General features: G+C 48.3%; 3 protein-coding genes across 3 annotated transcripts; 1 reads left to right on the top strand and 2 right to left on the bottom strand.

The window, feature by feature from the left end:
- Positions 1-5,567: 5,567 nt before the first annotated feature.
- LOC131208947 (retinal homeobox protein Rx) lies at positions 5,568-13,861 on the bottom strand. Its single transcript, XM_058201894.1, has 4 exons — positions 12,912-13,861; positions 9,199-9,334; positions 8,612-9,108; positions 5,568-5,877 (listed from the first exon to the last, which is right to left on the bottom strand). Exons 1-4 carry the CDS (start codon positions 13,859-13,861, stop codon positions 5,568-5,570), a joined length of 1,893 nt encoding a protein of 630 aa, XP_058057877.1.
- A 39,105-nt stretch (positions 13,862-52,966) lies between these two features.
- LOC131210873 (mite allergen Der f 7-like) lies at positions 52,967-60,656 on the top strand. The gene is made up of 5 exons (XM_058204182.1): positions 52,967-53,129; positions 54,306-54,435; positions 54,503-54,655; positions 56,610-56,761; positions 60,216-60,656. Exons 1-5 carry the CDS (start codon positions 53,044-53,046, stop codon positions 60,454-60,456), a joined length of 762 nt encoding a protein of 253 aa, XP_058060165.1. The 5' UTR covers positions 52,967-53,043; the 3' UTR covers positions 60,457-60,656.
- Positions 60,657-63,748: 3,092 nt separating this feature from the next.
- Positions 63,749-128,958, bottom strand: LOC131210705 (protein eva-1). The gene is made up of 10 exons (XM_058203986.1): positions 128,826-128,958; positions 109,788-109,910; positions 105,888-105,997; positions 74,860-74,998; positions 73,767-73,916; positions 73,084-73,227; positions 72,629-72,910; positions 66,655-66,902; positions 66,232-66,418; positions 63,749-63,960 (listed from the first exon to the last, which is right to left on the bottom strand). Exons 1-10 carry the CDS (start codon positions 128,956-128,958, stop codon positions 63,749-63,751), a joined length of 1,728 nt encoding a protein of 575 aa, XP_058059969.1.
- Positions 128,959-144,179: the final 15,221 nt, after the last annotated feature.

Here is a 144,179-nt window from a genome sequence, read left to right as displayed (position 1 = left end):
CGATGGTTTTATTTTAGATTTTTCACACATTACATGTGATGTTCCGTAGCTTTATTGGCTTATCCTAGACCTTCTGCACGTTTCGTAACCAACTATCGTAATGCTTGCAACTTAAGCCGAAAACTAAACTAAAAACTATCCAAATAACTGTTCGCTTCACATTAACTTCATTGCATCATTAACTATCCTGTACATTAGCAAGCGGTTGGATTCGGTTTCTCGAATCGTATATCATTATCATACAGCAACTTAATTAGATGCCGATTTTACATGAAGAATCGTCCTGCTACTAGCGGGACAGGTCTTGGGTAGCTTTTGATTATTCCGCTCGTATCGCCACGGTGTAATAAAAATCTAAATCCTAGTTCCAGGGCCCTGCAACGAGCATCTTCACACGGACCACGTGCCCTGGCCAGAGTGCTCTCGCAACGCGGAACGAATAAGAGGCGGAGGTTCACGGTAGGTTTATGAAATCTGTTCAACACTTATCCAGATCTCGTTTCCGGGCGACGAACAGACCCAGGCCTGGGGTGCCCGGGGGTCTGGGGGCCTCCTACACGTGTTGTGGCATTTATTTACATATAAACAAGATTTAAACAATTTTACTACTTTCGAGCATCTGCGGGAGGAAGAGAGAGAGAGAGAGAGATCCAGCCACCAGACCGGTCGGTGAACAGACCGGAGGGTGTACTTGTTTGTGGGGGGGAAGGCGAAACATTGCATAAAAATATCGCAAGGCGCAATGGCGGAGGCTGTGTAGTGGAGGCCAAATGCAAATGATTAGCTCACATGGAGAAACTACACATCGATGAGCTTTTCTTCGCAGATAGCCGCTGCTGGTGGAACGCTTCTTCTGGTGGCTGTAGTCCTCGGTGCGGTTTGTTTGGCTCGTTTGCTCTATCGGAATCAATTTACATATCCTGCTACCAAGGCACGGCACGGAGGCCTGCAGATTTGTCCGCTGTTAACCGCCCCGCAATGGAGCACGGTTCTTGTGGCACTTTTGTAGGGTGTCAGCGCAATGGGTTCGCAATGGGCTTGGGCCGAAGGTCAGACAATTAGGGCACTGTTGGTGGTGGCACACAATTTATGTACAGCTTATCTGGCTAGATGAACAAAGTTTGGGAACAACTTTTTTCGTGTTGCTTTTCCGGGAGAGTTTGAAATGCTGGCTGCTACCTTAAAAGCATTATCGCACAGGTTTTGATCCGGTTCCCTGGGCACTTGGGCAAACCGTTGAGCCTTTGAAGCCACGTCCCTGCCTTACACTGCTATCGATTATTAATGGCAAAGTCCTCAACAAGGTCCTTTGTTGTCCTTTGCGGACCGGGTGGAAGCGCTGAGTGATCTGTGTGTTGTTTGGGGCCGTAATACCTCACGCTAATCAATAATGCAGCCTATCGTACGTAATGTAAATATAATCTAACTATGCAAATGGCATGTTTGTAGGAACTAATTGCATTAAGGAGTCTTGGCTTGGCTTCACCGGGGCTCCCATTTGTTGGTCGTTTGGTTTTAATTGCAAATTGCTTCTCCGGATTCTGTACACTTACCGTTGACTTACATCAGAGAATTATGGCACTGGAACTCGTGGGTTTTGCTTTTGTACATCAGTTTTCGCTGCAATACGCTCTAACTATTTATCGTTAACATTCTGTCCGGCCCCGCAGCGTACTTGTCAGTCTGACCGACTCAAGTAAGTTCTTTCCGAAAGTCCCCTAGCGTCCTCGATCGTTGTTTGATGTTTTTTGAACTCTCTGGCCTCTGTGGGGTTGGTCTCTGGTTTGCTGGCCGGGTTCTAAACCACACGAACTAGCGTTTCATGGCGCTATCGAATCAATAAATAACGTGCGCTGGGAGGAGTGGACTCCGGATGAAATAAATATGGGTATATATTACACGCCACGGCAGACCTATTCTGACGCTTTGTTGTTCGGTATGCGTTTTATGCGTACTTTATGTTTGTTCGGTGATGATGCTGAGAGCAAACAGGGGTTCACAACGTTCAGGATGAGCCAGCAGCAATTGTCCTGGGGAGCGTGGGGAGGGTGGATGGGACCGATGATGAGCGGCACGGAACGGTTTTGGGGCGGCCCGATGCGAGCAAACAATCATCCATTTCGGGCCCAGCGCCAGTTTTTTGGCAACGAAATCGGATTCGTGAAAGTTCACCTCATTTTGCACAACAGTTCCAAGCGGGTTCCATTTATCGGGGAATCAGGCTCGTGAAGCATTAAAGTTGTTTTTTTGCAATTTTTTTGTACCACTCCCTAGGTCCCTGGGTCACACGTTCGATACCGCCTGAACCCGCTCGAAAGTTTGAAGTCACCTGCCCGCCAGGGGAACTGTTGCGTATTCAACCGAAGCCGCAAGTTGTTGAAGCCACGCTTTGCCGGGTCCTTTGGCGGCCCAAACACGCGCCCCAACAGCAACTCGGGCGGACGCTGTTTGCTAAAGATTGCAAAGGCCAACGGAGGGAGGTTTTTCACCTCAACAAACATCAGAGTTGCTCCAGTCCGGTCGTGACCGGGCCAAGACGGGGCCGAGACACCCTGCCATGCGTGCGCGATGGAAAACTTCAAAGTCATCAAATCAAGGGTAGGCGGTGCGTCTCGGTCGTCCCTTCCGGCGTGGACCTTTTCTTCGTCGGCCGGCCTGCCGGGCTTCCGGTATCGGGCGGTTGAAGTGGTCGGACGGGGCCACACGCCAAGTTAATTAATGAAACAGGAGGTATCCATTTCGGTGGCTTTGGCAGGCAGGTGTGCGGACAGGGCTTTCTTCCTGGAAAAAGTCATGCATTTTTTGCTACTTCAAGAATCAGTTTTAACGCTTCGCAGGCACGGGCCACGGGGCCGCCCGGCGTACTCCCCGGCGTGAATATTTCGAAATGGAGCTTCCGGAAGGATCGCGACCCCAAACGCTTCAATGGCCCCATAATGGGCTCTCCCATTATTCTACCTCCGCGCGAGCGTATCTTTCGGTTTGCGGAGCTTTAAAGTAAGCAAATAATCGACCCAACTGTCCGTTTTTGGGCAGGGCGCACCTAACGAGGTGCAGCAACAAAGCCACCGATTGAGGATTGAAGCGGTTCCGATCGAGCAAAGCGGTGGTGGTTCCAGGCCATCGGCAAACGTCAGCTTCGGAAGCTTGCGAGAAGATTATGCTGGGGCACTGAGCCCGGTACGCAGCGGATTGAAGTGGGTCCCCGGTCCCGGATGAACTCAAATCCCGGACCGCAGGGTACACAGGTACGCTAGAGTGCTCCTCAATAGGAACTGAGCGAGGTGAGAAAATCTCAGAGAACGGTGCGGTGGCCGCGAGCCGAAATGACCGACCGGTAAATGGTTGATTGATTTGGAAAATGAATGAAAAGCGGGGCCGAAAACTGAAGGCATCCCCCTTTCACCGTCGATCCACGCCAGAGTTTCCGGGACCGAGAGTTTTCTGCCGGTGCGCCTCGTACGCTCGAGTTGCCCCGATCGCCGCGCAGGTACGGTCCGGGAACGCTCAAATCCTTTCAACCGGAACCGGGGCCCAAGGAACCGTCGGGGTCAAGCCAAATCCCAAACCAAACAAACCGACGTCTACTTTCGGGCTGTTCCGGGGCCCGAAAATTTATCCGACCTTCGGCAACACAAAAAAGCCCTACAACTCCCCAGAAAAGAGCCTGGCGCGAATCCCGCTTTTCGTGGCAAATTTTCGAACCAGAACTTCCGAAAGTTCCACCCATCCGAGGACGAGGCGGGGTGGGGATTCGATTTCGATTCCGAAGCCCTTTGCCTGGGGCCAGAGTTTTTCACCTTCCGGCTTTTGTGGCTGGGACCCTTTTTCCGGACCGCGCCCTCTAGCCGCGTCTAGTGTTTAATCGAATTTAATTTATTTCTATTTTGATTTCACGTTATCAGTGCCCGGGCACCGCACTTCTGAAGGGGCTCCGACGCGTCAAGGGCTACCGCGAAGCGCGGTGCACCACAATTTAATGTGGCACCGGAGCAGAGGATACGCATTTTTTTCCGGTACCCCATCGATGGGTTTCATTTTGCTATCCTGTCCTCGTATCCTGGGTTCCCGTCTGCCCCACCGTCTGACCGAAATAATCGATACCGGCACGCCGGTGCCCCGAGTGTGGTCGATCACATCAAATGCGGACAGCCGCCGCCGCCGCCCGTGTGTGTTTTTTGGGTGGCAATCTGGCGCGGAAAAAAGTTTGACCGGAAAAGTCGGAACCGCGCGCCGCACCGGGTGGTGTGGTGATAAATCACGGCTCCCGGGTCCGGACCCGGGCCCCACCACAAGTTCGGCCAATGGTTTATTTATTAGCCCAGTGTTCGATGGAAAATTTTTGCTTTACAGCACCAACGCCAACGGTTTGTTTTATGGTCCGCGGGCAAAAACCCTGGGAATGAGCCCTCGCTGGCTTTGAAGAGCCGATCAAACACTTGTTGTGTTCGGCGGTGGTCGGGTTTGAGATGTTTGCCGGCAAAAGGTTAAAGTGTGGCTCACCGTGCGGACCTTTTAAGTCGTTTGATTTGATTAGACCGGAAAAAAGGTTCGCGGTTCGTGGCTGGAGTGTGAAGTTTTCTGGCCATTCTTTAGCTTCGGGCTGATGAAGATGGTCCATGGCACCATTCGGCCCTAATTCTAATGGGTTTCTCCTAAACTTCTCACAGCTCCAAGGGTGGCTCCTAAGGACGCGCAACACTGTTATTGGTCTCTTGACCATCTTGAGTGGGAGCCTTTTTCGGGGGCATTTACGGGCACTTGGGCCATCAATATGAGGTTAATTATTCAACGCGACCACATTTCGCGCTTAAAAGGATGGGTTTTGCTTCGTGGCATTCAGGCGTCTCAGGCCCACGGCTGATGAGTCGATCCTGTTCGGAACCGGAATACTGATACTGTTGATTGTCGATCATCAAACTGGACCGCCGGATGACCTGGACTGGACTCACTCATAACTGTGTACGAGAATCCCGGTCCCGGTCTTTGTTGCTTCGAAAGAAACGGCTTCCCGTTGCTAGCGCCCGAGGTGACAATCGGATATGGGCGACCGTCGAACAAACGCGAACAAATGCTGAATAATGAATTTTGTCTCAAGAAGAGAGCTTGCTGCCCACGGCTGCCCAGTGCCCTCCGGAGAAGGGCGCGGATACGTGAGCCACGGTCCGTGAAAGGGTTCCGTCCTTATGTTGGCGAAAAGAAAAAGGCAACCGGGCCGGGCGCCGGGTCCCAAGCAAACATTCCGCTTCCGCTGATAAAGCGGTTAGCGGCTGATAAGGGATACGGCCTCCTGACGGGCCCAACCTGGTGCTTTGGTGGTGTCTGATTATTTCGCAGAAGGATGGATGGCCCCGTGGGTTCGATCCGGTTCGGATTCGGCAACCTGAACCGGGGATTAGGGACCACGGATCGGATCCGGTCGGTGGTTCGAGTGGGTTAGAAATGCCTAAACGACTCGAACCGTGAACGGCCCGGCGGCGGGGGGGGAGGAGCGTGCGTGCGGGAGTAGTGCGGGGGTAGTGCGGGGGTTGTTGCTGCTGGTTGTGAACCCTTCCTGATGCTCTCGATCAGGGCAAAAAAGATGGAAGTACGTAGCTGTGGGTGACGGTTTCCTCGGACTTTACCATACCTAGCGAGTCGGCGTCATCCACGCCGACCCCGGACGAACACTGGCCCTGCTGTGGTGGCTGGGGTCCTCCTTGCTGCTGCTGCTGCGTTGGTGGTGCTTGAGATTGTTGCGCAGGCTGCGGGGGACCGTAATGTCCCTTCATCGACGGGTCGTCCAGCTGGTGACAGTTACCGTACTTCGGATCGGCATCCGGATTGTAGTGCACGTCGATGTACTTCGCGTCGTCCACGTACTTCCCGTTCGTTAGGCTGTCGGTCGGACGAAAGCAATGGAGTAAACGTTAGTGGCGTTAGTAGCAGCGGGAGAGAGTTGGCCTTTCACTCAGCCAGTGTCAAACAGGTCCCCCACCGCAAGTCACAGAAAACCGAAACGAAGATCTGGTTCGCTGAACCAAAGAGTAAACCACCCGCCGGCTTATTAGCAAAGACTTCTGGGTCGCAACGTCATGTCGCCGGCACCGACCCCTCGTTAGTGCAGCGGGGCTGGAAGTTGAAACAATTAAACTTATCAAGTTGCATTTACTTCTGCATGAAATTGAACAACCGGCCCGGTCATGGAGAGATAGTTTAGCCGGCAAGGATAAAGTTCAGCCGGAGTTACAGAAGTCGCACTCAAAGAAAAACACGGAAAAGAAAATCCAAGTAAAAAGTTTCCACTTCTCAAGAGCTTCCCCACGCGAGTCGGCCGCTGCCCCGACTTGTCAACAGTCTTCCGCGCTCACGCCGCTTGAGTGGCAAGAGTCTGGAAAATTTTAATTATCCTTACTACGCGCCCGGCAGTTCCCTGGCCACCCAGCTGCCGGCGCACCTTGTGCTGACGGCGTGACGATAAACCCCCGGAGGTTAACTGGGAATCATTTACTCAAGTGTCATTATCTGAAGATGCCTGCGGAAAGTCAACCCCGACTCCCACCATTATCACCGGGGCCGATCCCGATGCTCCCGATCGCCGTCGGACGAGCCGTCGCGAGTTTGCAGCTCTCGAAAACTTTCTTCGAATTGCAACGTCAAAACATCGTCCAGTTGCAACGTTCCAGGTGCGGCCCTTTTTTTTGCGACCCAGTTCGGGGAGTGCAACTGTTACTTTCTCCGTTTGTTGCGCCCGACCGAGCTGATTGTAGTTTACAGTTGGCACGAGCACGGCGCTGTAATGAAGCATCAGAAGGTCCTGATCACCGGCGGCCTTCCACTTCAGCGGTTCCACGTTTCGGTTTCAGCCTGGTAGGTGTTTGAAATGCAAACAAAGTTTCCCAAGACTTTCCGGAAGAAGTTCCGACGGTGCGCCCCGCACACCATGCGGGGCCCCCTTGTCCGATGTATGTGCCACCGCCCGTAGAAGAATCCGGGCCGGGGTCGTCAACCCGGGGCCCAGGGCTTTCCAAGAGTTTCCTGGAAGTTGTGCTGCACTTTGCAACTTTGTTTTCCCGCCCCATTATTTACGGGAACAGTCTTTGGCGGATTTTTCCCCTTCTTGTTCCTCCGAAGATGCCCTTCACGTGGGCCGCAGCGCACCGAGAAACGAATATGATGGATGCTCCCGATGCTGCGAAGAAGCGAATTTCCGAATATCAACCCCGACTCGGAGTCCGAAGCGTTCGGAGCGGTCTTCGGCAATTTATCGATATCCAATCGGGGGCGAAACTTGGGCGCGTATCGATTATTGTGCCGGGCCGGGGTTCCCCCCGTGTGTAGGATGCTTCGCATAAAGTAAGGGCATAACATGCTACAACATTTGCCGGTTGTAAGCGAAACGAAAGTTTTGCACAACCCATCCGACCTGCCCGGTGCAAGATAAATGGATGCGCCCTTGCAACGCCTGGCTCGGGTTCTTCAGGTTCTACTTCGTACAAACCGTCGAAGGGCTCGTTCTGCACCGGGACCTTCGCCACACTTTACACGGTGAGTGGTGTTGCTCAAGTTTCGATTAAATTTTTCCTATTAACTATTTCCCTGCCCTTTATGGTAGATGTGTGATAGGGAGCGCCATTGCCGACGATGGGCCCAAGAACATAGCCGACCTGAAGTACCGGTTAACACCGGTGCTGGATGCATTAGGTGGGCACGATTGCAACGATAGTGAGGTTTACGTGTCGTTTTTTTCGAGATTAGCATTTTCTAGACGCCGAAGGTATCAATGATCCCTTTCCCAGAGGTTCCAATTTCATTGGAATTCCAATTAGTACACGGACATTGTTCGATATGCAAGCAAAAGGGACTATTTGTTCTTTCTTGAGATTAATCCTACGAGGAACATCGAGACTTGGTGGTTGCATCGTAATGCTACATGAAGCCTCGGTGGGGGCTTTCAAGAAGTGGGCCGCCCGAAGTAGGCAATTACATCCATCCAGTCTCGGGTGCTCACAAATCAAATAGAGTTTTCCGGAAACCGAGCACAGTGTAAAGTGCGTAGTGGCTCAGTTCCAATCGCTCTATGCCGGACCGGACCGAAATGCCGTCTCGTGGACGTAGCAGATTCAGGTCAGTCAATAATGCACCTTGCGTCAAGTTTGCCCAGTTACGAGCCATTCGTTTTGTTCGCCGCTTCGACTTCGATCGGTTGGTTGGCCGATGATTTAGTATCCCGGCTGGCCAGTAACCACTGCGTAGCGATTAGCTGTGCCAGTGACACGCAGTGACCCCCCCCCCCCCCAGCCAAACGCAAATTGTCTATCGTGCACTGTAACAAATGTACTTCCGATTGCGGTACTGGTCCAAGCCCCAGAAACGGAAGTCCCGATGAGGATTCTTCACCATTTCGACGAACGCCTTTGCTGCACGGACAACACGGAGTGTCCTGGAGCTCCCTCTAATGGGAGGCCGTTGGTGACGACAACCCGAAGTGGCCCCGGACGGGCTCCGGATAAATACGTCTCCTGTCACAGCGGATTGTCTCTAAATCTCCGTAAATAATCGGCGGAATTGTTTCATTTCCGATTGAAACCAACCACACCCGGGAGGGGGGTTACGGGGGAATGTTACTTACCCATCCGGTAGACCGGCCACACAGTGCGTATCGAACTTGTCGTCCAGCGACGCGTAGTGGTCAGTCTTGTGCCCGTGATGCACATGGTGCACGTGATGGTGGTTGGCGGCGTGATGCGGGTGCGGATGGTGCTGGTGCTGCGGCTCGTCGGCCCCACCGGAGTCCCCGACGCCCGGCCGGGACGGGCTGCCGTAGTCGAGGTGCTGGGTCCGCACGGGGAACATGTGGCTCTCGGGCATCGGGTAAGTACCGTATTGGGCGCTGTACCCGTACGGGCTGACGGCCGGTGACAGCAGATTGATGTGCGGCCCAAGGTCGTACGGAGCCTGGTACGTGGACCAGCTGTCGACACTTCCCGGCGGCGTCACCGTTGCGGTCTGCGGGAACTGGGCGAACGACGTGCCGATCGGGCCGTTCATCGGGGCCGACGGGCTGTTGTTGCCGAGGTACGCCGACTTCCGGGGCGGTTCCCGTTTGCGCCACTTCGCCCGCCGGTTCTGCCGATGACAGCACACGAATGGGTAAGTAAACAGCGGGTGGAAATGGGGAGACCAGTGTGGGGCTTATCGGGGGGCCCCGGTTATTACCTGGAACCAAACCTGCACTCGGGACTCGCTCAAGTTGAGCTTCAGGGCCAGTTCTTCACGCGCAAACACGTCCGGATAGGGCGCCCGTTCGAATGCATGCTCCAGCTCCTCCAGCTGGAACGAGGTGAACGTCGTCCTGCAACGGAACACACCGAGAGTGAGAGAGAGAGAGAGGAGTTAAGGAATGCTTTGAATGTCTACTTCCGCCAGAACCATTTACAATAGCGTAATCCAGTGCAACATGCAGAGTCACCGTGCTCCGTACCCTGCCTGGGGCGGACGTAACAGTCTGAACTGAAAAACGGGCCCGTTCCCGTTCTCGGACCAAGCACATCAATAGGTTGGAGGGATTCATCCCGTTCGGTCTGCGTCCAGACCACGGTGAAAGCCACAAACCCCAGAAACCGACAAAACAATAGACAAAACGACGCATTATGCTTCGGCATCCACCGTGTTCCGTCTGCAGCACGTGCCGCGCCGGAGCTGGAGCCTGGGCCCGGTTGGGGCTGTCGAAAAATATGGCCAATACCATTCCTAATCGCATTTGGTAGCGCACCGACTCGGGCGATGCGAGACGGGGTAAGATTTGTGCCGAGACATTGGCCACTTTGGTTATTTACAATCGCAAACCAGTTCAACCTTCGGATTGTGGCTTCGGAGTGCTGGATGCGGGGCGGCAGGAGACCACGTCTTTCCAGGAGCCCCGCACACGGAAACTTGATAATAACAACAATATTCAGGTCAGTAGATCTTCCTCGTAGGTCGTCCGTAGCACGCGCCCCAGCCGGGGACGTCTAATGAATACAAATGCTTCGGGTCGGCGCTTCGCCGAGTGCGGGTTAGTGAATTAGTTCGATTCTTAATGTCGACCCGAAGCAGGTCCGTAGCAGGAAAGGATTTTGTGGACAACGGGGCTTCCGACGGCATGGGCGGCCACGTCTGCCGAGGTACGTGGTCCCGTGCATGAAATTTTTATCGCTCCTCATCGGGATGCTCGGGTGTTCCCGTTTGGGCCCCGGGAACCGGTACACCACTAATTAGATTGGGCCTCGTGACGTACTTTCCGTCTTTTCTCGCACCCGGCCACTGGCTAGGCCCAGCTTAAGGTGAGGCTTGGCCAGCGGCAGGAGCAGGCAGGCTCGATTGCTTTAGAACGGGATCAGTTCTTAGATTTGGGGCTCGATTGGTCTAATTCGACTTTATTGTTGGCCGGTGCAGAAGGTTCGACCCAGCTCGGCCCATTTCTTGGCCGTTGTGCCCTTTGTACCTTTTTCAACCTAAAGGTGCGAGCATCTACTGCACTCCGAGATGCCCTGCAGAAGCTTAAGGCTGCAGTTCCAGCTGGAGGCGATTACCATAAACTGTGGCCGTGCCGTACCGTCGGTAATGCCCCAGGGAGTAGAATGTTTAGTGTTAATGATGCGCCAGCACCGGGTATTTATTATGCCCCAAAAAAAGGGCCCAGTTGCGATTAGTAGTTGGGTTCGACCTGCTGGTGATTTGTTCCCAAGGTGAACGTGCCCCCTTGGACACCGCATTACCGGACTCGATTGATTCTATTCACGGTTCAGGACCGGACCGGAAAAAAAGATTGATCACAATAGATCAATCCAATCGGCGCCGGAGTGAACCCGGTTTGTGATCGGGTTAGGGGCGGACAGCCGCCGTGCCACTTGACCTGCCTTTTTATACCTTTTGCGCCCCGCAAAAAAGGGACGAAGGTGTAAGCGACCGAAACACGTTTACATATTCTGGCCGGCCAAGCCGACCTCAACGGATAAATAACTTACACTTAATCAAGGTTTACGGACCCGGCCCAATCCACCGAACCGGACCTGAAAGGGTGCCACGGGGCAGGGCCGTCAAGAAAGGGCCGTCAAGGGCGTCCTATTTTGGGGACGAATTGCTCCATTGTGGCACTGTGCTGATGATGATTACAGTGTGGCTCCGGCTTTAATCGGATAAATCCGGGGACGCGAATCAAGCGCCCACTGAATGGGTGATTAGGATTAAACAAGTGCGCGAGTCCATCGAGCATTGCACCGGGCAAATCGGGTGCACTTCCGAGGTCCGCTAGACGGACAGGACCTTTTTTTTTGATAAAAGACCCCAACACGGGGGGTCCGGGTCGATGACTCGAGTGCAAATGGATGACACGGGAGATCCGCACAAAGCAAATGGCACATCGAACACGTCACTTGACGAGCCTCGTCAGTCGGTCGGGGGCTTCCGTCTGTCTGTCTTGTTTGGTGTGGCCAGTTTTGACATTTGCCAGTTGTTTTTCGCAACCATCCGTCAATCGGCCATTTTTCATGTCTGCCCACCCACCGGGGTGGGGTGGCGAATATTTCCCAGCCCGTCCGGAATATGCTCACTCATCGGAAAGCGCTTTAAAGCCCGGCCGGCAGGCCACCGGCGACCGGCGACCGACGATGATGATGATGAATGCCGATAGAATGTGGCCTGCCTTTTATTTTCGCATCTTGTTTTCCGCTGCTGTCGTTGTTTTGCTTTCGATCATTTCGCCATTCGCCATTTGCCATTTCGCGGCTCCACGTGGCCCATTAATTTGGGGCGCGAGAAGCCATTGTGGTTGTGGCGCCCCGTTGTTAAGTGCGTGAAAGTGCGGAACTTTTGCTGTGTGCGTGTCGAACTTCGAACACAATGCGCACACCCATTACGGGGTCCATTCTGGGGGCGCCCGGAATTGGGGATCATAAAGCCTGCCCCACTTAGAAACGGGATAAGTCTTATGGCAGCGCTTCTGGTGGTCGAATTTCAAATGGTTTTGATAGTTATGGCTTTAGTAAACATTCGACTTTCAGTGCTAAAAGATTCATCTTGGTACGCGGAGTTTATAGAAAGTTATACTTGATGGAACTCGAAAGAAGAAAAATAATTCTGCATACTCACGTCGAGAACGCCACGTGGTCTGCTTTCAAAAACGCAAAAACATAAAAATTCGCAAAATCAACTTTATATACTCCATCGTTTCCGAGAACCGAAGACCGAAAGATTCAGAGTAGACATCGTAGTGGAAAATACGACCGGCAGCTGAACTGGAAGGTTTTGAGATCAATCAAGGCAAATCCTTGACATTCGGTTCGGGATATTGCAAAAAATATGGTGTCAGCTGAAGTCAGCTGTCCAGAGGATCTGTCTACGAAGAGGCTACTGTTCTTTCCTTGCATGTACGCATCCAAACAGGACACTTACGCAAAACCTAGTCGCTAAAACACGCACTAGAAAGTTGTACGAGAAGGTTCTGACGAGGTAAGAAGGAGGAAGGACGACGAAACATACGTAAAAACGGATGCCACGGGACGAGGAGATGTCCCCTTCAAGTTCAAATTTTTATTCGCCAATAAATTTGCACGGAAACTAATGATCAGCAAGTTCAAGTAGGAAGTTGAAGAAGACTGAAAAGGTGATTCGGAATGCTGCAGAGATGGAAAGACATTGGAACAAATTAGCCGCTGAGGTGGACCAGAAGACAGAATAAATTTACCACATTTTTCTCTGAAGGTACTATAAAATACCTTCATTTTGACACCTTGTCATGTTTCCTAAGTCAAACCAATCCCGAGATAGAGCTAATGCAATTGTTCCCGATTTCTTAAACAATCCGCACACGGCCGAGAACACATTTCAACGTTCGATTATCACTTCGTCCTTTGAGGATCCTTTCTGATCTGTTCGACTACTATCCTCACCTGGTTTTCTTCTTCTTGATCCCGTTCGGGTCGTTCTTCTTCTTGTCACCCTTCTTGCCATTTCCGCCCGGCCCATCGATCGCTCCGGTCGTGGTCGTCGGGGTCGACGAACCGGACGCCCCGTTCATGTCGTCGCTCTTGCGGGGCTTCGGCGCCCCGTTCATGAGGCCCCGTTCGTCGACCACCACCATGCCCGTCCCCGTCGGGCCGGAAGTGGCCACACCGAGCTGGGAGCCGGGTGGCTGCGGCGGTGGCGGTGCCGGCTGCTGGAACATGGCGATCGTCGTCTCGTAGTCCAGCTTTCCACCGTTGCCTGCGCCGCTGCCGCTGCTGCCGCCGGTCACATACTCGATCTTGGGGCCACCGGGCGACGACGAGGACGAGGTGCAGTAGTCCAGCCGGCCGGCGTTCCCGTTGTAATCTAGGGTTTTAACATACTCGAGTTTATTGCCGTGCTCGTGGCCGGCGACGGGCAGCGCGGTGTAGTATTCGAGCTTACAGCTGACGTATTCCATCGGCTTGTTGGCCGGACCCGATTGCTGCTGCTGGTGTTGCTGGTGTTGCTGGTGTTGCTGGTGCTGCTGATGCGGTCCGCAGCTGTCCGGCGGGGAGTACGAGCCGTCCAGCTTTGTGCCGTTCGGCAGATGATGGTACTCCACCTTGCTCAGGTTCGTGTAGTCGATGCTCTTGTAGCTCGGCGACCCGGACGCCCCCAGGATGCTGGTCACTTCCGGTAGCCGTTGCTGTTGACCACCACCGGCACCAGCAGGGCCACCAACGCCACCGTCGTGGGTCGGCGAGTGGCCCAGGCCCATCATCACCTGCAGGTTACCGTGGCCACCGGCCGACGGGCCCACGTGGATCGGTTTGGCGGCGGCGGCGGCCAGCGAGCTGAGCGTGTCGCTCGTGAAGTCACCGAAAATCTGGTCGTCGAAAGTGGACGCCTCCATCGCGGTGCCAGCCGGGGCAGGTTTCGACCACCGCAAAAGTACGTAAATAACACTCCGGCAGCCCGCGCGCAGTCACTAAGGTAACCCGGAACGGGAATGGATTTAACTAATTAAACACTCGCACAAACACATTCTGCTTCTCTCACTCGCCTTGGCCGCCGTTACACAGGCACACATTTTCCGCACCACACACATACACACGTACACTCCTGAATGCACTTCAATTCGATTCCGAACTTCTTAAACTGGCGACGATGAATTTCCGATTGGTGTCTTCGCGTCCTTTCGGATGGTGGTGGAGCAGGCTGTCCCTGCCCACTGCGGATCGTTTCCCTCACCGACACCCCCGGTCCCACCGGTCCCCCTGTAACTGCACAAACACTCCGGGATTAATAACTGGCGTCCGCCGCGCGCCCAACCACAGCTACTGCAGACCCAGGTCCCAGGACGACGACGAGGACGACAACCGGCGCGACGATACCCGTCGGGTCGGATGCAAAATTATCAATGAATTAAATATTGCGCCTGATCAGCTTTTTATACCCAATTAAGCCCAATCAAGCAGACTCCGCCCTGGCGCGCAAAGGGGTCCCCGCGGCGCGCGCGTCCCGTGTATTCGGCGGCCATCTTTGTTCCCCGGCCGTGCGTGCCCGTGAGATCGGCCAAGGGGCGGAGCTACGCTGTGCGCAGATGATGCTGGCGGTTGAGTCACTTACGCAGCACGCAGCAGCACGGTCCTTGGAAGGGCCTGCGCACACAGCATACGCTCCCATAGGGGTCACGTGTGCGCGTTGGGAAATCTTCGGCCGCCGGGCTGTGGGCTCGCGGTTCGCGCAAAGCATCTCGGGTCATATGGTCGGCTGTGTGCGCGAGTCTGTTAACCTCTTGCGTTTCGAAGGGGTCCTGGGCTGCGGCATACGGGCGAGCGGTGACTTATGGGCATCGACTTTTCCCACAGACACGGAGTGCGATCGGCCACGGGATTTCCACGGTGCCGTGTGGTGCGTGCTGGTGGTGCTGGTGGACCGTCGCCGTGCTTCCTTCCTCGAGCCGGAGGGTTTGCACTTTTGCATTCGGTGCGGGCGTGATGTCGGGCACGAGGAAGGAATCTTTTTTCCGCGCCGCTGACCACGATGCTGGCCGTTCGAAATCGTGCGGGAGCCCGGTCGAATCCGGAAGCCGGGGAATCGCGGGAATTCCGGATCACCAGCCGGGCACTTTGGGTGCGACCTAATGACGGTGCTGGTGGTGCCATTAGATAATGGTACGGTTCGGAAGTAAACCAAGGGTATGATCCGGGGGTCGTCCCTGTGAGTACGAGCCTTTTCCGTCGTTTAGTCACGATGACGGCAGAACTGGGCCTCGTTGGTAGGATAGCCGAATTCTTTTCGATCTATAAGCCGTTAGTAAAAAAGAGATTGCGTTTTTCTTCATTCAAACTTCTCCTCTAACCCGAACACGAGAGGTTCGAGTTTCACAGTGCGTCTTTTAAATAAAGAGATATTCTTACGAGTAACATAGAATAATACATTTTTTATCTTTCAAACGCATCCCACTTTAGGCAAATCGGTAGACAGATTAAAAAATTTTCCTTGTTAATGTGTCGGTTAGTTTATGACGTGTGTTAAAAAGTAAATAAAGAAACAAAGAGTCCATATCAAATTTTGTTTTAAGCTTAGTAAAACCCTACTGATGCTGAAACCTTTAATTTGTTATAAGTTTATGGTGATGGTAGTTCAAGTGGAGCAAGCATTTTTGTTTCATATACACTCAGCAACAACCTTGAGGATAAAATGACTCAATGCCACGTGGCATAACATACAATTTAAATAGATTTAAATCGAAACATTTTCATTTCAATCATTTTGATACCTTAGACTTATCAAGTAGCTGCAATCCCAATGTGGAATATCTCTGTACTCTTCTGTAATCCAGTATTTATGTCAAATAAAGTTCCAATAAAAAAATAACTGTGAGGACTTCAAGACAATCAAGAGGACTTGGAGGGCTTCCATCGTTCAGCCTGGAAAGTTGGAATGTTACTAAAGACATTATTTGGAAAATTTAACCTAATGATTTGAAGAAAAGAAAAAGTTTTTGCTCGTTTTGTTACGCATGAATTAACAGACGACCAACAGGACCTGACCTGATCTGTCTCCATCTGCCTATTTTCTATTTTCCAAGCATAAATTGGCCGTGAAGGAATTCTTAAAGGATTACATTCCTGCGATTCAAGTGCGTATAAACCTACTGATACATAAACACGCATAACTTTTAAACCTGTTATCCAGTCCGATTAACTTTTTAATTTGTTATCGTACCTCTCAAACGATGTTGTTACTCATAGCTATACCTGAATTTTATATTTAAAAAAATATGAAAAATCTCGTTACTTAAAAGGTATTACTTGGTAGACACGCTGCTGTAAAGGAGGAACACATGCAAAAAGATCGATTAAAATAAGCATCAATCAGCCGGTAGCTGATGACGTCTCAATAAAACACCAAACGTCGAAACTGTATTTTCGGAGGTTTCCCTTTTTCCGGAAGCGACGTTTCCTAGAGCCCCCACTCTGCCCACGGATGCTCACCTTACCATGGCAGCAATTAGCTCGCTCGCTTCGGTCGGCGTGCCACAGGTCGGCGAATGTCGGGTCCTTCGCTCCGTCAACAATCACGATGCCGGGCCGGGATTGAGGATTTCTATTAATTCATCGATCGATCCTTCGAGTGATTTTTCATCACCTTGCTACGCCTCAGCGCCTTGTTCATTGGCCGGTCCAAGAAAGGCCTCTCCCTCGGGTGGCATGTGCAGCATCGAGCGATTCGGATGCCGAGACTTAATTACGCCCGGAAGGGTACATTCTTGGAAGGCCTCGCCTCAGCACTGATCGATGATTTGCCGGCCTTAACGCCTTCGTGAGTGGCGGGGTCGGTAGAAAAAAAACGAAAACTAACATAAATGCCTCGTTGAACAGGATTCGTGGGAAGGTGATGTGAAAAACCGGGAACCATGCAAACAACGGTGAGAAGGCGCAAACCGCGTGATAAACATTGAGTGTGCAAATTTGTGTAGCATTCGGTTTCGGGAACACCGACGAACAAATCGATCAAACCGGGTTGGGCCCCGGGTCCAGGCCAGGCGACGTCTGGCGGAGCAACGGGCGGGCGAACTAAAGTACACACAATTATGTGGCTTACCAGCGTCTTAAGAGCTTTCTCCGGGTGGCCAGATCGATGGCTGACGGAAGCAGAGCGAGTGCGGCCTGCATTTGGCACACCCACTCGGCGTTGGACGTTGGATTTTGTGTTCCTTCGCCCTCGCGAGGGCATAAATTAGGGTTTGCCTCGCCGTGGCTCCACTCTGTTCACGCGCGCGTTCGATGGTAATCGGCCAGACACCGCGCGATTGGCCCTGCAGGGTGGCAGGATTTTTCACCGGACCCACCGGAGGAGCGACCGGAGGATCGTCGACGAACAAAAGCAATAAGTAAAAATCAATAAATGCTTCTGTAAAATCCACCCGATATTTATTTCAAGTCAAAGTGGCATTATTTATACTTGGCCCCACCGACGATTCGACGGGATGGGCGTTCCACCACCTACTGCCAGCATTGCCGCCGCTGGTTCTGGTGCCCTCTGAAACCAATTTGTGAGCTCGTACATATCGATTTGGCGCTTGATTACGGAATGTTTTATGCCACGCCGTGGAGCATGCTCGCCTGTGCCGCAAGGAACGTGCGCAAGGAAGCTGGAAGGATCGTATTCAATTTTTGCTCATGTTCGTTCCCCTTCAGGGCCGGGTATCCGTGCGCTCGAGTGGCCATTTCTGGATATTGGCTGCACGAGCAGAGATCATCACTGTGAATGACGATTATCCGAGCGAACAAAATGAAGTGCAGGATTTACTAAATAACCATTTGCCTCGGGGGTCTGGCAGTGGCCCCCGCGGGTGGGCAGGGATTGCGTCCCGGCGATACAATGCTGTTGGTTATTCAATCTGAATGAAGTGTTTGTTGGATGGTTTCCATTGTAGCACCCGTCTTCTCGGAAGAGCCGCGTTCAATCGCAGGGAGACCTTTTTTTCTGTGGCACAGAGAAGGTTCGCTTTCAGTTGAATAGTTCAGCGGGGATTCGTGAAATTTTGGCAATCAATACAATCGTGAATGGGATTCGAAACAAATATCTGAAATAGTGAAACTGTGTTATTTAGTTTTACTCCATCGCCATCATCATTGCCATCATGACTCGTCCGCAGAGCATTCTGTCAAGGGGGTAGGGATTACGGTAGCGAAATCTTCTCGCATCGCAATCCTCTAGCAAATCCATCGAAAGAATTATAATTCAAAATCAGTCATAATCGAAGATCAAGACGTTTTAAAAATTATGCCAGCCACGACTACAACTCTGCCTCAGGACATGGAAAATAGGTAATGGGGTCTTAGGAAAACGTGCCCTGTGATGAGCACTCTCAAGTAACGGGGGAAACCAACTCTTGCGGAACGAAATAAGGCTTACCTTGCAGAATTCGTTAGGTGTAGCTTACGCCCGTGAGCCGTGACCGTGACCCGTGACAACAAACGGGAGACAGTTTTCTTTAATTATCGTGGTGAGGTTTTGTGGAGAGCGGAGATAATTCTTGGTTCAACATCCTCGTGATGTTTTTGCAACACAGTCCAAAGAAGGATTTTCTGGCTCGCTTCGAAAATTGGAACAAATGTACACATAAGTGTACTGCGTAGAAGAGGGATTATTATTATTTATGGAAAAATTATTTTCTTGGTAATAACATAGGTTACGAAGAATAAAAAAGATTGTTCAAGTTATAAGGGAATTCCCGAAATGTTTGGGCCACTTTGTTGGAAACTGTTCAAAATTGAACCGCTGGCCCGGAACATGAGTTTGGGGCTCCATTTGAGACTGACAGCGCCTGACTGCGGAATGTTTAAAGAGAACTTCAATTCACCCGGCCTTAAATTTCATCGCACGTCGTCGCAGAGGGCTGGAAATGAAAGAAACTGACTTGGTCGGACTCCATGTTTGTTCTGCCATCACACGGGTGTTCACCTTTGCCCAAGTGCTAAACGAAGCTACCGGTCATTTACTCAACTTTATTGTAAGAAGAGCAATGAAAAAAAGAAGAAACGAACAAAAAGCTGCCCTTCCGGTGTCAAGGATACACAACTGTTGAAAGAGCAATTCAGCCGCAAAGTACCGCGGGCCCTTTTTGTGTGTTGTTCCTGATTGTTCCTGAAATGATGGAAAACCTCCGGCACGGGCCACGGTGGTGTGGTCGGTTGGAGCTACGTTCGTCAACCTGTCGGAACCAGCCAACAGGTCTCCGTCGCTCGGCCTACCTCTCGCGGGTCTACCTTGGCAGGGAACCAGCGAAACATTGAAAAATAGAAAAAATACCACCGCACACTCTCCAAAGTCCACCGCGAATTGTTTCCGTTTTCCTGAGGCTTGGCGGGCGAAAAAGCGAGCGAACCAATAGAAAAAAGAGAAGAACACAATCGTGTTTATTCCGCAATGGGAAGGATGGCTTTGATGGACAATAATTTGGCGCTGATTGGCCCGCGGCTGGAGCAAGAAAGTTTTGTTTGAAAAATGGCCAGCCCATCTCCGTGGCGCAGGTGATGTAATGGTGGGAGCAAAAAATGAAACGCCACCAACAGCATCATGATGCTTATTTATGCTCCCGGGCCACCGGGCGACCGATACGCGGATTATGGCCGGACAGTTGTGTATCGATGGCACCGCGGATCGGGGACGACTATTTTTCTCCGACGCTTGCGTTGACAACGTAATGGTCAGCGTTGATCACCTTCGCGAATCGCTTTCGCTATTAGCTCGGCGATTATCCGATTCGACGTGCCGTGGGCCGATTGCACCGATTGTTTGGCTAAATTATGAACACACTCAATCACGCGTAGAATTATTCGGTAAGCCGAACGCCGAAGCAAAAACTGGGCAAGAGAATGCGATTGCTCACACGGCGGCCTACGCAAGGACCTACGCAAACGGCGCGATACGCATATACGGAGGACCAATGACAGGCCGTATGATTGTTTCCACACATTCCCCACCGCCACCATCCCGCCACGCAAAGGGCTTCTGGTGGCTCGATCTATTGCTGTCCACGGGCCCGCGTTTATCTCGTGTTTCATCTCGTGTTTGTATTGGATTTCTTTATTTGATTAATATGTGATATGTCTGCTCCGTGGCGCAATCGTGGTGCGCTCCCTAAACGCGAATGGCCCAACGGTCGGCGCTCGGGGCTGTTATTAATTGTTTTTTCCCATGAACTCCGGGCGATTATGGTGTTCCATTTTGCGCTACTGCCCTGCTCCCCCATACTAATGGTGCTGGGCCGGCGACCGGACGGTTTTTGCTTATTTTCACCGGAAACGACGGATACAGAAACAAAGGGCCGTACCAAATATCGGGTGGCGGAAGCCGCCCAGGAACAGCACCGAAGCCCCGATGATGATGATGATGGTGATGATGGGGATGGTGATGATGATGTGAATTTAGATTCAGCCGCCCAGCGGCCGCCCGCCGTTCGGCTTTAAGTAGGATCCCTTGTTTACTTTTATCAGCAAACCGAAACCACCGCCAGCGGCTTGAGGTGATAGGTTTTCAACTTCCATTCCGTTTCCGTTTAGTTTTCCGATTGGTTTATGCCCCGTGGAAGGGCCTCGTTTTTGTGGCGCTTCTTGTTACGGGAAATTGCATTCGGTTTTTTTCTGGCCTCTCGGTCGGTCCGGAGTCCGCAATGGTAGGTGCGCAACGTTGTACTCATAAAGTACCGCTGTTTGCTCGGCTCGGCAGCACGAAGCCGAATCCCGGTGGGGCTGTTGAGAGTGTGAAATATGGAAAACAGTGGCCAACATTAGTTACCGGCACTACCGAGGTCGGATCCGGGCAGCTACGGGCAACCGGGACATGGTTTTTTTTCGGATTTCCGGTCCGGCGATTTATTGGGTTAGTAATGAGACAAAAAAAGTCGTGTTAACACAACTTCTTCAACCAAGAGTGTGTAGTGAGTTGGGACATATGCATTCAGATGGCGCTGGTAAGGTTTTGATTGTGATACACCTGAGGTTATTAAAATAAAATATTACGCAATTAGAACCAAAGAGGATTTCTGTACAGGATAATAACACATGGGTTGAAAAGTCCTGAGCCTAAAACTGGATCAAAATTCAACAACGGAATCCCGGAATCGGAACGCAATCATTCCAGCGCAATTCAATACCACTTTTATAGAACGATCTTTATCTTTTGCTCCAAAATAGGCCTCAGTTTCAGTGATGACCTCCCCAGTCCTTACCAGTCAGATTTTTCCGAGGTCTGAGAGTAGCCAGTGCTGGGAGCCTTATCTGACGAATACGGTGGATGTGGAACCAATTAAAAGTTCAATTCATGTAGTTTTGCCATCATCTTGATTGACTTGTGACACGGCGCGTTGTCTTGATTTTTACACAATATTGAACAACAATTTTACGGTCGTTTTTTTGCAATTTTACCCTTCAAACACTCCAATAACGCTGTATAATATTCACTGTTGATGGTATTTTCTTACTCAAGATAGTCAATGAATGTTACACTACGTACACTCCAAAATACCGAGCTCATAACCTTTCCAGTCGATTGTTGTGATTTAAGGCGCTGTGGAGACTTCGAGACTGCGAAGTGATGAGCTGCTAAGAATCATCCGGAGTCCTTACAGCACTCTATAAGCCATTGCTTCCCTTGAACTGCATGTTTTCGAACGGAAACGGCAACGTGAATTAAGAATAGTTTTCATCTGAAGTTTAGTACTAACTTAAAAAGCGGTGCAATAAAACTAGCACCAGCTATGTGTTAGGCCCGAGACTTTTCAGCCCATGTGTGCGATGTTTTAAAATGTGAAGAGAAATGGATGCACTTTAGAAAATCCAGATGGAAACGTTCGTAGGGCCTTGCTGGCTGAGTGCTCCTGGGAGCAACCCTCAACCACTCATTTCTCATTTGGTGGGATCAGCTGAGGCCTATCCATTACGAACTGGTTAACTCTTACCTTCTGTTCTGCACATTAGTAATCCAATTTTTTTGGGGATTTCCTAAAATGTATCCAAGAACCGCCAATCTTTTCTGAAACTTAGCGTAATTCCCAATTTGGCATACCGATTTGCGTTCTCTGTATCGAAGATATTAAATTCCTCACCAATGAAACATATTTTTGTGTTCTACTGCAACGCAAATTGGCTTGTTTCTTAACGCGTTGCATCGTGTTCGCATCGCCACATCCGGCTGTGATTACATTTTATGCTTCGCTGACGCTACGAAAGCCACAAACTCGCTGAGATGAAATGATTCGCATTTCAGCATCAAACCCGCCCGGCACAGGTACCACCCGGAGGGGAGGCCTTGATCTTGGTGCCGACGAATCTCGCATAACATGAGGCGCTATTCGCGCACCACTCGAAGCCGGCAGCATTCATCAAATGTGCGCCGTCCTGCTAACGGATGCGTGAATCTTACATACGCTGTCAGGGCGGTTCTGTGTGGAGTTTCGATTGCAATGCCTGCCCGAACCGCAGAAGCGCAGAACGCAGAAAATAATTGAAGTCCTGCCGGCGAAGCGGCTCACAAACGCCGGCTAATCCTGGGCGAGCCGTGTCTGGTCTGGTGAAATGTGATGTACGGAGCGTTCGGAGAAGTATTTCCTTTCCCCAGCCCGTCGACCGATAATTCGACCACCGACCCGGGCCACCTTGCCGCTCTGGCATCCCCGGTATCTATATTATTACCTCATAATCATTTCCCCACCAGCACCGCCTGACGGTAACTACGATCGCAACACGGTCCGTGATTCGCCCGCGTGTGGTGTCAGCCCGTCGCCCCAATCGTTGTTGGTGTCTTCATTTGCAGACGTCGTTATGTTGGCATTAAAGAGCTACTAAGCCAAGCCGTAAACCGTCTACATAGCTGGCCGCTGTCAGAGAGGCGGACGGAACGCGGAAGCGAGCGGGTTACCGAGTAAAGATAGAAATTTAATAGTGCTAAGAGGTTAGTTTAAGAGGTACGCAAGCCGTGCCGCGCACCTTGCCTACCTTTCAGGCGCACGCGACCATCGACGAGCGGAAAGCAATCACCGGAACGCGGGCGCAGGTATCGCATTCAAGTGCCCTGCCGGAAGTGCCCGTAGATGTGGAAGTCAAACAAAATGAAGAGTGGCGTAAACAATCTTTTTTCACTCTCTCTATCTCTCTCTCTGTGACACCCACGACCTGTGTGCTGTATCCTGCCATCCAGGCATTGGCAGGTCAGGCTGTCGGCCACCACCGGAACACACCGGGACGGGGAAGAAAAAGTGATTCTCGGCGAGCGCAAAAAGTTGTTTGTTGAGTAAATTCTCACAACTCCTGCCCGGCGCTGCATGGTGGCACAGAGAGAGAGAGAGAGAGAGAGAGCGAGAGTGAGAGGCGGAGAGACAGAGAGAGAGAGTGGGTTGGCCATCTGGCAGCGCCTAGAACCGTTCAACCATCCAGCCACGCAACCAACCGTGGAATGTTTGTGAACGCATTTCATCGACCGAGCCACGGTCAGGTGAGAAGCGTGTTGGTCCTGGGATCCTGGCCCACCCGCCACCCGGCCCCTGCTCATCTTCGAGGACGTGGCAAAGCCACCGCCGTCGACGCCTCCAACCTGGGCGGGTTGGTATAAAAACGGCACCAAATGGCAGTGAAATGCTGCTCCGTGTGCAGTTTGTAGAGCGTGACAGGTTCTGGCTCCGGCACATGATACAGGATCCGTCCGCAAGCCGTTCGCTCTGCCCCACTCCGTTTTCGGGTGGGACAGGTGGACGGCGTTTTTATGCTGCTCCCCACCGACCCGACTGCCAGGCGCGTCTGATGAATTTGTCATGTTTATTGTGGTCGATTTTGTGCGCTGCGCCTGGCCGAGGCATTAGAATGGAGATGCAGTCACTTTTTACGACCTGACGGTGTAAAGTGCGGGAGCCCCCCCCCACGTGCCAGCGGACCGGGAACGTTTTACGCCATATTGTAATTACAAAACACCCAGCGTTTCAGCGTTGGAACGTTTTCAACGAGCTGTCTAACGGAAGGATGGACAATGTAACAACGGTTTCAGGCAGGTATCGGGTTTTTGATTGGCCCAAAATGTTTGTTCTCGAACACTTTTTCGCTAATGAATGCGATATCCGGTTTTTACAGTGCGGCAACTTCCACACCATGGCTGTATGTTCTCGATCGGTTCGAGTTCCATTGGCCTGCCGGATTTCGGTTCCTTCGATGATCGCATAATTGATTGGGCTGATGCGTGAATTATTTACCAGCCGTGTTAGCTTCCAAATTATTCATTCCTTTGCATTCTAGTTTTTGTTCCTCCCAGGACGGTGAAAGGCCGGCTTTCCGAAGCGTAAAAAGTGTTCTTTGTTCGTATTAATTATTTACTTTGCATGTTTGAAAGTTTGCATATTGTGGAGCAATTTTTTTGACGGCCCTCGTAATGTGAAAAGTGCAACCGGATTTGCCTTATTTTTTCCCTGTCTGTCCGATCCTGTATGCGATTGACTCCGATAATGTTGGGAATCCCGTTTTTTCGGAGCATACATTTCCTGCTGATGCACATCATTACTTGCCTGTCAATCAACAGCTATCTGCACCCGGGTGACGGCTCTGTTTCCGCGTGTTTCCGAACTCGCTCATCAATTGGCTGGAATTGGTGTGGGTTATTCTTTTAAAAAGCCAGATTTCAGCTACTGGATTCGTGGGCCACAATTCACCACATTCAGCAGGATATGCCTGGGGGTTGCGAATATGATGACGGAGACCGTTGGGCAAAAGAGCCAGCAAATCGATATTCATCGAACAGCGCACCATCTCCGTTAAGTACACTTCGGAGCTGTCGATGTAAGCGTCGCCCGACACCTGGCCGGGTGGTACCTTGTCGGACCCGGAGCATCGGATTACGAGCAAGAATTATGCTTGATGGGACTTTTGATTGACTAGCTGTATCGGTTGGCCCCTTAAAATAATGGACCCCAGAGAGGTCCGAGGCGATGCGTGCGAGCTGAGCGCAAAGTTGGGCCTGGCGATTTCTGGCCCTGGGCCATCGTTTATTTATCTTGGAAAAGTTGCGGTCGGAAGCGAAAATCAAAGCAAAGTGGTCGGAGTTTTGAAGTTGGTACATCCGGCTTCTAGCACCATTTCCCGGCTGTTCAGGACACAGGTTCTCCAGTGAAATATGTCTTCCGCGCCCGGCATTCGGGTCGCCTACGTTCTTGACCGGGGCATCCGGGTCCGGGACACAAACGGGCTGCCCAGCCATCGTTGCCATGGCCGCTTTCTTGGAACGCGCTGTGCTTCACGAGGACAGCTCACCACGCAGCGCTACTATGTCTGCCGGACGTTCGACGAGTGCCGTCGATGGGTGCAGCACTTCCGTGACGCGAACGGCAAACCGTTGATTGGTGCTCGGCGGAATGTGAGATTGATGGCCCCGTGAAGCGGTTGCTTTTCGGCATCGCATGCCGTCGTGGGGAGGGAGGAGGTAATGACTGTGGCAGGCAAATGGAATGGCCTCCCGGAAGCCGCCGGGTCGCTCCGGTTCACGCTCCGGATGTGCGCTTCTACGGATTTCGACTTGGGCTGACGCGCAATAGGCACACTAACTCAGAGAGAGAGAGAGAGAGTGAGGGAGAGAGAGAGAGAGAGAGAGATCGGGGGAAAGATATGCGAGTGATGAAATTATGTTCACCATGATTCATTCATGTGCCATCAATTAAATTACCAGCCAACGGGCCGCTCGTCTGGGTGGCTACGTAAACCGAGCACATGGGACAGCCAAAGCCGTGGTCCCTTTTCGGGAGTTCGTCAGCAGCATAGCAACCCACACACACAAGGACACGGACACCCTTACTGTGGGCCCCGGGTTCGGACGGGGTGCGCGGGTTTGCGTTAATCGCTAGGATTTAAAATTTAATCTAAAACATGCGCATCGAGCAAGTTGTGGTCAGCCCGGTCCCGGGCGGTCGTCGCATAATTTGGCGGACGGGCTGGAGACGGGACGGGTCGGTTAACGACTTTCGGTTATCCCTTTATCGGCACCGGAACGGGCCGACACCCGGAAAGTATGGTATCATTAAAATATAATTAATAGTTGCGGAAGATTTACCGTGGCAGGCGCAACGGTCCTATCGGCGCACGGTCCCGTGAGCGATCGTCACCGCCCGTGAATGCGGCCGGCGTGACAGATGGAGCTCCGAAACGTGACGTGAGGCCGAGTGGCGTGCGATGAAATGGCGGCTCCATATCCTGCTCCTGTTTACATCGCACGGTTCACACCTCAAACCGGATCGGCTGACTAACACTCGGACTAGCCCTTTTACGAGCACGATCCCTGATTACTGGCTGTAGTCGCTCGAAAAGTTACTTTCCACGGAGCCGGAGCCATTTATTGACGCCTAATTACGTTTCAGATTAGATCGCTATCGAAAGGCGGCGAAATGATGTGGCAAAAGCGAAAAGCCACCCTGTCGAGGGGCTGCTGCTGACCGAATCAAAGCTACCGGTCGGAAGTTTACACCTAGTACCGGAGTACCTGTTCACACGCCTGTTTGCCCAAAGCCCCCTCCCGACCGCTTCCGGTGGTTCTGGTAGAGGGCAAGGGCAACGGGCATAAGCGATTAGGAGGGGCTGGTGCGCCCGGCTCGCTCGGTCCCTGCCAGCTCACAGGGTCACTAGTGTCACGCAAGGCATTTTTCACGAACCAACTCCGGAAGGCGAGGTTGCCATCAACGCTTCACCTTCGACCTGCGACCCCGGTCTAAGCCGCCCGGTGCCGCTAGACGCTCCCATCTCCGGTGCCATTTATTGATGCCTGGTGTGTGCCCGGGTCTAGTGGCAATCAGTTAATTTGCTAATCATTTATTGAAGCTTCACGCCATTTATAATGCTATCTTCCGTTCGGTTCTCGGCCGCCACCGGTAAAGACCACTACCTGCAGGACCGTTGATGCTCCGGTCTGTCTGATTATATCTGTGATCGTCGCACAGGGGATTGTCGCACAAGGAGACGACCACGGCGACGACGACGACGACGACGACGACGATGATGATGGTAAGAAGGTCTTTTATCTCATGGAAACCATCTCGTTTTTCGCCCAGCAAAGTATGGGCCTGCATCGGGCATCGGGACGACAGAAATCAACCCGAAGGAAAGGCAAAAAAGGCGCGTTGATTTAGTGCGGAGGTTCCCCGAGGAGCCTGGTTCGCCGGACTGGGCCATCAAACGATAGCCCTCTGTTGCCCAATTTCGTATTGGACCGTGTAGGTTATCCATCTCCCGGGGCGGTACGACGCGACGCTTCGAAGTCACTGCGCGGGATTCATTTCTCAATCCGCAGCTCGCCCGACCATATTAGGTGCCACCGAGGGATGCATCCCCGTGCCATGCCGGCATTCCCATGGCCGCATTGCAGCGGGTCGTTGGTCGTAGGGGCGCTTTAGATGGGCAATTTTCGCCGTGCCCGGCGTACCAGCATGAGAAAAATCGCTGTCTCAAGCGATTCGCTGGCTGATGCTGGCGCAGGGCGCTGTGGAGGGAAAGTGGCCCCCTTTTCGCACTCGCACACACGCTCTGTAGGGTTGAGTCGGCAGGGGCCACTACCTGCTGAAACTTTTCATAACTCCGCACACTTATCGATCGATCAGTACTATCAGCGACGGTGGCGGTTCGTTCGAGGGTTTTCCGGCGGCCCAGAAACAGATCCTTACGCCCGTCGGTTGGTCTCGGTCGTCGTCTCGGCTGATTGAAACCCGTACGTGCTGATGGCGATGATGGCGTAGCCGACTTTTAGTTGAAGACCCGCCGTTAGACTTTATTGTTTTCGCGCGCTGATACCGAATGGGAGCGTGTCGGAATCGATAGTTTCGTCGTATGTCTGTGTGCGATCGGGATTCAGTTTGACATTGCCGCATGCTAACTGAAGGGTAACTCTGACTCATTATTTAATTTAATTTCTTTTCACTGGCTTTAGTTTACATTTGCATCCAGCGTCCTTTATTGAGCGATTAATTCTTATTGCACTCGATCAAATGCAATGGGTAGAGCTCAGTGACAGAGTATAACAATAATCAATTTGTTTCGTGTGGGTTGGTCCGATTTAAGAACGATTGTATCCCTCGGGACAGGTCGATAAATAAAAAGTACAGGTCCCAGGTATCGGTTTAATGTATCCGGCAGCAAACAAGGGGGATGCGGATTTTAAGTACGTCATGTAGGAGATTTAAAAAGGAACAAAACAAATCTGGTACTGTGGCCAAAACATGACGGGAATTTGTTTATAACTCAAAATTAAATGCATTTCAGCCCTCTCAAGGTAACCTCAGCCGGATGTTCCCGGTATAGCCTTCCATGAGTTTTTCGTTCCAGAGTTTATCTCCTTTGTAGATTCAAAACGGTGTCCACGAAGCCTTTCGAATTTTGCGAATGACCAAAATGGTTGATTGCGGAACGATATGGTTCGAATTTGTGGAGAAATGATCACGAAACGATCACGAAAATGTGATTCAAAAACATCACGTTTTTTGACACAAATCGACGTTTCACTTTTCCGAGGTCCAAACGGTCTTCCAAAGTGTTTTCCGTTGATCCTCCCTCAGCAAGACCTCGACGAGTTTGGAGCACCAATTTTTCGATTTTTTCGAAGTTACAGTTCCAAACCAAAATTCCCGTTAGTTTTTGGCCACGGTGATTTGCCAACAAATCCAAAACCGCAAAACAACGCTGGTGCTGTAACCATACCACGAAGCGAAACTATAGCTTTCGCCAGCGCCACAATCAACGCCACGGAAACAATCGCATATTTATTACCGAGCGATTGATGATCCTTTTTTTGTCCTTTTCGCCAAACATAAAGCCAACGTTCGCGCAAATCGCGTTCAAATTATCCTTTTTTCTATCTCATGTTTTACTTTAACTACCTGGTCCACTGGGTGCTCCAGCATGGAGTAATTAGAGCTTTCGACAGATAATTTCACGCCACCAGCCGGAGGGCAGCCGGTCGTCGCTGGAATGTGGGTCATCGTGCGGTGTGTGCTCGCGGCGGGATCGCTGTCGGACTATAAATAGTGGACCCCACACCAGGACGTTCTCTTTCATCCTTCAAAGGCAATTAATATGGGATGGGTGGTGTAGTGGTGGGCAGTGACTGTTACTGAGCATCCCGTATCAGGTATGCCGTATCTTTCCGTTGCGTTAGGCTCCATTAGGGATAACGGGGGCCCTGGCACCGGCTGATAGTGGCTAGCGCTGGCGAAGTGGAAAACTATGGAAAACATCGTTTGTTTCCGGTTCCGGGGTTCGGGGATCTCATCAACCCGAGCGATCGGGAGCGCACGATAGGCGTTGCGGTCGGGCTTGGGCGGTCAAAAATGTGCTTACACCAGTGTTTTCAATTAATTCGGTATGATTAATTCCATTAGCCGGGCGCGCCCCGTCGCCCCGGTCTTTTAATCTGTGTCGATTAAGTCGATTGGGCGGCGGCGGATTCGGTGTTAGGAACGCACTTCAATTAACCGCCCGGACGTGATTGCACACACTTCCTCCACGGAGCGGAGATTGAAGGTCTTCACATTGATCTTGAAGTTGCCCATTTCGCGCGCTCACAGCCGCCCGCGTTGGAGCAATCAATTAGTCGGGCCGGTCGGCCGGTCTGTCCTGCCGGCTGGCCAGACCCCGAACGCCATTTATTGATTCGTGCAGACGCTTCGGGGGACCCTCGCCGTCGCCGCCGCCGCTGCCGGTTGATTGGATTACGCAATGTTGATGTTTATTCCGTTTTTAGCGATCGCTGCCCGGGTTGACGGGTCGGGTTTTATAATTGTGACACGATTGCATTCAAATCGGTCCCACTATTGAGCGTTACTTTATTTGTTTATTGAGCGTTGCTGTTGACCCCGACCCACTGTGCCCATTGTTTCGCACAGTCGAATGCACCTCGAGCCCCGTCCTGTTCGCGCAACATTTATCGCGCGAGTGGTTTGTGTATTTATCCTACCGTCGCCAGGACTATGTTGCCCACCAGACAAATGAAATCCGGATCTCCACTGGAGAGAGTGCTGTGTACTTGTAACGATGGCGTGTCCTGAAGTTGTCGAGCACGAGGGGCATCGAGTGTCGGGGAAAACACCCACACTCACGCACCCCTATCACTTGAAACGGTGAGAAACTGTTCACCTCAAGGGCTATACCGGGGAGTGTTCTACAGCCCTTCACGATGCATTTTATCGGCCAACGGTCCCTGATCCCCTGGCAACGACGATTCGGAGGGGAGCATTAGTCAAGGAGCCGCTAGTTCAAAGGGTCCGTGGAAATTTGCATTTCGTTAGCATAGTTTTTCCCCCACGTTTCCACGGCCACGGCCGTTGGACTAAAGGGGGTCTCGCGTAGCTCAAGGAGTCACTGGGGTCATGCTCGGCACGCTACCAGCTTTCGCTAGGGCCACGAGATGAGCAAATTGTCCCCGGTTCGCATTTAAACGGCAACGGCGGGCAAGGCGTTTCAGGTCCGTTCCATCAAATACCGATAACCCCCGGCCGGGTGTCCTTTTTGCGGAGCGTTGATCGTTGTCGCTCCAAGTACCGTTTGAAAGACGCCGGACGGCGTTACTACTCTTCGATGACGGCAAAGCCCAGGACGAACGCACCCGCTCCTGGTTGGATTCAGTTTTCGGGTATTCGCTATTTTTCCGGTCTTCAAATATCTCTTGCAGCGACAGCCTGATGTGACCGTTTGATGTTCTGGTCATGCTGGCCTGTCCCTGCTGTGCCTGGGGTCCTTCCTGGTAGCCTGATAGGAAAAAAGGTTTAACAAAATGTAAGGACTTTAGTCTCCGGAAAACGATTCGCCTACGAGGACGAGTGCCGGTGTAAGAATCCTAGCGAGCGGCCCTTTTCGTCGCTCCGGCGGCAGGAACTCAACTTTCGTGCGGTTAACCTACCGCGCGGCCTACAGAGGGGTGGACAACTGCTGAGAAAAGGGTTACGCTGTTTGCTCAATATGTTTTGCGGGCCACCGGTGTCCGGGCCCGGTGATGGTTATCTTCGGTGGGGTCAACGGAACTGAACGGTACTGAATATTTTACGCACACACACTGACCGTTCGGAGGGTATGTTTGCCTTTGCCACCCGAACCGGACTGAAACGGGATCGTCCGAATTTGCATTCTCCTTAGCCCGCCCCGACACGCCCCCCCCCCCGCCGGGGGACCAGATGTCTCGGATTTCCCTCGGCGGAAACCAACCGCTGTGGCTGATGAGCGGAAAACCCGGGACCGGGACGCTGTCCGGGCGCATTAGATTTTTACGGGATTGCGGTCCGATGACACTTTGGCGGGTTGGCGACCGTTCCGCAAACAACTTCCGGTCGGCGTGGGTTGAGGACGGCATTCCCGACGGTCATTCGAAACGGGAGCGATTTTCAGTTCTTCCTGTGGCTCCCGGAGCTGGCAGCTCGGGCCCGAGGGAGGGCGAATTAAAATTGAACTGAGACCGCAAAAAAATAATGGTGGCCAAAACGGTCCCAGCACAGGGTGGCCGTTGACTTTGCGAACGGAACGGAAAGCCAGCGCACCCCGTGACAGGATCACTTTTAATTGCATTTGAGTTCAATGCGACCGGCCCCCCGGGCGAATGGCAAACCTGGCGGGGGGGAGGCGTTCGTAGCCGACGTCAGCACTAATCGGGAAGGGTGCGCGCCGATCGGGCGGGCCTCCATTATCATGATAAGAGCGTATTTGCAGTACTTCGGCGCGCATCCTGTTTGCATAGGATCTGGGACCTCGGGACTCGGGTGATAACGCGACGAGATGTTGGCGCTCACATTGGACTATGCTAAAAAGGAGTTTTAATATCATCATTTCAAGTCTTTTTACAGGGCGACCTTTTACGCAATCGTAAAGTCCAGGGCCCGTAAACGCTTCAGGGCGTAAGTGGTGTGTTATCTCGTATTGGGTTTGCTCCTATCAAGTATTCTATTGTGGGGAAGTGAAAATTGTTTCGAAATTGCCTATCTTGTCCGAACGGATAATGAGCCAAAGTCAGCAAAATTCATTGAGCGTGAAAAATGAATCCTGATACTAACTTGGACCCTGCCCAAGTATTCCAGGGTTTAGCAGATTATCATCACAATGGGTAGGAGCTGTAAAAGCGACTAAGAATGCAAGAGCCCTATTCATTGGCTTGAAAGGTTTACTGTAAAAGTTGTGCTAGTGCTGGTTTTTGAACATGATCGAACGTGACTTGAAAACATGAAATTATCATTATTATTGATGGAATTGACTTAATTGTTTAATTGACTAGACCTAAAATTAACTTATTACATACAAAAAGTCATACAAACGAATGCAGAGACGGAACACAGACAACATTTGATTAGAGTCAAAGAATTTGTTCCCCTGATAAAATCTATTGCTCATAAAATTTTCAGTATTCCTAATCGAGTGAAATACATGATTGGAGTTGAGAATGAGATATTCCTAAGTTGGCGTGCTGGCTCGGTTAAACGAAATATGGACAGTAAGGCTGGAAAGTCAATTCAGTTAAAGCAACATATTAAAGCTGGAGAGCTTTAAAGCAGCACCGAGCGCATCTGGAGTCAATAGATTCAAGTCCAAGCAGGAGGCATCGGATGATGTCATAAACTTATGGTAAATATGTACAAGGAAAAAGAAAAGGAAAGTATAGTGCATTGACCAACCTGGTGCAGTGAAATGGTTTGAAGTCGACGATTTGCAGGAGTTGTTGGATGCAGACTCAATCCAAACACAGAAACAACAAATGCCAGAAATGAGTCCTGAAAACCGATTTCCTATCATTTATTTGACATGTGATAGATTCAGAAGGCGTACCACACCCCCGTACCAAATCGTTACCGACAATAAATTATTGATTTAATCTGTGTAGCATCAATCGGAGATTATTTTGAAGAAAAATATTTTTAGATTCTCCTGAAAGTTATGTCTTTGCTACGTCGAAAAAACCGGACATCTTCAACATGTACACCTGGTACAAGTGAACTTAGAACGTTGACTTACCTCCAAATACTGCATTCGCAATAATTCCGTAATATTTTGGAAGATTGCAGAAAATATGCTTAGCTTTGCAGGAAATATGTTTGTAGTAAATAAGACTTCAACAGATTTTTCAGTGCTATTTTCATTAACCGCTATTAGGAGAAACAAGTGAATGTTCCTTGCCAATCATAAAATGTATCTATTGTTATTATCAATGGCAGAAATGAAATCATTTGGTGGCGAAGTGCAATCTGTTTTAAACAAATAAAATACTGCTATTACTGTCACTATTATGAAACATACGAAGTGTTTCCCAGCATCGTTATCTTGTTATGACCGACTGATGCTGCCTGTACTTGCCCTGCACTCGACACAGAATCCTCTCATGTGGCCCGAATGGCAAGCACCAACGTACCTAATTAATGCTCATGTACGTGTTTGATTCGCGCCATAAATTAAATCGAATAAACCGCCCAGCGCCAAGCAATACAGATGTTCCCGGCACCCGGAGGCGGTGGGTTAAGGCATCACCTTCCTTCCGCGTTTTCATTGCCGGCACCTTTGCCCGTAAAAAAACACACCGATGGCACAAAAGCCTGCAAAAAGCTCCCACAAGCGATCCTTTCTGGAGTAGCAACAGTAGCAGCAACAGTGGGAGGGCTGAATTGGGGAATGACATTAAATAAAAAACAAACACCCCAAAGTACGGCCTCCCTCGTTCTGCACCTCGTTAATGCGCTCCGGAGGCCACGGCGAGGCGCATCCGAGGAACCGGCGGCCGTTTTATTTCTTCATTTAATGCCTAAACAAAGCGGATAAACCCGTAAAACGATTTTCGTTTACGGTACATAAAACCACCGTTTGACGTCCGGGCGGCCGGCCGGGAACGTCGAGGGCAAAGTGGTCATGGTCACCGGCCGGGGGGGTGACGCACACAAGCCGTTCCCACCGAGAAAAGCCATCCTTGACGTACTGTTTCGTTTCGAGGTGTGTCCGAGCGCAACTCTGTGTTCTTCGGTGCGTCGCTGCTGGTCCTCTGTCCTCTGGTCTCTTACGGTCGACGAAACCCGCTCTTCACTTCTGGAAGGGTGCAGCATAAACTCTTCAAACGGTGGCCGGAGATGAACGCGGTCAAACGCGGACGACTGGCGCGGCCCGGCGTGACAAACTGTAACACAATGACATGATATTATAATATTTCATCATTTATATATCATTATATATGTGCCCATCATCATAAAAAGCGGGTTACGGCGCGGGGTCCCGAGAGGTCCCGGCATAATGATATGGCTTCGGCTCGCGGCGCAATGTGTGTGAGACAGCGGAATTTGACATGCTCCCATCGCCATCGCGTGGTGCTCCATGTTGCCGCCATGTTGTTTAGGATTTTTGTACGGCTTTCCGTTCCCCGCTCGGCTGGGATGGTGGGATGGCGAGCGGGTGGGGGGGCCCGCTAAAGGCCAACCTGTCACTCAGTACATCCCCCGTCCCGCCGCGCCAGTTCGCGGCCTATGCTCGGCTCGGCGTGTATTATGTTCCTCGGTCTGTTTTGTGTTGTTGCCCGGCCGCGGCCGCGGCCATTTTATTTTCGCTCGCCCCTCGGCCGCTACCTCGAGGTGATTTATACTGCTTGTTGTCACTGCTCGCTGCCGCCTTTTCCTGCCCCTGACCCCTTGGGTCTGTGGTTCGTCGTCACCAGCGATCGCCACCAGCGATCGTCAGCAGCGGCGGGTCCAGGCCGGCTTCTTCGCTTGGGCCGCGGGATGCGGGAGCCGGATTTTTGTTGTTGTTGCCTTTTTTGTTGCTGGACTTGTCGGCCCCGACCAAACTGCCCGGCCGCTGCTGCTGGTGCTGCTGCTGCTGCTGCGAACCGTTCCGATGGCGCGCAGCGACAACAGTGCGCCGCGGCCACTCTGTCAACCGTAATGCCGCCTGACATACCCGCAGAGGGGCCTATTAAATAATTAAGCTCAATTGAAATCAATTAGAGAACGGCTCTCCTGCGCTCTCTTTCTTTCTCTCTCTCTCTCTGTGTCTCTTTCTGTCGCCGTCGCGAGCAAGTTGTACAAGTCACCCGTGACAAACAACGATTTGCTGCGCTTGGTCCACTGGACGTTTCGGTCCGGTCCGGTTTTATGGCAGCCCCGGTTCCGTTGTGCGCGCCTCGCAGGACTAACATCCGATGGCCGTTGGGCGGGCAACGTGCCGGTCTCGGACTTCCTCGAAGACGTCCAAGACCGAGCTGATGGATGCTACACACATCGGCACCAATTTGAGCGCCCTTCGGAGGCCTGTCGAAATCCCGCACTCAGCAGGACGTTCGGTGCGACACGCGGAGAGCGTGCTCAGCGGGGCGCGGGGTCATTAGTGCGATGGCGGGGGGCCGACCCCGCGTACACGGGACTGGGCCTTGGTTGCACAAGGAAATCAGTGGAGGTGGAATGCGTGGTCCGCGCCACTCAGATTACGATTACTTCGCGATCCTAGATAGGGAGTTTAAAGAATGACTCATTTCTCCATACCGCGAAGACCCGATGAGGTCCTTTTTGGATCACCAACTTCCTTTTGTTGTGTTATTGTAGTATATCAACTTTTAGTGGCATTGAAACGTTTAGGGGTTACAAGGTTCGTTCTCATAATTATAACACAAGGGTTGAAAAGTTCGAGCCTAAAAGGAAAAATGCGTTCAAAGCTGGATTTATCCAACTCAAACATTTCAATACCACTTTTGTAGAACGATCTATCTTTTGCCCTAAAATAGGCTTCAGTTTCAGCGATGACCTCGCCATTGGAGCGAAATTTCTTACCGGTCAGCATGTTTTGAGGTCGGCGAACACCGAGTAGTTTCTGGGAGCTAAATCTGACGAATACGGTGCAAGTGGGACCAATTCGAAGTTCAAGTAATGTGTTCATGTTTTGCTGAAATAACATTTTTACTGTATCATATGTGTTTGTTTCTTTGCATTTTCGCCATTCAAACGCTTCAATAACGCTGTACAATATTCACTGTCGAAGGTATTTTCCTACTCAAGACTGTCGATCAATATTACACCATGCGGCATCCCCTTCGAACAGAGCTTTCTCATAGTCTCAAATACTCATGCAATTTAAAGCCACACGTCCTTTTGATATCTTTACAATGTCAGCTAACTCACGCTACTTCACTTTTCGATCATTCAAAACGATTTATCCCTCGGTTTCTTTACGAACACGTTTGAAGTTGCAAACGTGCATTTCAAGCCATTTCTTCGTTTGAACGATATATTTTCCCGTCAAGAAGAAATTGGTTTTGATCCATTATTTTGGAAATAACAAAAGTAGTGTCACTCTTAGTATGAAGATTAGTACCTTCTTCCAAAGCGGGGAGGCTAGCTTCATCTATATGTTAGGCCCGAGACTTGTCAACCCTTGTGCTATTCGGTGAATTAAGTAAAATTAGATCTACGCTTTGCGGACAACATCGTCCCTGAGCGATTGTGCCGGGACGGGCCCGCGGTATCTGTTCTGTTGCATGAAGAATTTGGTTTTACGCCACGGACCGGTAGGTGCGTATTACAGCGGAATTTGAGCAAACCAGCAGAGTGTACTGAAACAATTTATGCCGTAGCTCACGCACAATCGAGCCAAGTCCGTCTCCAGAGAAACACTGATTCCCACGAAATTGTTTCGTGTTTTGTGGTGCGGCTTCGGCGCTGAACGCTTTGGACCTTCAATTGGACTTTATATTGCTTTCTAGCTGAACCATGCAGTCGCAGCTGGGCGGGGGCCCTGATTTTCTCGCAAGGAAATGTTGTGGAAGGACAAAAGAGCCGCACGAACCGTTCGAAGAAGCTGTGCCGGTCACGGTGGAAGCCACGCTTTGGTGGGTCCATTGTGCCATTGCACAATTTTGGGACACTGCGGTTCCGCCGTCTATCGCCGTGGCGTCCGGGATTCAATCTCTACAATCCACGTCCAGTGGTCGAGCTCGGCCCAGATCGGAGCCAGCCGCTGCGCTATGCACTGACGCCGTGTGATTGGTGCCGCCTGCCCATAGAGGGCCATTAAAATCTTCCATCATTCACAGTTGGTGACCGGTGATTGCACTCTGCTCGTCTTACGCCTCAAGTGCGGGCGGTGGTCCCCGTGGTCCCCGTTGCTTTGCTGAGCACCCGACCCCAACAGCGCCGCCGAGGAACGGTGGCCGGTGTAATAGATCTTTCCAAATAAATTAGGAACATTTCACGGAAGCTGGCGTACAGGGCACCGTCCTGCTGGGCTTAAGGGAGTGCCGCCGCTCCGCCGGTTCCCGGCTCGGTCGCCCATTTTCGGGAGTTCGGGCCGGAGACGGACCGGAAAAAATCTGACCCATCTCACAACGAGGCTTCGGAGAAAGAAACCCCTCCACGACTGTCGTTTGATGTTGGCAGTGGCAGCGGTGGGCACCGCTGGGGAAGCCATTGGGGATCCTGCGCTGCCTGGCCATACAGAGTTTTTATTTCACGGTATCCTGCGCACGCCACACGGCTCTCCGGCTCTGCGGTTCTTCGCCCCACCGGTGGGCCTGCCAGTGCACGGTCAACAATTAGTAGTGCCTAGTTGGGCCCCACCAGTACTGTCCATAAATATCACATATTTCACTCTCTTCCGGGGACGGGGCCCAAAATGGCCATCCAGGGTCATACACACGGCCGCAACAAGACACAACGTTGACAGTAATGGCAGTAATTCATCACATTACACACTAGAAGGCAGCACCGTTCCAGTGGCCCCGGGTCTGGCACTTTGAGGGTGCTGCTTTCGATTCTTCGGACGATGACGAGGCGCTCTGTCGCGTGGGAGCGTAACATCATACACCTTACTTTAGTTCTTCAAAATTTTATGATTCTCTCAAAAGCTCTTTACAACCCCAGACGATGTATGTGGACCGTAGAAAGATCTTCGCTCGGCCGACCAATTTGCTGCTCATAATGTCTACTTATAGTGCCCTATGTCGCCATTACATTTTTGTTTAATTGAAGAAACCCTAACGGCAATGAATATTGTTGCATTTGCAGTGTGGTGGAACACAATCTCGTGCTCTGGCGGCAAGCGTCACAAGGTGGAAAAGGTGGTTTGGGCATTGGGCGATATCAAAACACAAGGATTTCAGTTATATGTCCTTATAAAAGATAAAGTTATTATAATCATTCCGAATGTTTAGCGTTCTGGGTGGCTTAGGTTTCGAAAATTGATCTGTTATTGAAGCAAAAAGAGTGATAAAAATTGCTCTTTTAAGCCAATTTTAAAGCGATACTTGCGCGATAAAGCGCAACACTGCGACAAAAATACAGTGTATCAACTTTGATAGCGCAGCAAAATATACTTCGCCTACACTAGGTGTTAAAATATAAAATTAGTATTTTTGGAAACTTTCCGGTATCGTTTCACTTGCTAGTTTTTGCTAGCTTGTCCGCTACGGCTATTTTAAGAAAACATGTTTATGCACCAGGAACGCCTGGTCTGTTATAAAACATGTGACCGTAAACCAAAAAAATGACCCTTTCATTGATGTCAAAAAGGTAAAATATTTAAGTATTATTCGAACAATCGAATGTACAACGGGAAACGGGATACATATATTTTTACTTAGCATTGTTCTTTTGTTCAATTTAGGGCATGTAAACGGAACTGTGCGTTCTGTTTGGATGAGGGAATCAACTAATTAATATTACTTTCTATTTTTACACGAATTAGTGATAATGTTTTTGTCAGAACTTTGATATTTGCAGACGAGCACCCATCATTGTCATAACCGTGATTGATATCCGAGAAGTGGTCATGCCGATTGCATAACTTCAGGCGTTTTATTTATCTGAACATATCGAGAAATGGTCGTTTTAATAATTCCTGATTGATTAGATCAAACCACATGCCAATCAAACAAACAGGTTTAAAATAATCCGTACATTCTTCCTGCACCACCATTGCCCGCCTGCCGCATACAAATTCCCCAGAGTGCAGTTACTTGGCGAAAACGCTGGAATCGCATCGTGAATGGGTTGTTAAGTTTTGCAAATGGCGTAACAATGAATAAAATTGCAAATTGAAATGCGAAAAGCACGAAATGACGCGGTTTTGTTAATTACCATTCCGATAGTCGGTGAACTGTAAGACATAAACTAGACCACCAAACAACGTGATTGTGGTTTTAGAGTTAATTATTTTTGAATTTAAATTCATTGGGAAGTTTTTCGTGCTCTTTGGTGCTTCTCATTCTAGTGATAACTTCTGCTTGATATTCATTTATTAAATATCGTTAAACGAATGGTTCATATGAGGCGTAGCTGGCGCCGAGCGGTGCTGGATAATGTACGGATGTGGCAGCTCTTTTTTTTTTAAGTACATCATCAAGAATAACAAAAAAGTGGCGGTGTTTCAATTCGAGGTATTTGCTGTTACGGTCGGCTCACTCGCTTACATGGAAGTGGCAGTAATTTTCGCTGTTCAAATTAATGCTTTCTAATTAGCCGTTAAAAGCAAACAAATCCTGTTGCCACAGCACAGCACCTGCCACAGCGCGGCAGGTGCGGTCTTTGGCGAAGCAAGGCCGTGGGCGTACCCGGTGATTATCGGTTTATCGGTACCGGTCCGTCGACGTGAGGTTAATCAGCTCAAAAAAGCACAACAACGTGGGCCGAAAATCGGTGCATTCATCGTGGTGCACTGGCGTTTATTGAAATCTGCATCGAAAACTAATAACAACGGCACCGGAATGCGCTTATTCACTCGCGCCGGAAGCGCGCACCGAGCACGTGCCGGCCGCATAAACAGCACGCTGCGCCGCGGAACAGACACACCCGGCCGTGCATAGCTGACTCGGTCGGTTGGCAGTGGGATTCATAAATATTGTTTCGCCGATTGGCGCTCATAAACACCGCGCCGCGGTTAGGTACAATTGGGCGTGAGTCAGCCACGGGTTTTCGGAAGGTTGGCGTAATTAAATCGCACCCCGATTGCAGTGCCGTGGTGCCGTGCCCAGCCTGCAACAGGACCGCGCGTGTAAAGTGCACACTTTTGCTGCATAAAATATGTTTCTCCCAGCACGGCTTGTTTGTGTGCGCTTTTATTCAGGTGGGCATTTGGGAGGCCGGCAAAAAACAAACTCCGTCGCTGCATCCGGTTCGATTGTACCGTTAAAGGATATTTCGCTCGGCGGAAGAGTGTTTGCTCGATTAGAAGGGAATTGTTGAAATTCACAAAATCGCATCGAAAACCGCAACCAACCGCACCGGTGACGACGGCGGGTGGCCATCGGCCTGGCGTGCGGTATTAGAAGTCGGGGACGGGGTGGGACCGCTATTGAAAGTTTTCGTCCGATGCATTGATAATGGGCAATGATGATAACGTGCGGCGAAAAACCGATGATGCACCGCCACCGGAAGCAGGAAGGCGCGCACCGAGTGTGTGGCCACCACCTACCGTGTCAGATCGTTTATTGACCACTGTTGCATTTACATTCACGGGATCGAAATTGAATTAGTGCGATGCGAAACATTGAGCGGAAACGGTGTGGCTTGCATGTTTGGGATTTGCAGGTTGTTTTTGCTGGCGCTTTGCGACTCTTTGGCCGGTAGCGGGCATCGGTTTCGGGGGAAATGGTAGTTCAACGAGGCCACTTTCCAGGCCAGGTGTCCGGAGAGTGCCTGACGATGAGTTTTGATTGGCCGGTGGTGGTGCCCTGTGACTTGCATTCTCTCGTAAGTGGCTCCGTTTTGTGGTATGTGCTATGGGCAAATTTAATGACACAAATGTTACATTTCATCTCAACGTGACGAGCACTAGTAAATGAGGGCTACTGAATTATCAATCTTTTGACAGACAATCACCAACATTCAGCTATTTTAAATGCGCTTTTTTTGTTCCATTCATTTGAGTGAGTTGATGCCAGTGTTTTCGTCTAAATGGAACGATTTAAGTATCGACCAGTCTGTGAAGGTTAGGTTGTGAAATGCAATCGCAGATCGCAAATCGAACATGAGTTGGATTCTGAGTATGGGGACTCTTTACCAGCACTGTGAAATATTGCGTAGCTAAATTTAAAAGTGGCCCTATGAGCTTGGGAGACGATGAATGTTCGGGACGTCCTAGAACTGCAACTACCGGCGAAAAGTTTACCAAATGGTGCACCACCAAATTGAACTGAAGAGACAGCAGAGGTTATGAACATGTTAAAAAATTGTAATACTTTAAATCAATATTTAGACATGAGAAAACTGAAGAATCAATCAGTTTCGTCGGAAACAAATTATTTTGAAGAGAATAATAATCACTTCTCCGAGTACTACAGAGCGAGCAAACTAGCGTGCATTTTTTCATTTGGTTGTCAAACTAAAACGGCTGAAAAATTTCCGATGCTTGAACTTTCATTTGAAAGTTTGATTTTTATCATTTTTTACGTAAAATAATTTTGGTCAAATGTTCACCACGATTGGCTTGGCAGTAGCCCGTGAGGTCGACCTGTTTTTGAGTACATTTTCGATTGTATCTGGTCCTATTTCGGCAATAGCAACGTGAATTTGGGTCTTGAGGTTGTCAACAGTTGCTGGTTTGTTCGCGTAAAATAAATATCGATTGTGGCTGACGCTGTATGGCACGTAGCGCCGTCCTGTTGAAACAAGAAGCTCTCTGGTTCAATTTCCCCGATGAATCAATCAGCCAAAATCTGCACCAAACAGTCACTCGTTGTGAGTGCAATGGCTTCTCTTGCACGATGTGTAGGTAGTACTGCTTATTAACATAAATGTGCTTTTGACGAATGAGTTGACGACCTACCCCTTTGTAAATAAATTTTCCATATTTTCCATTTCTCTGCAACCGAAATTGTATTTTATGCATAAATGTTAAGAATCAACCTTTCAAATAGAAGTTCAAGCATCGAAAAATATTAGGCCGTTTATTTTTTATTACCAAATGAAAAAATGCACGCTAATTTGCACGCTCGCCCTTTATTTGGGTGGGTTGCAGAGATGGGAGCATCGCTGGGAAATGTCTGTCGAGTTACAAGGAAAACTAAAAAATAAATTTCAGAACAAGTGTATTGCATCTTTGTTAGGTCGGAAATTGTTCAAATCACCCTCGTATTAGCGATTCAACAACTGGCGTTGGGTCTGGAAGCTGAAATAAAGCGCCAGCGATCGATCTAAAGACAGCTCGGTATTGTTCGTTTATTTCCTCGGTTCGGAATGCTTTCTTTTGCATTTGACAGCGTTTTCCCTTAATCAACAATTTCCTTAGCTTTTCCGATTAGAGCTTCGCCATCATGGCAGCTTATCCGGGGCCGGCCGAAGATCCAGTGCAGTCCAAGGTCACGAGACCATCGTCTCTCAGACAGATCCGACGGGCGGCTTCTGGCAGACAGGCAACCCAAAGGCCACGCCACAGTCGAGGTGCTCTAGAGGGAAAATAAATCTTTGAAGAAACGTATCAAAACGTGATACAAATAAACGATTTCCTTCGAAGACGCTCCGGTGCTCACCTGCTCGAGAACGGTTGAAGTTTGTGCAGCTTCCCCAGCTTTGGACGTCCGACATCCGCTGCCCTATTTGTAGAGCTCCTACAATCGATTTCGACATATTTCGACGACCAAATGAACATACCAAGACAAAGCCAGAGCAGGGATGGCTCAGCCAGCGAGAGAGAGAGAGTGGGACAGGCGATCTGTTTGCTGGCACGATACTTTCCTGACCATCTTCTTTCCGGCCGAAGACAGGACCATCCCATCTGCTACTACCGGGCACCTACCGGGCGTCTTGTCTATCGAGCGGAGACTTCCGATCGCATCATCATTCGGCTCAGGGTGTTTACCGGCTTTCGAAGAACGAAGTCGGTGGCGAACACTGAAGCAAGTGAGCCTTTCCGTGAACCGCCCGCTCGCCCCGCGCTACCGTCTTTGCAAATTCGTTGCAAATTTTCCTTGAATGTACAATTTCTCTGCCACCGGAACACAGGTCGCAGGGCTCTCGGGTTCGTGTTGCTTTGCCGGCCCCTTTCCAGCGTCTCCAAACGGTGGACAAATAGCAGACGGAAATGCAAAACTGCATCGGAAATTGCAATTGAAGTTCAATGGTGCGTAGCCCGGGTGCTCCGTAGGGAGCGACCCGAGAAGTTTATCATTTCTTATGATAAAGGACCGTGTTTCCGGTTCGGCGAACGGCTTTCTTCGGCTGCGGCCGTCGGCGCCGTCGCGAAGCAGCCGCACCAGCGCCGGCCAGGGCTTTATTGTGAGCACGGGAGCCAAACCCAAGCTGTCAGCGAAATAAAAATCGTTTTCAATTCCGTCCGTGCTACGGCCACGCTATGCACACAGCCCCGGATCCGGCGCACCGGCGGCGAGTGATCATTTTTCGCTGACGTTAACGAGGGTCCTGAAAGCACGCGGTGCCGCCCGTCGTTGCTGCCTGGGGCTGCCTTGCGTGAAGATGCTCCGTGGCAGCCGGCATCGCATCGAAGATGATCGACTGAGACAATATGCTGCCCTAAATCACATTTTGTTCATTGCACCGTGTGCACGGGAAATTTTCCCGGCGAGCGTCTCGAAAGGAAATGAATAGGGGATGCATCCATTTTTAATTTCCCCACCGGTGCAACAGACCTCGTAGAAGCTGTCGAGTATTCACGGTGCCATCGATTCGGTGCCTCATGATTAATTCCAAGCGCCCAAACTAATATAGCTCTGCTTTATTTATGGCCAATACTAGGAGCATTTCGATAACTCACTAAAGAGACTGACTTTTCCCGGCTCCATTAGACGGACTCCAGTTTTTTGTTCATTTCCACATTAATCAACCGTTCAAACGGCCATTATGTAAAGAATTGAGTTGTCAAACTTGGCACAACTGCTTCGTGGCCTGGTGGTCATCTACGGGTCTCCCAGACCCGCTGCAAACTTTACGTCTTTTGAGGAAGTTAACGAACACCCGGCAACTGGTTGGCGCAACTTCTTGGCAGGATGGCCACCACCAGCACCATAATCAACCAGTCTCGAGGCAATCACTCGGATCGAATTATCAGTGTTTCGAGATCGAAAAGTTTCGCTCGCCAATCCGAAGGCAAATCAGGGGCCGAGCGAAGAATCCACAAGAAAACCACACCGGGCGGACGCCTTGGGGGGTCGGTGCCGGGGAGCCGTGAGGGCGGGTGCAATGCTTGCACAACTAATGATTTTCGGTGGTCTTCATTCTTTCGCTGGCTCTGCCGAGCATTCGGCAGCTCTTTCCCCAAAAGACCGTCGATCATCGTCAGTTAAGACGAGCGCTCCGGTTCGCTGCTGCTGAGGGCTTTCATGTTGAAATCGGAAACTTTGGCCCGCCAGCCTTCGCCTTTTGCTGCCTTCGTGCCGTCCCGACGTGGACGCCGTGTGTTCCGTTGAAGCATCAAACGTTGATCCGGGCTAGACCGAGCTCGTCGCTGGGGTCCAAAAAGGAAAATATGAGAAAAGATTTTTCGACGGAATAAAGCACCGATCAGCTCAACAACGGGATGTGGCATTTTTACCACATCCTCTTCATCGTCATCGGCAGAGCGGAGCTCCGGGGATTCGATGGGTGGGCTGTCATGAGCTACGGGCACTGGCTGGTCGACTCTGCCGTGTCTGACTCTTCCGCTCACAACGGCGCGTCGATGGAGTGAAGAATGTAGAAATTGGCTCCGGCAACTCCGGTAGCCGACTACCCGACGCTGATTTCTTACTTTTGTGCAGCTTTCTCGGACGGGCCCAGGAGCGAAAGGAAGAAGTAACATTACTTGAGCAATTACAATAAAAAAGCAGTTCACAAAAAGTGGGTGGTCGGTACGCTGTGGTTCAGTTGTCATCACCCCGACGCTACGGCAAGTTGCCGTCGTGCCGGTAGGGAAAGCTGCTACTGGCCCACAGTAAGACGGAGCGGCAACCGAGTACGGCCTTATGCACATCCATCATAAAGTATTCATGTTTATCGAGCACACCCGGGTGCATTCGCCATTTTTCATTGACTGCACGAAACGCTGGCTGGCAGACTCATAAATCAAGCACGAGAGACGCCCGGTGCATCATTACGGCATGGGAAACTCTGCTGCTCTGCGCCATCGTAACTGCTGACGACTGTGAACCTCAGTGGACAGAGGAGGGTTGTTTTTCTTTGCTGAAGTAACACACCACGCCATATCTGCCCATTCCGACCACGAGTGTGGGAAGGTAAGTCTACTGCTCCACTTCCCCCCATTGGGGTACGTTCCGACGTATCCTTGCACCCAGCTCGAACGTCATCATTAAGCCGATACATCAATGGGGGTCTAGGTACACCATCGAGGCACGATATTGTACTGAGGCAATATTTGGTCGGTTTCGACTCTGATAAGGTAATTGGCAAACTCATGGCTACCGTCACTGTGGTACTTTGCGATGTCCATAAATAAACGAGCACCGAGGAAAGGGGGAACACTTTTGCAGCTGACGAGATGATGAATCGATGTTGCATGCGGAGACACTCGTCCGTTTACGGATCCCCTTGCTGTGTGCAGCGCCATTATTTGCCTAACCTAACGACTAGTGAGCAGCGTCGTACGAATGGTCTTCTCGTGTCTGGCCAGGCAAGAAACGGGCTACTTTACAGGATTGGCTCCAGAGGATGAACTTTTAAAAGCATTGCTCCCAGTGAAACTTCCTAAAAGTTGAATTCGATGTAGTTCAATGAGCAGATACACACCCGTTCCTTGTCTGCCGGAGCCACCTCGGTTCACTTGGTGGCCGGTCTGGGATCGGCTCGGTCCGTGCTGTGTAGTCGATGTTGTGTTTTAAGTTGTGGTTTTGGTAGCAGTTGCGACACTCTTTGCCACCAATCATCGCCACCAAGCGATCAAGTTCACCCCCTTTCGATGGTCACCCTGTGAGCGGTGAGTGCAAACTTTGTAATTACAATTTACAATCGCTCGAGCTGAATGTTTGAGATTTTTCATCGAAGCGCTCCTCAAGCTGATGGTTTGTAGTTTCATCGTATTTTAAAATTTTCAGTGCATGCAGTTCAGTTCAGGCTGTTCGAAGCAATGTTTTATGTTCGGATGCTTAAAATTGTACAACGTTTGTCGTTTGCTCGAACGAACTAACATTATGCCATGCGTGAGGTATCCTCGTGTTTTACTAGGACTTATGGTGCTAGTTAAAAACAAACCATATTAAGTTTCTTGGCATTCCGCATATGCTACACCTTTTCGATATTTTATGGGTAAATTTATCGTTCCTCTGTAGTAAAACATCTGTGGTTTATCGATTTAGATCATTTTGAAAGCTGTTTCTGTTGTCGTAACTGTTTGCTAAAGTTTAGATTACAACACTTGTGATAGGATTAGTGATTTTTTTTTCATATTTTTCAACAGTCATTACCTGAAAGTGTTGGCTGTCTTCACTTGGTAGAATCGAATCCGCTTTCCCTTTCAAACCGCGAAGCAACGATAGTAAAGAAATAATACATTTTTAGTTAAATTTAATTTATATTTATTTTATTTATTAATCATATTTTATCTTGTATAAGTTGCATCCGGAGTTTTGGATTTGGAAAAATCTTGGAAAAGTAAATTTACATAAATTATACCCTTTTAAAACTTACTTCAAACCCCCGATGATAGAGCAGGCGGTAACACTCGACACTGTCACGCAGCTGGCCTTGGTAAGACCGCTCAGCGGTTGTTCCCGAAAAAGAAGAGAAACTTACTTCAAGGTTACCAACGTCAACCGAACAAGGTTACCGAAGGTCTCAGTTACATCATCAACATGTGGATGTCTGGTTCTTTTTAAATTGCCTCATCGGCAGTCTCATCCAGATTAATTGAAATTCCTGGCTTTTCGAAACACTTAACAACAACTTCCATACTATCTACGAACTACAATACTAGTTCTATTTACTATTTACCGATATCTTAAGACTGCTATATCAGCTGTGTAAGACATGCGTTTAAACTTCGAAATCATTTTGCGTTACAGATAATCGCAACATAAAATTAAGCGTAAAAGTAGCATTAACCACCACTAAGAAGGTTGTCAATAAATACATTCGTTAACGGTTATTGAGGTTGAGAAAATCCAACTTGCCTACCAGTCGACAAGTTTGCTTCGAGTACAAGAAAGAACTCAAAAAAAAGGCGGACAAAAAGTGCCACTTATACAGGATAAAATACGGCACGTTACTCTTTCGCACGGTGTCCAGATTAATTGGGGTTTAATCGAGGGTCAAAATGGTAATGCGCTTCGGCTTCTTACGTTCTGCACGACGTTATGATGGGGGTTAGTTTTGGTGGCTCCAAGGCAACATTTTCCCAACTCACAACTATTCCGAACACTCCCGACAAACAGTAAAGTGCACAGAAACGGGTCTGCAAGTCTACTGCCGACGACGACGGAACGGGAGGGTAATTTATTTCGTTGTTTTTGTTTTGGACCGAAATGGCGAAAGCGCAACGCGGAACTGGCGAACGATATCTAAATATAATTAGTACAGTTTGGGGCGATATTTTGCCAGCCAGCCAACGCACACCGGAAACGGAAACAGACTTGTGGGTCCCGGGCCACGACTAACTTCAAACTTTTTCGGCGCCCCTCCCGCAACCACCGGCGGCAACCGAAAGTTTCCGAAATTCGGTTGTCACGACGGTCGTTATGGCTGCTTCATTTGCATCGCCGACGCCAAGGACGCCGGCCAAGGACTACATTGGCCCGATGGCGGTTTCGGTTGGTACCTGTCGCACCTTTAGCGCGTCCCGACCAGCCGGAAATTTGTCACAAAACTTCCACTGAAACCGTGGTTTGTTTCGATAAAAGCAAATCAACGAGGAAGTCGGCGCGGCACGGTCGCAGCGCGCTTGTGGGCACTTCGGCAGATTGGAAAGTCAGACTCGGTGAAGCTCCGAAATCTAGCAGCAGCAGCAACAGCAGCTGTCAGCAGCGCTTCCCGTTGACGGACACGTGAGGTAACCTGCGCTGCCATGGTGCTCGGCCTGCAGCCAGAGTGTCGGCTTCCCGTCGTGCTCGCGGCGGTGTGATGATACGCCCCGTGTCGGCACCGGGACCGGCTGCACCCGGAAGTGTGAAGCTCCGCGGCGAGACGCCATGGTTCGTGTGTGCATTTTCATAAATTTAAAGCCCCTGAATAAACCAGTGGCGATGCAGAAGTGGAGCGCATCAGGTTGTCAACGGGCTGGAAGTGGGTCGTGTTATCCACACGGCGAACGGCGGCATCACACACCGGAGCCCGGTCGCCACGAGCATGAAATAGGATGACGCCGGGAATAACTCCCCGAAGGCTGCCCGAAGGTTGAGCGTGGGAATAGAAGTTCGCGCGCTCCGGAGCATAGTGATTGCGCTAGTGCAATCCAATGCGCGGTCGGTTCTGCCACCGCCAAAGCGGCTGACGATGTTGATGATGACGATGATGATAGATGATGTACGAGTTGATTTGTTTATTCGGTTCCGTGCTTTTTTGCGGATGTTTCCCCATTCGGTGTCGGCTAGCGGGAAGCGAGCGTTGACGAGAACGGCGGACGAGCAACTCTTCACGAAAATCTCGTTCCAATCTCGGTTTTCTAGAGGAATAGTTCTCGTCAGTGCACATGTGTGCCATTCCGGTGATTCAGGCAACGCGGCTGGTACCGTGGCCGAAGCACTAATGTGCCAACGCGGTGTGGTCTTCAAGTTGCCGATTTCGGGCGGTCGTCAGGCGACACTCGGAGCGGTATGTCAATTTTTGGCCGATGTTGCTGTGGCAATGGGTGTTTGCCTTCATCCGATGCAGTGGAGATAGAATTACAAAGTAAAACATTGTGAAATCCAAAAATGTTCGTAATAATATGTTTTCTAGCCGGGGAATCTACAACAGAGCTACGTGGAAGCCATGTGAAAATGGCAGTGTAGAAATTATGGCGGCGTAACGTTAAACTTGCTTGCGGGAAATAAATACTATATCCTGTGAAATGTCCTTTCTCGGTCAATTCATCAACATTTTCGTCATTTCATTGGATAATTCTATCGGAGTAGAATCTCGGGTATTTCTCGACCCGTTATTTGTTTCTAGTTTTCCGTTCGACGTTGTTTACTTTTGGAGAGATTTTGAAACATTCTTAAAAGCATTTTGAAACAACATTTTAATACTAGATGGGCGGGTTTCGTGAATGGTTTCAATGGAGTTCGAATGCCACATAAATAGTGATTGAAGTATTGGCTATCCACCGGTTTGTAAGCAGCTCTATTTCGAACGCTTGGAACATTAGCCGACCTTTTGCCGAACCTTTAGAGGTTTAGACATGTAAAGGGTGTTCCATCACGACCCATACTATTTAAATGTTAAATAACTTCGCTATTTGTCAGTCGATTTTTGCAAATGAACAAGATTTATTTATGGTATAGAATGCCGTTTTTGAATAATTTTCTAATGTAGTATCAATTAAGTGAACGCCTCGATAAAAACGAAAAAAACGGCCCACACAAAATGTGTCACAGCGGTTATTATAGTAAAAATACATTTTAAAGTGTAATTCTTGTGGAAGGTCTACATATGGTCTAATATATAAGAAGCCGGCTTGTGTAATGACTCCACTGGGCTACAGCCTTGTAAAAACTATCTACTAAAGATGACAACATATAAGACTTTCGGAGATCTTTGGAACCTTTAGCAGGTCGCTGTCTTAAGGGCGTTTTACATGGTCTCTAGCACAAATATTAATTTGTTGTCAAACCACAACTGCGCATCATTTCGGTACTAATTCGTTTCTCAAAATAATTTTTGACCATCGCCCGAGAAAACCACCCGACCATCGTCGGGAGAGAAAACAACAAACCGGAGTCAACAAAGTAGTTGAGCACCGCTTCACGGGGAGTGTTGGACAGAAAAACAAATCGGAAAAGGGCTAAGAAGCGACCGACCTCAGCGTCTCTGCCATGTCGCAATGGCGGCGGATGATGCAAGGGATTGCAGGCTGGGATCGGCTCTGCCGGGGGTGGAGGCCCCGAAAAGAAGAGGTACAACCTGTGAAAAGTAAGATTCCGTAACGGACATAAATGCGCGATCATGTGCCTGTGTTTGTGATCTCTCCGTTGCCGTTGCAGAGGGTTTATGTTGGCCGCGCGTGGCCGTAGCCGGTGTTCGGCAGCGCATTCGCATGAGTGCACAGCACGGGAGTATGCGGGACCTCAATTAATCTTAATCAATTTTAATTGATGGTAGCTGTAGTGGTGAGGTCCGTTCGGCCAGAGCGGTTGCCGTCGCCGTTGCCGCGGCTTCGAATGCCCGCCAGTTTCATGGATTTTTTATGATCGCTGGAACCCGCCCGGTCAGTCGTTCGTGGTTGCTGCCGATAGACGAAGGAACGCTTCTTCACAATAGATTTGAAGACCATCGTTTGCATTTATGGTATTTGCCACGGGCAAAGGAATCATCCGGCATTACCAGCATCGTGCGGGCCGCCAGATATAGGACCATAAAGTGTCCTTACTCTTCAACAACAATACTACCATCTGGGCGTGAGCAAGCGACTTTAGGGCGGTTGGTACATGCGACGGTAATTGTTGCTTTGTCCCCTTGCTCCTCTTTTGCTGCGTAAGATCAACCGAATGGGATTTGGTTTACGCGTTGTGGTGACAAATGTTGCAAGCCCCGTTGATCCATTGCCAAAACAGTTTACTGGCCGCAATTTTTCGAATTTCAGTAACACAATACGGCTCTGTTTGTGTCTGTTTTTCGTTGCTGAAGAATGAACTACAATTCGCGAAAAGAAAAGCGATCCTTTCAGTGTTTTGTTTAAGGGTTAAACATATCGGCCTATCTTGATACACCGGCGCATGGAAATAATATTGAAACACCGAGAGCAAGCACGATAATAACCAAAAAATGACTCGCCGCCGGAGCTTGAGGGTTCCGGGAAATGATTCGACGGTGGCTGTGAATGTTTTTCCGCGCCACCCGATAGCAGCTACCCGGAGAGAGTAGGAGTGAAAAACGTATTATATCGGATCTGTTACAGCCGCCCTGGGCACAATCCGACTCGGGGCCATCGGGGTTCACCGGTTCATTGGGTCTCGAGGAAATTCGACAACGGTTCACCGATAATTCTTTTTATTAATGCATTTTGTTCGGGGCCAGAAGTTTCGCTTCTACGTCCGTCGGAACTTCTCCGAAAGTTGGGAGTCTGGCTTCTGCCGGTGGTGGTGGTGGTGAAGTGATGAATAAAAAAACAGCCAACTGACCCGATATTGGGGTGCACAATTTTGCCACGGGCAGCCACCTAGTAATCGAAAAAAATCGATTTTTTGCGAAATTATGCTCGCGTACGGAACACGTGGAATTGTTCGCCCAGTGCCCGTGTCTGCCCCTCGGATGCACTTTTCCAGCGAAAGCGTTAAATAAATACTGAAACGAACTCGAATCGAACGGGGCCGCGGTTGGCCGCGTTTGGGGATGCCTTGGATCCCTACGCTATCCCTGACCGGTCCGTCGGTCGGTCCGTGGTCAGATTTCGCACAACGGTCGGTCCGGGCGCACGATCGGTTCCCAGGGCTGCCCCACGGAAGCTGCACGCCACAGCGAAACTCCGAACATTAATAAAGATTAGAAAGTAAATTTATTATCATTTTTATCAGTTTACCTATATTAAATTCCGTGGCCGGTGTCAACGGCACGGTGCGGGGTGCGACCAGGGAAATCACTTGACCACCGAGCCGAATGCCTCTAGCGCGCTCCTAGCCCCTGGCCGGAGCGGACCAAAGTACCTGTTAGAATCACCCGGACCACAGGGCGGTGTGGGCCAAGAGTCGGTCCCATTTTTACACGCGGTCGTCCAAGAAGTTCATCCCGTCCTCGAATGTCCTCGAATGCAGATTAAAATAAAGACAGGACAAAAAGAAAAACTAATACCACTAACAGCTTTTACTCGACCGCGCTCTGGACGGGAGCCACCGGGACCGAGGCACTCTAGCGTCCGGCCAATTCGTTGGGATCGGTTTCACGGCCTACGGGCTACACGGCCCGTGGCCACGTTGGATCATTACACTGCGGTGGCTTTGGCGATCTCGTTACGGCGCACCGTCGACAGTTCGCCGGGCACTGCCATTTTTAATGAGACCGACAGTACCTCGGGGAACGCTGTCTGGATCCCTTTTTTTAATATTCATAATTTGTGTTAATAGCGTAAGGGTGGTCCGAAAACACCTTCTTAGCGTTGACAGCTCGAACCAGTCCGAACCGAGCCGTCGCTGTCGCCATCGTCCTTAAACCTTCTTGGTCTGGAGATTACGCTGGGCACTTCCCGCGGATCGGGTTTCTGGTGAAGTTTTCAATTCTACGAAAGTAATTCTTTGTGCCACCGCCTCGGGGGACTTTAAAGCGCCATGTCGGTGCCGGAGAGTTGGGCGTAGTTTTGGGGTTTGTAGCATGGTGCCGAACTTTTCCAATCACAGACCCCTGGCGACACCGCAACGATGCTCGTGTGCAGTGTTCGGTGTCCTGACTGCGCAGCGCCCAACTCTACTGACCACGCGATGTTCGGATGAGTTTTCGCGTACGATGATAGATGTTCCGAAGTTCCACCATCCAACTTTGCTGGGCCCACCGCTGAACCAACCGCTGGGATAAGGCTAGTCGGTTATCGGGCTGGTCGAGTGGAAGCAGGTGTTTTGATTTGGGCTTCGGGTCGTAGCCAGATAACAACACGGTGAACGGTAGCGTTCCACTTCGGTGCTCCGGGTTTGGCTCTACCGTTTGCCAATTGTTTTGATTCGTAATCTGCGTAATCTAGCGCAGCTAATCACGGGGCGAGCGATTACGGTTCGCGAGCTGGACGATAAAGTTATTCCCAGGAGGTCCAAGGTTTGCACGGTTGCCCCGATATCAGCGGGTAATCTTATCGAGCTGCAGCAAACGAACGGCCATTGAGGGCCCCGAATGCTTGGGAAATCTTATCACGGCAGCTCCCAGGTTCCACTCCCAAGTTCCACTATAAAAGATGGCTCGAACGTCTTGGAACGGTTTCAGTACAGGGGGCAGTGTTGGGCATCTTGGTAAACTCTTCTCCAGCAGTGGTTAGTTGTCAAGGAGTGTGTCAAGGTTTCGTGCCAGAAATGCGTGTCCTTTCGGTGGCTGCCTTCGGGCTCGTGTGCGTCCTGGCGTTGGTCGGTGCGGTCGGTACCGAGATCGAGGATGAAACGTAAGTTCAGTTTCAATGCTCAGACAGTCCCAATAGCCGGTAATACGGCGCTGGAGAATAGAATATCTCCATCGGAATGTCCAGCTCACCGAGAAAACTAGCCAAGAACCCAAACCAGGAAGCTGCCACGGAAAAGAGAGCAAACATTTTTGGTTTAAGCTCCACCTAAAGCGAGTAGTTTACTGTTTTGATTAAAACTGGAGTTCATTAAGGCGTAAATGAAGTGTGTTACATTCGTGGCGCAGAATAGTACCGGAAATGGCACCACAGCCCGATTGACCGGGAGGCCCAGTTGAGACCCCGCTCAACACCTCTGTGCGAACAGCGCACTTAGATTAATTAAAACCGATAAGCCGAGCCCAAAACGAGCCTTTGTTGGGTGGCCTCTCCGGTCCCACCGGTGGTGGGGTTACGTGGTGTTGGGCTGGACGTAATCTATGACAACGGATTTACGGCATCGATCCCCCCACCCCCCTCGGTTGGCCTGACTCCGTGCGTCAGTTCCTACACACCGGCTGTTAATGATTGAACTTTGAGTTTTTGGATCCAAAGCCCGCCCCACCGATAACGGGGCAAAAGGGGTGAATGATGTACTCGGGGACGGTGGCAAATGTGCTGCACAAAGCACGCCCCGTTGGATCTGGATTTTTGCGATGCGAAATGTAACCCGAGGCGCTGTACCGATCCGAACCGGTTCGGATCCGGTTCGGATATTTATTGGCCCAAAAATTTTCACTGTCCAGCCGGGCGAATATGGGCTTCGAAATATGGAAACTTTCAGAGATCAAAGAATTGGTGAAGTGCTCAACGGTGCAGCGGGCTCCATTCAATCGCCATGATTTGTTCGTCCCTTTAGAATATGGTTGCGAAGAGATACGAGCATCCCCCGCTGTGGGGGGGGAGTCAACCATTCTTTCGTGTTTTGACCGTATATTTTATGGGACGTTATGTTGCGTGCATAAAGTTCGACGTTGGGGCTAAATAATGGGAAACGCCGGGTACAAGTTTTGGGGTAACTTTCATGGCCCAACACCTGATGCTGTACCGGGGAAGGCTTGCGCTTAAAGCTGAGCTAAAGCTGCCGCAACCGAAACGTGTCCCGGTGCGGTGCTGAGATTCGCCATGCCTGGGATGCCGTAGCGAGAGACAGTAATGAGCTTCCATCACTCACCACAGGCAACGCAACACACCGACGTCCGCCAACATGAACAGTTACGTCGACGTGATTATGATCCAGGTGGGACCGTGGATGAACCAGAATCTCGTTCCCATGGCGCTGCCCGATATCGTGGAAGGATTCGAGCACGTATGTAGGCCCGCAGGACCCGAAGGACGTGTAGTCCTATGTTTCTAACGCTTTCGGTTCTTTGCAGCGCCCCATTCTGATCACCTACCACGGCGAGCTGGCCCTCACGAACGGCGTCTTCCACACGATCCACAGCGTGGGGCGCGACGGGAACGCCATGATGCACTACGATCGCCAACTGCTGCGCGTGACCGTCGGTGGCAACATCCGTCAACTGGGCGTAAGTACATGGGACCTCCATAAGGAAAATTTGTTGTACTTAGGAAGAGCTGGCTGGCCTGCACCGAGTAACTGTCAATCGAGGATACGACTCGACTCGGTTGTTCCTGGTGAGGGTGATTATAGCACCTTCCCGAACCTGACGCGGAAATGGAACCTCGGAACCTTGTGGCTTCCAAGGAGCGTGAAATGAGTTTTATTATTGGCACTCGGCGCACTCGGCAACGGATGTGTGTTGCTGGCACACACTTTTGGCCCGTGGCTCGTTAACCCCCTCCCGCGGCCAGGTGGCAGCTGCGGCATTCTGCTGCACGCTCCGGATGAATTATTCAAAAACCCCCAAAATTATTCGTCCCCGCAAGGCAGCAGAGTGATCGTCAAATGGCCGCCAGGACCGCTGGCTTCTGGTAAGCTCTCTAGGGGCAAGCCGTTGAAGACGCACCGCTTCAGGACCCCGGGGGGGGAAGGTCCTGGTGATTTATTCAACACAAGCGCCACCGCTTGCGTCCGCCTGCGGGTCGCCAATTGAGTCATCCTGAGCCGCGGAGCCACAGAAACGTGCGAGAGTTCGTCAAATGCCGGCGACAGTTCGAGGTGCGTACGCCTCGCTGTCAGATTACGGTTGGCGAAATTCTTGCGGTGTGTTTGCGTTTAAGGCGATCGACACCCCCCCCCCCCCCCCCCCCCCCCCCCCCCGGGGGGGCTCGGCTGAAGAAACTGGAGACGGATACGGGGTATTTGTCGGGCACTTCATCGTCCGTTCGCTCTTCGCCGCCGCCAGGTGTGCGGTTATCTCGCCCCGGATGGCCGTTAGATGAGGTACACGCGAATGTGCAGGAAAACAAATTTGTCTAAATTTATCATTTTAACGACTTGCGCCGAGCGTTGGCGCCGCGCGTCCTTGGCGTGCGTGCGTGCTGATGAATATATTCGCGTCGGCGAGGGAGCGTAGCTTCGTAGCTGGCTGCCGGCTGCGGTGACACTTGGAGCGTAAGTGTCCGTATGCTCCGTGCCCTCCAAGGAGCCATCAAGCTCTATGTTCGCCTCCGGTCCCGTCACCCCCTTCCCCCGGAAGCCGGCCAAAGACTCCGAAATCTTCGCTGGTTCGGTGGGTGTGATTAAAAATACTTGAAAATTTATTACCCCAGATTTGCGATACCGTGAACAAGTCGCATTTAATTTCCCACTTTCCCACTTCTTGTCGGTGGAGCGGGGGAGGAGGGTTGCTGTCACCAGAGCCACGGCGACATTACCGGAAGCCACCGCCACGAATGGCAGTTAGTCGCACTCGAAGACGTCTGCTGCGAGCTCCATTTTCGTGAGCCACGTGGTGTGAAGGACCCTGCACCCTGTAACAACCCCCACCCTGTGAGCAGGGGGGGCCCATATCCATAAGGCCATTAAAATCCGATCCACGGCGCAAGATACGGCGTGGTGGAAGGTGTGCCAGACTCTGCCGGCCACTTTGCCGTGAAAGCCGGCGACGGCGAAAAGTTACCTTTCGAAGGAGTTTGGAGCAGCTTGGAGTGGATTATATTTTTCCGAGCTACGAGCTGCGGAGAGTGTTGGCAAGGGTTGGCAGCGGGCGAGTCTTCATTTTCTGGCTTTTCCTCTGGCCGACGGAGCCAGCCATTGAGACAAACACATCCGTAGGGTAGGGTAGGGTTGGTAGGGCAATTACTTCGCCGAAGAACGGCATTCGGCATATTCGTGGTCGAGCCGGGTCCGGGGGGGCCAGTGTGTGGTGGGGAGCGCGAAGATTCGTTAAGCCATTTTTGTCCCGACGAGTTTTCCGATGGAAAAGTTTTCGTGGGCTGCTTCTGGGGGAGGAACGGGAACTGGCTGCTGGCAAAGCTCGTTCGAGGCTGCTTAATACACAGGACTTGCTCTTTCTCTTTCGTCTTTCGGAATCCGCCATCCGGACTGCAAAAAAAAAAACGGAAACAATCCTCCAGTTCACCTACGCCTACTCGGCACACATCATGGACCTGGGTCCGAGCGGATTCGTTGACGTCGACGTCGCTACGATGACGTTCGCCAGCGAGTTCATCATCGATCTGACGGATTTCCACATCTGGATGCAGGACTTCCGGCTCACCAACATGGGGTAAGTGTTCCTTTCCTTTCTTTTACCGCTGCCGTCGTCCGTCCTCAGCTCCCTTTTGATGCTCACCACCGGTGGTGATGGTGGTGAAGCTTTCCGCAAATAAGTTCGAGGGATGCGCTGGCGAACACTCAGTGGGTTAAACACTGAAGTAGCAAAAGTTCAGCTCGGCGGGAGGGCTCCGGAGCCAGCGGAGCATTTAATTATGAGCGTGAAGTTTATTTACGCCCCACACATACGCGCGGTAGCAAAGTTTCAAGTGAAATGGGAATACTTGGTGTAAGATTACAATTCAATTATCTGCGGCTTTTTCTGTTCTGCTCCTCCACGGTTTTGGTGGGAGCATTTGTCTTTGGCACTCTTCAGAGGAAATATGATTCCATTTGCCTGTGGTTATTGGTCTTGGCCAAGTGACACCTAAAAGCGGAAATTATGAACCGAAAACTCACTTGCGGTGGCTGTTGATTCCTGCTGCTTTTTAGGTATTAACATGTGCATATCAACTTGAAGTCAGTGTAAACATCGAGAAGCTTTCTTCGTGGGGTGATGATGGAGTTTGCTTCCTAACCGGTACGACCCATATTCTGTTCGATTTTGCGTTACAGGAAAAACCAATATCAATTTCGAGCGAACAGGAAGCCCGATTTTTCATGACGTTATCGAGAGCGAGATGTTCAGCATCGTACACGATTTCCGTGTGATTTCAAAGTACGAACGATGCAGCACAATAAACGAAACTCAGGGCACTGTTTCAGGGCAGTCAATCGTAATAGAGAATTACGATTATATGATCCCATCGTTCTCAGGTGGAAGGAACATTTCGCTAACGCTCGATCGGTGACTGTCGGCATTTTCCGAATAGCCTGACGTTGTTTTAATTTGCTTTTACTCCTAAAATGGGTCACAAGGTCGATGAAATCATTTTTATTGTCTTGCACGCTTTATAAACACAGTTTCCAGTCATGGATGTAAACTCTGTCTTAGTTAAACCGTTTCGATTTTTGTAAGGTGCAGAACTAATGTGAGCAAACTGTTTAAGAAACGAAGCATTTGGGTTCGCGGGAAGCAACAGTCAACCTGGTCCTGGCACTCCCTCAGCGCCGGGAGCGAAAACAAATAGGAGCACGAAACTAGTTAGATAAACATCATTGCGATGTGGCTTTAGGCACCGGTTGCGATTCCAAGGCGACCAACATGGGGACCTGGATGCTGTAAGCCAACATTCCTAACTCCCCAGTCGGGCATCTCGGAGGAATAAATGTGCGATCGTAATCGGTAACAATCAAATTACTAATGCCTAATGGAGCTTCCTCGCATTTCGCTCGCATTCAATAGCTGGCATTCGCAGCAGGAATCGTGAATCACGCATCAATCGTTTGGCGGTTCTACTTTGATGACATTTCCCTGTCGTCGAAATGATTACCGCCAGCGATTTGAAAAGAGCTCCGCACCGTTTGCAGAAACGATAATGGCTTCAGCAATTACCCCAGCACCATCCAGCGGGCCGTGCGCGGCTTTGTGTAATTTATAAATGGAAAATACAAACATTCAACAAAAATCGAGAAAAACCCGTGCCATACAGCTTCGCTTCGTATAGAAAACCTCTATTTTTCCATCAAACGCCCGATGTCCTTTGCTGCGCTAATTGTTACGGAAGCATCTGGTGGGGCACTTTAATGTTGATGGATGAATTCCGCTCGTAAACCAGGCCAATAATTCACACGCCGACTGGATGCCTGCCACGGACCTGCTGTGGCGCTCGTAACGTGCTGCGCTTATCCTGCGGTCAATTGGTTCGGACAGTCATTATGTGGGGTGTGAAATATTCACGCTCACAAATAGTACGCTTAAAGTACCGACCACAAATGGGCCGAACAGAGACAGCGGAGCACCGGTCGGTTTGTGATCCGATCCGCAGCGCATTAAAATCCGTGTCTCGCAGTAGGGATGCGTAGGGATGCGTGACCTGGGCGGGAACGCTGGGTGGGGAGCCGGAGAAACGGACCACACGGGAAGCGATGTGCTTCGACGGTGGTAGTTGCTTTAAATTCGATATTTCATTGAAACTGTTGAAGCATGTTTCGTTCTTTTGTTTTGGTTTAGCTCTCCGTTGCTGTGACATAAATTGACCGGCCGGTTGAAGTCGAATCAATTGAGCGTTGATAAATGTGGTGCGTGCGACGCATGTTGAGTAATTGCCAAATCAAGTGTAGGCACCGGCGCTAGTCATGTTTGCAAGTAGCCCAACACAATCGGAAACATTCGTCTACAACTTCAAACTGATCGTTAGATTATTAGTTTAGATTAGTGGTAGAAGTCTTTAAAAGGACTTTTTGATTTTTGGGAAAATTTAAGCAGTGCACCACGTGTTCTCCAGATTGACCGTCGCCGTTTGTAGGGAATATACTCGCTACATTCGGCCCAGAAAAGTTGCGAAGTTATCAGCAAGCGAAATCACGTGGCAGGACCACCGGGCACAGCTTTCGGTCCGCTTGAAATCACGCTTCAGACGCTCTGGAGCGGATATTATCTCCGAAGTTTCGTTTTATCGTTCAGGTTTATTTATTTTTCATTGTCTTCTTGGGCACAGTCCCGGTTTGCTTTGCAGCATTTAAGTCGAACCGATCGAGCGATACCGGGTAGCAAAGTTTGACCCTTCGCACCGACCGGTACCAGGATTCCACCGAATTTCACTTCCTAAGTTGGCACCAAATTTTTCCTCATAAATTTTCATCACTGCCATGCGTCGGTCGCAACAGTGCTAACCATCGGCGTCAGCTCGAATGGACAGCAGGAACATCATTGATATCTCGTGCGAAGAATAAAACAACGACGCAACATCATCCAGCGGATATGCTGGGCGGGTCAAGCGTTTTAAGAAACGACGAGAAAAGTTTCGCGATTTTTGTGCATGATAAAGCTAATGCAGTGAATGGGGAGGTCGCAAAATCGTGACAATCACCTTCGGCATCATCATGTTGACCATGAACCTTCTCGTTGGGTGAAGCTTCGGCCACTTCGGGGGTTACAGGTTTATGCACGCCGATCGTTGCCGGATAACACTGTTTTGCGAACTAAGATTCATCGTGGGTTGGAAATGATTGTTTTTTTAGTGTTTTTAGTCTATCGTTTTGTTCTGCTGTCAATTCGAGTGGACTCCCTCTTCTTTTTATGTCCCTGCCACTTCTTGCAAATTCGGTGACAAACGACAAGGAACAATTACGCTGCGTCGGCTGCGATCATGTGGAGAGCCATCAACTCGTCATCAGAATCACGATTGACATTACTCGACGGCACTCGATGACGGGCGACCATCCGGGCGACACGGCAACGTTCGCCTGCTGCGTGGCGCTTTTCCGGATTGATGTCGCTTATTCGTCGTTGCTTCGTTGCTTTCCCTGTTTTCTGCGCGCACTTTGATCGCTCGTTTTAACCTCTTCCGTTCGCTTGTTTGCAGCAATCTAAACATCCGCTTCCGTGGCAACATTCTCGTCGACTGGCTGCTCAACATTTTCGTCAGCGTCATCACGACCATCTTCCGGAACACGATCACCACCGTCGTCTCGAACGGAGTGCGCGATTTCCTGCAGGCCACCATCGACAGCATGAACGCTGGGCTGCAGGGAGGCGGCCGGGCCGTCAGCGAACAGGACGTGGTCGTGTTGGTGGAAAATCTGAAAAAAGTGCTCATCAACTAGAGCAAATAGATGGCGACGGACGGCGGCTACCATCAGCAGCAGCAACGAGTGACCTGATGTCGTCGTCGGAAGGCGATGATTTCGTTTTTTTTGTCGCCGTTGCAATCGATGAAGCACTTTCTAGGGTTTTCGATCCACATTTCGTGGTTATACTTTTACTATCGGTTTACGAATAAATGAGTTGCAGTGAGTTGAACGTTTCCCCACCCCAAGGCATCTGTGAATGAATTCGTTCCGAAGCTACGAATAGCGCTGCCGATCCGATGACTGATGACTGTTTCCATTTTGAGGGTCGAAAACATGGTGGCATGCCGAAAGAAGTGGCAGCATTCAAGGAACCCGAAAGGCTTTGCAGTACGTTTTTTGCCGGCCGCTAGCAGAATTCGCAAAGATTAGAAACGATTCCAAAAGTCGATCGTATCATATCGTTTCGTTTCGAAAAAAAAATGAAAAAGCACTTCTGAAGAAGTGCGCCATGAAGTGGTGAAGTGAAGTAAGATTAACGTATTGACAATTCTTTAAAATTAGGTTTAAATTTAAAAAAAAACGAAATAAAAAAAGTGATAATGATAAGAATTACGAACACAAAAAAATCTAAATTTTCCACAGTTTGTTAATTTTAAGTGCGAATTGATTGCTTTCTTTGAGATTTGGGACATCATTCACCACCACCAATATTTGCTGACGGTGCCTGAAGCAACTTACTTACGTGTCGTGTGCTGTGTGCAATGATTGCATCCGGATCCGGTCGCTTCAGGGCTTCGGGACGTGCCATGGTCGCCGTTCGGTGCGAGAGAAAAGGAAGTGTAGCGATTTTATTAAAATACTTTATTTACAGGTTCACGGTTTTGTCACGCTTTTCCCCACCGCCGTTTTACTCCATAGGTGTTGGCAGCAATGTAAGGGAAAAAAGGGTTTGTGAAGACGTGCGCTTCTGTTTGGCTCTCACTACCTTTGGAAGGGTGAAAAATATATATATATATTCGTCCGGGTATAAATAAATAAACTTAACTATCGCGTCTAGTTTGTTCCACTCCGGATGGAGAATTGCCTCAGTTCCAACCCAAAACGCGTTCTTTTGCCGTGGGTTTTAATTTCGCTAACGTTTTGTTGTGTGTGTTTCGCTACGCTTTCTTCAGCCAGCCGCACTGTCTGTTCTGTATCAACCATTGCTTTATGTTCTAGTCATGCTTGTCGGCTGCCTTCTGCCACGCCCGTTTTCGGTGCATTTTGCTACTTTTAGACTTACTAATATGTGTCTTACTTTCTGCGCCATCTCAGTGTATCGATTCTATTAACTTTGTATCCATCCGCTGATCTGCTTATCTAACGTGGCCACAACACCGACCGGTTCGTTTCGAATTTGGAAAAGTAAACGAGTAGTGTTCCAAAAAATCCTTGTACTGACCATTTGAGGAGGTTTTGCAATCCTGCCTGCCCAGCTCGTCCATTCAACGACGACGGTTTAGCAACGGTTGTTTCCATTTTCTTACAAAAACTCATATCAATGGTGAAGATTCGCAGATCAAATACGCTGATTCTGATCTGATTTGAATACAAAAAAAAACAGAACCCAGACCGTATGCGCTTTCTGTAACAAGAATTGGGAGGACCTTTGCCAAATCCTCGGATCCTTTGTGCTACTCCTATCGCGTGGCCACTACGGCGATGTTCTATTGCGCCGAGAATTGCACACGCGTGCGTGGCCACACGTGGTCGCAGTCGATGGATTTTTGAGGGCTTTCCTTTTCATTTCCGTACTACTCTAGCGGCAGGCCGCTCGGGCGTGGTACGTTTTGTGAGCACCCTGATTACCAATTCAAAGTTGACCCAAAACCGGGGACCGAGCTTCCGCAGGAGAATCCGTGTCCGAGGCGGAAACCCGTTCGCCGCTGACAGGCAGCTGTCAGGTTCGTGGTGGTTCGAGTTTCGACGACCACGACGACCTCCGGCGGAAAGGAGGAACTTTTCAGTTTTTCGTGTTTCGGGTTGCTTCGGTGTTTTTTTCTTGCATTCTGCGACCACGGTGCGCATTTTGTTCCCCGCCGGTGACGTGCTCGTAACTCGTGTGTTTGGTTTGTTGTGGGACGTGGTCACGTGTTTCGTGTCTGCATGCGCGCGGCCCTCTTGGTGAGCGTCTAAACTTTATGATACATATAAATCCGTGCGACGACGCCGTGTAAGTAACGCCGTCCACGCCGCCATGTTGCCGGTGGTCGCCTTGATATTGAAAACTTTGTCGCACTGCTATAAAACGGCTTCATGGAAAACAACTCTCCCCCAAAACCCCAGATCGGAACCTTATCGTCACCATACCTGACGCTCCACGCTCGTTCCCCGCACTATCGTTTGTCTAGTTTGATTTTCTACAGCTTTATCCTGCCCGGGGCCTTCCGTTTTCCGTTCCGTTTCGTTCCGTTTGGTTTTGGCTTTTTGGTTTAATTATTTTACACAAACACACACACACAGACACAGTCACCTAGCCACCCGGCCAACAAACGGATGGTTTCGTTACTTTTGATTTTAATTAACAGTTTCGAATTGCACACAACAATTGTTTTATATTTGTCTATAGCTTACAGTTTAGTGCTCGACCGGCAGCTGATCGGCCACTTCGGGCTGATCGAGCGAGAACCCTTGGCCAGTCCCGGCGGGCCCATGTCCTGCATCTTCCATGTCAAGGTGGCCTTCTTTCTCATTAATTTCGTATTGCACAATCTGTAGGTACGGAGTGGCTCGGCTGCTGGCTGGTCGTCGGAAGAGGTCGGGACGACTTTCCGAAGAAGCACACCTAAAGGACCCTAGTGACCAATGGCTCGTGGAGGACGGTGGAATTCACGCGCCCTCACTTGGCTTATCCGCACGCGGATCGGTGCCGCCGGTTCGGGCGAATGTCACTGAAGTTTAATTAGCTACCTCGAGCGGTGTAACTTCACAGATACACCAGGTCCTGGCTCGCCGCCGTCTTGGCGGCGGCGACGGCCGCGGCCATGGCGGTGGTCGTGGTGGTGGTGGTGGTCGTGTGATGCTTCCTGAGCAGGATTATGCCGTAGTTCTAGAAACAGTACGTTCGATTGGGCGGACACATGACGATGGTATCTTCCAGCTCGCTGATCGTTGGTTCCTTGTTCTTCAGGATGGACTGAGGTTGCAGATGGTGCTGCGGCGGTAGCGCTTGCTGCTGCTGTTGGGCGGGATGGGACGATGCGTGCGACGCACCCGGGCCCGGTCCTGGTCCGGGCCCCACCAGACCGGACGCTGCCACCAGTGCCGGCTGCGACGGCACCGAATGTCATCCGTAGTAGTACTGGGCGTTGGTCGCTCCTCTGCTCAGGCTGCGCGGAGTGTTACCGTCGTGATCGCTTGACAGCCGCCGCAGCGTTTGCGTGCCGATCACCGAGCCTCCGCCGATGCTACCGAGGAACCCGGGCGGTAGCTGCTGCGCGTGGGCCTGATGAGGCCTCGGCAGCGTCGTCATGGCTGCCAGCGGTGTTCTTATGGCACCTGTCGGGGTCGGAGAAGGACAGACAGAAAAGGGCAGTTAATTACCAAGAAGGTTCGAAGGACGTTTTTTTTCTACTCCTCCTAACGACAACGAAGGCACTGGTACTACAATGTCACCGGCGGTGGCAGAGTGAGCAGCAAATTAACATTAAATTTGCATCTTATTAGCTGCGGGGCCCGCTTTTCGGTTTCCGCATCAGTGGAATGAAGTTTGTCACTTTCTATTCCGGCGGACACCGGCCACCGGTGTTTGTTTACCATCCCTTCCTTTGCGGAGCACGGAAAGGGGAACAGCGCCGTGTGCTTATCCAACTACAATGGATTTGCTCCGACCTCGACGGCATCGAGGGTGGCTTTTTTCAATCAGACTCCTTTCTTCAGTAAGGGGTTTAAAGTGGCGTGCCGACGTGTCTGTTGAGAAGATGTGCCGCCGGTGCTTCGCCAGAGCAGCTGTGTGTGCATTGGGCATGAATTTGGCTAATTAAAGTATCACGCCTTGAGAGTGCGGACGGATGATGCTTATGGTTATTTTGAGATCTCCCGGGAAAAAGCGGGTCGCGCGAAATGAGCTGTGAAAGATGGTCGAAAAATACGAAACGCCTAACGCCGGAGCCGGGAGTTAATTACGAAGGCCAGACTAAAAGCGAACCAACGCAGGCCCCCGGGGTAGGGTCCAAAATTTCACAAATTTCTTCAAACGAGAAGAAGGCCAGATTGCAGAACGGTTGAAGCTGGAGAAAGGCGGCAAGCGTGAAGCTGTGTTCCGGGAAGATGATGATATTAAAGTCCAGAACAGGCGTTTTATTATGCGGCCAGCGAAGGTACGCCAACGGGTACAAACACAAACAAACGCATCTTATGCTGCTCCACCGACCGTAAGGTGTTTCAAAGTGCCGTGAGAGAGTCAGATGATGACTCCGAAATACCGGAAGCAGACGATTTTGTGTCGAGATCGGCAGTTGTTGGCAAAGTGATAAGAAGTTTGTTTCAACCGTTTCTCAGCGCGCATCCACCGAGCGGTCCAAAAGACCATCAAAATGGCAATTCGCATTCGCATTCGCATTTTGGTTTTTGTTTTCCCGTTAACCAAGGGTGGTTTAAATGGTGCATAATTTATTTCGCAGCAACTGTGCCGCACACCGGTGCCGAATAGTTTACCATGCTGGGACCTGATGATACACTCGTCGAAAAGTTCTAATCTCTTTGGCGCCGGGCCGGTCCGGTCCAGGCCAGTCGGCAGGATGTCTATGAAATTGTTTCTCGACTCAATCGTCCCATGGACTGACGAGGGAGAGGGTTCCCTGCAATGTTGTGCCGTGCAAGCCAGGTGGAAAATGGATGTTTTGTTTAACTTTTTTCTCTGCAAACACCTCACAGTCGCAGTCGTGAACATTGAATATTAATGCTGTTGAAAATCTTTTTTCGAGGTGAACGGGGAGACTTTCTGTAGCGTTTGAAACGAAGTTTGCGTTGTTCCTGGGATCATGGGGTTGGCGCCATGACTTGATGGCTTCCGCGAAAGGATAGCCGTGTTGATGTAACATTTCAATACATTGAATTCTAAAGTCGTTAATGGATATGGGAAATACGGCTCAGAAATAAAGCAATAGTGTACTGAAATCTTAAATTTCAAACGGCCACACTCTACACTTCGATCGATAATTAAGACTGCAGATTGCAAGAGAACTACGGCCGAGATTAAAATTAAACATAAAACGGGTTGAGTTGCTGAATTACTACTATTTTGTAGTACATGTTCAAATTTTTCATTTTTACCATAAAACGGTAACAATTAGAGATATTTGGCAATTATATTTCAGAGCGTAGGTGAACCCAAATACGCTGCATTCATTGCTTAAGAAACCTTTTACTTATGAGTTACTATTTCAAAATTATAATATCATTGACAGGAAGTAGTAGATGGGTAACATTGGATTGCATTCCTTTCGATGACTACATTTTAATTCAATTTTAGAAGATGAAAATATGAATCAATTTTCCAAAAATTGGGATTTCTCAAACTTTCCTGTGATAAATTTTCCGGTGAACTCAATGCTGCTTCCGTTTCACAACATAGGAAAATTGACAGGAAGTAACATATGGAAATGCACCATTGGATTGGATTCCGTTTGATAGCCATAATTAATTTAATTCTAGTTAGGCAATAAGTTTCCAACATTTAGTAACAAATCTCCCAAATTTGGGGTTTCCCAAACTTTCTTGTGACATTTTCCAGTGAACCGAACGGTGCTTCCGTTTCACAACACTTACCTATGCTGGGACCGAGCTGTGATGGCATGATGTTGATGGGGCCGCTCATATAGCCGGGGGGCTGCGAAGTGCTCATGATGGTGTTCATCGAGCACGGTGGCACCAGCATCGTGGTAGATGTGTGGGAAATGTTCGAAGGACCCAGGTTGCCGTACGGCCCCGGTGATGGTGTGTACGGTCCGTAGCTCTGCGGGCAAAAGCGAAAAGGTACACCAAATTCTTCAGCCCTCCGTGTTCGACAGGGGAAATGAGTGGCAAAGCGCAAAAATAATGAGTCTAACAACAATCGCAAACATTCTTGCGTTTCGCTCTTGAGCGTGTTTGAGATAGTTGACTTTTTACAGAATGCTTTAGTGCGGAAAAAAAAACCCGAAGGCAGAGCTGGACAGCTCCAAGTTCGAGCGTTTGACGCAAGATACTTACGTCGCTCCGCGACACGCTCGGCACCGGAAGTGGGGTCTGCAGATCGATGTCCGCATCGATTTCCGATATATCATCCGTGAAGCCGTTCGGGAGAGTCGTTTCGCCGGTGTTAGAGGTCTGGAATTTATCGTCCTCCTTCACGGCTCTTCGTCGCTGGAGCAGCAACCGTCCGATCACGATCGAAACGCAGAGCAGGATGGCCACCGTAACCGCCACGATGAGATAGAGATAGAATTTCTCCTGATTTTCTGTCCGCCCGAAATGGTTCCATTGATTGTCGATGTGGTGAGCGAAGCGAAGAGAGAGATAGAAAGATGGAAACAATCGAACATTAGAATCCGGAGGGAGAGAACAGCAGCACAACATTGGCCATGTGTCGTCTGTGTTTGTGGCGATTTAGATTTTCCACTTCCGTGCCGTGCGCCATCGCGACGGGGTTGGTTCCGGGATCGAGAATGAATGTTACCATTTATTTATCGAACCATTAAATCAAATTAACTGCACGACCTACCGGACCACGCTTCCCCGATTATTTCCCTCCACCAGCTCCCGTTCGTCTCGGTTCCAATCGCAAGGAAACGCGTTAAGGAGACCGAACCATTTGCTCCCGATTTTCCTTCGCCGGCGTGCTCTTTGACTCGTGTTGCTCCCGGCTGCAAATGGTTTATTATTGAATTCTTTTTCCCTTGAGCGTGTATAATTTTGCACTAATTGGTTTCCGGCTCGTTCCTTGTCGGGACCGAACGACGGAAGGCACGACTCGGCATCGAGCATCGTTTCGCTTCAACGTACTACTCCCAGGCTGGTGATGTGTGCAATTTAACAATCTGATCTGATGTTGGTAATAAAAATAAAATTTAACGAAGCCGGCAATGTTTACTAAAGAATGCGACGTTTGATGGACTATTGCATAAAGCATAAGCCAATAACAGTATAAGCGTATCCACTTTGAATATGCTACGAACACCTTTCAAAACAGTATAAGAACTTGTTATTCGTTGCGTCATGTTTGATAAGCCAACTTAAAGGCTGTTGAATATGTGAATGGCTCTCCGAACCGGATGTCCACAAATCCCCATTTCTAGATGGCCGTTACGTACTTACGCTGAACGAGTTGGTGCAATCGGAACCAACATAAAACCAGCGAGTGCGCCGCGCGAGTGTCGGCCGATGTATTGGTGTGTTGCGGATTGCCGCCCTCGTAGGCGCTATCGGGCCGGTGAGTCGTTTCGAAAACCAACTTTGGCGTCGCTGTGTTGTCATTTCGATCGGCGCTTGCACTGCTTCCGGATCCACGGTGAAGGCCAGTGGGCGCCAGTGAAAATTCATGCCTGGCCAACTTTGCGTCCATCAAAGTGCCTTCCGTGTGCTGTTGGTTTCGCTTGTAATTTGGATGGCGCGAAGCGATAGTTTTTCTGCCATTATTGCTACCACTTTCCCCATCGGTGCTGGAAGATCCGATCGAGCGCCCTGATGCGTGACATGCGTCATGGAAGAAGATATCGATTTTAGCGCACTGCCGGAACATAGCAGCAACAACATCACTGGTGGGCTTTGTGGTGGCGTGATAATTCACGAGAAATCGCCATGGTAAAGCGTGAAGCGTGTGCATAACGCGTCATTGCGTGTCTAACGGTAATACGGAAGCTTTGGCTCTGCCCCGGCCACAAACAGTTTTTGTACAATAACACAGGAAAATGCATTGATAATAGCAGAAGAGATGGACCATTCCGTTATCCACATTGTTTTTGTGGAACAATAGTGTAATGTGCCCTACAATACAGTGGTTTAAAGTATTCCCACAGCCCACAGATAAAATGTGCAAACTTCTATCAAGAGCGTAATTTGATAAATATTTGTTTTTTTCGTCCTATTTACGAGTGCTGTTGTCAATTGCTATTATTTAGGAATTATTAAAGACTTTCGTGTAGTATTTTGAGTCCGTCCATTAAAGAGCTCAGAAGAGCTTATTTTTTACACTAGGATAGTTTCGAGAAAAAATGCGTTGAAACTTAAAAATAAAAACAAGTTGTGTGAACGGGGCAAATCTCCTAATCCCAATAAAAACGGATGCCAAGAAAAATCCTTAAAAGTGCTAGGAAAATGTTGTGCTAATTAGCCCATTTCTACGCGCCACGTCAGGACTATTTCGCACGAAGCCCTAATGTTTTTTTCGCTGATTCTATTCTGCTGCGGAACAACCAAAGTTCCTTTCCTTTGACCAAAGTTCTGCACTTTCTGCAGAATATCAGCCCTCAGTGCACATTATGCTTGTCTCTCACGTAGCGTGGCTTTGTATCGACTGGCTTCCGTACCTACAAGGAAACCAACGCAGGAAGATTTCCAAGGCCTCAACGTTTGTTGTTTGAAAATTAGGTTACCGCAGTCCGTAGTTTCTGCAAGGTGGATTGGACAAAACAAGAAAGAACTGGTAGCTTGTATTCCCTCAAGAAAGATAACACCTCCAGGGCTCCAGTGCCTTAAGAAACCATAATCTGCATCCACCGAGCCACGTGCATGATCGAAGAGTAGGAGCTTGTTGCGTCAGTTACAGTGTCAGCATAAATTTTCCCACGGAGAGAATTAGAGAAAAATAAAACAATAACATAACAAAAACAAAAACAAAGGAGGATCACATCCCCGAAACATGCTGGCGGTGTAAGGAACTGGAGAAATTTTTTAATTAATTTCCATCCTCCCCTAATTGCATCAAGATAGCGACTCAGTGTTGGGAGCCGTGTTCAGGCTCCCAAGGAAGAGGAAGCGCCACGTTCGATGAAAGTTTTTTGAGCACCACACCGAAGTAAAGATTTTTTTGTTCCTTTCCAGCATAAGAAGCGGTAGCAACCTGTTTGCCAGCGGTTTCACGGAGTACGTTTCCGGTGCATGAGCAGGACACCCCAGTTCCCAGGGGAAGGATGGACAGTGATGGAAACACTTAGCAGAACACATAACAGAATTACGTAACCTGTCACGTAGTACATCTTCAAATTAGCCTAGATTTTCCATCCCAAGTCCCAAGTATTCGCGGGCCTCGCTTGATACCCACGTAAAGCCCGGTGCACGATACGAAGCTAATTGGTTTATGCTTTGCTCGGGCTCGGTTATTTAAGGGGGATGTTAATTTACTTTTGTCGGTGGTGGTACCTGCCGGAGGGTTGCTGATTGTTGGTGAAGGCAAAAGGAAAACCACAACCAAACGCAATCAAACGAACAGTGGAGTGGATGATCGTTACAAAAGAAAGAAATGGAAACTTCTTCGAAAGCGAACTGCGACCGGCATTTTGCAGTTTCTGCAGATCGTTAGCCAGCTCGCACACATTACTGCCACGTTTCTATCCATGTCGACGTGAAGTGGACCGAAGTGCAATTGGTGTTTCGAATGACCAATCAGAAGTTTTTCATTTAATTCCAATTGCAGTCACCGAAGCACCGACAGAATGTCCAATGAGTACAGTTGGCCGAGAAGCACGTTTGGCACGCAACTTACTGTTGTAATTTTCGGAATGGATTGAATGAGTGGATAAATTGGTGGCTGGGAGCGATTCATCTCCCGAAAATATCAACTTAACCAACATCATAGGCACGCTCAAGTTGTCAGCCAAATAATAGTTCAATGGTTTGGTTCTTAGTTTCTTTGACTTATCCTATGGATCAACCTGATTCTGAACTGTATGAAGCAGAACAGAGATGTTGGTTTGCAAAGTATTTCACAGAAATTAGTATATTAATTTCGCTCCCTATAGCTTTCACGCAATTGCAGCTGACTGTCGACTAATAACGGCTGCGTCGGTAATTTATGTATCATTAGTCTGCATTTTACCGCTCTCGGGGTGAGTAATGTCACCAACCGGAGAGATACTGCCGGCTTTGTGGGTCAGTAGCGCCGGTTCCTGTCACTTGACCCCGGAACGGAGGAGAAGCGTTGGTCGCGTTCCTTGAGCCTTCCATATGCCGGTGTCAAACCGGGCCAGCGTGTTGTCTTAAACCGACGACCGACGCCGGGCTCGAAGGACCTTCGTCGGCCCGGTCGGTCGGGCCAGACCGGTAGCACTACTGACACTGATTGCATTCGAACGGCCAGTAGCACACATACAACGTCTCGCCAACAACAGGAGTTGTGTACAGCTTTTTTAATGTTCTACAGCAGCCGGTGCATTCGTGCCATCACTGGACCACTGGCCAGAATAAGCTTGGCCAGAAATTGAAACAAACTGGAAACTGCGGGGCCCGGGGATAGGACACCAACGACAGTAGGTAAGCTGGCTGGTTGGATAAATGGTTTTCCGGCGAGCTTCGTCCGCTGCTCGTACTACTGCAGCGAGACTCTCCGTGGACCGAGACAGATATTAAAAGAGGCGGCCCAGGATGAGACAATTTATTTTGGCCTCCACCAGCAACGACTTTAACGGCTTGTCCGGGAATTTGCTACTTAGAACCCACGATAGAGAGAGAGAGCGCGAAAGTGAGGAAGAGAGCGAGAAAAATGGTTATAACTCAGCCTTATAATGAATGTTGGTTGTGGTTTCGGGTACGGTTTGCAGTTTTTGGCAGCCAGGTTCGCTTCGCTCGGTCACTCCCAGTTTTGTGCGTTGGTTGGTTGTTGGCCAATTTTTCGACGCCGCAAGCCCAGCAGCACCGGACTTGGTCAGCGTTCCAAGCGAAGGCATTAATGCAGTCGCTATCGTCGCTATTCTGCTAGTCTCGGCTTAATCTTGCCTCACGGCCATCGCCGTCTCTATGCCATTCTTTCCTTTGATGGACTAATGACTGGAAATAGAAATCGGCAGTCAAAGTGAGTCGAGTCAAAACGGGAACCACTCTCGACGGTCTTGATTGTGACCGGATGGATTGGATGGACGGAAAACTTCATTAGTAAATGATATTGAAGAGTGCCCAGAGGGCTGCCGTTTGAAGTGGTCGTTCAACGTGAATGCTCCCAGGATAGTTTTTGACTCGAATTGACGAGATATTGTTGAAACGATATTTTCAATTCTTTTAAGTATAGTTGTTTTTGCTTCGAATGGGAAACATAACATTGTTATTTAATGTACAATCGGCAACATTTGACAGATTGTTTTTAATCTAGAGAATTTTAATGGAGGCGCCTAGTGTCGTTCCGTCAATGGAGACGCCTGGTTGTTGACGTTGGTTTACTCAAAAGTAGCTTATGGAAACTGCGTAAATAAGTAAATCTTCGGCAGATCAATGTACAATACCCATTTTTCGTAGAAAGTTGCGGCTATGACCTAATCTATTGCGTAAAGTCATAAAATACCTTTGTGTTCTGAGAACACAGTCTTCTGCGATATTATATTTTCTTTACCAAGGTCGAAAAAACGACTAATGAAACTAGACAACTGGCGTACATCATCGTTTGAAGTGACGAGTGTTAAAGAGAATTCACTTGCGATTCTATGAATCACACTGTGAAGAGTAGCGTGGTGGCTTGGGAGCAGAGGCAAATTTTATGATCTTTGCTGTGCTACCGTCGTTTCTACGGAACAAAATTACGGTGGATCCTTTGTTTGCGTGCTGCGCAGATGGGCATCATTTTCTTTGATGTATTATGGCTCGCGTGGCCTTGACGTATTCTGCGTTGGAAGATTTGATCCCATTTGAATGCGCTCTTTTGAAGATTTCGATCGTATTGCTGTACTATTGCAGTATTTCCTACTGCCCTATAACGCCAATGCTGGTCATTTTGTACGGGTGGGAGCTGTGGTTTTCAGTGATGCTTACTGATGTCAATAAATCCATCATTGGTTTTAACTGAAAACGAATAATTGCGAAGGTGTAGAATATGTGACATATAGTCAACGTTTTGCATCTTTTTACAAAGTTTGGACAAACATTATGCTGCCCGCAAAGCGTGTGGCTTCCAATGTGTGTTGCCGTGGGAGCGCCGAGCGGTGAGCGTGTCGTGCAGTTAATATCCCCGTGACTTGGAAAGCAAAGCGGGTTCACCACCTACCTCCAAACGGAAAGTCACCGTCGTCCATGATGTCCTGGATGGAGCGAGGGGGCGATGGAACGGTACTGCTGGGAGCACCTGCGAAGATCGGTACATCCGAGACGCGCCCGTTGGTGGGACCGCCCTGCAGCTTCGGCGCCGGACCGGGCGGTACGGCATCCGATTCGCGGAAGAACTGATCCTCATCGTACAGCTCGTCCTGGTCCTGCTCGAGGTCGCTCTGCAGCGGCTCATCCGGTTCCGGAGCGGCCTCGAAGCGATCCTTGAGCACTTTCCTAGGCACTGCGGGGAAAGGAACGCGATGAAACCGATGAGCGATGGTGTTATCATTTTCAGCTTCGGTCACGCACGCTGCAGGTTGGGTTTTTGGGGCCGGTATACTTTTCCGGCCCCGCCAAGCCACGCCAAACAACATGCACACGCCGTCCGATATGAGATATTGCTCGCATACTAACCGCATGTGTAAACAACTTTTAAATACATCCTAGAATCGGGTCGGCACGGTTTACCGAACGTCGTGCTGTCGGCCGAAAGGGTGCACTTCCTCCGGCCATGACACTTCTGCATGACCGTTTCCGTGGCGTACGACGCGAGGCAGTCTGCAATGGAGGGTGTTAGTGTTAAGGCCATATTTTATACAAACTTTTGCAAACTGGCAAAGCGTAGTTTTAATAGGCGCCAAAGTGGACCAACTCGAAAGGCTCTGACTGGAGGCTCTGTTTACCTCATTCCGAATCTACTTTATTCGAGCAAAAGGACACAGAAAGAGCGAGAGAGAGAAAGAGCGAGAGAGGGAGGAAAACTCCCACCGTAGCGGGATTCGGTTTCAGGTCCGATTAGTTCTGGTGCTAAAATGGTCCTCGGGGAAGGATCTTTTTCGGATCTGGCACGCCTAACGGATGGACGTGTCTGTTACAAGCCCCGGGGCACTATTTTCTCCCAACTAATCTCAAACCTTTGGTCTTTTTGGGACCTTTTTCTACTCCCTTAGACGTGTTAGACGAGCCCCCCCCCAGGTAGGGTTCGTTACGTTATTCGAACGTTAAGTGCTCACACGGCTTGGGCCTTCAAAAGGGCTGGACTGTGTGTGCAACAAACGCGAAGGTGAATCCGGCTGCCCGCCCGGAACTATACTTACTTTCCTCCTTCACGCCCTGTGGTTGCGCGCACTGGAGGCTCTCGTACTCCGTCCGACCGTAGTTGGCACTGTAGATCGCTATCCGGGAGTATGGGTTGCAAATTAATTGAATTACATCGTTTTCGCAGGCGATTTTGCTCCGGAACTCGTCTGCAATTGAAGAACCGGAATGGAGTCGTCGTGAGTCGTTAAGCGGGGTGGGTAGGGTTTTGGGGTGAAGAGTATGGCAAATAGCAGTGGTACTACGGCACTAATTAGGTGGTTGCATTCGGGCGCTAAAGTATGACTCTCTATTACATCTCGTGCCAGAGCTAACAACTTTAATTGATTTATCGCGGTTTCTACACTGAAACTATCTTGGCTGAAGACCCAAATAAACTTTTAGACCGTACGAGTGCAGTGTCCTCTTGAATCCTTACCAAGCCTGACGGTGGAAAGTTTCTGATTTTGATATTGGTTGCCGAAGAAACCGCTCAGAAAACAGGAATGCAGAAATTTCTCTATGAAGGTAGTGAGTACGTCAATTTCCACATAATTAGCTCCCATGACTTATCACGTGCTTTATCGTTGTCTGATACCTTGCCTGGTGAGGACTGCTCATTCCGACTAGCCGGTGTAATGATTTAAAATTTTTAATCAACCTCACGGAGACCGCCGATGGCGACAATGAGCGGTTCACGCGTGGGGAGGCGCCGGATAATCGTGGGCGCTTTATCTGCATTCGTAAGCGAAGCATAATGTTCCATTCATGTGGCGGACATTTATGAGCTCTCAGGGAGCTGATGACAACCGATAACAACTTCGCCCCCGGGGCCGCAAGGCTGGGCAGCGGTCGGTGACGATTAATGGTCTGGGTCGGGAGCCCGTCCATTTCCGGCGTCGCATGCGCGCTCGCCGGCGACAGGATGACATTTTTGTTGGTCAGCATAAATCTGAGATCAGCACTCGAGCCCGCCAGCTCACCATGACCGAGCGCATCGAGCTGAACTTCTCACACAAATCGCTGGCGCCGAGAGCTTACGGAAGGGCTTTCTAGATTTTATCGTGTGTGAAATTTATGGAGCAAACGGTGGCGCAAAATAGGTGTACTTACACGGTCGGCACTTGTACGCCACCTCGACGAACTTCCGCTGGCCCGGGCACGGATCGCCGCCGAACGTTTTCGGCGAAGCGAGAAACTTGCAGTGGCGCTTCTTTTGGCAGGCTTCCACCACCGTCTGCAACAACGAGTACTGCAAAGAGAGAGAGAGAGAGCATGAAGAGCGACGTTTAATGACACAGCATCGGAAGTTCGTAGCCCGCCGTGCTGGACGAGGATGACGGGAATCTTCAATTGAAAATTGGTACAATTCCCGAGTTCGCGGTGGCCATGCATTTCAGCGGCCTGCGTGCGAACGGCAACGGAAAACTGCACAACCACCACACAGCCCAACGATCGCGATTCGTTTGGGTTGCGGTTGTTTTTAAACTGAAATTTATGTCACCATTTCGATCGAACTGACCACCACCGGGTGACACAATTGCTTACTGGAACGTTTCGAGTCATTTTCGGTGCACGATGGTCGGTATGGTGTTCTCGGTGTGCCCCGCGGCAGAACGTACCAACACGACGGCCAATGACATCGTTTTTGCAAAGGGCTATTTACCGAACATTGTACGTCAACTGATGGGAATATTAATTATGCACCATAATCACATATTTGTGGAGAATGAAAAATTGAGCATAAATATGTGGAAATGTTTTTTCGGGCTACAGGACCCACGGAAAGATGCACGGCTCGGCACTGATGTATGCACTAGGTGATTCGGCCGACGGCTGAATGTCAATGTTGGCGTGAAGAGTAAATTAATCCAACCAATTTCGGGTTGCCATCGCGGCGCTGATGAAGCGAATGCCCCCCCCCCCCCCGACAAGACTGACGAGGATGTCGAATGTAATAAATTCATCGAGAATTGCGCTATAATCGGATTAATCATCCGGCCACCGGAGAGTGTTGGGGACAGCGACGATGAGTTCTGTTCATCGTGCCGGCAAACTTTGAACTTAACTATTATCTGCTATTTTTTCCACAGATTTGTACATTGGGAAAACTATTCGTTGTTACTTGTCAGACAACACCGTTGTGGTCCGTGGTTGTGTGGTTCGAGTCCATTGTGCGGATGCAAGGATTTTCCCGGAATACCACTCATTTACATAATCCTTCCCGGCGACTGCTTAACTCACCCTGTCAGATGGAGGTCACCCGGTCGCGTGGTTCAACTGTAATTTCTGGTGAAAATTATCAGGAGAATATTGGGCTTCACTCATTGTTTGACATAAACTGAAAGGTCCTATTATGACTTAATCGCTTGCATCATTAAATGCACCACCCGGTTCGGTTTCAACGCCTCAGCATGCTGTGCATGCTCATAGCAACCGGCGTAAATTGTGCTCGAAAGGCTGCGCGCAACTTGTTCGAATGTCCTTTCCGTATTCCCAGAAGTGCTCGCGCGAATAGCTACGGCCGGTACCAGGGAAACCGCGCAGTATCTCGTCTAGACGACTTTCGGCGTCGCTAGGTAAGCTACGCAATGCCGCCTAAGCACAACGAAATGGTACTCTATTCAATTCGGTGTAGCTGTTTAGGGTGTTCGCTGCACAGACCTTCGAGGCGGGTAATGCCATTCCAAGGCAGCTTCGTTACCTTGTAAATATGAAAAATTGCCTTTAGCACTTCGGCAGTCTTCGCGGCACTACGCTCCGTGAAAGTGTTTTGTGGATTTCCTTCGCAGCAGGCGATCGCGTTTACGTAATGGATAAGGTGGAATTGATGAAATCTCCATACTAACGCGGCCGTTGTAAGGTTGCCGTTGAGACAAACGCGGTAAAGTGGCTCCTGTCGGCTAGTCAATACGCATTACTTTGGCGCATGTAACGATTCGCACAAGTTGTTGAAAGTTTTTGCCACCAGTGATTCATTTTCCGGTGAAAAAGTTACCGACATTGTTAATGGCCCGGCTTTCATTCTCCCTCTCCCTCTTGATTGCGTTTGATTTGAAATTGTGCTTTCACTTGAAACACCAGCGATGGGAGCTGAGCGAGTTTTTTTTGTTGCTTATTGCTTCGCACAACTCAACCGATTCCCAGGCATACCGCAATTAATTTACACAAAAACGGGATCATCTGTTCAGTTTACTTAAAATGGGGTTACGTAAATGGTACTGTAGAAATCGAATTGTATGATAAGAAATGGTCTTGAAAGAAAAAGAAAACAATCAAGATAACCGATCCTGGCAACCGATCTGCTTTAGATAGCCGTTTTGTATGGCTTTGCTTTTATCCCTTCCTGCCCGACGTAGTCCATAAATTATTTCACAAGTTTCGGCGAGGGGATTTTTTCTGTGCATCCTTTCCCGCATAAGTCCTTCCCGGAAGTCCTCCCGATGGGCAAAATGTGAAGAGTGTATTTTTATCGCAGCAGAAAAAAACAGCTGAACCCTTTCCATCCGCCCGCAGGTTATGAATCTTCGACAGGGGCGTTGAAAAATGATTCTGTTGTCCGTAATGGCCTAATGAATGCATTATGCCGCATTTAGCGAGTACAGTGAGATTGACTTTTTTGCCTGGCCGTTTTGTGATGGAAGTTTTTGTTTGCCCTCAAATGGGTCCAGAAAAGGTCTAGAAAAAAACGTGGGGCAAACTTTTGTTTTTGTGCGAAAAGTAAAAATGCAAAAATTAAACTCGAATTCGGCGAGAGTGTTGTGAAGGTACAAAAATTTTATCTAAACAAGCCACACCAAACGGGATTTCCCCGGGCAGAGTGTTTCGCTGTAAAAGCAATAATGCGATATTCGTGGAAAAAGTGAACCGGTTTAGCCGGAACCGCATCACGCTGTCGTCAGCGATGGACGTCGCGCGATTATGTATTATTCAATTCTCGGTTTCTACGAACGAAAGATTTCGGCCGAACTGCCGAGCTTTTGGCGATGGTCCTGCGTCATGCTTTGCGCGAAGAGTTTCGTTTCCGGGCCGCGGGGCTCCGGTTGCGTGGTGACACAGCGTGCGCTTCCGAGTCACGTAGAGCGTCCTGCAGCCTGTTTTTCCGGTGCTGTTTGGTGTGATTTGTTTGCCGAGTCGGTTTTATTGTTGGTTATTCACCGAATTCGTTTTTGCCAATCAAATATGGGCTTCTGATGCCGGCGCGGAATGGCTAACCTTTCATATTTGGCAATGTTGCGAATGCGAATCGCCTCCCGGTGGCGGAATCCATCCAGTCCATGGCCATGGGAAGGCAACATCTTGAGGTGGTTCCGTGCAGCCCACACGGCGCACGATTATTTTATAATAACCCTCACGACACACGAAGATTGCTACTCTTGGCCATTTCTAGCCCAGGTTCGCTGGCACATGCCCCACCGGTCTCGCCGTGGCACGTCCCGTTCTCAGGCTCAGGCCAGCTAGATTATGAAGCAACATCTTCGACCGCAGATAGCCAGCTGTTGACAGGATAGGTCTAATTGAGATAAATGTTTTCCACCGACGCCAAGTACCATCGTTACATCCATTCGGTTGCCATGGTTTTTGCCCCTGAGATATCCGACGAGGTGGAAAATATGTGGCCGACATTGCCACGGATCTCGGCAGACCGGTGGATTAAGTAAACGGGAACCCAAGTAGCGGACGCCGTCGCCGCAGGTCGTGCATGGGACAGCTTTATGAATAGGGCTCGAGGCGTTGCAACAAATTAATTTCCACAATAAAGCTAGTTACAGCTCCAGGGTTTTGCCGTGTCGCGTTCTCTTACTGCGGTTAACGGTGTGAGGCCACGTTATCACCGCAAGCGTTTTTCAGGTGCGTCTCAGACGGGAACGGTAATAACTAGACTCAATTCGCAATAACTAGAGCGCAACCCACCTGATTTGCCACAGGCATGCAATGATGCCCTCGAACTGTTTAAGGAAGTCGCTAGAAATTGCTTGACAGATAAGAGCCCTCGTATTGCAAGAAGATAGTATTGAGGTGCGCCCGAAAAGGCTGAACCCGGCGGCGTTTGGTTTTCGCGCTCGGTGTTCGGTCTCCGCTGTGTGCTTCTAGCGATTGGGCGTAAAATACGGTCGTTTTTTTTCGAACTCCAACCCCAAGAAAAAATACCACAAACCAAGGGAACCGGCTATCGCTTGGGGCAATCGCACCCGATTCGGTTGCCCCGTGTAAAACCGCCCGTTGCATAAAAGCAACTTTTTTGCTCCATTTCTTTGGGAGTTTCTTTTATTCTCGGTGCGCTGGAAGAGCGCTGCTGGGAAGATAAGGGCTAGAAGGATCATGCCGCTTACGGGGGGGGGGGGGCTGCGCGAAGCGGCGGTAGATATCTTGCCAACTTTCACGGACCGTCCTGTTGGTGGTGCAAATTCGTGAAATGGTTTCGCGCGGTTGCCCGCATTAAGCGCGAGGGGGCCCAGCATGGCGCTATAGCAAAAGGGGACCACGTTGGGTTCACAAAGTCAGCGAAAATAGTTATGGATTTGCTGCTGATTCTTATTTAATGATTGTGAAGAACTGTTGTGCGAGCCTATTATGGGGTGTATCTCAGGGGGCAGCTTCTTGCCGTACCCGGAAGAACGAAGAATAATGATTGAAGCGCCAACTGGTGAAGAACGGTGCTGTAAGTTTGCGTGAAGATGAAGAAAAAAAACTGTAAGGACCCGTTTGTTTGAACGTTGTTAGTTTCGCCACTCTGTTTCGCCGATTATCGGGTCATGTAGTTAAAAAATGCCAAAACAGAACATAAAAATTAAGAACCCCGCAGATAGTCATCACTCGTCTTGGGGGAGTGCTCTTGCGTAAGCTTTTAATCCGATTATTTATGCAATATTTAACTTTCTTCCGATTCATACACAAACACGGGCTCTGGAGGAGAGAGCTTTGTTTTTCGCCGCTGTTTCAGTGTTCTCTGCTCAGGCTCAGGCGCAGTCTGCATGCGAGGTAGATTGTTAATGGGGGAAAAACTTTGAAGATCGTATTAAATGCTGGGATAAAAACTATTCCATCCTGCCAGCTGCGCGAATCCGTTACATAATTTCATTTCATTCCTCGTTCACCGTTCTCGAGCAGGAACTCCCGTCCGTGTGCGTTATGCCGTTCGGTAGGGCTGCTTCAACTTTCCGGCACGTCAGATCGTGGCGAAAGGCGGAAAATTCACAAGCTGTGCATAATTTAACTGGTTTCGGAAAGCGCATTAACGCTGTTGTGATTTTGTTCCTAACTTGGCGTGGCACTGAATTTTCCGGACTGGTTGCTAAGGGAGACAACGGCAGCCCGTTCCCCGGGTTTGCCACGTTAGTCCGTGAGGTCGGATTATTTGGTCAACTGCTGACTGTTGGGTGCAGCTCGAATTCGTCGTGTCCTCGATTCATTGTGTTTCTTGGGCGGCTCCGAGACGGCTTTGCGTATGTAAGTATCGCCCTCGGTTCTCTGAGCATGCCTCAAAGTGTACGGAGTGTTGTAGTTGGTAACCTGTTCTTGGTCTGCTAGTTTTATTTGAAGCAACTCGGGTTGCTCAATGGTAGCTGCCAGATGCAAAGGGAATTGCTTTAAAAGCGTGCAAAACAGAGAAGGAGCAAAAGAAAAACCAAACATCACATTTGTCCGAATGGTGTCAGTCCACACCACAAGCAAACAGCTCTTCACCCGAAAACGGCACGATGCCACTTTTTGTCTGGTTCAGGCGATAACGTACCTTTTTGCAATTAATATTTCGGAACTCAAGTTTAAACACACATCACAAGTTTTGCTGCAAACTTTCTCCACGCCGAGCGAACATCGTTTACAGAAGGCATCAAAACTTCAGAAACAGCGACGGCCTCGAGAGGCGCGATAAAAGCTATTTGCCAGCAACAGGTTTGTCGATTCTTTAATGCAACATTTTTGTTTCCTATTTGAATAAGCTTTTAATAGTGGTCTTTAACCAGGAATCTTTGAAGTAAATAAAAACTTTTTCTTTACGACGGATCAAGCAGCACAAATTGTTACATTGTTTTTGAAAGCAAAAAACTACTAGAGGACATTTTAATAAGTTTAATTTTTGATATGCAAAACATTGCAAGGTCATGGTTTTAGGAAATTGTATCGCGTAGATATTTTTCTAATTTATAGTGAAGTGTAATTATGGTTTATTAATATCGAAATGGGCAATCCCGTATTGTATTGAGTACCAAGCACAACTAAGATTGGGATTCGAACTGACGTCTATCACTTAATAATACTTACTTTGTTACCAATACTTACTAATACTGTCTAGCGATGCTATTAAATAGAAGTAGAATCTTCCAAATGACACCGTAGACAGCAGCCATGGCATGTGCTGGAAATCGAGAAACGAATCCATCGTATGAACTCTCGGTTCATAGCTCAAATCATTTTCCTAAATCCGGCGGATTCTTGATCTTGTGCCGAGTGGACAAGATTTGGTGCGTGCCTTGCTGCAGCAGGACCAATTTACGTCACGGAAAGCACACAAACACCGCTTGTCCTCTTATTTCATTAGCGAACGAAACCCATGCTATTGATTGTAGCGTGTGAATGGGAAAATATGGCCGAAAGCTGCAGCGAGACGCAAAAAGCGTGCAACGTGAAGAGCCAGGAGCCAGCGCCAAGGCAAACAGTTTTCCACCGACGAATCCGATTTGGAAAGCCGTCGAAAGCCGATCGGGCAAAGGAGGAACACGAAATAACGCAGTGGGAATCAAATTATTTCCGCCTCAGCAAAACCGTCCGTCGGTGATCCGATTTTTTGCTTACCGAACGTCGGTGTCGTCGGTCAAGCGTTCTTAAAACAAACGACCGCCGGAGAAGATGTAAAGATCGTACCGATGGACCACGATGGTTGCCAGCCTGTCGGGGACAAAGCGAGACCGTTCAGTTCTACTGAAATGTCCGCACTGCGAAGCAGGCTTGCCGCTAGCCTGTTCCCGGGCGACCGTTGCGAAGAAAATTCGGTCACCCATTCGCTGGGCAGATGAAATCATCCCCGGAGCGATGATGTGCGAGACCCGGTGAATCGAAAGTATCTAATTTGGTATTCATCAAAGTCCCGGCGCCACCTTGCCGGGATGATGCATTTTTTTCGATTCCGCCTGTGGCCATCATCTTGTCGTCGTCGAAGGAACATTTATCCGATTAAAATACGCTGTTTCCGTGCCGCTGGTTGGCCGGAACGTGGGTCGACAGAACTGCTTGCATTGCATAAACGGTGTGTCGAAGGAGAGCAAAAACTGGACCGAAAGACAACCGTACCGTACCGGCCGAGCGTTGTGGTGCAATAGAACGAATGAACGGATCCCGGAACGGGAATGGCCAGTGCATCGCTCCGTCCGCCGAAGAGGTATTTTTTTGGGGGCGGGAAGGGACTGATTCCCAGCCATCATGCATCGTTATGGAGCGGACGGGAGAGCATAAAATGGACGGCGTTTACCGGGGACGTGAACTGCACCCGAAGCGGTCCACCGACGCGGTCGGATCAGGCACGTTCGAAGGACACAATCTTGTCATAAATCGGACACTTCCGTTTCTGTTCCGGTGTCCGGAGCGAGGGCGACGGTTCCGATCGATGGCACGACCGAAGCATAGTCCGAAGCATACTAGTCGCCATGGTTCATGAAGCGCTCGTTGTGCATGAAACACTTACTGCTTTCGCTCGTTGAGCACGAGCAGGGCGCCGGCAAGTGGAACCGGCTTATGCTACCCAGCACGACGGCGTGAAACGGAAGGAACGGACAAAAAATGCTCCAACATTCCCGAAATGCAATGTTGCATCATTTTTATTATGCTACGATGGATGCGCGCGCGACCCGGTGGCCCCGGGTCGGGCGGGCGAAAATGCTGAATCGTGACGGTAATTTGATTTGGATTATTGGATTCTGGTGAATTAGATATTATTTTCAGCCAGGGCGTATCAGCGCAAGCGGAGCACGGAAGCGCGGGCAAGATCGCCCGAAGGCGGCCGATCGTTTCGAGCCGAAGCCAAATTGAATGCTGAAAGGATTTCGATCCTAATTGGATCAACGACGAGGGGCGTGCCACACGGAAATGTCCACCGTCGGGCACTGGAAGTGAAAGTGTGCGGTGCTTATACGCGGATAGACAAGCAAAACACTTATATGCAGATACGGCACACGGTCAGGTGTCTTTTGAATGCTCTTCGGCTCCTTTTTCTGGTTCTTAGACGTGTCCTCTTTCCGCTGAGCAGACTTAAGCATGTTGGAAGGGATTTTTGCCATCGCTCTCGGGGCACAAAAAGTATTCATTAAACCAATTCATTCAACTTTTCATAGTTATGATGATTGGAGCCATACATTCATCGAACAAACTCGCTCAACTCTTCAGAGTTGTGGAAACGGAATTTGGAATTGAAAAGGTCGAGTTTTATTTAGAAGATTTTTTTTCTTTCTTTTTGGTTGTATTTCCATTCACTTCACATAGTATGATTGTTTTCAAATACTCATTCAGTAAAGTATTTCCAGTTCAGTGCGAATCTGGCTTTATCCGAAGAGATGCAATCTGAAATACTCTTCTCAATAATTTTTTTTCCAAATACAAAATTAAACTGAAAAACAAAACTAATTACTTATTTGGGCGCAGCGAGCAGATAAAACTCGGCCGATTTATTGGAAAAGTGCTCTTAGGAAATGGTATCTTGCGGTCTCCGGAAGGTGCCGGGGCCGAAGCATCGAACGAATTCGATTATGCTCGCCAAACTGTTGCCGGATTGAAACAAAATCCACCGCCCTAAATCTGCTACCCTGCTCGTTAGGGTACGGCGCTTAGGTGTTACGAATTTATGTGCACTTTTCCAGCGATTTTTCACGCGCCCCGGGACCCGGGCGCCGGCGGGCGCGAATAAATTGAAATATCGAACACTCCGGTCGGTGCCACGGTATCACTTTCATCGTACCATCGTCGAATCAATCGTGCTCGATCCGATAGCGGAACGAGGTACAATTTACGTCTTCGGGAGCGAGCCGCGAAAAGTGTTGCATATTTATGGTACCAAGCACGGCAAGCGGAGCATGGTTTTTACGCAAATAACACTTTACGCTTGCACACTGCGCCGTCGGCTGCCCGACTGAATCCTCCATTGATGCGCTTGTTTGGAGCTTCGTTTGGAGCTTTCTTTTTCCGGAAAGCGGAAGGCGCTTCGGTGACACACGGTGACGCGGAAGACCATCTCTGGCAGCCGACATTCTCAAAGACCAGCCCGGCATTTTTTCCGCAGGCCACCGAAGGGATGAACATAAATTTTGATCCTGTGTATCTGGTTCTCTGCTCTCAAACGGTTTGCTAAATCCATACAAAACCGACCCATCGAGAACGCGGAGTTAGTTTGGTTGGCGAAAGGTTGGTCGGGCACAACGTTATTATCCCGGGGACTTTTGCCGGAAATGACATACCCGTGTGCGGTAGCGTACCACGGGGGGAGTAACCGTGTTTTGCATTCTCCAGAGAACCGAAGCTCGTGAGCAGTGAGCTGTAATGGATCATAAAGAGGGAGGCGCATTTTGGACATGGCCGTTCCATCAATGCAACACACCGTTGCGGACCGTGCGGACGCAGCGGCATAAAAGAGCGAGGCCAGGTTTCTACCTCGTTTTATGTCCGACGCGAGGCACGATTCCAGCGAACCCACATTCCGGCGAATCAAATGAATATCTTAACCAAACATCTCCACCGGGACCGACAGCGGAGTGAACGGTGTTGTGTGAGGACCGAATCGTATTCCGCGACTGCACAGGACGCCCGACTGTACGGCAGGATTCGAAACGGTGCGATATAATAAAGGATAACTACCGCACGAGCTTCCGGGGGCATCTCCGGATGCTTCGCCGGAACGCCGGTTTGTTATGTGTAGCAAGCAGAATTGCGTTGCCAGAATGGTTATGCTTGGAATTATAACCGAGCCGGCCGAGGGCCGAGGGCCGAGGGCCGAGGGCCGAGGGCCGAGGAAAACTAAACAGATTTTGAAAGGAGTAACAAAAACCAACCGACGCTACAGTTCTAGCTTTAAGAAAGAGTACAATCTTGGAGTGATTTCACTGTCTATGGCCACGGAAATTCAGCTCAAAACGATTCAAAAAACAAATGTTTGAATTCACCAGATTTTGCTAACAGCACATCAAGCGGAGCACATTGAACAATTCACAATCAGTTTGTTACAATCCTGTACTGCGACTGCTTACAAGCCGATTGTTCGCCGTTCGGGCTAACGCCTTGTTCAGTTCTAGTAGCTACTTTGTATGCCGCGTGCGTGAAGACCACGGCTTTCGCGTTGCTGGAAATTGCTGGGCGCAAAACAAGCTCCACAGCACACAAAAAGCACGAAAAGACAGCCAAAACGGTACACAAACGTAACCATCAACCGCAACACGGCGGAAGCGTGTTGCCCAACAAAATAAACCATAAAATTTTAACACATAAACAGATTTATCCCGTTTCATTTTGCGTCCACCGGTACACCGGTTTCTGTATCTTCGTGCCAGGAATGCAGCTCCTGGACCCTGGCCATTTGCCGTCCATTTTTATGGGCGGCACATATGTGTGGCCCGTTTCCGGCGCTAACTACAGCGCGCGTGTGTTTGCTTTAATAACGGTTAAAGCTTAGTCACATCGACCGACCGCTGGCCGCTGGCTGGTGGATATTCTTCGCTCAGCTTCGGATCCTGGATGGCCCGATTAGAGCGACTTGGGAGCGAGCTGTCGTTTGTTTGCTCGCAATGCACCGAGGATCCCGAAAGTGAACCAGGCACACGGGGACACGTTTGAAGGTCCGACTTCAGGAAGCTCGAGCGCGGGGTTACCGGAAACCATCCACCATGGTTAAGAGGGAGTATGCTACGATCTGGCCGCCACAATAACATTCCCACCGGGACATCCGGCAGCTACGCTCCCCGGAAGCTACGCTCTCTGAGGGCAGATTGTTCGGTCCTGCTGCTTTCGATTGTCAGTCTGACATCTACCGGCGTTCGGCGTCCGTTTGTGTTTCCTGGCGGCTCTGGGGCTCTGGGTGCCTCGGTTTGCTAGCTCGGCGGCGGCCGATTGCTTTTACTATTTCAATGATACTGGAGACTGCACGAAAAAAAAAAGATTTCCTACAGACAGACTGCTACTTCTTCACTTCAGACGCCTGCCAAATGGTAGTTGGAAAAAAGTGCCTCCGCCAAATGGCAATATTGAAACAGTTAACCGGGCCGACTTTACCGTTGACCCCGTGGTTCGATCACCCGGATGTAACTGAGGTTGCAAGCGCCATTATTGCTCATTGCTGATTTCCTTGCTGGGGTCCGTTCGAAGGAAAAAAAAGCGAAACGAAGGTAGCAAAGTAAACGCCGGCACCAGGAACAGGGAACAATGGAATCGCACGACAGCCGGTGGTGCGATTCATATGATTTCGCCTTTCGCCTTATGCTCGCCCCGTTCTATTATATGTTGCATTCTGCTGGGGCCGAGCTTGGCCCTGCTCTCGACTGCAGCCATCCACAGAACTCTCGAGAGTGTCAATTCGGTACACAATTGCCATTTGCTGTTGCCGCTTGGCATCCGCTTTGGGGTTGAATGGAGGTACAATTCCACAGCCACTGCTGACGCGCGGGGATTCTGGGCCCGCACACATAGTATCTCCTCGGCGGGGAAAAATCGAGCGAACGCCCAGGATTTCCACCGCCGGCTTTTATGCAACTCCACAAACACACACAGAGTCATTCAATTTTCCACTTCGCCAGCACCGGTTCCGGATGTGGTTAGTTGATTTCGTGTCATTTTCTCTGCCGTCGCCGCCGAGCCGAGTTTTGCATCGGCAGCACCCGGGAATGAAGTGGAAAATGGTGGATAATGCAACGACCGCAACCGGCGGACTGGGGGACATCGGGTGAGCTGGTGTTGGTGGTTGTAGAAAAGGACACTTTTTGCTTGCGACAATTCGCTTCCACGCGCCGGGAAAGAATCGTTGATCGTCCGGTCAGGTCCCACTCTATTCCGTGAAAGTGGACCGAGTGGATTAACGTGCATTTTTACTCCCGCTGCACCTTTCGGACGGGTTGGAACCGTGCACAAATTCAATAGCATGGCCCCCGGGCTAGTGGTAATTCATTTTTCAACAAGATGTCGTTAGCGATTCCTCACCCATTCCCACGGATGACGGGCATCTCACATTTGTCATTCCAAATCGTCCCACCCGGGGCCACTAATTGCTTTAGCTGTTTAGATACCACGGATATAAACGTAATCCCACAATCGGATGGCTAGATGGGGTCCTTTTCGGGACCCGATCAGTTATGCAATTTCGCGCACAGCGCACATGCTTCGATTCGCGCCTTTCAATTTCACCCCGCACGTCCACCCCGCAAACCGCATTAGGGATGCAAATTGAATTTTACTCGGAAGTGGGAACGATTTTCCTTCAACGGGTTCTGGCCGGGCGCGCAAACCACTTCGATTTGCGCCGATCATAGCCTTGAATAATTCAATAATTTTCATCCAAAGTAATGGGCCAAACCGTTGATTGGATTCGATCTCGTTGGATTCGAATCGGGTGAAGAAAATTTCCACATCAAAGTGTGTCCCAAAGTGCAACAAGTAGTTTTCCATTTTCCTGAAAGTTTGCTTTCCATTATCTTTGCTTTATATTAGAGTGATAAAAAGCATGCGTCCGACGAATTTAGAGCCTCAATGACTTCATAGCCCAAAGCTGAGCCGTCTTCAAGGTCAAAGGGTGGCTTCACGGTGCTTTTGGAAGGCAAAGCGATTGAGACTTTCCATACACTGGGCACGACTTCATGATGGGCTCTGCGGGTATTTGGCCCGCTCTATCCAGTCTGCCAACGACAACGAGCGCCAGTGAGCATTAAATCGAATCGTTCATCATGTGACACATCGACCGGAAGAAAGCGCCGTGCATGTCGAAAGCATGCGCCCGATGACGACGAACGGCTGCGAGACGAAGACATGGTGGCGTAAATGGACAACGCTTTCCCCCGGTGTCACGTCGGTGTCACGCGCTTCGCCGTTCATCATCAACCATGCGACTGACTCGCCGAGTCCGGGTTGACTGATTGCTGTGGATAGGTGGCCCTCGGCCGAGTGTGTTTGTGTGTGTTGGAAGTAACGATTTTTTGACTCAACCCTTCCGTCGGAAAATGGGACCAAGGTGTAGCGAACCGGATGGAGAGGCGCCTACATGGAGGGCCTTCAAATTTAACAACCTTTCGAGAATCGCGATCCTTGTCCGATCGTCCCGCGGGAGTGTCGCGCTTCCGGAACGTACGAGGCACATTAATCTTCTTCAGTGGGTCGCACGAAGTTGTGACACGAAAGACCCGTCCGCTGGTCCAGCTAGCCCTTTTTCGGTACCATCGGAAGGAGCGGACAGAAAACTGAGACGTATTATCGAGTTGGTGGGTGCTTTAGAAAGCAAACTAGACATGGCTCTAGTGTTTCTAGCGTAAGAATGTCACATTCTGCTATGCTGGTTGCTAGTTCTCGAAATCGACTCACCTTTCCGATTGCCCAACGTCCTCATTTTGTGAGGTCTTTGTGTCAGAAACTTGTACTGAATCCATGAATGGGTTCGCATCATTGCACTGCATGGCTTAACTTTATTCCGTATTTCTTCACTTCATAATTGATTGCCAGTAACCATCACTCCCAGTTTTGCCCCCCGCACAGAGTGGGAGCTTCGCATAAATGGCCGCACCACTGCTTGGGTAGGTGCCGAGGTTGATGACGAGAAATGGTTGAGAACTCGCAACGACCACACATCGTACGTGAAGGTTGCCCAGCGAGTTGTGGAGAAAGGGCAAATAAATAGAACCATGAACCAAGGTGCTATAAAGACCAAGTCATTCTACGTGTGAAAAGTAAGGCAAAGACTTGCCCAACCGTTCGGCCCAGGAGCCGGCCCAGGAGTGCAACCAACATTGCGGTTGAAGCACATCGTACTCTCGGTTCGTTGAGAACATTTTTCAAAATTGCGCCATTTTCAAGTTAACACCCCACAGCTTTACCCGGATGCGGGAGCGGTGAGCCGGCAGTGCACTGGGTGAGCCCGACCCGACGGCGAGACCTTGGACAAGTTGAAGACGTTCAAGCCGAGGAGGGTGGGCCAAGAAAACTCGACTCGACGGACGGACGAGATTTTATTGTTGTAAATTACTCTACTCACGCTGACACGCTGACACCGGGGCTTGGTCAGGATTCGCTCGAGAAAGTTGATCGGACGAACCCGGAGCCCGGTGGCTGTGTTCGTGTGCGAATGGAATATGCATGTAGAAACAGTAAACAGTCATTTATATGCATGAAATATGTAGCAATGTCCTATAAAAATGTAGAATATATCCATTGTCGTAAAACAGTCCCACTAGTACCACGGCGAAGTGGCCTGGAAACTAACCCGTCCGGTGCCGCAAGCAACTGCCAAACAACTAAAGCGAAAACAAGACGGACGATCATTGGGCTCCTCACCGTGCACTGGTGGGCAACAAAAAGTTGCATCGGATTGCACTTTACAGTGAACATGAAAGAGACTTTCGCTCCCGCTCCCGAGAAAGTTATAAAAGTGTCAAAATAACAGAAAATAAAATAAAACGAGCGATACAGACAACAGCAGCCGCATCATCCGAACACCCCGAGTAACGATCGTTTGCCCCGCTGAGGGTTCATGCAGGGGAAAGGATATAAAAAGGACCCTCCCGCACACACATGCGGTCGGTTCAGTTCACTCATTCATTCATCTAAACATCCTGCCCATGGCGCGCTCTATTCATCGCCAAGTGAGAGGGAAAAGAGTTCATATCCGGATGGCAATGAAGTCGCCACACCAACGGAGGAAACATTTGGGCAGATAATAAAACCGACGCCAGCCGAGCTTGCCGAACGGACCGCCATATCTTCGCCATCCACGACTGACTATGTTCAGCCATCAAGGCCCGTCCCCGACCGACAGAGGAGTATTTCATGCGCACTTTCACGCAGGAAAAGGGCAGCGTCTCGTTTGGGGATATTACCACGAACCGGCCGGCCATGCACATGACAATTTCCCACTCGTCACCCGTCGGGTGTGTTGTTGATTTCCGGTCCGGGCGATATTGTGAAATGGTTTTGAAATGTGTGCCGGTGCCGTGCATGACACGACTAGATTTACGATCGTTTTGAAGCCGAACGAAAAATGCGCCGTAATGCGGCCGTGGTCAGCTTGAAGAGGGTCCGGGACCCGGGGCCAGGACCCCGATGAACTTTGTGGCTTTGGGGCGCAAAGTGGACTCAGCATCTTCTTTTGCCCCTTTTTGTGGAAAAGAACAAACCGTGAAGTCATCATACGAGCTGACTAAAGGATGCTTGTTGTACTTGACGAATGATATACAGATGAGCCATCGAACGGTGTTAAAACATGCAAGCTTTGCTGGATGCGGAAGGAGAGCCTATGGTGTCTTGCTTATTTCACGCCTCATGCGCCCTCATGCGGCTACAGTAAAAAAAGTGCTAGGAATCGATGGGCTCTACTGGAAATGGAATTTGAATCAGTTCCGTTCTGGTACAAACGAGCGTCATAAGTCCACTTCAAAACATGCTTCTTAGAGCAGGGAGAGAGGCTTCATTCAATCAAGCATCGATTTACAAGTTTCTTCAGCCTGCTCTCCGTAGCCGATTTATCAAGTGGCACTTGAGTCCGGCAATTGTTTTATGATTGAAAATGTTTTGCATTCTGTTGCTTCCGGAACCGATGCCAACTGTTCCGCTCAGCTTGTTTTTATCTTTGTCAACCATACCATGTCGCAAGCATCGACATATGCAAACCAACACGACGACTGTGCCGGCGGTGCCACAAGTCTTCAACCTGGCACGTCCATAGTTCTCGGTAGACTTTTTTCTAACCCGGACCGAGGGCCTTCAACGTCGTCACTGGGGTGCCGTAGAGAAGTTTGTTTCGTTATTCAAAAGCTGCTTGTGCCGCCGTCCTGAAAAAGCTCCCGGCCCGAGTGCAATCAAGCGTCAAGCAAACGGAATGAACGTGTATAAACGAAAGTTGCACGCTAAAAAATTCAATATTCTTTCTTCGCGCCCAGCGTGGCGAGTCCTGACGCTTCCGACTAAACACCATGGACGGAACAAGAGTCAAAGGAAAAGCACCACAAAGATAGTGCCAGGAAAGAGGAAAGGAAAATGGGCAAAACAATACAATAATGCATTCGCTGAGCTCCGAACGTTTGCGAACGATGGTCGACATGGGATTTTGGATATAAGACGAGCCAAACGGCGAAATGAAAGCGCCTCTTAACATTTCTTTGTATGGTAAAGTAGAACGAAGCTCGAAGCAAAGTCTTTTTCTTTATCAAACGGGTGGCAAAAAAAAGAAACTGGTGGTAAGCTTTTTTCACACGATTTTGTGTTATAGAAAGGGAACTTTTGTTTACTTATGCTTTTCCATCACGTGCACAGTTTTTTTTTTTTGACACATTACGTCTTTTCCTGATGGCACCAAAACGATAGAGCAACGAATGAAAAGTTGTTGTTTGGTACCTTGTTTTTCCCACAGTTTGGCATGATTTTCTCACTTACGTTCTTCTCTCATTATTCCGAGCGTGGACCGTGTTTCCTTAAAACCATTTGTTCTTCATTTTTATTTCAAGTTCATTTGCATTTTGTTTTAACTTTCTTCATTTGTTAGCGTAATTTTAATTCGAAACGTTGATAATGTGCGAACGGGCGAACCAGGGCAGTGCTTAAAGTAAGAAAATGGAATAGCTTGGGTATATTTTTCACACTTTCGTTTTCTTACTATTTCTTTAATGCTGTTAGTTTTCAACCGGTTTATTGTATGATGCAGCATGTAAAGTGTTACAAAACGTATGTAAATTCAGCATTTTAAGTTAAATTAAAAACGTTTATTATAAGTATTGCACAGTTATCTTTATTTGCTAACCGCTTTTCGGAGTCGGAACTTTAAGGACGGAATCTGATCGATTTCAATACTTTCCTCCATATTGTGCCCGAAGCGATCGATAGACTTGGTTTGGCTTTGCGAATAGGCTTCTGAAATCAGTAACGTAACGACAATGATAGCAAAGTCTATTTGTATTAAGCTGCAAAGTGCTGCTTCTGGCATTCTCGTTCACTTCTAGGCACATGCTTTGTGAGAGCGGTTCACCTGAAAGGTCGAATTTAAAAACCCTTTGGCATCATTTTTACGATAGCGAAGCCACTTAGACTGCTACCGTTTTTGCCACGAAGGCCGTGGGTGCATTGTGTGCGATCACTTTTCTAGCTCCCGCGGCACAAAAACGTAAAACTGCCACCTCCCATCGAGTGGAACCGGTGGCCTAGAATGCGAATACGTCTAATGAATGAATCCTTCGAGAATTCCGGGAGTCTCTCGAGAGATAAGCCTAACACATGCGAGACGAAAAGCATATGAAAAACTAACACACCGAGAACCGTGCCCCATATTCGACCATATTCGTACACAAAGCAGCACCCTACGGAGCCGGATTTTGCAATCCGGCGCCACTCCGGAAAGATCGCTTGCCGGAGATAGATGGCGTGATATAGAGCATGATCTCAGCACGGCCTAGATGTGTGTGTATGTGTGCACGGCCACCACGCAAACAGTGCGAACCGAAAGGGCGGAAAGCGAGAAATTGAATGAAAATTTAGAAATCTGCCAACCTAGTTGGCTGCAGCAGCGAACGCCTGAAAGTATGCGCCTGAAAGTAGGCAGCCGTACGGGCACCGGCGTGTTAATACCGAAAAGGATTCTAATTTAATCAGAGTAATGAATTCCATTTTTGTGCCCACGTCCTGCCTGCCTGCGCCCCTGCCCGCTTCGGACCGGAGGGCCTTCGGGGCGTTTCCCGGGAAGAGCACAAACGTTTAATTAACATTATTGCGCCCCGGTGTTATTTTCCGAACGACGCGCAGCGGAATGAGCTGTTTATACGGGAAATGGATTTCCTATGGGTGACGGCATCGAGATGCGGACGGAGCGGCACCAACTAGCCGTACTCTAGACGTGGGTAAAGCTCCGTCTCGGGCCTCGGGAAGGAGCTCGCGGTCTGGGAGCTCTCATCTTCCGATATGACTCTGTGGCTTCAGCCGATGTGTGTGCGCTTGGCACCGACAACCATTTCCTGCATCCTCACTCCGACTGCAACGCTTATCGGTTGTAGAAGAAAATTTCATTTCAGTACTTTTTTCAAATTTCCACCCGACGCACTGCAGGAACCGGAAGAATACGGACCTAGTGACAGAAAAAAAGTGGAAGCGAGGGAAAAGAGAAAAATGGTATCGGCCGTAATGAAAGTAATGCTGGCGCTGGAGAGAGGAAAAACTTTTCCCATTACGCCCCTCGCACAGGATCGTACAAGTAAAACAGGATGTGGTCGATTCTCAACCGACAAAGATGATAATCAATTTTCTAATTTACAATCAATAATCTTGGGGCGAACGTCGAAGCGATGTCGTAATAGGCACACGAGGACGCTTAGTATAGTGATTTCACTGAAATGTGTCTACAGATTCCATCTGTTAAATTTATAAAAGATAAAAAACTAAATTTACTACTCGAGTTTATGCCAAAACGAATCCTACAAAAGTGTAGCGTATAAGAATGTAGCAAATAATTTTCGATGGTATTTTCTTACACTAGTAGAAGATATGATTAATTTGTGGCCCTTCTCGTTTCAATACATAAAACTAAGGAAATGTTACCTACTTCAAAGGCAGCGCTTCATATGACTGTGTCGAAACGTCAAACGAGAAGTCAAAATTATTATTGAACAATTCCACAAAATCTATCAAACGCCCGGAATCGTCCTGTTTATTTCAACCATTCACAGACAGAACGTAGATTGATTTGGGCTTGTGATCTGTCGAAATGTTACCGACGAGAACGGGTGGTGCAGTGAAGGGTTGGGCAGAGGATCCAAACCTTGTAATATGTTGAAAAGCGAAGCGTAGCATTAAATATTAAGCTTCCGCGATTCATCGATAGCAGAGCTGGTCTTCTGTACTACACAGCATATAGCACGATGCGCGCACATCAAAAAGAATAATCTTTTCGACGTCAAGTGAACATTGATGCGGTAACCACCGACGAGGCAATATGCTGCGGCAGCATCAGCACCAAACTCGCTTCCAGCCCCGAAAGGCAACTTCCAGTCATGCGAAATTCAAATCATTTTGCTGCAAGAGACTTTAATGGCGTGGCTGGCGAGACTCATTAGGGAAATAATTACTTTAATAGATGGAAAAGGTAATTGAGTTAAAATTATCAACCAGACACCTCGCGGCACGTTGATGGCGGCGTCTGGAGCGGAAAAGCTACTAAAGAGTTGCGAACGCAGGTTTGGTTTTCCTGAAGTTTGTTGGGGTTTTCGTAGGTTTGGCTCTATACTACCAACAGATGGTGGATCAAACTGTAAATAAGAAAAACTCACGGTTTTTAGAGTTTTACAGTTTTACTTTAATGTAACAGGAGAGGTTTATCAGAAAGAATGATTGTAACTATTGTTTCAATAAAAACCTCTACAAAGTAAGTTCGATGTTTAGTTTTTCGTGCTCAACAAATTCCACCCTGTTGGCGATTGTCGAGCAGTGCAAACATTATTCAATTAAAATGGCATAAACAGAAGAGTGTTCAATGTTGATGTTTGTGCAGTCGAATACATTGCAGCACTTTCGAGTGCGCTCACCGGAAACCATGATTAGTGTCGAGCTCCTGGGGATGGTTTAAAAATAATTTATTTACTAAAGCTCGTAATGCAACGGCGGGTAAATATTTGTCCGCGTGCCAACGAAGAGCTGCGGAAATGTAAATTGAGCATGATGTAGCAACCGTGAGCGGTCGTTTTCGCATCTCATCGGCGGGAGCAGCAGCAGGACATGGCGACGCCTTCGGCTTCGGTGCGTCCTGACCTGAGCAGTCCAGCGCGTCCTCCTCCTCCTCATCATCATCATCATCTTCATCTCCATCAGCCATCGGACTAAGCATCATCGTGCTCCCGTTGCCAAAAGCGATCCCGGCGTGGGGCCCATCACTTACGGTACAACTTGTTTGCAGAGCGGTGGAAAGCGCTGCGGGCCGGAGCGAAATTTTGTCCGTCGGTTTGCGGTCACGAGTGCGGGGAGTGGTGCCAGAACGGGGCAACAGCAAACGGTGCCCAGAGGAGCTGTCCGTGGTCCGGTGGCAGGATAATGAAATTATATATTACACCCACCCAGGTGCAAAAAGGTACTTAGCGCTTGGTTTGTAGGTGGGGCACCTGCTGCCCGCTGGAGTCGGTCACTACGTCGGTTAAGTAAACATATTTTCGTCCACTTCGGGTGCGGGTGACGCTCGTAAAACGGGGCCAGTCAAAGTTCCTTCAGGTGGTTGTGGCATTATTTTCTTCGCGGAAAGTCAATCGAAACCCGCTGGAACCCGCTTGCACTTAGGCAGAAGTTGCAGTAGAGTCAAATGATTGCTCGGGCATGGCGAAGGAGTTGATTTCAGTGTTTTTGTTGCGATAGCAATTCATGCTGCTTCAATTTGGGGCAACGCTTTGTAGATAGCACCCACTGTTGCGATCGATGTAAGGGAGTGAAGTCGTGTTCGTTGCGCAGTAATGTTGCGGTCTTCCTAGCCAATCGAGTATCAGACGTCGTACTGACTACACGTGTTTCATTCCTCTTCGATTGTGTCTTCGACTGCTAAACAGTTCGAAAAGCTTTTGCCAACATACATTAAACTCAGGCGCTGTTTAAGCGCTTAACAATTCTCTATACAACGGGCCATAATATGCCGTCATTGCTTTAGATCGCATCCAGAAGCAATTTGTGCCCACTTCAGACTTTCCATTAGGTGTTTATATTAATTCAATCACATTTGGACGCACTCCGCGAACACACATACACCGTGGTGCGCGTATTGCAGCACTAGTGGCAGGCGCTAGTGGCAGGACTTTCACCGGGCCCCCGGTTTAGACTCAAAAAACCCGAAACAAATCACTTGACGCGTTTTGCCGGTGGTGCCCGGCTGGTGGGGTGTGGCTGGCACATTCGGGCGACATTTTGCTCGCAACTGCTCGGCCGACTACTGTCGAGCGGCCCCGCCCGAAGGGAACCCGGACGGGGTGGGTACGGGGCGTTATCGGGTATAACGACTGGCTATAAATTTATTAATTGAATTGAGGTACCCGTTGTGGTTATTAATATTTTACAGTTCATTTAAAATGCCCGACAGTATATTACCGGTCGTTCGGCGGCCCCGGCTGTTCCCGGAGTGGCGTGGCACCAGCACACATTATCGGTCGGGGCCGGGCAAGGGACGGGTGGGAGTTGGGCCGGTGGCCGACCGACCGGGTCCTCTGGTTTTGATGATTTATTTGATGGCCATCCGAAGGTGAGGCAGGTCCCGGGCCCGGCGCCCCCTGGGCTCCCCTCCGGTTTCGCGGAGCTTCGCTTTCAACGGGTAAAAACGGAAGCATATTTTAGGGAAACTTCTAGCCCACCCGAACTACTTGGGCGGCACGGATCTTTGGGGACCCCAAAAAAGGGGATTGTGTTCACTATGCACACACATACGCACGCACGCGTTGGTTCGAGTTTCGCCTTTGTTCTAGCCTGTGCCCCTGGCTGTTGCCCGGGCGTGAAAGGACGTGAAAAGCCGTGATGACTTCACACGGCAAATGGACGGGACGGCTTTTGGGCGAGTTTTACGACGTGAAATGTCCTGTCGTTTATGTACCGACCTATCATGACCGTGCCATAAAAAAGTGTCCTGAATGGGGCCACCCTTCGGGGGCAGGCCGGGGAGCCGTCCGAAAGTGAATGATGGATGGGATCCAAGAAGTTGCCAAGTTTGGACTCGAGTTTTACAGGATCCCCCGCGCGCAGCTGCTGACGGCGTCGGCAAGCTGAAGCTGTCCAACATGTCCCCGGTTCGGCTTGTTGTGACGCGCCGGTGTCGGTGATAAACGAAACCATCTGGTTGTAAAACACTAAATGAAAATCTGTTTGATGTGATTGCCAAGATTATTTAATTTATCCAACTTCCAAAGGGTCAACGGTGGCCCATCAAGACGTTAATCATTCTCCGTTCCTTCTTTGGTTCTTATCTGCCGTGTAGAGTGTTCCTCCGTTTGCTCTTTGCAGGTTTCGTTGTACAAACGGCTCAACGGATTGAGCGATTTACTTTTATTGGTTTGATTTTAAGACTAAGCGACTGTTCCATGATTACTATTGCTTGTAAGGGAACATCTAATCTTTAAGGTTGCCCATTTTGACGCTTCGGAATTACAGGGCTGACACTTTACAGTTTTTGAAAATTTCTGTCAACCCAAGGGTCAAACTTTTAATTGATTTTAATTGAATTTGATGTGTGTCATTTTAGATAATGAATCGCTTAGCAACTGAACAACATGTTAAAATGATAAAAATTTACTAAAATGGAGATTCGAAAACGCGTTGCATAAACAACCAAATTTACGGCACTGGAAACCCTCAAGCGATTGAAGAGACGTGGTTACATCCAGAATAGGTAATTGTATGGGGCACATTATAGACTGTCGGCGTCATAGGACCCTATTTCTTCGAGAACGACGAAGGGAGGACCACTATCGTCTTAGAAAGTATGTGGTTTCAGCAAGACGTATAATTGGAAGTGTAATTGGACGCATATTTGGAGATTTGACGATTCTGGTCTTTTGGCTCGTTCGCCGTTTTACGTGTCATCCCGTCTTTTACGTAACCGTCCTCTCTTCCTTCCTAATAATTTAGCGTTTTGGTGATGTCAGTTGCCCACCAAGATCATGCCATTTGACACCGTTGGACTGTTTCTTGGGGGCTACGCAAAAGCTCGTGCTTATGTTGACAAGTCTGCAAATTTCGAGCATTTGAAGAATGACATTCGCCAAGTTACGATCGAGGTCAAATTCGAAATGTGCAAGAAAATAATTGAAAATTATCTCATCAGACTGGACTGATTCGAGATTCGATCAATTTCGATTAAAAAAATCATTAACATTAGGTATTGCACCGTTTCCAATAGTGTAAGGATGAGCACACTTTACTATTTGGTTATTTAAAACAAACAACCAATTGTTGAGTACATTTTTGATTGATCTCGGCAATAGCAATTCGAATTTGGGTCTAACTATTATAACTATGAACATAAAGTTGGAAGTTTTTCATATTTTCCAATTTTCTGCAATTTAAATTTTATTTTATGCATAAATGCCTTGAATGAACTATTCAAATAAAAGCTTAGGCATCGAAAAATATTAAGCCGTTTTTTTAAACCAAATAAAAACAAGTGTATCATATATGGCTCACCCTTGAACCAGACCGGTGTGGCATATCTAGTGTTACAAAACAAATTTGCCATGTGCTGTTTTAAAGTTCTTTTTCGAAACTAGAAAATAAATAATCCCACATTAAAGGGAATTAACTCAAATTGTCTTTCCAATTTTCATACCACTCCAGCGCAACTGAATCGGTATCAGCAAGCACCTTAAATGTCGCTCAACGCAACTTCGAACATTTACAGGATTAACTGCCAAAGTTTGTCGAGATGACAAAATTGGCTTGCGCCCGAATCCTTTTCTCGGCCAGCAATTTCTGCCCTCAAGGGATCGATCAATACACCGTCGATGATGGGGGTGAAACACAAAGAGAATACAGTGAGCCATGTGCGTCAAGCTGAGCTAACAGGACCGTGGCCTAAGAAACAGTCGAAGGAAAATCGCAAACACCTCACTTTTCTTCCACGGACCAGTGCCAGCGAAAAGCGAACGCGCAGCTGAATGAAAGTAATTCCATCGATTAGTGGCTCGACGCTGCTGACAGATGTTCTCAATTTCAAAAGTTATCATCGCACCGATCGGTTCGAGAACTTCACTTCGGTCGCCTACGCCAACGTTCGTAGCGGAAATAAATTGCCCATGTGGTCGACACGTGACACGGTTGTCACTCCGGGCGTTCCGATGGCCTCTGGCCCGGAATTTGTATTAGCTTTCGACTGCTCCCCGGAACGCCCGGCCGGAGGTTAGCTTCCCACGACTGTGATTGCAGAGAAGTTCGGCTACAATTTTGATCAAGTTCGGCGGTCAGGTTCGGGGAATCGAGGCGCGGAGCACCCCAAGCGCAAAGCCATGTGATTTATAAAACGTAAAAATATTCATTTTTCTTACGGCGTAGAAAAGGATTTCGTGTGGACGAGCTGCCGTCGAGGACGAAGCAAGCATATCAACTCGTGGACGGTACACTGTACTCTACACAGCCGAAGGTGTTAAGCTGAAAGCGTTGTATTTCATCCATTTTCGTTACACTCGAACTTTACCTCCAGTTCGCCATCTGTTTTTGCGTTCTTATTCAATGCTCCATTCACGAACGAAATGATTCGCGTGGAGTGTGTGAAAAACTTCCGAGTTCTATTCCGACGAAGGAAAGAAATCATGCAAATGGTGCCCTGACTTTTCACTCGTCTCACTTTCGGTAACTTTACTTGACGACATTTGCCCTGGAATCTACGGTGGTAGCCACGCACTCGCAAATTATGAGCACTCGTCCGCCGTATACCTCGGTTCCATTAAAAAGTATGAAAACCGTTACCGAACCCCGATGACTGCTGGAGGCTCCGTGGAACGATATGTGACCGGAGTTTGAGCGATTTCGCTGGTGTATATAGCGAAGCAAAAAAGAAACCTCCAACGAGTTAGGGCCGTACGGGAAAGGATCATAGGAAAGGCCACAGCAAAAACAACCTAGAACCCGTTGGTCAAAAATTCCCAATGTCACCTTTCTCCAGTGTTCGCCAGCTAGCAAATGTATGTTGCTGGCGTATGGGCGAAGGCAGGCAGAACCGGGCCGACCGGATTCCACCGTTCGCTCCGACATTTCGCGTATCGTAACAAAAATGGAAGCTGGAGGCAGCATACTGTGGCCACCGAATCTCGAAGGTTCATACATCGTTCAACATCGTTCGTTCTTTTTTCTTTCTGTGTGTCTCAGTCCCCGATGTAAGCGATGAAACTAAAGGATGGAGGCAAAAACAAGAGTTGGTCATTTATCAAAACGCTTCGATTCGAAAATACCATTTATATAAAATCAACATACCATCAAGCAGACCCGGTCCCGGAGGTGAGGAATTGCGAGAATAAAAACGGCAGTTCGTCCATAAATTTGCAGCCCAAGCTCGTCACCGTGCCGAACCCGTCGGCCATTTTGATGTCGTTTTTCTTCGCTCGCAACGGATGCCAGTGACGCCGCCCGTTTGGGCTCGGTTTGGCACTGGTACGGATGGTTGACTGAGTTGGTTCCGAGCCAAACCGAGACGGAGAAATGCTTAGCTGTCGCAAAATCGTGCCCTTCAAAATCAGCATATAAGTTTTTTTTGTTCCATTTCAATCGTTTGCCTTTGTGCCGTTTTCCCACAACCCCGTGTGTGGTGAATGGTTTAATGTGTTAATTTTTTACCTCGTACCACATCATTATAGTTAGTGTTTGAACAATACATTTTTTATTTCTTGGGCAAAGGTGACTTTCAGATGTTTAGATGCAAACATGAAGGGACTTTCATGCACCACAGGTAGCCCACAGGGGCAGCACTGTTCGATCTGGCTATGGTATGAATATTTATCGAAAACCTGCTGAGTAGCCTGTTCAGTATAGTGTAATTGGCGCAATACGTGTCCCTTTTGTTGAGTACAGTTTCTGCACTCAACTCACAGAAATGACTACGAGAAAGTGGTTTAGTTTTCTTTCTACTTTTTACTTTTGAATCTGTTATCAGCATTATGTCACGTGGCTATTCACAGTTGTGAACAACAGTACTCTAATGTTGATGTTATGATTTGGGTGCTTGTCCAGCCCGATGAACTATGTTGTTCTTTGCAGATATGTTTACGTTTTGTACAAATTTTTTGGTCGCTTGAAATACTCGAGTAATTTTACAACGGGAAAGATGGCAGAGTTTGTGTATTATCATGACACTAGTACATTGCAATGATATTCCTCCCATAGTTGGCAGTAGCGAAAATTCACTACTAGTTAAATGAAAATAATAACAATATATCCTGAAACATATGCTTTCACTGCTTGGGTCATTGTCCCTGCTCTCTGTTCTGGCTAGGGCGCGCTGATTTATTCAAAATACCGGACCGGACACATCGTATCTTCGAATATTTAATGAAGCGAATTCGCAAACAAAGAAAGAAGGCATACTGTATCGAGGCAAATCAATTCTTGACCCATGTCTTGCAAAAAAGTCCACAATCTGTAAACTCAGGCGTGCATGTGACAGATAAGTAATCGGTTAGTATTAAAGCGAACGATAGATTCTACAATGTCTTTTAGATTAAGAAAAGATCAGCATGATTGACGCGAAACAATTTCTTATGAGGGAACATTTTCTGATGAAAGATAACAATAGGAAAGAATAAAACAATTTGATAATAGAAAATATAGCATTGTTTTATTTCATTGCTTGTTGGTTAATGATTAATTCTTTCATATATTCAATGCGTTTAGTTGCATATTAGTACTTTCCAAACTACTACTGGCTTACAAAAACTTACCAACCATATTTTATGTTCATCGATGTAATGCGTTTCAGTTCAATAGCTACGATTGGCGGCTGTCAATTACTACAATATCTGAAGGGATTTACTTTAGACGATACTCCGGAAAGTCAACATAAATACAAGGCAACCTAAGAAATGCTCGACGTCGGAATCACTGCCCTTGGTTTTATAGCCCACTCTGTTGGGCGGGGTTAATAAAATATTAATTTGAGCAGTGTTGGACGGTAATGCATGCATCCAATGCAGTAAAACGGCACTAGATCTAGCGCAAAGTAGTCCAGTAAATCTTGGTACCTTGGCTAGAAATTGGCATCCGCTTGTCATTCCTCGCCGGCCGCCGGTTTCAGCGTCAATGATGACGGTGGTGGCCGTAAATTTTAGTGCGCATAACAATAACCGTACCGGTAACGTTGGTAGTTTACCACATCAACTTCATGATGGAAGCCCTTATAAGTTCCAGCCGCCGGTGGTGGTCTGGTGGAAACCCTGGCATACCAGGTGGCTACAGGTGAAATTAATGTCTTATATTCCTCTCTTCTTGTTCGCCGACCTCGGATATCTGGTCGTGCACCATTTGTTGCAGAAACCCCCGAAAGGTTAGTCTCTCCCGAGGGTTTGGCGAACTGAAGCAAGATGATGAAACATTTTTTGGAGATGCCACGGTACATCATTAGGAAACGAGAAAGCGAATTACTTTCGTAAAATGGGAAACCCAAAAATACACCTGTTGTCTACTTTTAATTAGCGTTGTTAACAGCCGCCAGTGATACGTACCGGCGACCCGAATTTGCCACAAGCAATATAGAGGGCACCCCAGATGTTTTCCATTTAATCAACAAGAGCGGAAGTAGAGCGGCAGAAGAAGATTCAGTGTGCCTCGGAGCACAGGATGGATGATTTTCTTAGCAAGTGACCACACCGTTGTGCTGTCGTAACGCCATGGTCACGAAGCTGGCCATTACTTCTTTGCGAACAACGGACGCTGTCCTGTGAAATGTGATAGCTCAAAAGTTCGAAGACTGTGTCTGGTTCTGAGGTTTAAAATCTCAGCACTGAGGTTCGTGGCGGCATAAGTTTGGTGGCGATACGGTTGTTTGTACGCGACGATAGCGCACATTCCTGCTCAGTATCACTGCAATACTATCATCTGTTCTATCCCCGGGCGTAATAATAGGATTATAAATAGCCCGACCAATTCAAGGAAACGTAAGGAAGCTTCTGAACGACAACTGAAAAGCATACTCCGAACATTGCCGTACATTTTTGTGCCTTCTCGCCATGTGCTTCAAGGCGTTGAGATAGTTCGCAAAAGAAAAGGAAAGCAATGACTGCTTTCCCGGAAACCCTGAGAAACCGCAAATCCTGGCGGTTTGCTAGGAGCGGACGACGACGATGGTGACGGCCCGGCCTCGATGGGCTAATGTTTCAGGAAAGGATTATGACAGCTTTCGTCCGTTACTGGACGTGAGTTGCTGAGCAAAATGGAGTTCCACGGATTTGCGAGGCCAACCGCATAAAGGATGACAGTGCAAGTCTGTCCGCTGCGTCTCACTGGGCATTACATTCTCTCGTGCGATTGTAACGCAGCGAATGTCGGCCCAAAGCATTCTGCCAAATGGTATTTCTTCTTTCCGACGAACTGTTATTTAATGGCCCCAGAGATGTGGTCATTTTGCGCTTCGTGACCTTGTATCTCCGAAGTGGTTGATACACTGCTTCCTTTTTGGGAAACATCTCCCAGATGGTTGGGATACTGCTATTTTTGGGATTCATCATTATCCTTGTGCGAGCCGAGCAGACCATCGACCTTCTTACTAGAATACGAGACCTTGCTAGGGTGAATACGGAGATACAGTTATGTTGTGTGTGATTTGTTGTACTATAGGTAGACGTGAAAAGATAATACAAACAAACTAGATATTGGAGATACTGAAAGATACAACACACTGAATTCTTAACAAATAATATAAAATATAGCAGTGAGATTATATTTCGTTCTTTCATCCAACTATACGATGTCTAAAGAATTGGCAGGATTGCCCTCTTGACAGTATCCTGCATCTAATATTATTTCATTACTTTACAGTAATCACTAGACGGACCCTGAATGTATTTAAAAAGGTTTGTTCCGGAGGAATTTGTACAAAGCATGTTCCGTAGGAGAGGATCCATTATTGGCTGACGTTCATGTCGGCAGGGGATAATCTCCCGAATTAAGCCTGGACGAGCTTAAACTATTGCACTATGGTGGCCACAAACGGAACCGGGTGTTGAACCAGCTATATGGGAATGGTGGTACGTTTAGGAGGGGAAAAATGATAGAATTATAAATTTGCATCGCAGCTTCTCCTGCTCAGTACCCGACAGGGCTTAGAAGCTGTATTAGAAGAGCGTTTTCATGCACCACTTGCCTACATTTAGGCGCAAACGAGTTCGGCCCACGAAGGGTGTTTTTCGGTGTCCCCAGACGGTGTTGCTGACGCTGTCGAAGTTGTTTTGATGTGTACGCACACCAGCCTGGGATCGTTATCCTGGGTGACTGTAGGTGTGTGTTTGTGTCTCAGATGCAGGCAAATTGTCGGCACCTAACGACGTCATCTTCGTCAGCTCAGAAGATCGTTGTCATGTCAACGAGCAAGATGACGGTGATGGATGCCGGGACAGTAGCGTGCAAACACGTCAAAGCACTAAACAGCACTGTAGTGGCAGAATAAATCTCTACCAGGCACATGTTCTAGGTTATTGCAAGAACAACGGCATAGTACGGCAGTCCCTGTGCATCGTGACTAGGAATGTAGGAGCCGGTACTTCATCATACATTATCTAACGTGATTAAAGGCCAGGAATTGGGCTTAGGCTTGCAGAACGTGAGTAGTTTCCCGACTAATTCCTAGTACCCTCCGAGAACTTTGTAATCTTTTTGCCACGTGGGTCGTGTTGGGAGGATTTTCAATGTTTGTGAACAAACCACTTGGCTGAGCATGGCATGATCAAATAAAACCGGAGAAATTTTTTATATACGTTTTGTGATAAAAAAATTGTGATGATGCAACCTTGGAAAAAGTAGGCAAATTTTAATGAACATTATAGCACTAGGATTATCTTAATCAAGCGGATTCAGTAAGCATAATTAAAAAAAGTAAAGTAGCATAATGCACCGTTGGTTAATCTCTGTCAAATAAGCCTGATCCACTTATCGTAGGCTGCTTTCGAAAAACCACTTGGCCCAAGGTTAAAAGGACCACTCTGGAATCTAATAATCGCTGCCGCACGCTACAATCATTCGTTTTTATTGCCGGCTTTATGAATACTTTTGTAACTTGAGAGCACAGCTCGGGTAACGGAGAAGAAAAATCGTAAAAGAAACCGCAAAAGAAGCATCCTTTCCCGCCCGTGCCCTAGCTGCCCGTGGTGTGGCCGATGTGACGCATCTTGGCCGACGAAAAGTTTACGCAGCCAGCACACTCATTAAAAAACAATTCACCAAGAAGTGAAACCATTATCGAATATTAGCGAAAGTCACCAGTGCCATAATTCATTGCGGCCCGTCCTGCGACAGATTGGCTGTGGAAGCGCGGCCAAGAATAAAAACTGTCACAGCGGCGAAGGAGCAAAGGCGTCGAGCTACACGGGGCTCCTTCCTCCGGGGCCTTTCGTCAGAGAGTTTTCGCCTGGCCACCTAATACCACCATGTGAGGCTCCTCCGCTGGGCATCGGGGACGTTGGTTTGTTTTATTTTTATTTGTTTTTGGTCCGCTGGGTCCTTTGGATGGAGATAAAAGCAGCTAACGGTGGGCGGTAGCCATCCCCAAAGGGCCCCGGGTGGGTTCGAAATAAATTAAATTTCATCTGAAAAGTGCCTCCAGGAGTGGCAAAGTAATTGGAAAAAAGGCGCCGAGCGTTTGTGGAAACAAAAGCAAATTTCCATTATCGCATCCGAATCGAAAGTTCTTATCAAGTGCTCCGCCGCGCAACTTCAGCCGCTAGTCACGAGTCACTCGGTAGGTCATGACGAAAAACCGCGACTCCGGAAAACTCCTCCAGAGTCCAGAGAGTACGTGCGTCAGTTACGTTGGCCAATCATTCCCAGCTTCCCAGCCGGGCAGGGGGCAGCCGGACGGTGCAGAATAAATTATGCATTCTGACATTGGCAGTGTTTGCTAATTAGCATAAATTATGATTTATCGCGCTCTGTGTTAATTGCCTTCATTTACGACGGATTGTACTCGGGTCGGGACACTTTGGTCACGCGGTTTTACCGAACAGACTTGCCGGAAGTAGGCATCTGCTGTGAGCGTTTTCTTTCGTCTGCATCTTCCACGAAGCCCTTGAGCTATTTCTTTACAGTTTTTGCCCTCGAAGCTGTGCGTTTGTTTCGCTTTCGTTTTTCACTCCATTTTCATTGTATTCATTTACGTACCGCTGGACGGTGGCTTTGCAAACAGCCCACAGCAAATGTAGCTGATCCTTTTTGGGCACAGGAAAACTTATTTCACACGCATTCTATATCTTAGAAGAACCATATCGGAGCATTAAACTTACCTGCAGGGCATTTGGCCAGGTGCAGCTCTCCGGAGCTTTGATCTCTATTTCCGTTCCCGGTATGCTGATATCGAGTGCATCCTCGGTGCTGGCAGGGCAAAGATTTGCATCTGATAGAGAAAAAAAATTAAAGTAATACAATAGTTTCATTAAATGTCTGCCATACGTCTATCGCAAGTTGTTTTCTGCCCGGTACATAGTTGGAAATGTCGCCACTTAAAACAGTTTTCAGGGCCGGCGACGGTAAATGAAAACTCCGTGGGAAATGCATAATTGCGTTTGATGGACAAAATGAGTGATTTCAGCTGAATCGAATTACACGCTAATGGGATTATGGTGGCGTGAAACAATTGAACAATGGAGCATAAACATGGGAAATCAAATGAATAAAAAAACTGCTAATACAATAAACCATCCCCGATGGTTGCGGTTCATCAAATAGCCGCGGGATCATGTGGACAGAAGAAAAACGATCAAAACCACTTTTCCCAACGTAAACGCTGGGTATTCCTCGCTGGGTGGTGTGTGAAACGTTGGGAAGAACTGCGAGGATGGCGTGAAAGTATAGAACAACAAAAAATGCGCCATTTGCTTTCCGGCCCGTCGCATCGCGGCTTTATGGCCATCATTTGTTAATGCTTCTCAATTAGTTTCCGCACGTACGGCTTCCGCATTGGTCGTTCCGGACCAGCTCCACCGGGCGGCGAGAGGAACAGAATCTCCCCCGAAGACGGTGGAGTCGAATGGCGACCGCGCTATGGGATATAAATCAAAACCAGTAAATCCGATAACGAGCCGTTCATGCTTTTAGGCAACATCGAGTCATTCTACACCCAGCAGTACCCGAAAGTTGCCTTGAAAGTAACAGAAGATCGCATTTTTCACGCTGCCATCCCACTGCGCAAGTTCCGTTGCTGGCGCATTAACCGATACTATCGATACGTAGATGGTGATAAATGTTTCTTTGAAAAGATTGCAGCAAATTAATTTCCGCAGCAGAGTCAATTTTCCAGCAGTCGCTCTTCAACCAAAAAGCGACTGCCCAACACGGGTTGGAACTTGGAACAAAAGCTAGTGAATGAAAAATATGACGAACCCAAGCGTGAAGCAAGGACATAATAATTATTTCACTCATTTATATCGCTTTGCTACGGCACGTGACTAAATGTTTCAGCTGAAGGGTTTTCTCGTATGCTATGAGTAATTATTATCAACGGCATGACCGAAAGCTGTTTAATTATTTCCAAAACAAAACCATGTTTGCGCTACTGTTTCCATCAAGCAATAATAACTTTGTAAATTTATGATTTGAGCTACATAACTTAGCCACAATTTCGTACCTACTATCGTGTAACTATTTCATAAATTGAATAGCAGAATAGCAACTCCAAAAAATGAGGTTAATTCCCGGTTAACTTTAAAGGGCATCTACTGAAAACACAATCCGGTTTCCACGCCAGAGTGGACATAATCGTCAAATTATGCTGGCCGATGACTGCGTGTAATTAGAAAAAGGTAACCCTTGCTCAAGTTCAGCCAATGTTTGTTGTTTTTATAGTCTTTACGTTGCAGCTAACGTAGCCGCTAATCACTCAGAGTGATTTCGTTATCATTACTTTTCCAAACTAATCCAGCTCGCCAGACTAATGACCCTACCCGCAATGTTGTGGTTGATTCAACTTTTGGCGAATTGCTTTCGTGATTCCAAAATGCGTCCAAGCTTACGAAGGGGTTACGCTATGTCAAAGGTCACGACGACAGTCTGAACCATCATTGATTAAGACGAAGTTGGATTCTATTTATCTTTCATCAATGGCAATGATTTGGCTGTTGAGGGTTTGGTTTTTTTCTCAATTGATCGGGGTGAATGAAAGGAGAAATGAAAAGTTCTCAAAATGAACTAATGCCACACTGCCTCCTGGCGATAATTAGAGCCAACATAAAGTTGATTAGAATTTGTAGAAGCAACCCATCCGCCATATTCGATTTAATGGTGGTGTTCAAAACTCACTGCTTAAAACACTCTACTCTACTCTGAACTGTAGTGTTAAAAAGTACGATCTTTATTTCATTTGGATTGGAAGATATCTTCTTAAGGAGTTTTATTGAAGCAACTAAAACGCTTCTTGTGCAGCTATTAAAACGCTTCTTGTGCATGAAGTGCAAACAAGGTTCATTTATATTTGCATAACCGTCATCAAATGAAGTATTTCCACGGAAAAGCTTTGATGCCAGTGTATTTGCAGGCAACCTAATTGCCTTGGAGAATCATGTTGGAAAACCTTCAAATTCAACACCCTTCTACGTTTTACCACTTTTCCTCGAAGGAGCATACACAGCGAAGCTTCTCGAGAGTTTTATAATGCTCAGCGATGTATCTGGACTGATAACTGAACAAATTGCATCGTAAGCTGGGTTTATAAACTTAAGAAGTACTACGGAGCTTTGGGGAGCTTTTCTTCTTCGCTCAAAATGCGTCAAACGAAGGAGAGTGATAATTGTTTTCGCTACAATCATTGGGTATCTTAGTTTGAAGTATTCTCCAGTGCTACTTTTTCTGGGCATGGGCCAGTCGCTGGAGGAAAATATCGATTACCAAAAGCCGTGTTGAAAGCGGAACGGTTCAAGTTATTGAACCGACGAAAAAGTCAATTTGATTTCTGAAGCGCCTCGGGAAAAGAGTTTCCCAAGGACCAACTGCTTGACGTTCGCCAAACGACGGATTGGATTGCCAAGTGTGGGGTTGCTTCATCACAGCGGTTACGGTTTGATGATAGCGACAATTCCGGGCGGTTCTAAGGTCGAAATGCTAAGCATTTTATGATTTCACATTTTTTAGTTTTGTTGTTGTAGCAAGAAAGTGGGTTTCGGGAAAATGGGTCCGCGAAGGAAGCGAACTAAGTTTGCTTCGTGTACGAGCAAGTTTTTAATTAATTTTCCATTATTCATTCATTGTTTGCCACTGTTTTTGTCGCTGCCGAAAGTTCGACTGGGTGACTTTTGCGTGGCTAAGACATTGGTTCGGAAATTGTATCGACATTTGCATTGTCAAAAATGGTTACGCCCGGGTGACGTTTTACCAACTTTAGAAGAGCTTAAGAAACTACACTTCCTTCTCGCCAAGTTATTTAGCTTAAATTTGAGTGGCCTTCAGCGTGCTTGTATGGAGCTCGAGATGACTAGGGAACCGTAACGTCTGCCGACGATTGAACTCAGGAATCCACGACGATGGAAATTGATTGATTACGCGTGAGCGAACACGGAGCAGACCCAGTTTGCACTCAATCAGTTCAGCGTATATTGCAAATAGTGGCTGGGAAAAAGTATCGCTTCGTTTAACACTTCATCTTTCGTTTCTTTCAACTTCGGTGAAATACCCGGTTCTCGGAAGGAATGCTGACTGTGCAATCTGGTAGACGATTTCGCATAGTTTAGAAATTTAATGATTTAACTTCGACAGTCGTAATTAATAGTCACCTCATTCCTAGCATTGGGCAGTACAAAAAAAGGCCAGCAAGCTGGGCTGATATGCTCCTTTGTTGGCGCAAGCAACGGATACAGAATAGTCTACCGACTTGTTTTGTTTTAGAAAACAAAAAGCATCCCAATTATCTTGGCACAGACACAGTGAGCAGTGCATTGATTAATGAAAAGTACAGAACGTGAGCATCGTCACCGCCATCAGAACGGAATAGATAGTAGAGTAATACGGGCGCACATTAATCATTCGATGCCATTCGTTCGGCGCTTCCTTTAAAATTAAAATTACACTTCCCTTAATGTAATCCTTAAAGTGTGATGGTTGCGTTAATTAAAGAAGCATAAGAACTAGTATTCTGTTCCAGTCACCCAATGGTCATTTTAATACTGGTACTTTAAAAGATACACAGATGTACTTACCACCACTCCGACCATATTGCGCTATCTCGATCGAGATGCTCGTTCCCCGAGGACAGCTCAACGTTACGTACTCTCGATCACAACCTGCCCGTTGATATGTGCGCAACGTTCCTGACAGTAAAGCTGCAATAATAAGAGAAAGGAGACTATATTCGTTGCACTATGCGTATGGAAAGGGTAATTTTAGATGTGTTTGATTGTTGTATTTTACGCAACATCTTTTATTTTTGTCACTTGTATCCTTATTTAATTTGAAGACGCCTAAATTCAGTGCAACGATAACGGCAAAATGTATCGCAGATCAGGTCAACCCGATGGTTTATTTATCCAATTTTCAAGTGACAATTGATTTCCATCGTTCTGTGTCATCCACTAGATCGGACATCGCTTCTCACATCGCACTGTAGTTGTAGGATCAAATCGAGCCCCAGGAATGCTGTACTGCTCGTAGAACGATAAATTTCACCGACGTAGTACCGAGAAACGAGTTTATCAGCTGGAAATCACTCCATATCCATTGCACACCGGGTGGTCAAAACGGATGGAGTGAAAGGAACAGTTGGTCATATCCGGTGTTGGCTACGATTCGGACCAGGAGTGTGATGGACAACGTTTCCCTGTCCACCAGCAGCTGGGACGACTGTCTACGAGGCTGACGGAAACGAACGATGTTTGGTGTCCGTTTGGACACCGAAAGCACGCAGCAGGAAACACAGTGGTGACAATTCACTAATGTTGAAGCAAACCGTACCATGGGCTTGGGAAGCAGAAGATGGATCAAACCAAAGGACAGCGAGTGATGAAGATGTTACCATTTGTATTTCTTCAATGTAGTTCAGCTGGGGTTAGTACAAAGTTGTTTTTCAATTTATCCATATCACAGCTGTCCAGTGGTGTAAATTGATGAGCTACAGATAAGGACTGTCAAATTTGTTAACAGGAAAATGTTGTTTTACAGTGCGGCTACCATTACTGCCAGAGCAATCTCAAGAGTTTTATTCGTTTTGTGTGTAATTATTTCATTCATTTGTAATTATTTCATTTCATTTCATTTCGTTTTGTGTGTGTAACATTTCTGCAGCACAAAGCTGAGCACTGGCAACCAGTTTTGGGAAATATTTGAAGGACAAATCAGAATCAGCTTCAAGCGCTTCAGCTCTAGTCAAGTGTACCATCTTTTGCGAAATTATGCCAAATGTATGTATTTCCAGATTTTCCGGGGGGTGTCATTCCCGCTGGTCCGGAATCTTGTATGTTGCCTCATTCATTCTCTGTCTATCATCTGATTTATGACTCGTATACGATCGATGAAGCCATTGAAAAAAGTGACTAGATCAGTGGAATGATAACCAGAGGGTTATTATCAACATTTCATGATAAAAATCTGCGTTTTGTATATAATTGGTCCATTTTAAATTCACAAACCACCACAGCTGAATGAGCTCGTTTCATTGAAAAATGAAACGACGAGGAGTCAAATGAGGCCCAAACAAATTGTAATTATTGATTGGTTACCGTTAGCCATAACGCTGTTTAAAACCACTGATGTAATTTGTGGTACCTTAATCATCGCTCCGCATCTGCCGTTCAGAATTGGAAAATGCGAAATGGAAATAAACTCACCACGAACTCGGGAGAAAAGTTTGCATTTTAAGTACTTTGCCGAAACCGATCATTGCAACCGATTTTAAGCCGATTAATAATTATACCGTAGAATGAATGGGAAAACGAACGAGATTGCGTAAGTCATTCAAAGTACCCTTGAACTTTCCCATCACACTGAATGGCTAAGCAACGGACACCCAAAATATGCGAAAAGAAGCGACGCTGAGGAACGGGATAGAAAATTATCGACCCGTGCTTTGTGCTTCGTTGTGCTCACTCACAGATACAGGGTGAGGCCGCTAATTAGCTTTCGGTAAGACCATTGCGAGATATTTCATTTGGATTTTACAATCGACCGTTTGTGCGTTCCAAATAACCGCTGACACTAAGTACGGAGCAAACTGGTCGTGAAGCAGAGTGAAGTTGGCGTCACGATGAGAGAGAGTAACAGGATAGCATAACCGGATAGAAACGGCAGCCAAAAACGAAACGACTCCCGGCAACGGCGAAGACAGCACCGCGTGCCAACCAAATTTACTTGTGGCACCAATTTGGGCGCGCGATAAGATGCTCGATAAGAGCAGAAATAAGGGGAAGCTTTTATTTGGTCGATGTAGTCAGCGGCGCCCGTTGCTCATTGGATGGATATTAAAAACTTGTGCCAGCTTCGGTGGCTCCAGGGGCACAGTAACTTTTCAACCGAAAAGTCCTACAAATGCTCTTTGAGGAGATTAGGAATGCTTCACGTTTCTCTTTCTTCATGAATTACCCGAGGGAGCCGCTCACGTAGCCGGCACGGCCCAGAACGCGCGGCCCTTGGATGACCCACTGCGAGAACGGAAGATGACGACACAGAATTCCGACAAAACATGGTCCAAAAGACGTGACAAAGGCAGGTTTGAGAAACGCCAACGAGAGGCTGGTTGGTTTGTGAAGCAGTGGAATGTTATAAAAAAAACGTAAAAAAAATAAGTAATCCTTTGAGAATAAACGAAAATCTTGTGGTTTTTTTCGGTGGGGTTCGTAACAAGTTTTTCGTGTCTCAATGAAGGTCTTAAATTAGGTGATTCGGTCTACAAAGCCTACATGGTGTGGTTAAATTCATTCTTATTTAATGCTATGCTAACAATCAATGCTAACGGAGAGCATACTGTGGGGTTTCCAGAGATTTTCGAATCCTGCTGAGTTCAAGCTGATTCCGGAAAAGTTAAAAAAATCCTACTTCTGTACATGTTGCACTTTCGATGGAGCATTCCACGCTTCAATTAAACTAAGAGTGGATGCGCACCATTACTTGTAACGGTAGCCACCGTTGCAACGACCTCAAATGAGGCTGGTCGAGGTTCTCTAAATACTCGTCAGCCATTGTTCATCTACCAAAAAAAAAAAACAAACTCCTCGTAGGGCCGCCGCAAGATGTGCACTTCATGCGGTTCGTGTGTTCCGGGAACAAACTTTCTCCTTCGTCGCTGATGAATTTTGAGCCACCGTGAGTCCCACGGCTACAAATCATCGCCGTACTTAACAGCTTATTCCAGAAATTAAATTTCCACAACTTTTCCCCCGCTGATGGTTACATGCGTAAAACACACCTTTTCGTCTTCGGGGCGTCCAAACCCGAACGGACCAGGCGATTGAGGAAAGCGCCGAGCCGTCGGTCGGCGTTGGACTTGAGACAAATGCCCTTTTACATAATGGAGCCCCACCGCGGGGCGGAGTCCGGCCGTCTACCCGGCCGTAGCGTCACCTGGCCCCGGGAAAGTGCCCTCGGGCGTCGTACGCTGCCGTAGTCTGTTTTTCCCGCTATCGTTGATAAATCACTGACAACGAGTCAGACGGTGTTGTAAATTATATGCTCCATTTCGCAAAACTCCCATCGCCAAACTCAGGTTCGCCGGCCAGGTTCGGCGTGGCGGGCGGCCCGTTGGCTGGGCTCTGCCGCGACCCAAAGATGAGCATAACATAAAGGGACCGCCAATCCCAAAAAAAGCGGAAGGAAACAGGAAACGAAAAAAAACACCGGAACAAAAACCCGGTTCCGAAATTCCATTCACCGTACAGGTAAGGTGGGCAAAAAAAGGGACGTAAAGCAAAACAAAACATCCGATACCGGAGGAAAACGCGTTTTTCCCGCCACACAACGATGGAAACCATTCAAGCGAGCCGAGTGAAGGTTTTTTTTAAGCTTTCTTCCCGTGAAACAAAATCCCCGCCATTTTCAACGGAAAGTTGTGAAAGTCATCTCGCATCTTCTGCGTTGCCAGTGTCATCTCACCACCTCCGTTGTCGAACACAATTTACCAAACAACGTAGCGGCTCGTGTCGGCCCGTGTCGGCCGGCTCATCGAATGGCGTGTGGAGGACGAAAAGTTTGCTAAAGTATTCCAATATAAATTGTTCCCGAAACACCCAAGTGCTGCGTAAGTAAGGTGCTACTTCAAAAAATGGCAATGATCTCAATGACGTGCTATCAACTATCGCCCAGCCGCTGCTGAAGTTGTGAGGCTGATAGAGTGTGAAAGTAAATGCCGATCGCAACCGCACCGAAAGTTAATGCTGGAAAATGAACCACTTTGGTTTTGAATTTTAACGTTTTGTCAACAATTTATTGCACGATGTGGCCTTCTGTTCGATAAGGAAACTCACAGGTACAAGGTCATCCGTAACGTAGTATCAAAAACAATCTTAAAATAATACGTGAAAAGTTATGTTTTTAATGGCACGTTTTTATCATACAGTTTGTTCTCTTCTAACAAACATGTTGCTCCAACGGGATGACAACAAAAATGGCAGACATTGAATTGAAAGGTTGACTTGGGTTGAGAGATGTATCAGTAAAATGCCAGCTCTGTAATTTTGAAACTACGAAATGGATCAGCCTGTATGTTAAAATCAACAACGCATGATGCTGCTGTCGTTAAATTGTAATTGTAATATTGTAATTTAATTTCTAGTATTATGAGGCATATTGAGAATAGGAAAGTATTATTGAGACTAAAGTATATTAGTATAGATTTTTTTCCGTATAGTAAAATCAAGCAAAACCTCGAATGAGATCCTTTCAGTGTTGAAAGTCTATCCAGAAACGGTAGATGTAAACAGGGTACAATCCAAAGTTAGTCTCTTACTTACGCACTACCAAAATTCAGCACTCTCTGTGCTCCAATCTTGGGGCTGAAATGGTGGAAAAATGATTTTATTGATTGCGTAAACGACAACTTCCTATTGAATGCTCGTGCAGTCATGTTGAGGCACAGACTTTTTGCGGAAATGTATCAATTTGGCGGACCTCCGATCGACAAACATTCGCTTCCGGTATTTCTACGAACTCTCACCAGCGTGGCTGGTGGCGGTATTTGCGTTTCATGCTTCAGCGAACGTCGAGGTGTTGATTATGCAAAGGCATACCGAATAACCAAAACAAAAACCACCGCAGGGGAGAAGTAAAGCATAAATCACAAATTGAAAACCAATCCAAATCTAAGACGATGCGCGCCGGTGCCGGATGTGGCACGGCGATTGTTTGCGCTCGTTGCGCCAGAATGGAGGAAACCATTTTGTTATGCTTGCAGACCGCAACCAGATCGTTGCGACCGGGCCGGCATTGTTTTCGCATCCGCCATGACAGCCCACTAAATTTGGCTGGCCGGACAGAAATTGAAAGCGCAGCATCCGGGGCCCTATCCCCGGCCGGTCGCCGGAAGTGCCAATCGCACTGCGTTTGTGAAACGAGGCCGTAACAGCGGATGCAAAATTGTTTCGGATCTCGTTCAGTAAGGTGGACGGGTTTTACTAGAAGTTATGTTAAAGATGGGCACCGTTTCAGAAAACGCTGCTTTGAGAGTGACAAACCGATCGAAGGCTGGTTCGGTGTCAAGAGGCCAGCGATTCACGCTTCTGGCCGTCCAAAGCCGATTAGGAATGTAGGGCATGTCGAACTTCACAACGCCGATGATAATACGATCAAGTCATTCTCCGAAAGTGTAAGAAACTTTGTGTTTTCGGGTTTCTTAGAATCTCCCATTTGTGCTTTCCTTTTTCGTACTTCTTTTATGATGCATCGCGAAGCATTGTGAGTTTTACTATTTCAGGGTAAGACTTTTAATACGTTTTACCAAAAACCGTTGTTGGATTTTAATCAGCATAAGCCTTCTATCATGTGCAATTTTCTACAAACTGCAGTTCGGTTAACAAAAGGTTGTACTTTTTGCAACGAATTGAAAATGAAGCGTAAAGCAGAGCTAACGAAAAATAAATTGGAGTCAATGTTAAGGATGCAACGTCTACCATTGCGACTTCACGTAGCTGTGTCCTATTTTGCTTTCCCTGATGAGGTGAAAAATCGTATACGCCAGGTGGCTTCTGGAAGAACGGAACGGAAGCAAATTTAAAGACACGCCACAAGGCATACGACAAATGTGTTGGTGCAAAACGAAGGGCGCAAAAATTGTCAACTTCTTTCAAGGACCTGAAGGAGGAGGTTTCAAGGAGGTTGAAGTATCTGGCACTATCTCCCGAACCGAAAATCGTTACTCTTCCACTGCGCACCTCTCGTGGCGCAAATTCTTTGGTCCTTTGTCGTTCCATTACCTCCGTTCCTCGAAGAATTTTACACTTTTATTGAGTGTTTTTTCCACTTTCCGGGCTCCAATGGATCAACTTCAACCCTACGCTCGGAATTGATCGACGAGAAAATGAAGAGAAAAATCGACCATGGCAATCCAATATCGGAACTTTCCGACGACGACTAGCTGGAATAATTTATCTGTGAAAAAATTAATCCAATAAATCTTTGAACCAAGCACTGCCAGTACCATTACTCGGCACATTAACGGTTCTGTGAAGGAGTCGTGAAAACAAAAGTGTTTCTCGCGGAGGTTCTAAGCTTAACCGTAGTTTACAAAACAGGTAAAAGTGTATAGATTCATGCACAATACGCTTATGTATACAAGAAACATTTAACATTTTAACAAACGCTTATGTTTAACATTCTTTGACGTATGCGTAACATTTTTCGAATCAACCGTAACGTTGATCCTTAGATTCAGAGGCCGGGAAACTTTTTTCCCCCCTTTTCAAAGGTGTATGAATGCAATTTTGAATGCGCTCGTTAAGGACTCTTTCACATTCATAAGGTTTAACCATTCGTCGAGCGTTTGCTCACCGACCCTTGCGGTGGGTCTCATTTCCACTGGGCGGGTGTAGTGGTAAACTTACAGTGGTCCCCACGATTTCTCCGCTATCCCGTCGGCAATGGTTCAGAAAAGTTTCCCGGAGCAAAAGTTTTCTTCGGCTCAGTTGAAAGTACGTGGCAAAACTTCTTAGTACCCTTCGCGAGTCCCGGCTGTGATACGACGAATTTTTATTACATAGATCAAGTTTTACGCCGCCGCCGTGCCGTCGTTTTCCACTTTTCCAGTTCGAGCGCACTACTAGTACCTTTACTTTTACGAGTACTTTTACAACAGATAGGCGTTTCATATGTATTACAAAATTTTGTTTGGTGACGAATTAGGAAAACTGTGTCTCTGTCGCCTCACTGCTCGTATCTTCTCAGATAAATGTGCTTTTATCGATCATGGTTCCATCCTTGATTGCTGAGTAAACCGGTGTATTTTCCTATTGTTAAGCACTTCAAGTTATTATTCATTCGGTAATATTTTTATCGTGTAACATCTCCTGTTCAGTAGCGATTTGCGGCACCAAGTGCTTTTGTGCTATGCAGCCAGCATACGAGTTGGTGCATATTCGAGGTCGAAAAACCTGGCGAACCCACCTTAGACATTCTAGTTGCGTATGCATGGCGCTAATCCTGTAGCGATGGAGTGTTGAGTGCTAAAGTGAAAAATGCAATTGAAAAGCGGTCCTGCATCCCTGGCGTGGTGTGTTCTGCTGCAAATGTGCCCCACATTTCGGAGTGTGGTGCTTTGTGCAGGAAAAAAGACAAGATGAAAAAAGCAACACAAGAACTAACACGAGCCAGACTTGTGGATTGGCAGGATGGAGTAAAGTGGAATTTAATTTTTCATCCTCCTTCGCTCACAGAACCCTAGGAGACCCCTGGCCCTGGCCAATGCCAGAGTTTTGGAATGAAATGCACATTTACTAACGATCACGTTAGGCGTTTCTCACATTCGCAAGGAGCGAAAGTTTTTTGTTTCTTTGCTTCGCCCATTTTAGGGTGCATCCGTTTGCGAAGTTGACTTACAGCTGGTATTCCACCCGGGAGTGTTTTCAAAAGGGTTTCCAATGGGAGCTATTGCAAATGTTGCACGTACACCAGCCAACTGCACGACAATGGGTCTTGGAGCCAATCTTTACAGTTGTGCATCACGTTCACCGGGATGCAACGCTTCGTTGAACGACGTAGGGAATGTTCGAAACGAAGCATCGATTACGCGTCAGCTGCACGCTGGTGTTCTTGTGTGTTTTCGAAAGACCCTACGCTAGTGAACGCGCCGAAGAATTCCGGCAAAATTTCTGCAAACTCGCAAAGCAAAAACGACCCACTGCATTCTAGGCCAGTTGTACAGCATATCCTATGGGAAGGTCTGTCTACCGTTCCGTTTTTCGGACAGATTTCCAAAGGATCTTCGACGGACTAGCTTTGTCTACTGGCAGCCCCAGTGGCTTCCACTTTGCATTTCACAACCTACATGTGTGAGTAATAATGCGTATATCGGCTCAATACGTACGGGCAGTTAGCGAGGATGTAGAAGGGTGTTCGCTTATCAAGCACTCGATAGGCAATGCCACTCGACTGGGACATGGGCAAAACCGCAGTGGTACAGTTCGTGCACCAAACCTATCGATGCCAGCGTTCCTCAGCTTCGGAACATTTGTTCCTGGCAGTATGTGAAAGATGCTCTTTACACCGTACGCAGTGTGTATGACTCCCGAGCTGGTCTAGCGAAAGGTGTTGCAACCGAGCCGCAAAGGAAACACCACTTCAAACTGAAGGCGATGGGCTCGAGGAGAACGAGCACTACTGGCGGTTATCTGACGATGCGAGGATAAGTGGAAATAAATTATTCATTCGACTTTACTGGAGCCGTGGTGAGTTCTAGAATCGTACGATATCCGCCCGTCCGGTGACAAAACGAAACGTAAACAAGCAAAGGTCCAACGGAGAGCCTTAAAAATAGAACATGGAAGAGATTTGCACAACAATTCGTTGAAGTTTCAACCACGAGCACATTGTGGTCGGCTCTGAAATATGAATCTATTCAAAGTCATGGTTGATTCTTCGGTTTCAAAACGCTGTGGGCATGAAATGTATCCTTACTGGTTTGCTTAATAGAGTATACGGCTCATGAAGAAATATTGATTCGAAGTTTGATTATGTATCAGATCAATTCCTATAGCTTTTGGGTTTCATATATTCGAACAGCATCGTTCAAATAATATCACTTCGAACAATTTTTTACACTAGTGTGACTTGCTTGAGTTACAAATATCAACTAAAATATTCTCATGTAAACTTACTACTTAGCAGTTACATGGTTCTGCTAAGCGAGCTAATTTCTACATCATTTAATTTTCTTCTTTCCAAACATGACTTGAAAGGCAAACATACTCCACTTGGCACAAGCTTCCCAGTAATAGTGCTGCTTTAACACCACCATTAATTTGCGGACAGTCATTTGTAGGCGTTATTTCCCAGGAACGAATTGACCGTCTTCATTGACCAGCTCTCGTACTAGGTAGTCAGCCGCACGCGACATACCGTACAGCAACCAAAATTGCTTTGGCGTTGACTTGCGTTATGTAACCGGCTCGACCGGTCAGCATGTTTGAAATCTGTCTACGATTCGGACCGTGTGGTCGAACGGCTAATAATACTGTTCGACTGTCCATGATGGCCAAACGATGGCGGCATCCTTTTCTGCCTTCCCGTGCGCCGCTGCGAGGCGAAAAAAGCTGTCGGTGTTCGAAATTGAAATAAATGTTCATTACTTTTCTCGCCAATGACAACAAACTCTTCGCGCTGATGGTTTTGCGGCTTAACTCCGCATTCCAGGAAATCGTTGGCTCTGCTTTTGCACCCGTGCATGCCGCAATCGGAAATCGAAGGGTTTGCGAAGAACCGCCATTTCCAAGCTCCACAGGCCAAAAGCAAATTTGCTAAATTACCCCGGGATAACTTATGAGCTAATAAAATTTGTTGGCTCGCCCATCGACCCAAGGCCCTATCTTCTGTAGTCCAGCAAAGCGTTCCAGCAATTATCGAGTCCCATTTTTCCCCTACGCTCGCTGATGGAGACGCCTGGTGGTCGGTGGAAGCGTTAAACTTTCACTTGCTCTATCGTTCGACGGTAATGGAGGGTATAATTCCGCCAAACGGGCTAGTGCTGGACTGGAGCTGTGTCAATAAAAATATTATTTCTTCCTCATTGCCTTGTCAGACAGGGCAGGGTTTGCTGGTTGCATCCTATAGCCTAATTGCGGGAATCAGATATATTTACCCAACTTTTTATAAAGCTCTAGCAACGTTAATACAAATAAAGAAATAATACCTATCGTCCATTTTGAAAGGCAATATTATTGGACACTCTTTCGTTTTTATGTCAGTCCCTAATAACTATGAAAATAGTTCACCTAACGAGATGTTCGATTTCTATAGATGAAATTTACTTTGACTCTTGTTTCTTCAACGAGTACAAAAACTCGTTTGGCTTTGATCACAAAGCATTGCTCCCTAGTTTGCCAACCATGGCCATCGATTGTTTACGAAATGTTGACAAATAGTACTTTGACGATGCCCATAAGCAGCCGAATTTATGGCCAATGAACGTTATTGTGTACGAAAAATATTGGTTTTCGGTTTACCCTCTCATCCAAGAATGACAGCATATTTTTGCTGCTTCAGCGCCTTTTTTAAGCAACAGTGACACTGAAGCCAATATAGTTGACAAAAGGATTTAAAGCAAAAAATCTTTTCAAACCCCCTGGATGATTAATATTACGGGCGATGAGGAATGAAACAGACCGTTTTTATCTACTGGTCGAAGGATGAGATGGGCGTGTGCGAAAGGCATGTCTGCGGGAGTCATTTTTGTTGAACAAAACACAAAATACAATGACGAAAACGGTGATGGAAATCCGTAGCACGGTACGGCAACTGCCAAAAGTAACCAGAATTTCCGTGGGCAAAATGTGCGACTTAGAGCCTAGACACTCGACGTAGTAATGCTAAGACTAGCTCCGTTAAGTCTCGTTGGTTATGTAAGTTATGTTTCTTTCGATGTGAAACGTTGATCGAAACGCACGGTTCGGCTGTTAGGACAAGACTGATTTATTTCCTTACATTTTGTTCCTGATTTTCCTATTTCTGTGTAGCGGTTTATCTTATCTATTGTGAACGAAGGACGCGTTGTTGGTGATGACTGATGCTCTGCCGGATGAACCATGTCGGTACCTGTTGGTGTCACGTGGTGTACCCGGTGGTGTTGACTCAGAGAACTGGACTGCGCTTGCTGTATCGCCGTTATCAGCAGTTGTTCGTCATCGTCGCTATTGGTTTCCTTGTAACTGGTGCGGCAAGCGTGAACTTGGAGAACTTGCCGTAACTTGTACTTTGCCTGTGGCCAACTTTTTGATACTTTATTATTTGTATTTCAGTTAGAGTTTATACATTGGTTAATTGGTTAACATCGAACATCCAGGCAATTAGGAACAAAGAGAATCTTTTTTCATCTCGTGAATAAGTATCGCGTACAAGCATTCAAAATATTCGTATTAAAAAATATACGACTACACTGTGTGAATTAAATTAGGTTAGCAGGCCAACCTGCTGTCGATAGGGAATTAAATTAATGCCGGGACATTCCTGTTGGGTAAGCGGGTGGGCATCGATTGCTCGTGCGCGGCCAACATTCGCGGATCTGGCACAATCTGGTGCAAGAACCACGGCCAAACGGTTTGATCGACCGAACTAAATAATGGGTGGTGACCGTAAAAATAGACCACCAATGACAGTGGTCTACGAGAGACGAAACGGTCGGATGTTGCGGCGAAACGTATGATGCCGATGATTCTCGTGACTCGCATTATGAACGCTTGGTGGTCTTTTCAGGACTTTGAAATCTTAGCTTTAGCTTTTCCGCAATAGTAACAATTGATTCTTTTGAAACCATGCTCCGTGCTTCGTTTTTGTTGTGTCAATTTTTATTTATTTGCTTTGCCTACTTTAAACGCTGCTTTAGTCCAAAAATAAGGCTATTGATCATAGTGCTAAGGATGAATTGCATGAACAGTTTGAAACACCTATGTGCCGAGTTTCATTGAAAAACACCACCATGAATAGAAATAAATTGATCTGAACGTTCAACGTGGTCAAAATAAAGTAGGTGTTATTCTGGGAGTCTGTGGGTGAAACTCATTAGAATAACATGAATAGGCGATTTCATTTAATCCAGGATCTGCCCCCATGGATCGGGCCGCAAATGTATGGCTTTGTTCCACAAATTTCCCAACCCAATTGGTCAGGCGATCAGTCGTGGTAGATTGATCCCTAGAATGCGGATCCCGAAAGGGCGTTGGGTGCATGCCCCAAGCTCCTCCGCGCTGAGCTGCTTCAATCGGCCGGCTGGCTTGCGATGGTTTGTTTACGTTTCGAGCATAATTTCGAGTTTGCAGCATGGCCGGAGAAGCGCGGAGGAACTCGACGATTTTCCGGCTATTTTCGTACTCGCCTGTTCGCTGACTCGTGTCACACCGGTTCACGCTGTGCTATTTTCGTGACAACGGACTCACGTTTGCTGCGTGAGCCCTCTCTACAAGAGGGCAGCTTGTGAGAGGAATGGGAAAGCGAGGCCCCGAGCTGGCTTCGATTCGATCGTCAACGGGCGGTGTTTACTCTCGTCAGCAACACTCGTCGCCGAAACAGATGCGAGGACGTGTTCGTCTGATGACTAATGTTGAACTTGTCCGTTTGTCGCGGCATTTTGTAATTTTTGAGCAAAACCCCACACTCGGAAAAGTATGTTTTCTTCTTCAACACTCAAATTTTTAGCTGCTTAGTCGCTCTGCACAATATCGAGTACGGTGCACCTGTGCACCGATTGCGGCGGGACAGAAGCCAGAACGAAAATAGTTTCTCGGTTGCAAATATAAGGAACTGAGATCAAAAGACTTTCATTACGCTTACATTTTCCCATTGTGCAAGCTTCCAGCTAGCCCGGAGGTGCCGGAATCAAGAATCAAGCAATCAGCTCAAGATCTCAATTTTGCGTAATAAGTATTTCTCTTTCTGCGGGATGAGGATTTTCCTCACTGGCTTTGCCTCATTTACCTGAAACGCTCACTTTTATCTTACTGACCACGGTTTCGCGCAGCACTAATGGGCAGCTAAGCATAGAACACAACAAAATGAACAAATAAAAGAATTATACAGAACAAAAAATCTCATCACCCTAACATGCCTTCTTCACAAAAACATGTTTATTCTAACGTTCACGTTTACGTTCATGAAACAAAGCATTTTTTGAAGATAAAACCGCCAAAAGCAACCTCGGTTTGCAGCAGCATGTTTTCGTTAGTTTTAATTATATTTCGAATCGATCCTCGGGAACCACGGATAGCGCGGCGCCTTTCAAGAAATCCCAAACGTGTTATGTTCATAAAATAACGCTCCCTAAATCTTTATTTTCGTTTAATGGCCCGCAATTTCAAAGCAATTCAAGTGACGTTAACCACCCATCGCGCCCGATCCGACAATGGCCTTTCCCGGCGTCCCTTCCTATTTGGACGATCTTTCCTTCGATTTCACTCATCTGCCATGAGGCGGAGATAAATAATAGTTATAGCTCGCCGGTGCTTTATTGCCCTCCGTGTACTGGCCCGAGTTTTGTGGCTAAATTTCGTTTTCGGATATTGTACAGACACCAGGAGGTTGAAACGTTCCCTCACGCTGTCGTTAGCAACTCGGGGGAAATTTATGATAACAATCGGGTTTCCACCTTCCCTGATCTGATCTGGTTGTCCCGGTGCAAAACGCGCAAACGTGGCAGCTTACATTTCAATCAAGCACATATTTTGCATAATGAAACGTTGCCTGTAGGCTACAGAACATTCTGCATGACTATTAAAATTATTCGTACATTGTTGCAAATTCGTTTTAAAATTATTCGCATACACTTCGCTGCAAACAATTGAACACTTATTTAGTATGAGAGCTCAAGCTGTAGGTTCGTACACAGACGTTTAATCATTATTCTTTATAGATCGGCAAAAACATTTGAATATCATTTTGCACACGTATGAATGTGAATGGTGTGCATCGTACATGTTTCGTTTCAAACGTTTTAAAAAGGTCCTTCAGCGTGACTGTAAATGATCCACCGAATTAGCAATCAGTCCGGCATAACACCCAAAGGCACAGTGGCCATTTTACAGCATTGAAAGTTGTGCAATAGTAGCCAGCATGGGCTGGAACCACTGGGCCACTGCCCAGCAGAGGCGTAATAGGTTTCCACCTAACGCTATTGTGTGAAGCACTGCACGAGCCTCTTTGCGGTGGCTGTGGGAACTTTTGACAAACCCGATCCACCATCGAGAGGATGTAGAGCAAATAGTTTCACTGTGCGCCGAGTGTACTCGGGACACAATGGGGTATTCCAGCGAAGTGTAGGATTGCTGCATCGCACCCGGTTTATTGTTGCCGCGCTGGAAAGTGGCTCCCCATGATTACATCGTCGAGCACTATTGGCACAATTTAGACATGCGTCTTTTTTTGTCCATACTCTCTATCCGCAAATTTGGTTCGGTTCCATTCAGCAGTCGGTGTTTAATGGTACCACCGGTGGCGTACTCTTCAACGTGATTCGCCATCGGGGGCATGCTGCAAAGTTGGTCACATGTAGCTCGGTCGGGATGTGCTCGTTGAAACTTTCTCTAGCGTACTTCGTCATTCGCCACAAGGGCCGAGTGGTAATTTCATCCCTCAAACTCAACGGCTTAACGGATAGCTTTTCGTCTACGCCTCGGCAGTGGCAACGAAGCGTTTCGGAGCCGTAGGAAAGAATTAAGAGGTGTTAACGAGAAGTTAACGTCAAATCAATTCACGAAAACATTCTAACGAGGGTCCACCGATCGCATCTCTCCGACATCGCCACCAACAGAGCGTAAAATACATTCCAACCCGCTCGTGAAGGCTCTTCATCAATAAAACATGACTGATTTTCGTGGATTTTCTATGACATCATTTCGATCTACGCCCATTGCGCGCCTCAGTTTCACTGGGCGATGAGCAGACGCTAGATGGATGATGTCGCGCACCGGTAGATGTGTGCTACAACATGTCGAGCTAGAGAGGGAGGGAGAGAGGGAGAGAGAGCGAGCAACAACAGTTTTTGGCGAGCATAAATTGAATCAGGCAGGCTCCAAACATTCCACGGCCGGGAATGCCAGTGTCCACCAACTAACAAGCGGTGGTGGCAGTCGGGTTATTCGGTGGAAAACTATTTCTGTTCCGGAACGATTCTGAGGGAAAATTGACAAACAATTTAAACCTTTTTCGTCTCTCTGGGTTTGTTTCGAGCCGCCGTCGGCTAGGAACCATCGCCGGTGGGCCCAAATTTCCATACGCATCCGGCATCGCGCGCGACCGAAATGCAAAAGTTTTACAGCTTTTCCTGCTGCCTGACGCCATTAGTGTGCATTCCTGCGCACTGTTTCTGATGCTTTTACGATCATTCTTTCATGAAGTATGTCGTTTATTATTTCCTACCCACGCGCAGACCATAGCATAGCTTCGACGGAAGTATGAGGCTTAATGTAACTTCAGCTTTGGATATTATTTGTTTTTTTTCGGTTTTACTTTTCAGCCTCATCATGAAACTGTCCGTTTTTTTTTTCTCCGGAACTGTTTATTTATCACCTTGCGGAGCGCAATGAAACGATTTAACAAGGGACCCGGTGGGGGGCAGCAGTGTGGTTTTAAATGTTGCACGATTTATGGTTGGGCCAGTCCGTTCATTTGGAGATCGGACCTTGTGTATCGACCAAAGTGCCGCACTGTCCCGGCTCTGGTGCTAAGCGAAGATATTTTCGAGAACCCATAAATCAAGCTTTTCGAGTGCTTCCTCTCTGCCCGATTCTCGCCATTTAGTTGAGGATCAATTGAATCTAAAATTGCAGCAGCCCGACACTCGGCACTCGTCATTCGGAGGGGCTTCGCGGGCGTTGACGATTTATTTACTCTAGAGATTCCGGATCAATGCAAAGCCTGAAGCGCTCCGAAATCATCTTTATTGAATCAACAGCTAGGAGCATAAAAAATATGCTTTCTTAGGTGCGCATCGCTTCACATTCTGGTGATAAAAATTTAAATGTTATCCCCCATTGTTGATGAGCTTTATTCCCGAAAGCCGGAGTTTTTGAAACATTTGAACAGTGTAATCCGGGCTTCCCCGGTGCTCGGTTGCCCGGTGGTGTCACGGCCCGTATGCCCTGCCCTTGTCGCTAAGTGGGCGTTGTCGTCGTGAGGCGTCGGGCAAGTGCCTAAGCCGTACGAGAAAGACGAGGTTCTACGGAACGGTAGCGGAAAGACGTTTGCTTGGCCGTGGAACATTCGGGGTCGAGTGAACCACGCGGAACGGGCTATTCTGACGGGCTGCCAGAACCCGGGCACCAGCCAGCCAGGCAGCAGTCGGGCGAAAAAAGTGACAACGCTCCATTTACATAATTCAGTTACATGTTAAAAGTGTAGCCGGTAGCAGTAGATTTAATCCGTAATCCTTTATCGGACGCTCTGCAGATGGGTGTTGCCCGTGCGTCGGGCATGGCATCGTAAATTTAATCAATCCCTGCCCACCAGTTCCTCCCTGAAACCCTTTTCGGTCTTGTTTGCCATTCGTTGGCAGTGGGTATCTTCACCCTCGGCGGATCCCCAAGATCTCCGACCGAGTACTGGACACTCACACACTCACGGAAATGGGGCATGGTTGCCACTACGAGAAGACTGCTCCGACCCGAAGCAGAAGAACCTGGTGGTGTAGGGAAGGCCGAATTCTACTGTCCTCGGCCCACAACTCGGCCCACGGCCCAGATCAAACATAATAAAAAGTCATCTTTCGAAGCCAGCCTCATGGCAGATATATCATACGGAGCCGCTTTTTTGCCGGCGCAGCCAAATCCGCTCGCTGCCACTAAACTTCGGTATCCTTTCGGTATCCCAGAACGTTCATGGCGTTCATTTTTCCAAAGCCGACGCCAAACCCCTCTTTGAATAGGTGCAATCGGTGGTGGTGCCGGACACTGGCCAGGCCGGGTTTCGGTATATAAATATACCAAAGTCCGACGGTCCACTGCGAATGTTCGGCGCCCGGTCCTTATCGGACCCCGCTATGCACACTCCGGGACGATAAGTAACGTCCACACATGGCGCATGTCGAAGGGTGGAAAAAATGCGACATATTTTTCTGACTTTGTAACGCCTCTGCACGCTCCGGCGGACGATTGCAGGGCAGTCGGGCACGATCGGGTCCTTTCGGAGAAATCTCTGAAATTTGCAGCAAATATGAAAATGAAATATTGTAACGTTACAATCTCTGCCCGTGCGTCGCGCTGATGAGGACTTCAATTTATGCAAAGTGAGTAGAGAATTCAACATTGTCAGTCGAGTGTGGCAAATTAAAATATTAACTTTTCGGGATACTCGCAAATGGCTGGCGTTCCACTCTTGGCTTCTGGCGTAGAGTGAAGAATTATTCCAGTGGTCAGCGGCGATCGGAACTTATTTCTATCTTTCGAAGAGAGAAAGCGCCGCCCGAGCAAGGTTTCGAGTTCTGAAAGGGATCAGCAAAAAAGTTCACCAGATTCAACAATCCTCACACGCTCCACGCTCCGTCCGGCAGAACCAATGTAAACATGTTCCAGAAAGTCGTACCGTCGTACCGGTCGTTGTGTTTCATTTGTTGCTGCCCGCCCGCTAGTTGCCACACAGAAAACCGCCACCGGGATACACATGGGTTTTATGGGCTCCTTCGTTTGCTTAGGGCCACGAGTAGGGATAATAGTTTGCAAACAACGAACCAGCCCGAGGCCCAGGCGGGTGTGAGCTAAGAAAAACAAGATGTCGATAAAGTTTTGACCGACCGGGTCTTGGCCGGCCCGGTTCGGGTAGCCGAGGGAGCCGAAATGTCAAAACTCTAGATTCAGATTTGCGTTTTAGGTCGATCCCGGGCCCACAACTGATGCTAAATGAATTGAATTTGAGCGAAAAGTTTATTTGAGGCCCACGCATCGAGTTCAGCCGCTCGATCCAGATTGTTTTTAATGGCGGACGGCCGAATGGCTGGACATCACACTACGCAGGTAATGTTTTGTTCCCACCCTGCATCCTACTAACGGGCGTTCGATGGGCAAACTTTTCCTGACTTCCTGTTTGGGTTTCCACGGGAAAACATTCCCCTCGTCCGATCTATGCACAGATTTCCCGCTACCATTTCTGACACAAGGTAATGGAAATTGTTCACAAAACCATTGACAGCAGCAACTATCTTGCTAACGTTTGGCGAGGTACAGCCCAAAAGGTTTTAATGGAACAGCGCATGGTCAGCACCGTGGTCGTTTACAGCCCTTACAGTCCTTATTAGGGTTTCGAACGAAATATTCCGCACAGTTTGCGGTCAGTTTGTGACTGCCGCCCAGTGGGGGTGAGTTCTTTCTATTTTTGAGAAGAATGTGCCAAATAAATAACTTCACATCCACCGGCTTTGGCATTAAAAGTGGCAGAATACTCTCTTCAAATCAGACTTCGGCCCCACAGCCAGTCAACCGAAAAGCGCATGTGTGTTTAATTGATAGATTTATAATCGGTCGCTGATGGGTTGTTGTTCAGGATCAGCGTCAGCGTTGTGTTAGGGAGGCCACACAGTAGCTCCCGGGCACGATGATGATGCATAGGTTCCTATCGTCATCTGTGTCGTCCAATCGCTCATTCATTAATCATGCTCGGGGCCATCACCGCTAGTTGGAATCGATTGTTGCACTGCTTTAGTGCTTCGCACGAAAGCGCAGGCTAATGGCGGTGGAATGAGTCGTTCAATCCACCCAGTGTCCGGCCGGATGCCGCGGCTAGGCCCCGTTTGCTGGTCGGTTCCTGCAAATGATTTGTAGTGGCATTTGAGGTAGAGAACATGAATCGAACACCGACTTGCTTCCGACCACCGAATAACTGCTAGCTGTTGTTTCCAGCCAAAAGGGGCGGATGTAGCTTTTCGGATGTGTAGGAGCATTGTGCGGAAATTGTGGTGGTTGTGTAAATGGGCAAATAAACACAAATGCTTAAAGAGATTAACAAGGGATCATTTGAACACTGGTCAAAGTCAGTCGAATGTACGGCGAACGTTCATGTCGTTCGGTGAATAAATTGCTCGAGTTGAGTTACAAAACTACAAACACATGCTTGCAGGCTTGAAGGATGCTTACCTAGCGGATCCACGCGGAATATTTGTGTATCGGGATCCGCCCGCAACGTCGGTGGCCATGCTGTCAGCAGCATGAAGATGGAAATCCAATCGAACGGGCTGTGCGGGATCACTTTAAGCTGCCTCAGTTCCATTCCGATGGCCGTTTGGTGGGTTTGGCTAAGACAATTAAATTCTGCTAAATTCTCACTTCGAGAAAGCTTTCGCCACAACTCCGGCGATCCGACACTAGTACAACTAGAAACAACGCGCGCACTGGGGTACGATTCCTTACACCAAAGCACTACGATCACTCAAACACACACATGTACACGCACACTGGCACCACCCTTCTCTCTATATTTATTTCACACTGTATAAACGACAATCGACGCACTCCATTTACTTTGGCTTATTTACTTCACTGTAATGCCACCCAACGTAATCCCGTGGGGAGAGGGCTGGCTCCCTACACAACAGATTTTCATGTGGCTTATCTCCTTTATTCATTTTGTGGTCATTATTAAACTTCACCGAATCCCCCCGTGGAGTTGCTGGATATTTGTGCTTCCTTTTTTTGTGTTTTTTAATTTTTCACTCACCCATATTTCACGCCATCCTCACTAACACTGTCGTAACCAATTTGTTTGGCTCCGTGTACATCCCGGCAGCCCCGGCAGCTTCCTACACCTTGGCCGAACCGGATGCGGTTGGCGATCTGGCGCGGTTTCCCTTTTTGTTTTTTTTTTGCTAGATTTATGTTAATACGCTGCTTAATTCGGTGACCACAATGAATAAACAGGCCGTTGGCCGTATTTCGCGCACACTTTAATTGTGTTCGAGTTTTAATTTTCGACCTCAACGTTTCTGGATCGACCACCGAGCCGGACTCCGGTGCGTGCTGATTTCGTCGCCCTTACCGCCGAACCCTTGTTTCGGCACCAGATCGGCGCAATGTCAATCGTCCTGCCCAGCGCCGGGATCATCGTAAATGAGTAAAACGTGCGCGCCGACGTGTTTGGCTAACCATTAAACCGACGGGCCGACGGCCAGCAGCAGCGGCAATTGCTGGCGTTAAAGCGAATTTCCACAATTATCCGCAATTACAGTGTGCATCATTTCCTTTCGCGGCCATTTCTTGGCCTGGCGCTGCCGCCCGGTGCCGTGCATTGGTTTAATTTCGCTATTATCTCTGTCGCTGTTGGGCCCGTTTTTTTTTATTTGGCGCAATTTTAACACTTCCTCCGGGGGATGGGATGATGATGACAATTCAATTTGTATGTTTACCGGAGCGTGGCGGCAGACAGTCGGCAAACAGCGCTATGTTGTCCTTTTTGCCGTACACTTCCGCCGGGTGGCACTCGCGTCATGTGCCTTCTCTTCGACACGACCAACAAGTCGCGAGACGGATGTTTAATTTAATGCCGTGTAACCCTATCGCTGTGTCGCCTGAAGTCACGTCAAAGTCCCGCCGCCGCCAAGGAGCAAGGCGAGCGCTGCGGTTTGTCTGGGCTGCCCCAACACAAACGGGATCTCAGCGTACGAAGATGAACACGCGAAGCACCCGAAGCAGGTTTGGTGCTAATGGGGAACACGATCCACTCCCGTCTCCGATGCTACGTCAGCGAACGGGAAAAGTCTGCTGGAAACGGAAAGACAAAACCATGGAAAAGTTAGTCGAAAGGTTATTGTTCTCATTATTTGTGCGACTTAACGTAATCGGGTTAAAAACACATAACGCGCGACAGAAGTGCAGCTCGGTCGTGATTTTGATTCTCCCCCCTTTTGTGTGAGTTGACTTGAGCTGTCACATGACTCATCCGAGGCATTCCCGGAATCCGCGCGTCGCCGACGGGTGGAAAAAAAACTCATTTTTTGTTCGTTACCACAATGAACACGCAAAGCAACACAAATAGCAGCGCAAGAATACCAGCGTCTCTTTGGACGATTTCAATTTGGGCCACTGTTACAGCAATCTTTTTTTCCGTTGGCCAACTTTTGCCAGGTACCGGAGCGGGATGCGTTCCGGAGCCGGAGGTGTTGAAATACCCACGCGCGTGTGGTAGGTGAGTGGCTCAAAGCATACAAAGTTTTTCGCCTATTTCGGTGTTGTTTGCGTGTGTTATTTTTTTTTTCTGTTGCATGAAGCACCCTCAGGGACACGCCTGACGCATGTTGTTGATTCGCCCTTTCGTTAGTTGGTTGCGTGCGAGAGCAAGGAGAGTGCGCAGAAACTCTTACCAAGCGTAAGCCCCGAAACTTTGCCTGATGTTTGATGTGCGCTCGACGGAGAAAGCTTCCTGGCCCGGTCCGGGGTCCAGGATTTGCGAGAGGGTACTCCGGGGGCAAGTGATGGAAAACCTGGAGGCCAACACACGTAGCACCGCCGTGCTTGTGCGGTTAAAGGATGTGCGTAACGATTGGAAAAATGGACAGCGACGAAGGCAAAGTTAGCCAAGAGTCGGCCGCACAACAGGTGAGCGAGGCACGTGCGGGCAACAAACGCATAAAACTGCGTCGATTAGTACGTCTTCGGTGAGGCGATTATGGTGGGGATGGTTTGATTTGGGGGCTCACAACAGCGACGAACGTTATGCTGTTCCCTGTTTGCTCGGAACTCTCGAACCAGGATCTGAGCACAGATCGATACGGGAGAGGCGCAGTCGCTGGCGCTTGAGTGGACCTCTTGGACAATTACGATATTGGCTCACGCCTTTGACCCGGTCCGGGCTGTTTGGCCATTACGAAGTTATTTAGATAGCTTGAGTGACCGGCGATAAGCAGCCAGCGACCGAGTTCTTTCTTCATGAAAAAGTTCCGATGGGTGAAGTGACATCGTGTCGACTTTTGCGTAACACTCGTTCGCAATGTTTGCACTCACGATATTAACAGGTGTCGAAGTTGAAGTTGTTCGGTTTTTCCAATGAAGCGAATACATATTGCTCGAAGTAATCCCAGTTTGATCCTTTTTTCAACATCTTCATATTGCGGTGAAGTCGATTTTTCACACAAATTTTTGTAACAAAAACCGATAATATAACGGACACGTTATCATGTAGCAGGCAAACACTGATCCTGCATACTGCTAAAATTATTTCGTTTCAATTCCGATAAAATATTGTCATGGCTGACGTGTGATGGCTGACGAATAATAAAACCATTCCTGCTACTCGTTTGAAGCAAGGGTCGCTGGCCCGCACAAGCATGCCCCGTAATCCTTTCGCCCGTAGGCCTAAGAAGGATAAGCAATAGAAGCGAAAAATGCACATATGAATTCACGGCTAATCGAGTACCGTCTGCTGCCGGGAACCACAAGCCAGTGGGCAAAAGCCGGTACCACATTCAGATGAAAATTTTGTTTCCAAATAAATAAGCATGGGCAGGGCAAATAGCTGCCAATTTCATCACAAAATCGTAATAAAATAGAATCTCAAGTCGCATGCTGACGGCCCATGTAGCGCTAGTGGTTCTGGGCGCCGTGTGATGTTGGCGAACGCTCATTTCAATGTTGCTTTCGTTGCTCATACAAATTTGGTTTTATTTTTGTTCGTTCGTTGTGGAAGATGCAAAAAAATGGAGATTGGAAAATAAAATAAAACCGGAATCTTGCTAACACAAAAGTTCATCTCACTTACGTCACACACAAGCGCGCGCGCTATGCTCAAGTTGAGCTTCTGAGAAAATGTATAAACCTTGCCTCGTTTAGCGCAGCCGGTGACGAATTAGTCTTCTGGGAATCCATGAAGACCACATCACACAGAGGGCACACAGCAGGGACGTGGCACGGGCCGTCGCTCGCTCCTCCGGCGTTGTGGGTGATGGAATATGATTTACGCAAAATGGCATACGGAATGTAGGATGTGCTTGACATTTGCGCGTCTATTGCGGTAACATGCGGGACCGCGTCCGGAGAGTCCTTACGCATAAAAATGGTGCATAAGTAAAGTGTGCGACCCCCCGCATCACACTCGCACGCGAAGATGTGAAAACTTCTTTCTGGCACTTGATAGCTACATCCTGAGATCGTGAGTTGACCTAAAAAAAAAGTTGCTTCCTTTAAATAATAAATCTTTCGAAACGGATTTAAGCAGCATTCCCAAAGACTTTGAGGACAACGGTACAACTTGAACATGCGGAATTTCTATTTATTTTCTTCAACACGCCTAATTGTAATTAGCGTGCTAATCGGGAGTGATTCTCTTACGGCACAGCGATTCGCATTAGCGGTGCAGTGTTTGACACACTCGTGACCGAAATTAGTAATTTTCCTCGCAGATTCCTAAACGTGGTACGTGTTGGATTTCTTACACCATGACTCCGCGACCGTCGGTTGGGTTCATCATGGAGATGGAGCCTCCTTTTGTTCACTCGACATCGACACTCGGGCTGCGACTTACCGGCTCATATTCAAATCAAATGTAATATATGGAAATTGTGGTGCGTTTATTTGCGCTATTCCTCGCGTAATGATTTGATGAACAGGTTTTGTTGAAGTGGCAAATACGAAGTGGAGCTCGCTCAGAAAATATGCTGCGCATGGCGCAATCCTAAAGATATTCTTGGCTGTTACTGGCTGTTGAACAATGAACCCACATGCGAGTGTGCAGTTTCCACTTTTTGAGTCAAATGTGGTGTATTCGAATCAATTACTTATCAAACGAAAAATAAAAATTAGAATAAATCATATAAAGGAGCATTTTTTTAACTTGAACTTGATTAATCTACTTAATTAAATTGCATTTTTTTTTGGAAATAGTTGCATCGAACGAACATCTTCATTGTATAGCAAATCGTTGACAAATCAGAGGCTTTCCATTATTTTACTTTGATTTTTGTTTGTGTTTTAATTTGTTATTAAGAGGAAAAAACGATGCGTAAAAACGTCAGGTCCATTAAAAGGGCTCATACTCTGTTATGTTTGGTGAACAATGTTCACGAACAAGTGCCCCACGATTCAGGCATTCATTCGTCGGCCATTTGTTTACCCTGGTTGAACCGGTAAGTGGCAAAAACAAATACAATCGTCATGCCGTGATTATGCTGTGGCACTGCTGTAGATTATTTTATTCCATCCCCCCCTAATGCCCTGCTGCCTAACTGCATTTCCTGCAATCTACGTGCGCGATGAATATTTAATTAGTTTCGCAACAAACATATTTTTGATATCTGCTTATCATTTATTGATTGACATTAATTAACCACCTCACAGCGGTTTTGGGTCCTCCCGCGTTGTGCGTCACACCTGCTCAAAGCTAGTGCACTATTTATTGTAGGCAGCATCATAATCATCATCGTCCGCTGAGAGTCCAGGCCGCCAGTCCAATTCGAGCGGCGATTCCGAGTGGCGAAATTGCACACGCACGGCGCGGCGCATTCGCTATCAAAAGCAATCCTCTGCTGGCTAGGTACGGCGTACAATATACAAATTTGAAAATTTAATGACTTCAAATGGCCGGCAGAAGAAGCGGCTGTGTAATTAAATTGTTGTTATTTTGCAATGCTCTACGGGCGGCCTCTAGTGTCTGCTGAATGTTAGAACTTTGTTTTTCAGGAGAACTATGGGGTTGTGGAAAAGTTGTACAAAATAAAAACAAAACGTTCGATGATAACATTTGTGGTCATTTTGCTTTGAAGTCGAGCTCTATCCGAATAAACATCAGCACTACCGATTGATGATCAATTACATTTGCGAGCGCTGGACCCGCATCGACCCGCGCGTCGGTGCGGCCATACCGCTTTCTCTAAATGTTTAAGTCGAAATAATATTGTCTTCCGTCACTTTAAACACACAACCTTCACCAACAGCGTTCCGAGCGATTTATGGTGCAGGAGCTTTTCATTTTGACTTTTCCACGCCGATAAGCAGTGGAATGTTATGTTTCGTTGTATGAAACGCTCACACCGACACAGCGAGGTCCAACAAATTCCAACTTTCAACAATAATTCAATTATTTCGCATCGTAATTTTCGCGCGACTATGCACCGCAAAGAAATTGTTTCATCCATCAGAGATCGCGTGCTTTCGCTGCAAAGTTGTGCTATGTCTGCTATTGATGTGCCCGAGTTGCCGAAGAAGCAAGGGACTGTACTGCAGAATGTTGCCCGCATATCTGGCGCTACGTTGTGCCTGTCTGAGCTGGTGCCGGCGGACTGATTTGCATCGTGATGGATCATCGCCAGCCAGGGACGATGAGAAAGTTATGCTGGGCCCAGAATGGGGCCTAAGCAAAGCATTTGTACACATGCGACGCTAGTTTGCAGCAGTACCTTGGCCGAGCTCGGGATTTATGGTGCATTCCCCTGCAGACAGACGGGAAGATGCGAGTTCTTCTAGGGCGCACTCGAAAGCCTGCACGAAACGAAGAAATGCCAAATCTGTGGAAGATTGTTCTTCCCAAGTTTGTGTTGTCATTTAGGTGGTTGTAATTTGTGTTTGGTTGAGAGTTTTGTCCGAAATCAGGCAACGACGGAAGAGATTTGGAAAACGCAAATTTTATGTACCAGTACAAGTTTATGCAAAAACCCCGCCCTAATTAAGCTGGAGTCATACAGCAGATGAAACCTAAGCAACTATGCAAACGTTAAACTATTGCCGCTTCCCGGTGGAGCTGGTGCTGCTTCTTAGAAAGATTCTTTAATTAGTTACGATTTACGACAACTAGTAATTATTCTTTTCACGTTTCTATTAGTAAACCTAAAATCAAACCTTAACAAAAAATTTAAGAGAGTTAAAACGCAAAACGATTGTGACTCAGAAATATATTCAACTTGATTAAGCCAAAAACTATCTTTGAAAATAGTAATTTCTGCAGAATTTTTCAGACGGGCTTCGATCGTATTTGTATTTTTAATTTATAACTCCAACGGAAACCAATCAAGCTACAAGGCCGCCTGATTAGCCTTCGGTCGGGCTTCGGCGGGTCGAAGAAAATCACACCAACTGGCCTCATATTTTAAGGTATGGTTAACGGTCTGCGGGGACAAGTTCGCGGCAGAGAAGAACCACAAATTTCTTGCCCGAAATCAGATTCCATGTAACCGGGTCTTACATTTTTTGTTTGCTCCAGCCGCACCATGCCGAGTGTGGCATGTTTGTTGGCCGGGTACGCGCTGCCCGGGTACACTTCATGTCAGACATTTTCCGGGAAAACGTAGAAACCAATTTATGTTTAACAACTCAACAAAGAACTTTTCCTTTCGTGGTCCATCGTTGAACCTCAAATTTTGCCAACAAACATCCTTCGTTTATCATCATCAGATATAGCCGGGACATGCACAAATTTGTTGTGGTACGCCGGTTTTCAATCATCCAAAATTGTTAATCTCACCCAGCATCAGTCCATTTCGAGTGAAACCCATTTTCTCCGACCACCAAGGCCACCCGGGAACCACACGCGGGGTTTGGTACACGGGATCGGGATCACTCATCAGCCTCGGTTCCGGTTAGTCTTGGGCGAAACAAAGATGACCTGCCGCAGAAGACCGAGAAGCTAAGCCCACGTCCAAACTTTCGCTTAATAGGCTCAAAGAAGACGAAATTAAACAACGAGTAGAGGGCCCGAAACAGAAACCTCCTTCATCCCGTCCAGAGAAAGCGTCCCGAGCGTTACGGGTCCACCCGGGAATTGGAAACGTCTTACTAATCCGCAACCATCCTGCGCTTATCAGTGTTATCCATCCTGTGTTCTGCTGTTTTTCCATAGACTTTCCCGTTTTTGCGAAGCACTTCTGATCTGTTTGTATTACATTTTGTTTTCGCTGTTGTTTCGAGGTTTGTTCGGTTTGTTTATTTCTATTCGCTTCGCATTGTTGGCTTACAGTCACCGTTGCGCGTTGCTGGCCGCTAATGGGCGGTGGCACTAGTGGCGTCAATATTTTCCATCTCCCAGAGTGTGTCAGAAGCATTTCTTCTGAAACTTGAGATACATTAAAGTAATTCGTCTCGCGGCCCGCTCCGCTTCACCGATGACAAACACTTTTGGGCAACAAAAACTTCCGACCTGCACTCAATTTGTGTTCGGTCTATCGTTTCAGCATTATGTCCGGAGGTGCTTAGCTTCGCTCTATTTACCCGTGGGCTGTTGGGCTGGCCCCGGAACGGTGGGCGCACGCAAATGGGCGCTTATTTTCACTCAGATTAAGCACGAATGATGACTTCAAAAGTTGATGAAAATTTGATTACCGCCCGAACTGATCACCGCCCAATGATTGCGCCGGCCCGTGGCCAGGACGAACGGCAAGGCAAGCCAGAGAGCCGATGGTACAGCGCCGGAGGCAGAGTAGTAGTAGTCAGCGGTTCGTCGGCGTTTCGAGCGGCTTTCGAGAGTATTTGCGCTATAATATTAAAGTGAAGCGCGTCTATGGCTGGAGTGGTGCGTTTGGAAGCAGATAAAAGATGGCATTTATTATGAACGCGCGCTCATCGTGGGCCTTCGGCGATCCGAGAAGAGTTGGAACACAGTTCGGGCTTTATCCGCCGGCATGGCGGTTGGTAATCCACCGGATTCCGGATTTGTAATTGCAACGCCCGGGCGGACGGCTCACGGCCACGGGCCACGGAGAGATAACGTAAAGGTTCGAAATCGGTCATGCTTCACTAATTAAGTTAATTACACTTTTTCCCATCTTTGGCCACTTATTCTGGGTCCCGCTCGCTGGTGGGCTCCGGTGAGCCCGCAAGCGTCTTCCGGTGTGGCCGGAGTTTTGCGCCCCGTCTGCACCGTGTGGTGTGGAGGCCCCACGGTTCAAGGGCACGGTCTTGTCCGGCGACCGACTTGACTTCTGCCACTCGGGAGCCGCGGTCGGACTTCAAACAGGCGAGCACACAGCGAGAGAAGGAAGCGTAATTTCGCTAATAGCACCCGGAACAACGGTCTTCGCTGTGCGCCGGTGGCCGGAGTTCCTTTGCGTTGCGCCATTTTTGCGGTGTTGTTTCAGCAGTTATGCGCGAAAAAATACGCCAAGCCGCCGGCAAAAACTACGATGCCCACTGACGAGGCAATCAAAAGGCCGAATAGTCGAGAAAATCGCGCCCGAAGCAAGCGAAACGCAATAAACGCAAGCGGGGCGATTGCAGTTTGACGGAGCGTTCTACGCTTTCTTTGGCGCACGTGGGGGCAACAACAATCGTCCATGTGCATCTCACACTGCCATTGTTAGTGTTCGCTTTGTTGTGCTATGTAAATAAAAGGAAAGCTCTTAACGTACCGTATCAAAGCAACTTGGTAAAAGAAAACGGCTGGACCACTTTTACTGGAGAAAAGCTCCGAAAGTTGTGAGGATGTAGTCCAGGTCAAAGCTTAAGTGTAATGTTGGAACCAAAAAATATCTCGAGTTCGCTTATGGCTCGAAAAATCTTTCTTCATTTTTTACAATCTAGCCATTACGTTTAAAATACTCCCTACACAATGCACAGGGTGGTTAAATAGGCGGTCATTTTTTCATTTTTTCATTTTTTCATTTTTCATTTCATTTCCGATGCTTGAACTTTTATTTGAAAGCTTGATTCTTCCATTTTTTGTGAAAAACAATTTCGGAAAAATATTCACTGGCAGTAGCCCATTCGACCGACCTATTTAGAGCACATTTTCGATTGTATCTGGTCCGATTTCGGCAATAGCAACTTGAATTTAGGTCTTTATGTAGTAAATAATTACTCGTTTATTCGTGTAACATACAGGGTGCGATTGAAAAGTAATGAGCCTTCCCGCGCGGAGCGTCCGACAAGCGACCAACCGAATCGGCTGGTGGGGGAAAATGTAGGTTGGACCTTCCCCTTCCACGGGAAACCGATCCCAGTTCACTGGCAACAGCGGTGCAGTCAACATCGCTCCGCGCGTGAAAGTTGTTTTAAAAGTGTGTTAGGATTTTGCAGTGGCGAAAACGTTACTCGATCAAATTTTACGTAAAGCTGAACAAAACGAGTACCGAAACCATTGGGCTACTCAAGGAGGCTTACGGGGACCAATCTCTGTCCAGTGCCCAGGTAAAACGGTGGCACAAGTTGTTCAAGGAAGGCCGGGAGGACGTCGAAGACGAACAGCGATCTGGAAGGCCTTCGACGACGCAAACAGACGAAGATGTGAACCGGGTTCATGATTTTTTGAACATTGACCGTCGTGCTAGCTGCGTGAGATCAGTGAAGAGTTCCTGTGAAGAGTGAAGTGCTCTTTCGGCTGAAAACCGCGTCGCCCGGGTTCGGCCCGACCTCGTCAACAATTGGACCCTTCATCACGACAATGCGCCGGCGCACAACGCCTTCCTCTGCACCTCTGCACTGGCTAAGATGGGGGTTCCGGTGCTTCCCCACCCTCCCTATAGCCCAGACCTGTCCCCCCCGGACTTTTTCTTGTTCCCGCTCGTGAAAAGGAAGCTGAAGGGAAGGCGTTTCGACTCCATCGAGGCGATCCAAAAAGCTATGACAGCCGCATTGAACGAGATTCCGGCGGATGAGTTTAAAAAATGTTTCCTGCAGTGGAAGGACCGCTACCAGCGGTGTATTGACGCTCAAGGGTCCTATTTTTAAGAATATTAGTGGTGTAAGCCAAAAGGTTTAATAAAACTGCTTAAAAAATATAAGGCTCATTACTTTTCAATCGCACCCTGTAAGTATCGATTGACGACCTGCCACTTTGGAAATAAATTTTCCATATTTTCCATTTTTCTGCAACCAAAATTGTATTTCATACATAGACTTGAAGAATTAACCTTTTAAATAAAATTTAAAGCATCGAAAAATATTAAACTATATCAACTATTGACTGTAAGCTACTATCTCAACTATTGACTGTAAAAGATGTCCACGGAGTGGCCCCTGGAGTTGAGAAGAGGAGTGAAGAGCGTAAGCTCTTGTTTCTTCTCAAATCCGGTCTCTTTTGACGCACAGAATAAAGCAAACGACACCCAACACTCAAATAGTATTCTTCCTTGACAGTTTTCCCGGTTTGAAATAAAATCATAGTGGACCACATCACGGTACCTGAAGACAACTGGTTCCTGTTATTTTTTAGCCACAGTAGTACGCGGCGTTGCCAGGATCATGCCAGAATAATGACGTGCGATTATTCCAAGCGACCTACGGAAGGACTCCGTAACTTTATAATTAGTCCACCACCGCGGTCCACAGATTTTGCGCGACCCAACATGATTATCTTTTGGAGCTTTTCTGCAAACTCCCTTCTCCCAACAAGTGACCCTTAAGAGAGTGTTTGTGTGTGTGCGTCGGATCAGCGGAAACGCAGGAACGCAGTTCCCTGTTGGGGAAGAGTTTTCTCATGAATAACTACTACTGCGGCGAGAGGCACAAAAAACCTTCACCGCTTCTTCGGGCGTACCCATTTTCCACTTCCACGCGGGGCCAATTTTCTCCGTACTGCCGTACCCCATTAGGGTAACCCCTTTTAGGGCTCGGTGTAACTAATCTTTTCCGCACGATTTATTTATTGCCGGCCACCGATTCACTTTCCTTTTCTCGGGCGGTTCCAGGGTCTCGTTTCCTTGGCGCAGCACGGCATAAATTGTACTTGACTCGCTCGGGGAGCCAGAGCAGAGAGATAGAGAAAGAGAGAGATAGAGAGGGGCACTGCAAAGATCACTAATGCACGCACGCACCACTAAAGTCAAGACGTGCACAGCACGTAAATTTGGGTGGCCCACGACGACGGGTCTGAGTGGTTTCGGGCTGCTTGGCTTGGGCGCCCAGTGATCCTATCGAAGCGTTTTTCAGTTAATTTAAAAGGATAATGCCGAAACAAGTGTCCTCTTCTCTGTCTCTTCACTAAACCACCCGCCCTGACGTATGACCTTCGGCGGTTCCAGTACACCCGGCCTTCGGATGACGGAGTCCATCGCGGCGCGTTGATCTTATCGGTCCATTTCGTCCTGTGCTAACTCCTTCGGCGCTTCCATTCGTTCTACAAACGAGTTTCATTTCTCTCTTTCCTCTCCTTTTCCTAATAAATACCACAGCAAACCGCGGGACAGCATCTAGCATCCAGCCAGGCAGCGGCCCCGGAGCGGTCCCGGAGCATCGTGCCACTGTCAGCGGCGCACGAACAAAAAAAAAACATCAACCAGCATCCTGGGCGTGCCGGCGCTGCCACAGCCATTGATCTGGCCCCGGGTTTAAAGTTAATTAAAACAGTTTAATTTATTCGACGAACGTCTTGAAGACAGCGTTAACGTCCGCTCGTTGAAACGAGGGACCGGGGTCGGGACCGGGATCCGATCCCGGTCGGGGCGAAGGACGATTCTTGACACACAGAACCGGAGTCAACCCGACCGGGCAGCCGCTGCGTAACCTTTGTCACGTTTCCATGGGGTGGGCCAAATTTGAATTCGAAAGTCGCAACATGCAAACGCCAACGAGTCTGCCGGAGGGGTGGGGAGGCGGGGGCCATAGCGGGAGGTCCTGACGCGGACCTGACGCGGGGACAGCGAAGAAAAATCGAAATTGGCAAATAAGGTTAGGAAGAAATGCTGGAGACAGCACATCCCCCCGGTGCCACCCAATGCCACCCCAGGGCCAGGGTGGGCGGGTCTCCGAAGCCCTGGCCAACGGAGTTACATACCGAAACGGATGACTTTCTCGGTCCGGGCCGGGCCGGGGCCGGGCGAACAAAAGGGATAAACTTTTACACGGCTCGCTGGCTCGCACACTGTTTCCATCATCCCCCCGACGGAGAACCGATGCCGCGGGGCCCCAGCATGCAGCAGGGTCCTTGGGGGCGACAGGACGAGACAGCCAAAAGGCGAATGGTGCCCCGATTTGCCGGCCTCAGCCTTTATGGTTTGCTTCAACGGTGGCGGATTTAAAGTCGGATTTTCCGGCCGACCACCAGCCACCGTTATCGGTCTCGGATCGGGCGGTGATGGGACGCAACCCCCTTCCCCCACCCCCCGGCACCCCTTCCACCCACACAAATTGACGGGCGAAATGAGGGCTTGTTTGGCGAATGGATGAGCGAAAGAAAAAGAGCACAGCGAACCCGTTTCGGGGACTGGCAACCCGCGGCAGGGCCCTCGAAATGAAAAATGTATATTGATCCCGTATCTTTTATATCCTTGGCGACTTAAAAGGGGACCCCCCACCGCACCGCACCGCCAGCATCCCCGCCGGTATCGTCGTCGTGAAAATCACACCCAAAAGTGGCCCTGGCGAGCGGCGAATCCTGGGGCGAACGTCGAGGCGTGAATGCAAAAACCCAAACTCACCGCCATCAATCCCACTGGTGCCCCTCGGGTGGGGGACATGAAGGGAGTTAATTTGCGGCCGGTGTTCATGAATCGCTTCGTTTTACAAAAAAAAAAGCTAGACTCAAAACTGGAGGGCATTAGCGTGGACACGGATTGTTCGTTGCCACTTGTCGGCCGCAACATAACCTCACTTTGATTGCCAGGAGGATCTTTCGTGAAGTTTCCGAAAGACCCTAAACACACCGGCCATCGGTGGCCAACGGCACCTCAACGGGGTTGGTTTCCGGTCCGGGGAAAATTGATAATTTGTGCTCCGTTGGGAGCCTCACGCCTGGTGCCGGGCCGGGCTTGTCGATCAATCGCCGAGGTCCTGGCCTCGGCGTCGGTCGGGACCTCCGGAGATAAATTGTGCGCGTCGATGTCCCCCTGCCACCCTCTGCCACCCCGAGTGCGATGCTGATTTATTTCGCGTCCGTGACATTATGCTCGCCGGTCGGTCGGGCGAACAGTGAGCGGCATAATGCCGACCGAGTGTCTGTCGCCGGGGCGAAAGGATCCACCGTCGAGTCCTGCCACCGGACCCGACGGCATGGGGACGGCCTCCGGAGCCCAAATTTATTCCTCGAACGTAGCCACTCTGCAATTCTAATGTTTTAAGCCATTAATGGTTTCGGTCTCCGCGGCGAATCTTGATCCGAATGACAGCGCGTATCTTCCGGCGACCGTCATCCGTCTCTCCGGGGTCGTGACTCGATATTCAAATTCATTAAAACGCACTGCCGACGCCACCATCATTCCTACACATTGCCTCCGGCCGCTACTTGCCGATGCTGCAGGCAAGCTGTTTAAATTTTTAATAACAACGGCACGATTTATGCCTCCCAATTTGGACGATCATTTCGGGCGGGCAGGCAGAGCAAGCGAGAGAGAGAGATAGAGAGAGAAAGAGAGAGAGAAAGTGTGTGGTGCGAAAATACACAACACTCGCTACGGCTCCCGGATGGTGTGTCTGCGCGAGACCACTGGACCACCAATTAGCCCTTATTAATTTGATGAAAAAGTTTTTCTCAGACCCCCCCGAAGGTGGTTTGGTGTGAAAAATCACGGGACTTTCTTAGATCAAAAAACGCCTCCGAAAGTTCACACACCCATCCGGCAAGTGACTGTTCTGGGAAAACTCGGCCACCAGGCACATAGGAGCCGAAAGTGTTTTTCCGAAGCACTACTTTTTCGAAATGAGCTCCGATTTTATTTCGGATCGTGAATTAACGGATAAAGGTCATGGTTGTATAGTTTGTCCATGGTCGTTCATAGGCGTATATGTATAGTTCATAGACAATAGTTCCGATTTCCGACTTTCGTTTATAAGTCGATTAAACGATGCAGCGAGACGGATGATCTGCGGGCGAGTCACGACACTGCTAGTTATTTTTAACACATTTAGCACATGAAGGTAGCTGGTGAAGCAAAGTTTATCTGTACTTTCCGAATCTCTTTTTGTAAATATTGAACATCGGTTTAATTTCGTAAGGCCTAGTACCATTTGCATTTGCAATTAGTAAAGTTTGAGTGGAGCCAAAAAAAGTTTATTTGAAAAAATTAAACTAGTAGTTTTGAAAAATTTTAAACACCTATTTCGATGAAGAATTCACAAGATATTAGTGTTTTTCTCGGTTTGTAACATGGTAAAAACATTTAAATATTCTAAACTAACCGATGAGGAACGTTAAATGAATATGAATTATGAATATGAATGTTATTGCTAAACAAGGATATTGCAAAATTATTCGGCAACATTGAAGCAGCGGCCAAATCAAAACAACAACAAAACGAATTCATGAATGTATATTGAATATCTTCATCAAAGGGTTTTCCGATTCGCCAAAAATATTCAATAAAAACTAAAATCGAAACAAGTCTGCAAGTCTCTTCCGTGAATGTCACGGAATCCGTGAGTTATGAGGGGTAGAATTTTTTTCCTATATGCGTGCTAAATCAACAATGAGAATTAAGTTACAACGGCATTAGGGTTTGGTGATGTGGTTTTTCATGAAACTGGACGTGCTGACTCGAAAGCTTTCCAAATCTTGATGAAAAGAAAAAACAATTTATGAAGGGACCTTGTTGGTCAATCTTAGAATGTTACATTAATTGAGAAGACTGTCAACAATATATCTGAGGA

The sequence above is a fragment of the Anopheles bellator genome, chromosome 2 (assembly GCF_943735745.2).
Source record: "Anopheles bellator chromosome 2, idAnoBellAS_SP24_06.2, whole genome shotgun sequence".
Lineage (NCBI taxonomy): Eukaryota > Metazoa > Arthropoda > Insecta > Diptera > Culicidae > Anopheles > Anopheles bellator.
This window is presented reverse-complemented; position numbering and strand designations above follow the sequence as displayed.

Coding starts and splice junctions, on each gene's coding strand:
- LOC131208947 (XM_058201894.1), bottom strand. CDS start 13,861: ATGGAGGCGTCCACTTTCGACGACCAGATTTTCGGTGACTTCACGAGC. Junction 9,109..9,198: donor GAGTGCAGGTTTGGTTCCAG/GTAATAACCGGG, acceptor TGTCATCGGCAG/AACCGGCGGGCGAAGTGGCG. Junction 5,878..8,611: donor GTGGCCGGTCTACCGGATGG/GTAAGTAACATT, acceptor TCCGACCGACAG/CCTAACGAACGGGAAGTACG.
- LOC131210873 (XM_058204182.1), top strand. CDS start 53,044: ATGCGTGTCCTTTCGGTGGCTGCCTTCGGGCTCGTGTGCGTCCTGGCG. Junction 54,436..54,502: donor TCGTGGAAGGATTCGAGCAC/GTATGTAGGCCC, acceptor GGTTCTTTGCAG/CGCCCCATTCTGATCACCTA. Junction 56,762..60,215: donor TTCCGGCTCACCAACATGGG/GTAAGTGTTCCT, acceptor GCTTGTTTGCAG/CAATCTAAACATCCGCTTCC.
- LOC131210705 (XM_058203986.1), bottom strand. CDS start 128,958: ATGGAACTGAGGCAGCTTAAAGTGATCCCGCACAGCCCGTTCGATTGG. Junction 72,911..73,083: donor AAAAGTTGTTTACACATGCG/GTTAGTATGCGA, acceptor CTTTCCCCGCAG/TGCCTAGGAAAGTGCTCAAG. Junction 66,419..66,654: donor CGAGCGTGTCGCGGAGCGAC/GTAAGTATCTTG, acceptor TTTTGCCCGCAG/AGCTACGGACCGTACACACC.